This window comes from Zingiber officinale, chromosome 7A (assembly GCF_018446385.1).
Source record: "Zingiber officinale cultivar Zhangliang chromosome 7A, Zo_v1.1, whole genome shotgun sequence".
Classification (NCBI taxonomy): Eukaryota; Viridiplantae; Streptophyta; class Magnoliopsida; order Zingiberales; family Zingiberaceae; genus Zingiber; species Zingiber officinale.
In genome coordinates, this window is record NC_055998.1 from 140,187,483 (window position 1) to 140,329,521 (window position 142,039).

The following is a 142,039-nucleotide window of genomic DNA, read 5'->3' on the forward strand; positions in this document are numbered from 1 at the left end:
TCTTATAGAGCTTGGAGCAAATCAGTAAGCTGATTTGCCCGTTACCAGTCGACTGGTGCAAGCACCAGTCGACTGGTGCCAGCCCAACGACTCTCTCAACGGCTCTCTATCAGTCGACTGATCACAGGACCAGTCGACTGATCCCAGCCGTTTCGGGCACAGAAGCTCTCTGTGCTCACCACCAGTCGACTGGTCCTGGTACCAATCGACTGGTACAACCCTAAACCTAGGGTTTCCCATCCCGAGTACATTTCTCTCGCACTTGGACCCTCACAACTCATTTGACTCTTCTTTGCAGCCTTGACCTCTTTCCTTCAGGCCTACTTCCTTTGGCTCTCGTCCCTCGGATGCATTCAAGCTCGCGGCTCGTCCCCAATGCCATCCTTCGCGTATGCCTCAAAGTCACCTCCCTCGGCCTTTGTCCTTGCTGTCTTGTCTACAGTCCCTCGGATGCTCCATCCTTCACCGGACCCGAAGCCGTCAACCTGAGTCACATGTGTATCCTGCAGTCCTGCACAACTCAAGTACACATATCAAATAACGAGGGCAATCCTAACTTAAACCCTTTGCCCAAACACCAAAACACATGGTCCCACAGACTATTGGGATTGCTCCAACAATCTCCCCCTTTTTAGTGTTTGGCAATACGTTTAAGTTAGGGAAAACAAATAGCAAATAAACATGCTAATACAATGGACTCACGATGCCAAGGCTACACACTTGGACTTACTCCGCCGAATAGACTTACGTTGCCAAGGCTACACACTTGGACTTATACCGCCGAATGGACTTACGTTGCCAAGGCTACACACTTGGCAACCACCGAATCAAAATGCAAACATGCATTGGAACCTATCCCAATGCTCCCCCTACACCTAAGCTCCCCAATGAGCTAGGATTTTACCACAGGGATATTTAAGAACCTATCACAAGCCTCCTCCTACGCAAAAGGACTAAGGTTTTCCCAATTAAACCTTACTTATTCCCCTTTTGCCTAACATCCAAAAAGTTCTCCAACAATATCCCAATTGTTGAAAACTTATCATCCAAACTGACCCTAAACTCATATATTTATCCCCCATGGATCCCATACATCTAAACAAGTTGACATAGTCAAGATCAGCGCTGAAAAATACTTTCAGGCTGGTATCAGTCGACTGCCCCAAGTGTCAGTCGACTGCCCCCTTCGACACAACCTTACAGAAGCATTCTGTGGTCGAAATCTACTGTTACCAGTTGACTGGTATCATCACCAGTCGACTGGATACCCTATTTCTGGAAAAATCAACCTTTTCAGACAAACTTCAGAAATGCACCAGAAATTCCCTAGACCTTCAAAAATCCTCAAATTTTGTGGAGAGGTCTATTGTACCCTTGTCTACTTGGGAAAAATACATTATAAAATGTATCTATCACCAATCCCAAGATTGATACAAAATCCAAAACTAGCTAAATGGTTCAATTGAACCTTGACCTAAAGTCCTAGTTTTGGCTTCCTTTTGATGTATTTGTCCATACTAACCCACAATGCATCCCTAGCATTGGTTTATATGGCATCTATACATCCAAAATCAATTATCATGCTATATGACCCCAATGTCATATTTTCAAACATGAAACACAACTTAATTGTGCCAAAACCCTAAGGTTGAGACTCAAATCCGTCTCCAAACCTTTTGGCACATTCCATAACACATCTAGAATCTCAAGTAGTACCCACTTGAGAGCCATTGTCCATGGGTCCCAACATGACTCTTTGAGCTCCCCCTAGAGCTCTTAGCCTTAGCCATCTTTTTAGATGCTTTCTCCACTATAGCTAAACCACAATAGTGCACCCTAGACACATCATCCTTGTCATATCATATGCAACCCTAGCATATTTCTTCTCATTAGCTTTAGATAACTCTCCCTTGCCCTTATCATGTGCCACCCTAGCACATGGTCTCCTTTTGGCCTTGGAGGGACTAGATCGGCATCCCAAGCCCGATCTATCATTGTTGGGTCTTTGACTACCCAACACCATACCAAGACCCTTAGATCCAACATTGAATCTTTCTAGGGTTTTCTCCAAACGATCAAGCTTTGCCTTTAAAGCTTGATTTTCCCTTTCTAGGTTCCTAAACCTAGAGTCAACATGTCCACCATGGGCATTCCTAGACCTACCCTTCCTAGGCATATGTCTCCCCTTCTTGGAATTAATACCATGGTTCTCTATTACCTTCTTCTCCTTAGGTAATGAGAATTTAACTTTCCTAGGTCTATCATGCATAAGTCTCCTAGGGTTATGATCAACATTTACCCTATTCTTATCATGATATTTAAATTTAAAATTTTGCATGGGCATACAATGATAATCAAAATCATTTCTCCTAGCATGCATGGGAACATGAAAATTTGAATTGCATTTCAAATTAGGGTATACCTCCTTTACCCTTGAAGCTCCCCCGTGACACTTGCTTCTCTCCTTCTTCTCCCATTTCTTTAGATGCGCTAGCTGCCCCCAGGGCGTAGCGCAGACGGTGGGTGCATGGTATCTCTGGCGTAATAGCCAGGGGTCGATTCTCAGGAACTGACGACCTGGGGTTTACCCCGCCATGCGCCTATGGCTTGTGTACCTGCATGAACCTTCCTCCATATCCGTGGGGCCGGCACTAGGTGGGCCGCTAAGGTAGCGGATCTACCTTTTTTTTAGATGTGCTAACTTCTTAATTTCTCCCTTCTTGGGGCATTTGGTGTGGTAGTGGCCTTTCTCTCCACACGTGAAGCATATGATGCGCATCCTCCTTCCTTGGGTTTCTTCATTCCTACAACCCTTGTTAGTATTCAAATTAACTTGAATGGGTTTAGGAGTTACCTTCTTCTTACCCATTGGACACCTACTCTTGTAGTGTCCCTTCTCATTGCATCCGAAGCAAATTATGTTGTTCTTTGACTTCACTTCGGTGGAGGTGCTTGCTATGTTGACTTCCAAGACTTCTTCTCCTTCACTTGTCTTGGAATCTTCTTCAATTCTTGAGGATGTAGATGATACCTCATCTTCCTTCTCCTCCTCGGATGTTGAGCGTGACTCAAGTTCCGTTTGCTCCACCTCTTCTTGGACCAATGAGTCCTTCTCCTTGGGTTCTCCTCTTCTTGGATTTGTGTAGGACTCTCATGAAGTGCAATTACCTTTTTCCAAAGGTCGTTTGCATTCTCGTACTCACCTACACTCAAAATTATGTTAGAGGGTAATAGATTTAACAAAATTTTTGTTACATTCTTATCCGCCTCCGCTTGCTCCCTTTGTTCCTCGGTCCAATATCGAGGTCGGAGGCGTTTACCCTTCTTGTCCGTAGGAGCTTCAAATGGGTCACTCAAGACAACCCATTGGTTCCAATCCATTTGGAACCATGTCTCCAACCGCTTCCTCCAATAATTGAATTCTTCTTTGTCGTACGGAGGTGGAATTCGGATATCCCATCCGAGCGGTCCTTCGGACTTCATCTTCTTCTTCCTCTAGCTTCTTGCTCTCTCGGACCCTCACGACTCACTTGACTCTTCTTTGTAGCCTTGACCTCTTTCCTTCAGGCCTACTTCCTTTGGCTCTCGTCCCTCGGATGCATTCAAGCCCGCGGCTCGTCCCCAATGTCATCCTTCGTGTATGCCTCGAAGTCGCCTCCCTCGGCATTTGTCCTTGCTGTCTTGTCTACGGTCCCTCAGATGCTCCATCCTTCACCGGACCCGAAGCCGTCAACCTGAGTCACATGTGTATCCTGCAGTTCTGCACAACTCAAGTACACATATCAAATAATGAGGGCAATCCTAACTTAAAACATTTGCCCAAACACCAAAACACATAGTCCCACGATCTATTGGAATTGCTCCAACATTGATTTCCACCGTGGCAACGACCCTCTGCAATGATCTTTTGAGAGGTGAGCCCTTATCACTGAATCAAACGACTATGAGAGTCCACGATGGCTATATATATAACCGAGAGTTTAAAAAATAAAAAAAAAAATCAATTATACTATATGGACACGGAATATATATATACATATTCTATCGTAGCTAACTATAGTCTTATTCTTTCTCAAATAATATTTAACGGTGCTTACTAATATTTTATAAAATTTCCATTAAACTTTATGTAAAGTTATATGTTAACCTTATATTTTTGTTATTTAAATTTCTTATATTATTGTTTTAGAATACCAATAAAGTAATAAGAATAGTTTTCTTTTATAAAATTTATAATTTTTTTTTTGTAAGCGCTGGACTGGAAAGGATTACACTTTGCCCCCTCATTATAACCTATTTCCGATGGCCTCTTGACCAATGGCAGTTGGTTACGCTATGTACAGAAGTAGAAAATTCGAGAAGTTTTGGGGAGTTAACTGAAAAAACGTCGTGCATTAGAATTTAGAACACCGTCAATGAGCTCGACGGCGACGGCGATAGCGACGGTGATGCCGAAGGCTGCCGGAGGCCCTTGAAGTAGTCCATGACGTTGAACCCTTCGGATCCCGCAGCCACTGCCTCCTCTAGCTCCTCGATCGGCGGCGGGAGGAACGGCGGTCTCGTGACGTCGGCGAGGAGGTCCCACCGCACGCCGTGGAAGAATGGGTGGGACCGCACCTCGTCGGCGCCTCCGGCAGAGCCTAGACGTTGGGAGGGGTCCTTGACGAGGAGGCGCTCGATGAGGTCGGCGAGGTCGCAGCGGCGGTTCCCAGGGAACTCCGGCGAACGGGAAAGCACGTTGCGGAAGGTCTCCTTGCGGTTCCGCCCCTTGAAGGGCGTCCGCCCGTAGGCCATCTCGTAGGCGAGCACGCCGAGGGCCCACCAGTCGACGGCAAGGCCGTGTCCCTCGCCGCGCACCACCTCCGGCGACACGTATTCCTCTGTTCCCACGAAGGAGAAGGAGCGGCCATCCGAGAAGCTAGTCCGCCGGCGACTCACAGGAGAGACCCTGGCGGAGCGGGCCTTCTTGAGGTGGTCTCCGTGTCGACGATCACCGAAGGCGAATATGCGCGTGAGATGGCCGCGGGAGCGACGGCGAGCAGGCGGCGAAGGCAGAGGATCGGCAACAGAGGAAACAGAGGAACGGGGGAGGTGCCGGGAGAGGTCGAAATCGGTGAGGGTGACGTGGCCGGAGGCCTGGAGGAGCACGTTCTCCGGCTTGAGGTCGCGGTAGGCGACGCGGAGGGCGTGGAGGTGCGCGAGGGCGTCGACGAGCTCGGAGATGTAAAACCGTACGGCGGTGGGCGAGAAGGCTGCGTCGGAGGACAGGGAATGGCGGAGGGCGTGGAGGTCGCCGCCGGGGCAGAAGGGGAGCGCCCACGCGAGGAGCTCCGGCGTCTCGGCGACGCCGAGAAGGGAGGGGAGGAAGGGATGCTGAGCGGCGTCGCCGGTGGAGGAGATGGTGAGGCGGGAGAGAAGGTTGAGCTCCCACCGCGCTCGTCGGTCGGCGTCGGGCTTGGCGGAGGGGCAGTGTTTATCGACGACCTTCAGGGCGAACAGAGGAGGGAGGTGAGGGTAAGGATCGCCGGCGCACCGGGAGGTGACGAGAAACACGGTTCCCATGGCTCCTCGGCCGATGACCCGGACCGCCCTCAACCGGTCCAATTCCAATTCCATTGATATTGTCTTCGTCTCTCTCTCTCTTTCTTGCTCCTCAATTCAATTGTTAAAATGAACAAGAAGAAAAACAGAGAGAGAATTTAAAGGACGAGGGAAAGGTGAAATAAGATGCCTTGATTTGTGACAGCGGATCCTATGGATTACTATATTGATTGATTAATTTATATGGAAAATTTTAAAAGTTAGAATGTATCTTTTGATGCAATTTGGCAAAAATTTTATGTTCTATATAACATTCATAAAATTGAGGGAGCAAAGTGAAATAGGTGATGGTGTAGTTTTTAAAAAAATAATAAATAAATAAATAAAATATTAAGTATTGATTTGGAAAAAGGACTAAGTATTTAGCTGGCATGCATGATGTATATGGTATAATAAAGAAAGTGATTGCATGATTAGGAGGTCTTAATATTAAATAGCTGGAGATCTGCATGGTGATTAGATTTTGTTGTCTAATTATAGAATTATTGTACTACATGATTCTAAATTTGGGCTTAATCATGGTTGGAGCCATAATTAAAGTTTAATAATAATACTCATGAATGAGGGCAAAAACAGAGGATTAAAAGCCCCGTAATTTATGTAGTATAAAGCATTTAAGAGAATAAATAAGAGAATTAGAGTTTACATCTATGTAGGGCTGAATATTTTAAAGTTTAGCCTCTAAGTGCAAAAGTTGCATTTATAATTTATCTGATAGGTAAATCAGTGGAAAGTCATCTATCTTCAAGATTAATCGAATGAAATCTAAACACTTAAATTATCCTTCAATCCAATTATTTTGATCTTAAGTCAATTGATGACATGAAGAGGGCATATATTTATTTATGAGCCGCCCTAACCCCGCCGCACGAAGAAGCTTCAATCTAAGCATCTCGATCCAACAACTTCAATTTTGTTGATTCGTAAATTCACGAGTCTCTACCCGAAGATCATTTAACCTAATCATCTGATTCGTCTATGATCTAATTTTCCTTTCTAAGTAAATATCTATATCGAATGATTGTTATGCGTCATCATTTAACATTGTGTACATAAGTGAGTAATGGACAGCCTTTGTGGCTTATTAGGTTAGAGCATTAGGGACTCAATCAATAATTAAGAGGGCATTCAATTGCTCATGGCCTATAAATGAGCCTTGAGGGCTACACTGAAAGAGATTTCTCCTTCTAAATATTTGACTCTTCTAAGTCATTTTGTCTTTGATATTGACTATTTTGTAGGCTCGTGTTCATGGTTAACATCGATTCGGGGGACCGGGACTAACAAGTTTGTAGGAGACAAGCGAACATGCTCTCTGATTGAGCTAACAAAGATCGATATTTTGTTTGGAATTTATCATAATTTGCCGGCATCATCATAGTGATTAGGTCTTTTGTATCTCTTCTCTTTTTTTTTTTCAATTTAACATTTTTTGTAGATTACTTTGATGGACACTTTATTGTAGTAGTATCAAACATATCGAGTCATTTGTGACACAATCTGACCTAACTCATAGGTTGGGCTAGGTTATCATTGTCCGGCACACAGATTGTGCTCGTCATGACCCAAATTTGGATTGCGTCGAGATCATCTAGTTAACTCAAAATTAGTTTGTAAAAACATATGATATGTAGAATAGGAGTACATTCGCGGACTAGAGAGATGCATTCAATCAATCAATCTTCCTTACGAGGACATTATTGTTCTAATGACCTTTGTCCAATGTTATAGTTTATTCAAGCTAGTGCTTGAGCACTTAGACCTCAATCCTAAATACTTTATATATATGTAATGGCAGCCACATTAGACACAATGATTGAGCTAATAACAAATGCAACAATAGTTGATAGAGTCCTTTTTTTAAGTTCATAGAGTCGTGAAGTTCGAGCCTTATTTATGTTATCATTGTTCAAATATATGTAAGAGTTCGATTTCTTTTACTCTATTAGACTATTGTTGGTTGCTCGCTCTACAATTGAAACCAAAGATATAAATTTACTGGCATCAACTCTAAACTCCGCGACTAATGTATTCTTAGGGATGAAAAGTTTGTAGTCGTTCACTTTAGGGTACAAGGAGGATTTTATAGTGTTGTGTCTTTATACTCTTTGGCCTTTGTTAAGAGAATGCTTACTTTTTAGAGATTTCTTTTAGGGAAAAAATTCATGGTGATGATCTCAATTGGCACTTCATAAATTATGGCTTTAATAGTGCCTTCCATGTTATTAACAAATTATAAAAAAAACTTATATTTATATTTTACTTCTCCCGATATCGAAATGAATCATGAGTAACTTTATATTCGTGAACAACATAGAAAGGTATATTGTTCTTGTCTAGGACTCCAATTTGATAGGTCAATAAGGGGGTGATTGTAAAGTGAGAGCTCTTGGATGCTCGTGGATTCCTACAATACTCCACCAAGGATTAGAATGGATGCCGAGATTAGCTCGGCGTGACTACCCAAACGTTCAAATTAACACAAGAGTTTGGGAGAAGTAGAAGTTGGGGGTAGTAAAAGAGTACATGGTTGTGCATACATGCACTTTTGGGGATGGAGGATTTTATATAAAGCTATTGTTGTGCTTTTACGTTGCCCGCATTTTTTAGGAAAAACGGTGCTCACGTCTTTTGAAAGAAATGACTATATTTTATCCAATTCTCCGAGAAAAATGATGTAACTAGTCACATAAGATGTGATGTAAATTCTAATAGAGTGTAAGCATGATCGAACTGAAAGAGTCTAATGAACGAGAAAAAGAAATTGGGTGACTCGAGATGAAGGAGTTGAGTAGACTAGCCGAACTCGAATGGATTAACTGAACCGAGTTGAAAGAATCAGATGATTGAACCAAAAGAGTCGGGTGACTAGGCCGAAGGAGTCCAGTGAGTGAATCTTAGGACTTTCACTTTCATCTCTACTTGACTTTTGACCTAGACTTTGACCGGAACCACATCACATGCTCCCATATCCCACATATCAGGTATATTACGAGAATTGAATTCGCTTGGCTTGCAAAATCGAAAAAGAGATAGTAAGGAATAAATTCCTCTGTTTGGCTTATAAAAATTAATAAAGAATCATTAAAAAAAATCACATTCATTATTTATGTCTAACTATTTAATTAAGAATCTCAATTTTAATAACTAATTGTGATAAAAAACTAAAATAAAATTACCTTAATATCATTTTTCATTTTTTTCTCTAATTATTTTTATATAAAAATATATACTACCATAATTTTGTTTCTATAAATGGAGAAGATTCTATAAATACATTAGACCGATAACATTAAAAATTATATCTTTCTCTATCTTTTGATAAAGATACGTGTAACATCTATTTTTATCAATTGAATATTTAATATAAAAAATTAAATTAATTTTTTATGAGAAAAAATCATTTACATGTTATACAACACTGGCGATGGCTAGTATATATAAAATATATAGAAATCAAACTCAACATCATGAAAGATTTGAGCACAATCTTTTTCTGAGATAATAAAGGAAATAACTTGCAAATGAAATAATAGAATTAGATGCTTTTTGTTTTTTGGGTGGTTCTGGTTCATGATTCCATAGAAATAATAATAAAACATGTGTATGAAATTATAAGCATAAATTTTATTCATGGACAAGTTGCATGCATGGAAGAATAATCGTTAAAGAGAATTTGGGATTATTATTAAACAAATTTCAAATTAAAATATAGAAAAATAATAAAATGAGCAACATTGAAAAAGTCTGTTCAACTAGTTTCATTTCAAGCGCAGTAAAAAGTCATTTTACAAAGCATAATCTCATGATAAAATTAAAGTTACAACGAACTGTGCAACTTCAACAAATTTTCGAGGGGAAGTGGGAGAAGTTTCGATGATACACTCACAAAACCATCATAATGGAGTGACGGCAAATCGAGCACGAGTTGCCGCATGATCGGTTTCATATGCCCTCGAACTTCTGATGGATTTCAACTCCGTGCATCTTCCTCCATGCTAAAGCAAGTCGTGATCAGCAAAGAAACCTGGAGTGTCGAGAGAAAACTCTGTCAAGCCAACAAAAAGGAAAAGATAGAAGAATTATAGATAATGATAATGCAGTTTAGGCAGAAAATTCTTCGATGGAGAAAGATCACACGGCGACAGCTACAGAAGTAGATCGCATTTTGGGTACATATCAGATTACTTTTGAGACTGATCGTCCAAAGTGAAGTATTCCTTAGCCTTTTCTTTGTCACTCCTATCGACTTTTCTTTATTCATAGTTTAACAAAAGTATAATTTTTACTCTTCTCTTCATCACTCATATCGACTTTTCTTTATTAGTATTTTTTAATCACTTCTTTTGCCCAAACAAGGAGAAGCATTGGTTCAAAAGCCTGAAAACTCTACCATTAGCATCACTTAGAAAGTTGTATTGCAATCTAGGATACTAGTTACTTACCATACTATTATTTAACAACATTAGTTAAGAATTATGGGCAAAAGGTAATTGATCAATTTCTTATCGGTTCATTCCAGTTTATATGATAGTTTATTACTAAAATTCAATATAATATTACATATGACGAATGAGTTTAGATCATTCAAGTGACATTTTCAAGCAAGCAAATGAAATTTCTAAACAGTGGATCAAAGAGTATTCTTTAAGAATTGAGGGAGAATGGCTTACCGACTACCATTCGTAATACATATCAAAACATCCCAGATTCTAAATTCCACTCATCTTCGTTGATAAGTAACATAACGGCAGTAGTCACAAGCCTGGAAAAGGTTGCACATTTTAGCAACATCCATGAGGTTAATGATAACAATTTGAAAACTATATATTAAAATGACGGCTCAAAGAACTAATTACTACCAAACAAACAAGAGCGGTGACATACCAGATGAAAATAAAAAATATCTTCAATGATATCATGAAAGCCAGAAAAAAAAAATTACTTTCAGAAGGTACAAAGATATTACAGTCTTACAAGCAACAAAAACAAACAATATTCTAAGAACATCATGGATCTCAGTCCATAACCAACATGATGTTATAGTTGGTCATGTTAGATAAACTTAAAATAGATTATTTTTTTCTTCTATTTAATTTAATATGATTAATACTATTGTAGACCTGGACTATAGTTAACTTTTCAGAATGGCTTTAAAAAACAACTAAAAGATATAAATTTTACTAATGGTAATTTTTACTGTGAACCTTTAATATTTAAAAGTCATTCTAACCCGTTCACTACAGTCTGCGTCTACAAAACTATTAATTACATTAAATTAAATAAGGGAAAGAGAATTTATTTTAAATAATAAAAAAAGGAACTTTAAAGATAAATAATATATGTTGGCGTAATAGTTTCCATCTAAAGAAACAGTAAAAGAAATAACAAAACTGTTAAATACTAAATCAAAGCATAGAACTTTTTTTTATGAGCATTAAGGAAAGTAATAATCTTGAGAAGCATACCTGTAAATGACAATGATAAAAATGCAGCAATAGAAACCAAGCTTGATAAATCTGTATTTCTTCTCTTCATTCAATGCTCTAAAGATCTCAGTAACATCTATTAGATGCTTCCTTTTCATGTATCTGGTATGAAAGATGCATCAAATATATAACTATATTGATTGTTAAAAATATGGATATAGGATGCCCTAAGTTGGTGCAGCTAAATAATTTGACTATTTGAATAGAACATGCCTATTAATACATGTCAATTTCTTGCAAAAGAATGTCAGAGTAAGGATGACACACAGAAGAATATTTTTGTCAAAGATGTCAATGAAAGGTATTTACTAAATCTAAATTTAAATATAGGTGACAGAAAATCAAGGTATTCCTCCAATTTTTGTATGGTAACGCATTCTGATTCCTAATGGAGGCCTTCTGTTAATATCCTGGTAGGGTTTCATTAGAAAGCAAGTGATAGATATATCACTTGGTAAATGCTTACACCAAGCCCAACATGGTAGCCACATATATTTTGATACACAGTTCTAACATGGAAATGAAAAATGACCAAGGAAAGCAACACATATGTATACATAAGAGTGAGATTAGAGTGACCAGTGCTAATTACAACCTTATTTCAGTTTGATAAATGATAAACACAGTCAATAATAATGAGAGCTAAAAACAACCCCCACAAATGCATCAAGTATATTGGAACAACACTACTTCCAAGGCAATTGATAAATATCAAACTGACTAATCGTCATTCAGCAATCAATATATAGTCAAATTTAAAATGGAGTGAAACAATTGGTCAAAAGAGTGAAATTGTAAGGGGGCATTTTGATAATTTAAAGGAAAAAAATCCAAACAGGGAATATCAGAAACATTTTAGACGAAGGCAAGATGATACATACAATTTTATGTGGTAATATGTGACAGGAGCCATTATTAAAAATGGAAACCAATGCCATGTTAGGAGGAATAAAATGCATAATATCCCCTGCACTATGAACTCTGGAGTCACAACAGCATTGATACGTGACGATGAATCATATGGGTTGATGTAGTCATACTCCAAATCAGATAGGCAAATAAGCTGTTTCAGAAGTACAACCAAGTAAGTTTCAAGGGAAAAGAGTAGTGTGTCTAAGATTTTAACAGATCTAGGAATTTACTAGAACAATAAGATAAACAAAAGAAAGAGTTAGTTTGAACTTTTAGAAATAAATTCACCCGAACACTATTAACCAAGAGACCTGACAAAAGAACAGACTCCATATCTCAATCAAGCAAACACATGCTGAATTAGGTATGAATAGCCTTGGATAAATGCTACCAAAATTAGGTCTATGTGCTTTGACTATGAGTGTTGCTTAGTCCTTCAGACATGATTTCTCTATTTTATGGATTTAGAGGGAAGCCTGGCCTTAATCTATAAATATGTTTTAATTATATAGCAGATACTAATTAATTGTGTCTAGTCTTCCTTATCATGGCAACGAGAAGAATTACTTATTTGAAAGGGTTAAATCACCTTTGAAAGCAGCAACCATTAGTTTCTTATTCTCAAAATTTTTTACTTTATGCTTACGGATGTTAAGAATTATAAAGAATGTTTCACCCTGTCATTATCAACAGAAGGCCAGGCCTTCATATCTTGGGATGTAAAGTTAAATCAAATCTATGCCAAGGAGAACATCCCACCTTAGGACAGATACCAATCATCTTTGGTTTCTATTTTTATAACCTCTGTGCAATTCTCTTTTGTATGTTAATATCTTCATTTAATTCTTTATCGTTCATATTATTATACATGTACTTGATCTTTTATTATTTTAGCTATACGCAAAATTATCTCCAATTATCTCAGGAAAGAAATTTCTTATTTTGATATTGAGATTAATGATAAATTTAATATTTTTTATATTATTGTAGAATTTAATTGTTATGAAATTATGAGAAATTCAAAAAAATATAAATCCACACGTGATAGGTTTTTAAGACAATTAAATATTATAATACAATGTATGTGTACCTCTAATTTCAATATATACACACACACACATGAGTTTGTTAGCCTGGGCGATACGCTTGGGCGCCTCTCACGTGCGGAGGTGCCTCCCTGTGTGAGAGGCACCCCTGCGCGTTGTCCAGGCTAACAAAACTCTCTCTCTCTCTCTCTCTCTCTCTCTCTCTCTCTCTCTCTCTCTCTCTCTATATATATATATATATATATATAAAAGACATCTTGGATTGAATGCTTTAATTTTACATATGCGTAAATTGATCAAAATAATAAATACTAATGCAAAAAATTTAACAATTGATTAAAACGACACTGCAATATAAAAATAAAATTAAAATGTTAGAAATAAAGCACTAAGAGGCTACTGGCATCTATCCAAAGGTTAGATGTTGCCCCTTGCACAGACTTGATTCGACTCTACACCAATAGATACACCTAGATCCTTAATTGACAACAACAAAGAGAATCCTGTTTGCAATCCTAACATTTTCAACAGCGCAAGGTAGAATATAGAGAAATAAGAAAATAGTGACTGTTCCATTGCAAGGTGATTTAACCTTTTAAGTAGAGGAGTTCAGCTTGTTGCCAGGATAAGGTAAGAAATAGGTGTAACCAACCAGGAATGACTGCCAAGTCTTGTGACAAAGCATAATCAATCAGGCTTTTGGGAGAGTTTTAACACTTCTTCATTTGGTTGATGATTATTATTGGATAAGTTTATCAAAGTACTTGTACATTTAAGCTAACAGTATTACTTGGTAATATTTATCCATTCAGTCAATGATGTTATCTTCTAAGATTATTAATAGGTAGTACTTATCCATTTAAACTAAATAAAATAACTTATGCTGAGCATGAAACTTTAAGCTTCATTAGACTCAACAGTTTAAAAGGATTCAACATACTCCTACTCTTTGATACCATAGGATAGAGTAAATATAGTAGCATCCTAAATTAGTCATAATGAAAGTACAGCATATTGTTTGTTGCTTGATAGAAAATCCATTGAGCTGAAATGATAGAGAGGAGCCTATTAATTTCATCTGCAATCAATTGCCCACTTGATTTCATAGTTATTAAAATTGGCCCAGACTGGAGGTTCAACCAGAAAAAAAATGGAAACGAGTTCCTGGATCAGTCAGTTCCCTTTAAAGATCAAAGCTGCAAATACCCGGTCAAAAACAATGACTGCCAATTTTAAGAAATCAGGAAGATCTGACTAGTTTATATAAAAAGAGTCTGATTTTGTTATGGACATTAACATGATAGAATTACCCATTTTCATAACAAAAACATAAAGGGTGTATCTAACAGTTGATTAATATTGTTGTTAAATTTTAACTCAACCCTTACCTTAACTCTAGCCACTGAAACACCCTATGATCTCATTCTCTCTATTCTGGATCTTGAGTCTTAACTGAAGAGAGTGAATATGGAACACCTAACTTACAAGAAGGCACCAACATCAAACACCATTGATCTCCTCAACTCCACTTTACCTCATGCATGGCCACTTCATAAGACAGTCACCAAGCTAATTGATCCCCCACCACTTCCTTGTCCTTACCTCATGTACATTGATGGTCTCGCACATTGTCGGTTGTTCTATTGTCCATGCGCAACAATGCTCAAGTGACAATCATCCTTGCGGGCAACCATCCTGCACTGGACAACACTCCTCTAAAGCTCCTCCACCGTTCTTCACAATCAGAGCCCACACACATTAGGCTCTTCCTTATGATTTGTTTTCCAAAATTATATTCCTCATTTCCTTGATTATACATTGTAATTTGGCTAGAAATTATATTTCTTGTTTGTTATAAAATAGTTTCATTAGTATTTTAAGATATAGTTCATTCGCCTTTGATTGCCACCAAATTATTATGTGTAGAAAATTATTGATTTGTTGTTTGATTTATGAATCTAAGTGGGTCTGTTAAATGAACTCAGTCGAGTAAACCAACCACTAAACAAGTAACCTAGAGCTTGTCTAGTTTGATTTCTAGTCTGGTTTTGTAAGAGGTTAAAGAACTACTACCTCGGTGAAATAAAAGGGATTTACATTGTTGTCATGATAAACACGTTTGACATCTGGAACCATCAAAGGAATCAGTAGGTACCAAATGCGTTTTGTTTGCAAAAAAAATCCGCCAGAAAATAAACAAAAATTTGAAAAAGAAAAACAAGTATTTATCATCAACTTTTTGACATCGTGTTTTAACAAAACTCTTTTTTGACACCAAAGATGCTTGATTATCCAAAAAAAAAAAAAAAAGGGTAAAAGCTAACGTGAAAAATGTTGAGAATTTTTAAAAAAAAAAACATTGAATTGGAAAAAAAAGTTATTTTCATGCTCCGCTATTCACAGACGACAGGGGTGGAGGGGGAATTATAAACAGAACAAGGAGCTATATTCACAGCTCGGACGACAATCCTACACCGCGATCTAGCGCCAGTTCAAGTTAACAGCAAAAAAGAAAGCGACTTTCACTAGGGTTTCGCATTGGGGCTTTAGGGTTTACCTGATATGCGCTGAATCCGATGAGGCTGATCACCGCTACGAAGGAAATGAACCAGAGAACAAGCTCCCCCACCATGGCGCCGTCGTATTCTCCCGGTGATCGCGTCGGACATCAAATTTTTGGGGGGATTTTTTTGCCATTTTATAAGCCGACGCGCAAAAGTTTAGGGAAAAAAAAGTAATGGATAGTGTCAGTGATATAACAGAACTTGCAGAAGCGGGACCTACATCATACAGCAGTTTACAACCAATAAAGATATGGTAATATCACGATTTGGTCAATTAATATCTGAAACTTTATTAAAACGAGTGTAATCTTACACACGCGTTGTAATAGTGACGCTAGAGAATCCCATCAACAAACTACTATAATGAGCTTTCCTATGAAAAAAATTATTTTAATTTAATATTATACTTGTCTTAGTAAAAAAATTAAGAAAAGTATATTTTTTTAACATTATCGGCCTAAAATATTTATAGAATCTTATTTGATTATGGGACTAAAGAGAACTATATTTTTTATATAAAACAACCAGAGAAAATGAATGATGAGAAAATTTCATAATAATACGCTGTAGCTGAGTCTCGAACTCTAGATCACTGATTGTTTCGCTTGTGAAATTACTAATAAAATTTGAAATTATTTTTAGTGTAAATAAAAAAAGGACATTAACGTAAATACATTTTAGGCTTCACCAAAATTAATTAGTAAAAGGGAGAGATTTTTAATAAAATAGTAAGATTAGTGTTTCAACTTCTTGGAATTATTCCAACTTAATTAAAATAAAAATCTATTATTATAATAATTTTCATCAAAACTATTATATTAATAATATAAAATAACCCAATTAAAATAATTTCAAAAAAATATATAATAATTTTAATTATTTTGATTATAATGGGTATTTTGAATATAAAATTTGGGCTTGTTTTGATATTTTTTTAAATATAGGACCTCCTTTTGATTTTTTACCCATTAACAAATATATAATTATATAAATTGTTATCAACACACATTATCTATTAAAGGTGGTCTATATAATAAGATTAATTAATTAACTAATTGTCTTTAAAAATAAGCATTAGGTAAAAATTCACTTGAGCATTTATTTCTTGGTAATAAAATTACTATAATTTAAGAAGAAAATAGCCCATAATTAAATTGCCCAATTGTTCCACAAATAAACTTTGAATGATTAATCTCACAATTTTTTGAAGTTTATGGTAATTAAATGAAATGCAATAGATAATATCTAATAAATAATTTTTTGAAGTAAAAAAATTTAATTAAAAATAACCATAATTTCATCACTTTATCTTATTTGTAAAAAATAAACTAGTTTTTGAAATTGATTTGGTATTCTACATTTAAAATTAGATTACTTTAATATGGTTCCTAGAATTATAAGTTATGTTATAAAAAAAAATAACATTATAGTTTAAACAATAAATGCCATGCTTTAGATCTAATAGAAATAAAATAGTATAAATATTTTAATAATATATTAAATACTAACATAAATTACTAATACTATTGATGTGGTGGGAACAATAGAGGTCACGTTACAGCCCCATTCATGACTGAACTCGGATCAAGTTGACTAACTCGTGACCGAATTAGAGTCAAATTAACTAGCTCATGCATGATCTCAAGCTATGTCAGACCAGCTCTTTAAAGGTCAACTCAAGTCAATCCGACATATGACCGACCTCAAGCCCAATCAGCCAGATGGTTCCCGAGCTCGGACACAACATGACAATCACAATAACACCAATTACAAAAGGTTGTGTTCATTGGTGAACAAGAAAAAGGTACGTTCCTTGGGAACAAGGATCCTCTCTTTGCTCCAGGTGGGTGGAAGCATTTAGAGGCACAATAACGTTATGACATTGAGTATTACTATCTTTCATTTCAATATCTCCCCCTTCCAATTTTTCTTCGTAATATATGACTTCAGCGTCTGGAGAATTTTCGTAAAACCCTTCTTGACCTTCCAGGGTGGGTCAATCTTCGAAAAACCTCCGACTAGCACATTCTCTTTGTGGGTGGAGAAACTTCACCATAATCTTGATCATGTACATACGAATCACACACAAGAGTTAGGAAGACTATTAATACAAATTAACCACCTCTATTTCGTCAACCATGCCCAAGCACCCCGAGTTCTATTAATAGAGCTCGATAGGAAAACATCAAACTGATTTTCCACCACTAGTTGACTGGTAAAAATACCAGTCGACTGGTCCTAAGTGAAATTCGACCGTTACATGCCAACGACTCGATACCAGTCGACTGCTCCACATGAGTTGGGCGAACAAAGACATTCTGTTCGTTACCAGTTGACTGATGAAAACACTAGTCGACTACTACAATAATTACTACAGTGACTACTACAGTAAACCCTAAACTTACGATTTTATCCTGAGTACAACCTCTCATGTACTCGTCCTTACCTGTACAACCTAGACCTAGTCTTCTAGCCTCCTCCATCAGTCTTGCGTCTCTCGGATGTCTTCCCATCTTTCACGCCCTGCCTTCTGGAGCTTCCATCGGCTTTGTCATTATTATCGGGTCTTTTGTTGCCAAGAGGTCGCGCCTCTAGGACTTCATTCATTGTCAAGTCACACTTAAACTTTCCTTGTTGTACCTATATCCTGCACATTCACAATACATATCAAATACAACAATAAACCTAACTTAAACTTTGACTCAAACATTAAAACCTAGGGTCACACTAGATTGCTCTAACAATCTCTCCCTTTTTGATGTTTGACAGCCCGTTTAAATTAGGGAAACATAAATACAATAATAATGCAAATAAAAATACATATCTACTCATGCATAAATCATGGAACCTAATCCTAGGCTCCCCCTTCACCTAAGCTCCCCCGTAAAGGCAAACTTCTCCCCCTTTTCAAATAAATGAGCAATCGCTCCCCCTTCATCTAAGCTCCTCCTTGAGTTAGGATTTCTTGCAAAGGTATGTAGGTTTCTCACTTAAACTAACATTGCTCTCCCTTTGCCATACATAAAAAAAAAAACTCCAATAATATCATAATTATTGGACTCTTTAATATCTAATGACTATAAATATCATGTATTAATCTCCCATAAGATTACATACATGTTCACCACTCTTTTGATCATTTTATAATGCTAAAAATCTTTTTCAGGTTGTATCAGACTATCAGTTGACTGCCCTCATCAAAACGAGCTTACAGAGATATTCTGTACTCGTGAATAGTATTATCAGTCGACTGATAAAAGTAAGCAGTCAACTGATAAATGTTGCAATCAACTGGAACCCTATTTTAACAAAAAATAATATTTCTGACCCAACTTCAGAAATGCATCAAAAACTCGACAGACCTCCAAAAATTTTCAAATTTTGTGGAGGTGTCTGTTTTACCAATGTCTACTTGGGAAAAATATATTTATCACATATTCCAAGATTGACATATAATCCAAAACTAGCTAAATGGTTCAATTGAACCTTAACCTAAAGTCCTAGTTTTGACTTTTTCTTGATATATCTACCCATACTAAACCATAATGCATCTCTAGCATTAGTTTATATGGTATCTATACATCAAAACTAATTTTTATGCAATATAAACTTAAATCATATTTCCATGCATGATATTCATTCTAATTGTGTCAATTCCTTGGATTTGAGATTCAAGTCTGTTTCTAAATCACTTGGCACATTTTATAACTCATCTGCTATGGGTCCCAAAGGTTCTTCCTAACCTTAGAACTCTTAGCCTTAATCACCTCCCTAGTTGACTCATCTACCATGTCTGTACCCATATGGTGTACCTTAGATTTTCTCTTCTTAACCCTGGGTACCTCATCCTTTCTATAATCATATGCAATCCTTGCATATTTCTTATCACGAACCTTGGATGATTCTCCCTTGCCCTTTGTCACTCCTCTCTTACCATTGTCATGTGTCACCTTAGCACTTGACCTCCTCTTAGCACGAGAGAGACCTAATTTAACATTTTTAGGTTTTTGACCACCCAAATGCATGTCAAGTTCTCTAGGTCAAATAATGAACTTATCTAGGACTTTCTCCATTTCTTCAAGGCTTACCTTCAAGGCTTGATTTTCCAATTCTAGGGTTTTAACCCTAGAGTCAACGTGTCCACCTTGGACATCTCTAGACCTATCCACCTTCCTAGGCATATATATGTCTCCCTTTCTTAGGATTAATGCTTAGGTTTTCACCCACTTTCTTTCCCTTAGGCAAAGTGGTTTGAGTCTTATTAGGTATAATTTTTAATATTCCTAACAAGCATGAAGGAATTTGAACTTGGATTAAACTTTAAAATAGGAATTACCTTCTCTTTTACCTTTGAAAAAAAAGGTAGATCCGCTACCTTAGCGACCCCCTAGTGTCGGCCCCACGGATATGGAGGGAGGTTCATGCATGTACACAGGTTATAAGCGCATGACGGGGTAAACTCCAGGTCATCAGTTCCTGAGAATTGACCCCTGGCCATTACGCCAGAGATACCATGCACCCACCGTCTGCGCTACGCCATGGGGGCTCTCTTTTACCTTTGAAGCTCCTACTTGACTTGATCTCCTCTTCTTTTTTCATTTTTTTTAAGTGCATCAATTTCTTGGGCTCTCCTCTCCTTAGGCACTTCGCGTGGTAGTGTTCTCACTCACCACATGTGAAACACCTAATGTATTTCTTCTCTTTGAATCCATCCCTACGACCCACATTAGTTCTTAAAACAACTTTACCGGGTTTAGGGATTACTTCCTTTACCTTTTTGAGCGAAGGACACCTACTCTTGTACCCCATCTTATCACACTCAAAGCATTTGATGTGATCCTTTGTGCTCTTCTTGATAGTTGAGGTGGATGGTTGAACTTCCAAGATTTTCTCTTCCTTGGATTACTCTTCCTCTTCTTCACTTAAAGATGTGGACAATTCCACTTCTTCCTCCCTTGAAGATGTGGATGATACCTCCTCATCTTTATTCTCCTCCTCGGATGTTGAGCACGTGTCAACAACCAATTGGTCCTTCTTCTCTTGGATCAATGAGTCATTCTCCTTGGGCTCCTCCACTCCTTAGAGTTTTGTAAGTTCTTCATGAAATGCAATTACCTTTTTCCACATGTCACTTGCATTCTCGAATTACGTACACTTACCAAAATGTTAGGGGGCAATAAATTCAATAGAATTTTCATTACCTCCTTATTCACCTCTGATTGCTCTCTTTCTTCCTTTGTCCAATACCGAGGACGGAGGTGTTTTCCTTTCATGTTCGTCGGAGCTTCGAATGGATCCTCCAATGTCATCCAATGGTCCCAATCCATTTGGAACAAAGTCTCCAAGCGCAACCTCCAATGCCCGAAGTCTTCTCGGTCATATGAAGGTGAGATCTGGATATCCCATCCAAGCGGACCTTCTGACTCCATCTTCCTCTAGTGCTTTGCTCCCTCGACAATTAGTCTGTAGAAAAGCAATCCGCTCTGATACTACTTGTTGGGACCTTAACATCCGCTAGAGAGGGGTGAATAGTATCTCACCCAAAACGTCACTTCCTACTCGTTAGTATGCAGTGGAAATACAAAAATAATACTAAGAAAGCTAAACCCTAAGCACTAAGAAAGAAGAAAACGAATCAACCTTAACACGTTTGGTTACGTGGTTTGAAGATAACTTGCTTCTACTCCATGGCGTGCCCGTAAGGTGGACAAAACCTCAATCTGTTGGTAGATCAATCCCTGGAAAACCTCCGGCTAGCACGATCTCTTTGTGGGTGGAAAAACCTTGCCACAACCTTGATCACGTACACACGGATCACACACAAGAGCTAGGAAGACTACTAATAGGGGTTAACCACCTTTATTTCGTCAACCATGCCCAAGCACCCCAAGTTCTATTAAATAAAGCTCGATAAGAAAATATCAAGTTGTTTTCCCGTCACCAGTCAACTGGTAAAAATACCAGTCGACTGGTCCTAAATGAAATTCAATTGTTATAGGCCAATGATTCGATACCAATCGACTGCTCCAAATGGGTTGAGCAAACAGAGGCATTCTGTTCGCTACCAATCGACTGATGAAAATACCAGTCGACCGCTACAGTGACTGCTATAGTAAACCCTAAGCCTAGGATTTTATCCTGAGTACAATCTCTCATGCACTCGTCCTTACCCTGCATAACTTAGACCTAGCCTTCTAGCCTCCTCCATCAGTCTCGCATCCCTCGGATGCCTCCCTATCCTTTATGTCTCGGCCTTATCATTATTGTCGGGTCTTCCTTTGCTAAGAGGTCGCGCATCCGAGACTTCATTCATTGCCAAGTACACTTGAACTCTCTTTGTTTTATGTCTGTATCCTGTACATTCACAATGCATATTAAATATGACAATAAATCAAACTTAAAACTTTGCTCAAATATCAAAACCTAGGGTCACACTAGATTGCTCCAACATTTTTCATATGACATTTTATTTTTTATACGAATTTGAAAGAAAACCTAAAAAATTAAAATTACATTTAATATCTCTAATCCCTCTTTTACTCTTTCCCCTATTTATTTTTTCTCGCCGTGTCTTTCTTCCCACCGATTCATTGCTCTTGCTATTCTCATGATTGCTCTTCTGTGGCTCCGTCATTTGCTTCTGAGTTCCGCCGATCCCTCTGTTTCTCTTTGGTGATTACGAATTTGCTTCACGATTCTTGTTGCTCTCTCTCTCTCTCTCACTGCACAACGTTGTGATTGCTCCACCGATCCTTATTCCTCATTTTTTTACTTCTATTGTTGCTTCTCGATTACTATTGCTCTACAACTACTATAAGTATAAACAATTGCTATCTCTATTTTAATGCTCAATTAAAATGTGTCTTATTTTGCTTTGATAGTTGATCCCAAGATTTTTTTTTTTATCACAATTAATGAAATGCATGTCTAATCAATAACATAATTATAAGATTAAAATCCATTCTTAAATCCATCAATGTTAAATGCTTAAGTGAATCAAATAACTAGTTTGAAATGTTACAACAACTGGGGAAACATACCCTAGCTGTTAGCTTTATATATATGGCAAAAAAATAATAGTAATAAAATTGATAAATATGCATGATTAAATACTTAATCAATGTTTTTAATACAATGTTGAAGTTAATTGAAGATTTTTTTACTAGATATACCTCCCCGCCTTAATTTTTAATACATGGTTATGCTTAGTAGAAAGGGACAACATATTTCTATTTTTTTTTTATTATTCTTGCTCTTATGTAGAATTTAAATTAATCAATTTCTTAATTATTTTCTACTCTAAATAATGTTGAATTTTTAACTATTATTTAAAATTCATAAGATTCAAAGTTAATCATTACAAAATTTGTCTGTATTGGTTATTTTAATATCAAATCAAGAGAAAAAATAGAAAAATAATATTCTATTATTCTTTAAGACACGAATTAATAATCCTTCATTGTCTGAGAGGACCAAGACTATACATCCATTCCTAATGAGGAGTTCGAAGTTCGAACCTCCTTCTAAATCTCAAAGAGTTGAGTTTAATGAAACTTCACTTGTACGATATCCTGAATTGTGTATTTTCATATGGTAACATCATGTTAATTATCGTGATGAAATTAGACGAGCGCTTATATCAAAATGGGGGCATATTAACTCAAATTGCTGGAGTACCTACAGACTAAATCAAAAAAGCAACATCGTCGATTTCAATATGCATGGTTTACAAAATTCCCATGGTTAGAGTATTCTTCTTTAGAGGATGCAACATTTTGTTTTCCATCCTATCTTTTTTAATTAAGTGAAGCACAACAATCTCCATTTACAGTTGAAGGGTTTAAGAGTTGAAAACGCGTTAATGATGGAACCAAGTGTGTTTTTTTGTCTCACATGGGAAGTTATAACTCAGTACATAATAAATCTGTAAAATTTATTGTTGATGTGATGAATATAACTTGACATATTGATCAAGTTATGAATCGAGAATTTTCTAAACAAATTCAAAAGAATCAATTAAGGCTTGCAACAAAAATGGAGAGCATCCATTGGCTTAGTTTGCAAGCATGTGATCGAGACGTCATGATGAATCTTCATAATCCTAAAATTATGGTAATCTCATTGAGATGCTACAACTTTGGGGAAAATGGAATACTAATATTGACCATGTTATCTTAGAGAAAGCTCTGAGAAATGTAAAGCCAATGGATGCCATGAGAGGCTAACGCCGCAACAAACTCCTGTCCAGCCAAAATGAACAATTGCGTGTATAGTAATAAAAGCTACTAATACAAAAGCGTGCAAATAGATGTCTCTCTTTGCCGATCGATTCAAACAGCAGATAATTTAGGAAGAAAATAAGATTATTTATTAGTTTCGCACTTTACGAGGCTACCTTCCAATTGGGGAGATAAGGTCCAGAAACTACCCACCGAAAAGAGTTAACCTTCTGGATAAGGACATTCTACCAAAGTTGAAGATAGATGTAGCAAACAAAACTATGATCATAGAAACCAATTAGATCGACAATCTTGAAGTAGAATTCGAAAGACAAGCGCAGCTTGCATACCTGACATCTCCTTGGGGCTGGAGGGGCAAAAGACGGCCCTCCCCATCCCGGACAAATTCGACAACATCCCAGCGAAGTAGAAGACCATGACGAGCCCGATCACCCAGGGCATCAGCATGAACCCGATGACGAAAGTGACGGAGCCGCAGAGCATAAGCGCGAGCGAGGCGCCGAGGAGGAGCGAGGCGAAGCCCGCGGGCGACATCCGTTGCGGCGGGCGCCGCATCAGCGCCGGGGGCGCGTCGGCGGGCGGCAGTGCAGGCTGGGGCGCCTGCATGAGGCCAGCGAGGAGGGAGCAGAGCTCGTGGATGAGCCGCGACAGCTGGTCGTCGGTGGGCATCGTGGTCGGGACGGGAAAAGAGGGAACTTCAACCCTAATCCCGATGCTGAAGGAAGCAACGGGGTCCGGTGACGATTTGATTGGTATTGCAAGGTTTATAAATAAAATACGGAGTGGAGGAAAGGAACGGGTGCGAGTGTTGTTTGGGCATATGAACAATGTTTATTATGTGTTTGAATATTTTATTATTTATTCATTTATCTTATTTCGAAAATAAAAAATTAATAATGGAAGGTCTAGAAACATGGAAAACAATTAAAAAAAGTTTGAAATATGGACAGAGGAAAATATGCCAACTATATTATTTAAAAAAATTTGTTATTTTATAAAATATTTATTCTAATATTTAATTATTCACGTCCTGATTTTTACTTAAAGGAAACTTTGATTCCAAGCAACAATAATGCGTTTTGTCCATCACTATTCTTTGACTACTCAAGCATGTAATTTAAGAAAAAATAATGAAAACTTTCATTTTGAATTTAAAAAGTAAACGAATATTTTAATTGGGTGATGTATGAAGCTTCAGATCTCCAGCGCATGGGAAAAATAGATAGACAAGAGCCTTTGACAATAAAATGTGAAAAGAGGAAATAGAGAACTAGAAATCGTGGAGAAGGAATTTTAAAGAGGTCTCTTTATTTCATTTTTCTTACCTTCTGATTTTGCATCATTTATTCTGAGAACAGAATAAATGTTTCCAAAGGAACTAATAATTATTTTTAAACGATCACCTGTCCTCATTTAAAGGAAATAACTTTTTTACATTTTCTCTGATTTAATGTTTAAAAAAACTAAAATTTTGAAATGGGGCATTCCGAGAATCGAACTCGGGACCTCTCGCACCCAAAGCGAGAATCATACCACTAGACCAAATGCCCATTTCATAATAATAATTTGTTATCATTATTTGTAAAATCGCGATCCTAGATCGTAGGATGCAAATCAATTTTTGTAGTAAGATCATAGTAGGATCGTAATAAAATCAGAGCAAAATCATAGTATGATCGGTGAAATCTTTAAAAGGTCATAATTTTTGACTCGGATTAAATCACATAACTTATAATATATAAAATTAAAACCTTTTCATAAATCTATAATTAATTTCAAAGTTTACCCTTAATCATCCCATCTCAAAATCAAAAAATATCATTTAAAGCTTTTTTGGATACTTGAAATATTTTATCTTTTTTTATTATATTTTTTTCCCATCTTTTGCAGAGTTAATGTTAGGGTTTTGAGATTATAAACACATGTTAATTATTTTAAGTTAGTTTTTGATCAATAATATTCTGTTATTTCTTTTCTTTTCCCCAAAATGATAAGTTTGTGTATGCCTATTGTCTAGTATTCCGCAGAATCAAAAGTCTTTAGAATATTATTTCTGACATTTATATTCAAATCAAAAAATTTAATAGTTTCTGCTATTTATGTTAGATGTTTTGGTAGCCTTTGTAAATCACAAGAATATTTTTAAGGTTTAATGTGATTATTATTATTGTGTTAATAGAAATTTTATATTATTTTATTTTTAATATGAAAAATATAAATATTATTGAGTGCGAGAATGATAGTTGATGCGGTGATTGGGGGGGGGCCCATCCCGCTGCCACGGTGGAGGTCAAAGTCAAGAGGGTCAATAGATGGACGGTTTAGACCGGTCGGACGAGTTATACTCCGACAAGAGATTAAACATCGATCCACCATCTTCGACAAAGGGAGTAATCAAACCGATGCTCAAATGACGCGCAGAAGCCGATCTGAGCGGCTCCTCCGCTCGGTCCAACATCAGACTCGACACCAGCTGAGCACGCTGACAGTGAACTACCCGCCGAGTGGCTATTCCGCTTGGTTCAATAATCGAGTATGAGGACAATGGGCTTCCGCCCGAGCAGCTATCCCGCTCGGCCCGACAACGGACGACACTTGGATAATGGACTTTCAGCCGAGCGGATATCCCGCTCCGCGCGACAGTGGACTTTCAGCTGAGCGACTATCTTGCTTGGCGTGACAGCAGACAACGCAAAGATAGCAGAATTCTGACCGAGCAGTCACTCCGCTCGGTCAAGCAACAGATACAGCGGGATATCTTTCGATATCCTTTTGGGAGCTAGTGTCGCTGACAGGCGACATGGTCAAACAGAAGATCATACGGCGGAAGCTTCCACTGTCGCTTCAGAGATATGCTCGGCCCGTTAAGGTACTGTATCAGGGACACTTTACTAACACATCTTTTCAGGAAAAGTTTGGAGATGTGTGCTCGCCTTGGGAAGCATTCACGTGCGCCTCCAAAGCTCTATATAAAGGGGGTCAAAGCATCGGCGGAAGTATGCTTTACACGTGATTTCTACTGTTACGCTACAGTTCTCATTTCTTACTTTGCCGGAGACTGACTTGAGCGTCGAAGGGCCATCGCGGGGGCCCCTTCCGTGGCTCGACACTGACACTGCTTGTGTTACAGGTGGGAGCGAAGTCCACCGGAGGTCAACAGGAGCATCACGTCCCCAGTATCCATCTCTTTGACTTTCGGACAATATCAGTAGTCAAATTATTAGTTAATTTAATTTTGTATATATAGTAATATAATTTGAGCTAAACGAATATATATATATATATATATATATATATATAGTAATTTATTTATATGTAAATGAGTATTTTTAGATCTCTTTTCTAATTATTAATCTTGTATCATAAAATTTTAAGGATTTTTTGTAAGATCGTAAAATTCTACGATCTTATCCCGACTGATCCAACCTAATCTTGACGTCAAATCAATTCTACGTATGATTGTGATTTATAATATTTGAAAAAATACCCTTATCAAATAAGTCCACTTTAATCTCGTTGTTGGTAGATATAAATTATCAAGATTTAATCAGCTTGTAAACTTGAATATCTAGATTATTTTTTTAAAAAAAAATTAATTAACCTGCCAACTTCAATTATTTGATAATCGATTATAAACTGATCCTATATTATCATGTCCAGAATCTGAGTCAGATGAAGGTCGGATGAAGTGTCGCGGGGTGTTGACGGGGAAGAGACTATGATGCTACGGTCGCACGAGCTTCGGAGAACGGTTCCCCAAGTGGCTCTGAAGGATTGTCGGGCCTGAGTTGGCAATACTAGAATTCTGTGCACACTCCGACAAGCATACGGAACGTTAGAGGCCAAGAACTAGGAAAAAAGTCTCCGGAGCAGACCCTCTGACGCTCAAGTATGTAAGTGAGCGTACCTGCGCAAGGAAGAAGATGTTTCTTTTTATATGACAATATGTACTTTCTGGAGACTGCCCCCTGCTAGAAGGTGTCGAGTGTCAGGATTTGTCGGTTGGTGGAGGACACGTGGCATTTTCCCATAAATTGGAGGAAAGTTTTATTTACAGATGACCCCAACCATTGGAATATTCCCTGACATGCAGTAGTTATTCTCTGACAGGTGGTTACGATTCCCTGACTGTTGGTTGGTCCTAGGAAGATCGTACCGGTTCCACTGTACAAAAATTTTGTACAAGTGTCGAACCTTTCCTAAACAACTCATTCTGTTCTTTAGAAATTAAATTAGGAATCGCAAACGGAACTTAACATTATTGATTCCAAATTTAACTTATCTGTTCTTAATGGTTTAGATTTGGATCACAAACGATGCTTAACATTATTGATCCAAATCCACCTATGTTATAAATTCAATTAAATATTAATTTACAAAATTTGCTTCCAGAACTGCATAGCGAGTGATCCAGCAGTAAGGTCGGGGGACCCCCTCTGGAGGGGAGTCAACGTCACATGGAAGTCAAAAGTCAAAAGGGTCAGCATGAGGTTCGGTCGATCGGAGAAGGGGTGGGTCGACCGGCCGAAAGGGTTCGAGCGGAATCAAAGACAACCCGACGGGGAGTCGGGTTTCCGACGCTTATGGTGAACAAGGTCGCCGGGCCGAGCGGGTAGCCCGCTCGGCCGAGGCGTAAATCATCAATACGGTGAAGGAACAGTCTCAGCCGAGCACGTGACCGAGCGTCTTCCCGGTCGGACCAATGCCTGCCGAGCGGAAGGACGCTCGGCGCGAGGAAAGAGGAGACAAAAGGGCAAGGGGACATTGGGGAACATCTTCTGACAACATGCATTTCGACGACCAAGCCATACACAGAAGCCCATGACAGAAGGTTCTGCTGTCCCATCAAAGATATGCTCGGACTGTAGCAGTATGGTGTCACGCATGTTCCTCTGTCAAGCCCATACTAAGGTATGGTAAAGGACATGTGTACGCCTCAGTAGGTGTGCATACGCCTCCCCACAACTCTATATAAGAGCCCTCAGACTTCGGCGGAGGTACGCAATCACGCGATCTCACATCTTCGAAGTCACTATCATTTTCCTCTTGCCTGACTTGAGCGTCGGAGGGTCGTCGCCGGGAACCCCTTCCCGGCCTGACTTCTTTGCAGGTTCGTCGGAGATCCGTACGGCCGATCAGAGATCCACGTCATCAGTTGGAAGAGCGCCACGTGCCCAGCGTTCATCGATTCAGCGTTCGGACAGGATCAGCGAGACACTAGTCCTTCTTGGGTATAGGATCATCCACCACCGCCTAGATAAAGCCTTTTAAGAAAATCTAATATTTAATTTCCTTATATAACTCTAGGTTTAACCAAAAGGAACAATCGAATCACAAATTTAAAAAACAAAAAAAAACACAAACTCGAATCACAAATTCGAAACTCTAGAATCATATGCCTCTTGTGTTTGGAAATCATACAAAGAAAAACTAGCATGATGCAGAAAATAATTGCTAGTTATACCTTTCTTTGTATGCAACGACCTCTTGATCTTCTGCCGTATTCCTCGTCTCCTCTTGGACGTCGTGTGAGCAATGAACCTCCAAGATGAATATCACCCAAAAGCTCCTCCTCCTTCTCTAAGTTTCGGCCACAACCACCACCAAGGAACAAAAGAGAGCAAGGGGAAAGGAAAGGGGAGAGGGCCAACACAAGAGCAGCCCCGGTCCTAACATTCAAGAGGCCTTGGGCAAAATGATAAAATAGGCCCTATTTTTTTCTAATATAGTAAAATTTATTTACAATGACTTCTTCTAACTTTTCTAGATGAAAAATCATCGATAATATTATTAATTTCAAGATTTTCTAAAATCTCTTTTTCAATAGATAAAATTGCTAATACATTCAATCTCTCTTGCGACATCGTTGATCTCATGTATGTTTTCAGTAATTTTAATTTTGAGAAACTTCTTTCAGCTGATCCTATGGTAACAGACATAGTCAACAATATTCTATAAGCAATTGCAACATTTGGATAACAATCTATATTTTTTACAAAATTAAGAATATCAACTGGCGACATTATCTCATTTGGTAAAGTTAGTTATAGTATTTTTAATTCCGTAAACAAATCATCTAACTCAACATCTAATGAATTATCATGCGTAAAAGTGGATGTCAGATTAACACAACATTTTCTCAACTCATCATTATCCAATGATTTTAATGTTTTTGAATCAAACCAAAAAATCAAATATATTTTTAAATGTTTTCATTTCATCAAATCTATTTTTCAAAGAAGAAATTGTCATGTCTACAATAATCACAAAATAATCAATTCTAAAAGATTTTTCAGGTGATAGTGAAACTTCATCATCTTCTTTCTCATCAAATTATTTTTTTCTAAAAATACGACGTTTCGATGAAAATATAGGCTCTATATTCATATCAGATGCAAGACTTTTAGCAATAGTCAAACTTGTTGCAAAACCATCATTCCTATATTTTTCAAAATATGATATTATGTCATCTAATTGGTTCATAGCAGAATCAATGCACATAGATTTTGATTGTAACTTCTTACTTATCATGTTTATAGCAAATAAAATATCATACCAAATAACCATACCAAGTAAAAATTCAAAACTTTCAATTGACTTAACTATACTTTCAGCTTCACTCTTAGACTTTGCATCATCACAAATGTCATATAACTCTAATAAAGCACTTGACACTTTAAGAGCTTGAAACCTAATAGCTTGAACACTTTTAATACGACTTTCCCAACGTGTGTTTGAAAAAGATTTAACAATTAATCCTTTCACATTATCAAGGAAAACTTTTCATCTTTTAGGAGAACTTGAAAACAATGTATATATGCGTTGAACTACTCCAAAAAAAGAAACGGCTTTAACACAAGAATGCCCCATATCACTAAGAGTCAAATTAAGACTATGACAAGCACATGACATGTATAACGCTCTTGAGTTTATTTCAAGCAACCTCTTTTGAACTCCTTGGTGTTTTCTTTTCATATTAGAACCATTATCATAACCTTGACCTCTAATATTTTCAATACTAAGATCAAGTGATTTTAATATATTTTTTAATTCATTAAAAAGTCCAAAACCAGATGTATCACTAACTTTTAGAAACTCTAAAAAATACTCTTATATTTTCACATTGCTAGATGACATATTAACACATCATACTATGAAAGTCATTTGTTCTTGATGACTAATATCCGGAGTACAATTAAGAATTATTGAAAAATATTTTACCTCCTTAATTTTCTTAATGATAATACTTCTAACATTATCGGCTAAAAGAGAAATCAATTAATTCTGAATTTTATGACCAAGATAATGATGATGAATTTCATTATTTTGAATACGTCTAATATGATCTTGCATCACAACGTCAAATTCAGCAATCATTTCAATCAACCCTAAAAAGTTTCCATTACTTTCTTGATATAGTTTCTCATTAGATCCCCGAAAAGCCAAACAACGTTTAGAAAGACATTTTACAATTGCTAATATTCTTGTAAGAACTTGTCTCCAACGCTTTCTTTCTTTAGAGATTTCCCGTTGTAGATCTTTATCAATTATTTCATTTTTATCTAATCTCATTTTTAATTCCTTCCAAGAGTTCATATTAGTTATATATTCAATAGAATTTTCATGTTCTTTAAGTCGTTCGCTGATATATTTCCAATCTCTAAACCCATCATTCGCTAAAGAACTTCTATTGTTTTCAGATTTAAATAACTTGCAACAAAGGCAATAAACTTTATCTACATGTTTACTATATACCAACCACTTTCGGTCTCTTTCCTCTCCATTACTTAACTTTTTAAAATAATAAGTACTTGAAAAATGTCTAGAGTAGTGATCAAAAGGAAATGTGAGATTTATTTCTCTTATAGGCTCCTTTTCAACTAAAATATCACGTGCATTGTTATCAAGATTATCCCAATTTCTTGGGTCATATATATCAAGTGGAGGAATAAATTGTTTATTAATATTATTATTCTCATTATCTACTACATTAGTAACATTTTCATGCTCTTTTAAATTATCTTTATCTTCATTAACATCATGAATTTCATTAGATTCATCATTAATATCATGAATTTCATTAAATTCATCATTAATATCATGAATTTCATTAGGCTCCTCGCTAATATCATGTATTTCTTTAGACTCATCTATATTATCCCTATTTAAAATTTCTATATTTTCATTAGAACTTGTACTTTTAACAAAGAATTTATTAAGAGCACCTTTTTGTGATTCAGTTAATTGTTCTAGTATTTTTCTTTTTTCACATCCAGAAATATGATTTTTAGACAACATATTAGAATTCAAAAAATCACAATTAAAAATCTATAATTTAAATCAACTTAGTCTGAGTATAAAAGGAATAATAACACCTGATTGAAATTATTTGTAGGCTTAGCACTTAGTAGCTTAAGCACCTCACCTCGGACAGGGTAGACTGTAGTAAAACACATATTTATTAATTTAACAATTAAGTCAACATTAAATTCCAAATTTACAATTAATTAATTAACAAAAAATTCCTATTCTATGAACAATTAACTAATTAACAAAAAAAAAATCCTAGTACAACACCGTGTAGAGTCTGTGGACTTGCAATCTTGCACTTGCAGTTGCAGACGAAGAGTTGAAGATGGATAGATCTGTAGATGGCGCAATCGTCGGCTTGCAAGTCGCAACAGAGCGGAGCAGCCGTGTAGAGCAGAGGCAAAGGACTGAAGTAGCACTGGTACAGCCGCGCACGGCGCAACGCTACAACTGCGGAGCGGCGGAGACAGGGAGTCACAGCCTCACAGGCAGAGGTGAGACCGTGAGAGAGGCAGACGTAGAGGTGAGACCGTGAGAGAGGTGCAGTCGTGAGCACTGAGCCGGAGCGATTCACTAGAGGAGAGGACTCAGAGGAGCAGGCGAGCAGCTGAACAGGCCCTGGCGGCGGTAGGGAAGCGGTGTTTTCTTCTTCAGCTCCTCCGACGCCGCTCGGTGTGCCGAGTAGTACGCCTCGTGCGAGGACGGTGCGTTTCCGGTAGGGCCGCGGGGGAGAGCAGAGTACCGGCGGAGAGGGTCCCTGCTGCCCCTCCCCGTCGCGCGGCCCTCCGACGCGCTCGAAGCAGCAGCCGCCGGTCAGCAGAGGTGAAGGAGAGTAGGAGACGCAGTCTCGCAGAGCGGCAGAGGTGAGAGAGGTGCAGAACGGCCGAATGGGGCGATTTCGCCAAAGGAGCAACCGAGCATCGACCGACGATGAATTTCGTGGAGCAGCAGCCGGCGAATGCAAAAGCAAAAGCAAAAGCAAAGTAAGTTAAGTAACTTAACCTAATTCCTAAATAAATAAATATATATACATTACTTATTTATAAAATTTGGGCCCCCCAAAATATTGGGCCCTGTGCAAACGCCCAGGACCGCCCGGCCTCTAGGCCGGGCCTATGCACACCTAACACACATGCCAAGTGTGCAACATAACTTTACCTTATATATATACACAATGCTGATACCCTGCATCCTGGGGTTGCACACTCGAGGTGCGGGTTCGAGAGGGCAGGACTCACTACTAGAAATAAGATCTATAAGGACACACAAAAATATCCTTATAGAGTTATAGTATACTTTTAGTGACATCAAAGTTATGGCGACATCATCAAAAAATGTATTGAAATGCGATGTTAGCATAGACCCTCTAATATTCCTGACATTTGTTTAATGTCATTATAAAATACTATGTTAACTACAAAAGCGTCATAAATATCGAAATATACTAACTATCGAAAATGTCACGAAATGTATATTACATGGACATTTATGTATGTCTTATTAGTATCTTAATAAGGACAAATATAAATGTCACCTAAATTAATTTATATTGACAATTATAAATATTTTAAAAGTTTTGTATAAGGTCAATAACACATGTCAGTAATGATAATTTATAAAGTCATTTTAAATGGTCAGATTTAATAATCTATAATGATATTATTAATTATCAAATATAATATTTTAAAAAGACATTACATATTGTTGCTGCTATTTATTCATAATACAAAATATTACCACATAATACAAAAAAATATACATCATCACAATTTACTACTCATCATAATTCACCACTATATAAAATAGAAAAGTTTTACATCCAAAATATCCAATTCATTCACCAATTCATCTCATCATCACACAAGTACAAATGCAATACTAATGTAATTATGTAAAAATATTAAATCCAACACTAAGTAAATACTAACAAAACATTGAGTTTTAGAACTAACAAAGTCTTGTAAAATAAAAAACTTTACTAATTAACTATCAACTATCTTCAACCATCATATACAAAATCCAAGTACCTGTTACCTACAAATACAATCCAAAAATTTGTATAAGTAAATTAAACAATGAAAATATAAACATAATTTAAAAGATGGAATATCATACCAAGTGAGAGACACATAAAAATATCATTCCATATGCACTAATAAAAATCTTCACTTATTGCCAACTGCAAATACATTTCGTATTTATTTAAATATTTAATAATATGATAAATACAAAAAATTAATAAAATGTTAAAATCATACCAGATGACAAGGCCAAGCTATCAATCCTCCAATTATATCCTCAAACCTTTATAAAAGATTATAAGGTCTAATTAAATTTTCTTCAGGTTTTAAAACAACTAGTACTTGTACTTCACACCAATTTGGTTCTAGTTTTTGTCTCCCTACTATATTATTTGGATCCATAATGAGAAGCACTCCTTTTGCCACAATTTTTGTCGAATCAAATAAGCTTTTGATCGAGACAGAACTTCCAATCTACATGAAAGTGGAAAATATGACAAATGTTTTCAAGATGTGTGGAACATATATAATGAACTAGAAATTAAGTGTGGCCCCAAACCTTATCAAAAATTAATGTAGCACGCTTTTGTTTATCAAAAGTTGTGTGGGTAGGCCACCCTCACAAATATTCTTATTGTTGTACATCTTGAAAGCATTTCCTAAATCCTAATCATACATCCACAAATAAGAGACAGAGATACAAATAGAAAATTATCTGAGTTAAAAGTGTTAAGAGATGGCAATGCACTTAATATGGCTCATACAGTATGGTGAGAATATTGCTTTATGAAATTACCCAATGTCAAGTCCTAATCTATCAAAATTCATTGTAAACGAATAGTGTTTAGGACTAGCATAACATTGAGGTTTTCTAAGATTGTATATATGTATCTAGAATTCTAGATACACATACACACAATAATGATAAGATATTTAAGAGATTTTGCTCACCCAACCAGTGGTGGATCCAGACAAAAATTTAAAGGGGTGCTAGATAAAAATTTAAGACAGTGTAAATCCTGAAAGCCACATGTCAGGCACATACCCTTTGGTCTTCACTAGCTCCTTCAACCTCCCTAATATCTCATATATCTGCTCTGTAGCCTAGTGTGATTGGCGATGCGCTGTGAAAACAAACGTCTTATTTGATATATATATCCAGTTGCATTTAGTCTCCTTCCTTACCCCATTAGGTTGCATTAGTCTTCTGACCTCTTTAGCTTCTTCCAACATTCCATGCGATGCATACATAGTTTCCAAAGTTATGAAGTTTGATCATAAAGAGATTTTGTGCTACTTTGCTACCGAGTTCCAAGTTCCTAAACTTCCTACAAGCTGTAAGCAAAGCACCTCACACAGATGAATCAGGATGTATTGGCATTGCATCAATGAATTGCATTGCTTCATCCAAGTGGCCAACTCCTCCAAGCAAGTCTACCATGCAAGTATAGTATTTGAATCCCTGGTCGACAAGCTCATTATGATTGCAAGCTGAAAGAACACTAACAAATGTGATGTAGTTTGGGTCAATCCCCAAATCCATCATTTCATCAAACAATTTGATCACTTTGTATTCATGCCCATGTTGTTAGAAAGCAATTATCATGGATGTCCAAGCGACCATATTTAATTGCTCCTTTGCCTCATCGAAGGTCCGATATGCATCTTCCAAGCAACAACATTTTGCATACATGATGATCAATGAACTCCCAACACATTGGTTTTGGGCACACCTAGTTTTCACTATCAAGTAATGGACTGCAACACCCTAACCCCATGAAGCTAGCATGGCCAAAGCTTGGAGTAAGGTACAAAAGGAGGTTTCATCTAGGAAAACTCCCTCTCCCACCATATGTAGGAAACAACCACAAGCATCTTTGGGGCAATCACTTTCAAACCAACCCATCATCAAAACATTCCAAGTCACAACATCTCTGTCGGAGCATCTGTCGAACACCTTCACAGCTTTTTCGAAGCACAGTACATGTCAATGAGCGAGTTCCTCACATAGGCCAAAGACGACTCCACTGCAAGCTTAACTGCAAGTCGTTCACCACTCTCCCAAATCCGATGCTACACACAGTTGAGCATGTACTCAGCACGCTGGACAAGCTCACTTGATTAGGGATAAAGAGCCCATCATCGTTCAACAACGAGCGAAAAGCTTCCATCGCGATTCGCGTCACAGTACAGCTTGTTGCAGACAGGCCCACAATCAACGCGTTCCAAGAGATGAGGTTCCTCATAGCCATTTTGTCGAACACCTTTCATAAATCCCAGACACGTTCGCACTTCGCGTACATGTTGGTCAAGGCGCTAGCAACATAGATGGCAGCCACGGCGTTGTTCCGAAGCACGAGGGCGTGGGCTTGGCTGTTGAAGTGGTCTGCGTCGGCGTCGGCGTCGGCGTCGATGCAAGCGGGAAGGATGGAGGAGAAGGTGTGGGAGTTGGGAGCAGGGCCGGCGGAGGCGTGGAGCTGGGGGAAGAGGGAGTCGAGGAGCCGGTAGGAGTGGGAGATGGGGCGATGATGGACTTCTAAGCGACGACGCTGGAGTGGCAGTAGACGTTGGCGAAGATGAGAAGGGTATGATGAGTTGTCCGGAGTTGGCATAGAGGTTGGGTTGATGATCTGGGCGTGGAGGCAGGGAGTGCTTCCGGGAGTAAGGGGGTACTTCTGCACACCCCCACGCCCCCTTGCCTCCGCCACTGCACCCAACTTGAAATAAGTTCCAACCATTTGTTACTCTGATAATGCAATTATGTAACAGAGTGTTACTTATGACACCAGAAAGAAATGTAAACCTTGATCAATGATACACACAATATTCAAACAATAAAAGCTTTCAATCAGGAAAACAAAATGGATCATTTTTTCAAATAAATGAGAAAAAGCTGAAACAGTCAGATGAAAAAAATTTGGCATAATAGACTTTAATTCATGTCATTGCACTATTCAAAAATTACAAATAACTCATTTAATTTACAATTAAGTGTCTGACATATTTTATAAACTCCATAGTATAAACAATTGGCATAGCTAAATAAGTAATCTTATCATGCCAAAATAAGAAAGCTATATCACTAATCTGAACAAAGTTGCTCTTATAAAACTGATGTTAGAAGAACATGGTTGATTTCACTTGTATAACATATGATGCATCATTATAGAACAGACTTGTTCAAATTTGCTTCCACGAAATAAATGAAGTTATATATTTACAAGTGACTTACTTTTCATTCAAGTACCTAGTTTATTAAACCAGCTTGTCTCAAGAGTATTATCAATATATATATATATATATACAACTGATATCTTGCACGTCACATAGTGTGTGACTGCACATGTAGGATATCAATGTGATTTTTTATTTTTTAAAAATTTTTATTTTTAAAAATCAATATTTTCTTGAATATAAATCGAGAATATATTATTGTAACCCACAAACGCATTACTATATCCATAAATGTCAAATTTTTTTTTCGTTTTTAATTTTTCTTTTAACTGAATACTATAACCCAGTTGGAATGCTTGAACCCTAGAGGTAAAATCTTGAATTTTTTTAATATAGTTTTTTTTTAACTCTTTACCTCTAGTATTTAGGCTTCCCAATTCGATTATAGTGTTCAAGTTAAAAAAATTTTAAGATGTTATCGCTAAGGTTTAGATTTCCCAATTGAATCATAATGTTCAATTATAAAAGAATAAAAAATAAAAATAATAGATGTTTATGGGTATATTAATATATTTACATGGTATAGTAATATATTTGAGATTTATATTAAAAAATATTAATTTTTAAAAATAAAAATAATAAAATAAAATAAAAATAAAATAACACACGCTGATATCCTGCCGTGCACAGTGACGAACTGTGCGACGATATATATTAGTATTTTTAAAAAGCCGTAGATAAATGTTTTTTTTAGTAGAAAAAAAGGAAAGTGTATTTATCTTTTAAAATTTATTAATCGTTTTGAGCAAATATTAAATTTACTGCTTATAATTGAAGGCTTTTAAATAAACGTGCTAAATTTGAAATAAAAAAACACGGGAATTAATTTGCAAGATCATGAAACTAGAGGGGCCTTAAAATTTTCCCGGAACTAATTATTATCTTAATGAGGTCTGTTAAATTGAACCTGCGGGACATCTGCCTCGAATTATTTGTCCGCCAATTCTCCAAATTTGAAATTTTGAACGGGCGGAATATGCCCTACCATCGTTTCGGCGGTGATTGGAAACTAGTTGCTAGTCGTTCCACGGCTCGATCCGCATCCGCTCTGAGAGTCCCGTCACCGCCTCGGGTTCCTTAAAACCGAAACCCTCTCTCCCTTCACTCCTTGCTCCCTGGCCGCCGATCGTCCGGAGAACGAACGCTTCTTTCGGGTGAGAAATGTCGATCGCCGTCCGAAATGCGTCTCTTTTCTTTGATTCGATTCGATTTGTTTTTTTTTCTTGAGATTCGATGATCTTATTTTGTTTTCCTGAAGGAGGAGGAATCCGCAGATTTGGCTTTGTTTCGAAAGGTAAATTTGCAGATCCGTTTTGGTTTCGATGTATTGAGCACGGAGTTTGAAACCGTCACCAGGTGTAAAGGAGAAGAATCTGAAGCCTTTTTCAGTAAGACATATCGTTTCTCCTGATACATGTCTATTTCTAGATAATTTTCAGCTCATCTTTGCCAATGGACGTAGGGTATCTCCTCATTTGGGAATCGCTAAGAAAAGAAGGAAAAGCAACGAAGCTGACGGCTGTATTGGTAAGCATACGATCATAGATTAGCAGTTGTGCACTTCCTTGTTCAATTAACAGTGGGTTCCTTGTATTTGCTATGAACTAAAGTGTTGTTGATTCTTTAGGGTTTTCTCGTTTCCTTGGATATTCTTTTCTACAAAGATCCAAGTTGATAATCCATTGCCTGTCTCGGTAAGAAATGGGTCACATAAATGCAAATGTTTTGTTTTAGTTCTTCAATTGCTTAGGGTTTACAGCTGCTGGTGGTCATTTTATCATTTCCGTCTAAATTTATCATTTCTTTTTCTTTTAGCTTACCTTCTTTTGTCAATGTGCAACGAGATAAATTAGGCTAAGAATGATGGATACGTTCATAGAAGATCGATGAATGATCTAGTCAAATGCATTGAGTTAGTGTTGATTGTTCAGGGACGGTATGCATAGTTGTAAAATGCTTTTCCAACTATATTAGGAGGTTTAGAACATGATATGAGTTTGTACAAGAATGATGGCATCAGAAAAAAAACAGCTAGTTTAAATGAATTCACAATTTGTTGGTTTCATGTGCAGTAGTTCTGTTGAAGTAGGCTTTGTGTTCTGGCATAAGAAAGAATGCCAGAGGTGAGTGAAGGCATGAATCGAAATTCAGCTGAAAATGTTGCCACTGGGTTCTGGATCAGGAGGCCTGCTTATCCGATAGGTTTAAGAAGATCCAGATCAAACAACCTCCAGAATTTCATGTCCCCGACTGATAACAAAGAGAATATTCCCCCAACAACTGCAAGGCATTTGGCTAGGCAAAGGAAGAGTCCGTTGCCGCATTGGTATCCTCGAACTCCTCTCCGTGACATCACAGTCGTTATCAATGTAAGAAAGTCTGTCTCTATACTAAATTTACCTTGTAGGAATATTTTTGCATTTATATGTATACACAAAGAACATATGTGTCAATTCTTACAATTTTAGTTTGATGGAAGGATCAGTATACTCAATCCTTCTTTTTTGAGCCTTCTGTGTACTATCTACACTGGAATTAATTGTCATCATTATCTTTTAGCACCTGTATTCTTGTTCTTCTCTCCATTTATTGTTCATATCTCTCCTTTAGGTTTCATAATCACTAGATTTTGAGTTTTCCAGATATTCCCTCTTGTTCAAATTATTTACTACAATGATTTTACTTTGTTGCGGCTATCTTTGATATTCTGCATTTCCATTCTTTTATTTGAGAGAACAAAAAAATAGATAGCATATCAAATCTATTTAGAAGTTAAATACTTGATATACAAGTATGCATATGCATACATGTAAGGTGAGAAATGAAATATAAGGAAATTTGGAAGATATAACAGTTTAGCCATTAAATCTTCCACTCCAATTTGCTTATAATCATAGTTATTTGAGGTGTGAGATGCCCCAAAAGTGCATAGGTGTTGTGGGGCGAGGTGTTAGGGGTAAGGTGAGATGCATGCCTTACAGAAATAAGACACTTTGGATATAAATTTTTACAATTCAAATATATATAGGGATTTTTTGCTAAAATATTTCACTAACAAAATTCAAATATTTCACAAACTATTAAATAATAATATAAATATAAAATTCACTAACATTCAAATATTAAAATAGTTTATCTTCATAATCAAAATCAAACTTCAAATTAAAGAAAAATCAAAATCAATTGAATGAAACTTCTAAACTAATTTACAATTTGAATTTGTGAGGAACAAAAAAAAATCATTAGAATGTAAATTTTAAATTAATTTACAATTTGATTATGTGAGAGTAAAAAAACAAAACCGATAAGAAAACTTATGAACTTAAATTTGTAAGGAAAAAAACATTCTGTTACGACAAAATAAAAGTAGAAAAGCAAGAAAGTATAGCCAAATGACGAAATCTAGAAGATTGATGTTGGTGTACATCATAGGCATAAAAACTTGTTACTCTCTCCACAATAAAAAAACATCCCAACAAACCTCAAACCTCATTGGTAATTAATTATTGGCTTCACTCACATGGTTAATTTTGAAAGAAAAAAGCAAGTCTGAATTTTCATTACTATTCTTAAACTAAAACCTCAAATCTCATGCCCACAATGGTTCGAGCTTTTTTGTTTCACAAATCTCTCCTAAAACCTTGCCTTGGAGATGCTCTAAGGGCATCTCCAATTGTTAGAATTCTACAAAATCATTTTTTATGATCCCAATATGCCATATTATGCCACATCAACATTTTAAAACCTATTGAAACATCTCCAATAGTTAGAGCTACAAATGATTTTTGTGCGGTCCAATTCATAGCATGTAATTGCATGGCTACATGCATTAAAAAGTAGCTTTGAAATTTTACTATTGCTCTTAAACTATAAATTTCAAATCTTGCACTCACAATGGTTAGAACTTTTTTTATTTAGCTTTTTTCATTTTACAAACAACCTTGCATTGGAGATGCTCTTAATGTTCATTTTTTAGGAGAGAGGAAGAAGCAAGCAAGAAAAATATGTCGCATGCATGCAAGTTAATACAATTTAATTAATTTAAAGGGTATTTAAGGTTTGGGTTGAATTGTTTTTAAAAAACTTCAATAAAGCGAGGAAAATCATACCTTAAGCACGCCTTAACCTCTCAAAAGGCGTGTGCTTCATTCAAATACTGTATCTAGGTCACTATCTAGGTGTAGATGGTGCACCTGGCTGTGCCTTGTGCCTAGGCACAATTAGGTGCATGCCTTTCATAACTATGCTTAGAATCAATTGTCATCGTGGTCCATGGGAAATTCATATGCCTCTCTATCATTACCTCTTATTCATGAGTTTAGTTTGCCCAATATGGCCTTGATCCTTACAAGCACAAACTCCCTATGTCTTTGCCAATGGGCCAACCACATTTATTGATGGAAGAGGATGACAAACCTTTAATGGGTGTGTGTTGGGGTTGCAGGTGAGATATGTTGCCTTTGAAATGCACACAATCACAATTTCAATTACTTTGCAAAAGATTAGTTGTTTTCTATAAACATTCTAACTTCCTTGCTCATGCACCATCTCTATATTGTTTAAACTAACTATAACGGGTTGGAAGATTAGGTTACTGCTAATTGTGTTGCTTCCATAGCAGCCATACAATCATGTAATTGATCACAATTAGTCGAGTTCATCTCTGTTATTTAATATATATAAAAAATTGTTTGTTGGGTGTTTTAGCTATCCCATGTATTTGTAACACATTTCTGTAGTTCTTCTTGCTCAACCTGGCTGAGAAGCATATATTGATAGGCAGCATTTTCTCTTTTTATTTTTTCCTGCTCATATGAGAATACTCTCATTTATGTGCATTTCTATTGCTGTGGTGTGATGGTTTTTATGGGTATTGTAGGCCTTGCAGAGGAGAAAAATGCGTAGTAGAGCAACCAATGCACAACAGAGGAACTCCAATCCTGAAGAATTGTCTATCGGTGGCCCAGTAGCTGATGATGAGCTGAATGCTTCTGAACATACTCCTATCACTCAAGTTCTACCTTTCGATGTTTCTGATAACTCTCCAAGTCTTGCAGATACTCCTATTAGCCAAATTCTCCCTTCTGATGTTTCTGATACCTCTCCTAGCCCTTCAGATAGAAGCTTTTCATCCGTTACTCCTCTTGGAAACGATATGACTACCCCATCTTGTTCCAATGTCTCCACCACAGAGCATCCTTCGTGCTCGGAATCTGTTTCTAGCAAAACATCAACAGAAGATCCAAAATCAGTGGAGTACGAGAAGAAGCTCCAGAAAATCATCGAGGAGCTGGAATTGGTTGTGAAGGAGAAATTGAAGATGACACCCAAGAAACCTGTGCAGAAGTCCACACGCATTCTCATGTCTATGAGATAAATACAAAGCATATTTTTCATGGTGAAGGGTTATTGCAGCATCTCTGCTGCTCATACCGCCTCTCATTCTATCCTCTTGGTTTAGCCATCTAGAATCCATGGTTTAAGCCAGCATCTCTTCTACCTTTACCATGGTTCAAGACAGTATCTCTGCTGTCTATACGATGCCATTCTTTTGCTGGAAGTAAGTGCTAGTTTTAAGACAGTATCTCTGCTGTCCACATTCATTTTGCTACAGTAACCTTTGTATTGGTTTGGCGAATGTGATCCTCTTCTGGCACCTTTTCTGGTACCTGATATAACACACTCGATAAGGCTGAAAAAAATTGTGAGCATTGTACATTTTCCTCAGACAATAAAGTAGACAATATAATTCGGTACTTCTGATCTACTCTTAGACATTTAATTGTGAGCATTTAATTCCCCTACCACAAACGGTTTGCTGGCTCAGTCGAGGAAGTTTACTGCAGAGGAATGGTATACAATATTTATATTCGCACAAATATTTTTTTAATGCAAATTAATATTTAAATTTGTTTTATTTGCAGAGATACTATTAAAACCTGTATGATTGATTCTGGATTTTACTTACATGATATTTGATCGGTTCCATATATCTCTCACAATAAGGGAATATTTTTTTATAAGATATTGCGATAATATAATAATGTTGTCTTTTAAAAGAGGTTGCTATGGGTTGATCGGCTATATATTAAAAATTATCTTGTATTAGGCTAACAAGACTAGTTAGACCAAGTGTCTAATATGTATGATTAGATCGTAAGTTTAATCGGTTGGACCATTCGATCAAACTAGTCTTCTCGTATTATTTGGCTCTGAATGGTGCTAACAACTTGGGGTCTCATAGATACTGAGAGATTTGGGATTTAATTGAACTAAGGGTTCGATCGGATCAGTCAAGCCAATTGACTGTGCTGGCCTCAAATCTTGACTCACTCTTTCTTAATTTTGACGCAAATTCTGCCGTATCATTTATCATGAAAAGCAAGTTAGTATTTTGAATATTTCATTTAATATATATTACCACATTAAAAAATTTATTTTAAATTATCATAATAAAAGAGGTAAATAAAGATGAATGAACGAATATATAGAATTTCAAAATTTCTTAATGGAGTTTAGATGAGTTTGAGCCCAAATTCTTTAATGGGCTTTGATTTGGGCCTCCACGCTGGTTGATTGAAATCCGGTCACTGGTTCGATTCTTTGTTCCTTGAATAGAGTCTAGGGTTTACAAAAGGGGGCAAATCGGAAGGATCGCGGTGCTCGAATTTTTTTCTGCCATTTGGCAAAGTCGCAACGTTTCTATCAAATCCGGTCGTTAGGGCGTGCGGCATCTCGACCAAGCTAAGTTATTAATTTCCTTCTTTGAAGAAATTTACTGCTATCAGGAACTCCGATTTCTCCTTCTCGCGGTCAAGTTTTGATTTCCAGTTTGAACCTACGCGAACTCAAGGCCCTAGGTTTTTTGGGGGGAATGGTGGTTGAATGTTATGTGGGAGAAGAGCGTAAATATTGGTTTTTGATGGATAGATCTTTATTTTGGAGTTGGGATTTGAGCGAAATTGGAAGCTTTTATTCTCAGTAATTGCTGTCGCTAAAGATCACCATTGTTGAACCTGAACCTGGATTTTTAATCTAGTGCTGTAATATTTGACCAAAGCCACGGTCAAGAATACCTACTCTCTCTTTCTCTCTTTTTAATTTGTTTAGTCAATGGACGAAATAAAGGATACAAGTGGCTCTGTAGCAAGTACTGAACCAGAGAAGGACATGCTAGAGATTACTGAAGATGAGCATGTTAATGAGGAGACTGCGGATGTGGAACTCACACCTCTAATTGATAATAACCCTTTAGTTGAGAATAACTCTGTGATTCAAGCAGAAAACTTCACTAAACTGCATGAGGAGCCTGTTTCGGTTGAACATACTGCCAGAAGCGATGAGGCACCGCTAGGTGATCCTGCTTCGAAGACTGATGTTGTGGATGCCTCTCATCAGGTTGCTATTGGTGATGCAATGACAGAAGAGAAGATTAAGGAAGAGAATGTGCAGCTTGAGAATGGGCAGTCGCTTGTCGCAATGGATGAGAAGGAAGATGACTCTAAAGTGAATCAAGTTACTGAGGCCACTGTAAAGCAGGAAAAGGGGAAGGAAGATGATGAAGAAGGTGCAGAGGGTTATATCCAGTCTTCTGAGTTTGACTCTTTTTTGGATGGTGAAGATTCTGGGACAGAGGATCAGCAATCAGCTTTTATGAAAGAGATTGAGAACTTCTACAAAGAGAGGAGCTTGGAGTTTAAGGCACCTAAATTTTATGGTGAAGGTTTGAACTGCCTAAAGTGAGCACAATTCTTCACTCTTTTCCAGTGTATTTGCTTTCACCTCGAGTAAATGTCTAAAATATTTCTTGGGTCAGGTTATGGAGGCAAGTGACGAGATTGGGTGGCTATGACAAGGTACCTCAAGAGTTATCTTCTAGACATTTGCCCTTTGGTTTCAGTATCAAATTTGTTTCTTTATTATGGCCAGTTTCATAGAAATTGTATTTTCTAAGATACTAGCAATTTTTTTTTTGCATATGTAAAATCAAAGATGTATAGAAATTTAATTTGCTCAAATAATTTCTGTTAAATACCATGTTTGTTTACTGAAGTTCCATTGGATCTTCTATTGATATTTTCTTGTATTACTATTTTTGTAATCCAGAAGCCTTTGATTGTTTGTATATTCCATTTTGAGAGTTGTGTTTCCATTTGGTATATAATCTTCCTTCGGCGTTGATTTAAATGTAACTGAATGATGGTACAATTTCAGCCAGTTCATTCCATTGAATCTACTATTTATATTTTTTTCTTGTATTACTTTTTGTGTAATCCCGAAGTCTTTGATTGTTTGTATATTCCATTTTAAGGTTGCATTTCTATTTGGTATATAATCCTCCTCGGGTTTTAATTTAAATATATTTGAATGTCGACACAATTTCAGTCAGTTCTTTCCTTTCATTTTGGTCTAGTTTCTTACCTTGCATTTTGTTTCCATTTGGCATTGATTTAAATGTAACTGAGTGATGACACAGACCTAGTTTAAGGTTGTGGGTTAGGTTGTTTTGTGTTTATCAACAGATTAATAACATACTTGCTCGCAGACTCATTAGCATGCTTAGAAGAGCAAACTTGATCCTAAACATGTGATTTTATATTGGGAGTACACTTTCTCTTAATGAAACAAAAAATATGCTGTAAATGCTACTTTAAAATTTATATTTCTTGTTGCTTTTCCTGACTTCTCGTAGTATCAACCAAAACATTCAAACACATATTTTATTTGATGCTTCAACAGTTCAATCACACCATCAAAATAATTTTGAACTACTTAAGTAGGCATAATATTAACAAGAGTACTTATTTTGGTTTCTTTAGGTGACATCATGCAAACTTTGGCGACAAGTGGGAGAATCATTCAAGCCTCCAAAGTAAGTATTCTAACCCATTAGTCTAATATGAAAATTCTAATTAATTTATTAAAAATTAATATAATTGATTTGATTATTGTTATGTGATATAGCTTTACATAGCATTCATACAAGGATAAGTTCTATGTAACACCCAGTATTATAACCTGTATCATTTTTTTTTTGTTATGATTCTTTACATTACTTATTTAACCAAAACTGCCAATCAAAATTCAAGGATCTAAATTTCTTCTTACATGCCTTGATTCACCTGCCTAGTAGTAAGTGATGCATATAAGATTTAGGGCTTTGTTTTAATGTTTGTTTGAGTTTTAGATTTTAAAAATTATTTTAAAGTGTTTTTAAAAAGGTTTGTTATATTTGTTAAGGTAAGCTAAACCTTGTCCAATGAGAAGTGCTGTTGTTAGGTGATATAGCTTTACATAGCATTCATATAAGGATAAGTTCTATGTACCACCCAGTATTCTAACCTGCATCTTTTTTTTTTGCCATGATTCTCTACATTACTTATTTAACCAAAACAACCAATTAAAATTCAAGGATCTAAATTTCTTCGTACATACCTTGATTCACCTGCCCAGTAATAAGTGATTCATATAAGATTTAGGGCTTTGTTTTAATGTTTGTTTGAATTTTAGATTTTAAAAGTTATGTTATATTTGTTAAGGTAAGCTACACCTTGTCCTATGAGAATTGTTGTTTGTTTTTGGTTTATAAAGGGATTTAGATACATTATGTATTTTATTCCTTAGTTTAATAAAATTTCCTTCGGTCTTAACTTTTGATTCTCTTTGTGAGATGGTTATGGTTATACTCGTGCGCCATCAATTTTATACTCGGTGTTGTATAAAGTTGTACTAGAAATGAATTTGGTTTAGTCTCTTTGATACACCTATCCTAGCTCTCTCATCGATTTATTTTACTTCCCTTAAGAACTTGAGCCTCCTACACTGACATGATCACAAGTCTTAATTTACATGATATCTTCCCATCTCATGTTTGGTGTGATCCCCTCTTCTTTTCTACTTGACCTCTCACTCTCCCTTAAAGCTTATTGACCCAATTTCTTGCTAACTGTGCACATCTCCCCATCATTAGGATTGCTCTTTTTCCTCCAACCACTATCTCGTTCTCATGAAAATTGGCCCCTTTTTGTGAGATCCTAGCATGCATGACCTTCCTCTCAAGAAACTTACACTCGATGTCACAAACTTCTATGTGTGCCTATTTTTTGTTCCTCGATATCTCCGATGTGGGTGATATCGACACACAATGCTTGTTATACTCTTCTCCCTTCTACAACATAAGCCACTGATGGTAGAACATCTATGCCCGCGTTTCCCGGGAAGAGCTTACAACTAACACAACCCCACACATTCTGCAATACAAGTGCAATGATTCCTCTACCCACCAATTTCACTCCAACACCTTGACCATGACTTCTCTTGCTTCCTCTGCCACCTATGTGAACCACCTACACCATGCCGCTCTTACGTTGTCATCGATCAAGGACCTCACTTGCTCACCTCTTGACCTATGCCCTATTTGTTATCAAGGCCACCACACCATTGGCGATGGTTGCTCCCTAGTGTCATGCATCCCTCTTTCTATGTTTTTGTCACACCCTTTTTTCCGTGGTTGTCTTATTGTTTGTACTATCAATCTCCACCACAACTTTCTCTTTTGCTAAGCCTGCCCTTAGAATCCTATTGCTTCCTTTGGTAGATCTATGCCTTGTGCCTATCATGCTCTCCTAGCAGTAGTGTTGCCCTCGTAGGAGTCGCTCTCTGATACTCACCGATCCTCTAACACCTTTTTCAGCAATCGCAAGTCTACAATACTATTTCCCTTCATCCATGCGACATGAAATTTCTCTTTTGCGCTTGTGGGCGAGCCTCAATTTAAGACGTGATCAATTTTTTTAATAGTCTTTAAAAAATTTTTTTGGCATACTGATTCATTCTCCTATTAGGATCTGATCAAATGCTTGGATTCAATCCAAGGATTTTGAAGAGTGACATATGATACAAGAATTGGGGGACTCTAATGTCTATTGCAAGCACGGCTTGGATCAATTACAAGATTATGTTCCTTCCCAAGTACCCATTGCATCAAAAAAATTGCAAGATGGATTACAGGAAAGAGGAGCTTCACCAACTAATCAAGATTTGACCATTTCAACACCAAAGAAATTCTCATGATTACAGAAAAATTGTGACTTATTTTAGAAACTTATTTTGCTTATTTAGTTAGTTAATTAAATAATAATTATTTTTCTCTCAAAAGTTTTATATATAATTGTACATCATTCAAAGAAGTCCTATCATATTGACCATTAGAAAGAAATTCTACTAATGGATATTATAATATGCTTCGGGTGACATAGTAAATTGTCCCCTTTCATTAATAATTACTCCTCTAGAGGTATTCGTCTATCTTTCCTTACTGCGAAGGAAATTGATTTTTTTAACTATTATTTATTTAACTTACCTAATTTATTTAAATCTTAATTCAGGTTCCGAATTCGAGAATTTGGTAATTTACTGAAGACATTTGAACTTCCATCTTTACATATTGATTTTGTCATAGTACACCCCTTTAATCCTTTGCCTTCTTCGTTGATGTTAGTAGTATCTATAGGAAGAAATGACCAAAAGAAAGGTGTCAATAAGGATAATGCGTAGTCCCTCAAGAATTAAAAGGAAAATAAGATAGAACTATTTGTTACTAATTTGAAAGGGCATCCAAAGAAGCAAGTGATACAGAATTTATTTTCTTGAGAAATAAAGGGTAGATGAACATACACCAAAATGTCAGCCAAGGAAATTTTTTGAAGAAATCATGCTTAACAAAATTGTAAAGTAATTATTACTTATGCTTGGGTACAATAACAGAAAGACATTGATAACTCAGTGGGAGTCAGGTTCAGAGAGAATGGTGCAATTTAAAATTAGGGCTTAATTTTAGTGTTTACTTTAAATTTTGAGTTTTAATCTTTTAAAATTGTTTAATGCTTTTAAAAATGTTTTGTTATATTTGTAATGGTAAGTTAGATCTTGTCTTAGGAGAACAGATCTTTATTTTTGGTTATAAAAAGAATTTGAATCCTCGTGTGATTGATTCAACATTTTGATAAAAAAAAAGGTTCTCTTTTTGTGAGTTCCAATTTTCAGTGAGAGATCAATAATTTCTCTATGTGATTTTCAATGTGAGATCAATAATTTCTCAATATCAGATATTTATATCTCCTCGTGGCATCAATTTCGGTAGTAAGAGTCTTTGTAAGTTTTGTTCAATTTTGGTATTGCATCAATATGGAGTTGTGAGAGATATTGTACAATAATCTGTCTAATACTTGTATAATATCTGACACATGAGATGTTATAAAAAGGATTGCACTTTAAGTGATGCTTTGCTAATATGTCGTATGAAGATGCATGAAAATAGGTTTCAGAATATGTAGAAGACTCATTCTGAGAGGCTCTGAAATGATATTAAGTAGTTTGCGATGCCAATATGCATTGGTGGAATTTTACACCAAATTGATTGTGAAAATAAAGCCAAACATAATATATGTTCCAAGAATTGTCTTCTATAACTTCCAACAATATCATCTCCAGATTCTTTTTGCTTCTATCATATTTGGCTAATTCTTTATAATAATTCTTCCAGGACATGTACTACTGTGTCGTGGACTTTCAGGATTTTCTATGAGAAGGTAATGGATATATCACTTTAAGAATTTCAAGCAGAATCCCATGAAGAAAAGTACATTTTAATTTTTTTTTATTAAACTTCAAAATGACTCTATATATCTTGTACTAATTTTGATTCTCAATATTTTTGAAGAGTCTCTACCTATTCAACATTTTGTTCTCTGATTGATGTTAAAAACTACGAAAGTAACTATAAAATACTTTAGCCTGGCACATCTAGAGCACTATAATTGATAGTGAAATAGGAACACGTTTGCTTTCTTCCTCTTGTCACTACTGTGGTTTCTTCTTTCATGGTTCACTTTCCATCTTCCTTAGTTCTTTGTTTTGCAATAAATTGTCACCAATTCTCTCTTGAATAATTGTGTTGGATAATTCATTTGTGACTTACAGGCACTTCTCGAATACGAAAAGCATAAAATTCAGACTGGAGAGCTCCAAGTGCCCATTTCTTCAGTTCCAGAGCCTATCATTTCTGAGCAACAGGTAATTTTTAGCTTTTGTTTTATATTGAATCAAGATCTTGTCTTTTTGTATATATTACATTACATTGTTGATGGTAACATTTCATGTGTATAAGGTTTATTTGTCTGGCCTAAAGTATTGTTGGTTGATGATAACATTTCGTATGTACAAGTAGCAATGGTTTCCAATGTCACTGCCTCAGTAGATGAGTGATTCCAGCAACTTATTCAATAGTTGTTACTATTTAAAATGTTAATCATGTGCATGTCTTTGAATCATTGCAGATTGGTGGAAACCAATCATCTGGTTCAGGCAGAGCTAGAAGGGATGCTGCAGCGCGTGCTATGCAGGGTTGGCACTCTCAGCGCTTGCTTGGTAACGGAGAAGTTGGAGACCCAATTATTAAGGTCGTAAGATGATCTGCTATTATTAAGATTATCGTGTTGGCTTTCATCAAGTTTTTATGATTTTAGACGCTCATTTTTCTTTTGCTTTTGTAGGATAAGAGTTCATTTCAGTTACCAAAGCGCGATAAGCATCTTAAAGGCTTAGGTTTGGATCCTTAAACAAACTTTTGTACATATCATCAATTTCTGGTTGCTTATTTTTCGTGAAATATTTGAAGGTGGAATGAAGAGAAAGAAAACACCGGGCCTCGAACATTCAGTCAAATTTGCACGTACTAAAGACATTAAACCACAGTTAAGATTCCTCTTGATCAGATGATACTAATGCATATTGGCATCGGCTATCTTCTTCAACTAAATCAGAATGAATCATAAATGTGCTCATGGACATAAAACCCTAATCGCTTGCTTCTTACACTTCCCAATATGCACCAAAATTGTAGACCTAGTTCCAATCGTTAGCAAAATTGATAATTGTCTCTCGACAAAGCTGACCTTGGCTTCAACATTGTTGAGTCGAACGCATTATCCAACCTCTCATAATCCATTGCTTGCTTGTGGAAGTAAAATAGTTTTTATTTTCCTTTATGTCTGTCTGTTTGCTTAACCTTGCCAATTTGAGGGTAGATGCTCTAACAATTGATGTGCTTGTTACAGAACTGATTCGATGGTTTTTGATGTTGGGACTCCTGCTGATTGGGTGAAGATCAATGTTCAACGAACGGTATTTTCTTTTTAATTTTTGTTGCACAGAAACCTTCATCGCACTTAAGGTTTCTTTATAGCTGAATACTCTTTCGCCGTTTTTTGTGTGCAGAAAGATTGTTTCGAAGTTTATGCTTTAGTTCCCGGGCTTTTGCGCGAAGAGGTAGCTAGTGTAATGCACTCCTGTTAAACTCGTACATATTCATGAGGCTGATGATATTCACCAAATTCACTAATATCAGGTGCATGTGCAATCGGATCCCGCTGGACGTTTGGTTGTTTCCGGCGAGCCAGAACAACCCGATAATCCCTGGGGTGTTACTCCTTTCAAGAAGGTGTATATCTGAACGTGCGTCTAAGTTATTTAGATCTACTCCTTTTTTATCTCAATGACAAACATTCTATCCTTAGGTCATCACCTTACCTTCACGCATCGATCCACACAAGACGTCAGCAGTCGTAACCCTTCATGGCCAACTGTTCGTTCGTGCCCCGTTCGAGAATTCAGGTCTAACCGCAACCGTCCTAAAACATATCTTCGCGATATCTAGTCTAATCTTCATTCTTCTTGTTTCTGCCAGACATTTAGAGTTGTCTTACTAAGGTGACAAGAACACATTGTTGTTGCGGTCTGAAAGCTGATCGATCGGAAGCTTATCCTTGAAAGCTTCACTGCAAGTCCTGCTTCCTGACCATCTGATCCTGATTAGGTATTTAGTTGGAATCCATTAGGAAGATTGATGTAGGTTAACAATAATTGTAGCAGTTTACTTATGCCCATTTGTAAATGAAGATGGATTATTTAATCGACTTCTTTAAACTTATGGACACGATATATTTTAGCTAATAAACAAATTTAGACTTTTAGCAGGCCGTGTGTCAACTCTAATGTATAATTGTAATCGTACTATGAGTTTTTTTTTGGTAGATTGAAGAAGTATTTGCAAACTTTGTTATCTTAGAGCAAAAGAGATATCGTTAAACCTGGAAAAATGGGACATCCAAATGAAATATTTTGTATCAGTTAAGAACTTGATCTCACGATCTATTAAAACAAATGTTTACACATGTACTAATTGTGTCAATTTGCGAGACTATGGGCTTTATATTTATCTTGTTCGAAAGTCGATGAGATGGATGTTGGGATGTGACGTTCTTGTTGACTTCCTCTGGACTTCGCTCTCGTCTGTAACACAAGCAACATTAGTGTTGAGCCAGGAAGGGGTCCCTAGCGATGGCTCTTCGACGTTTAAGTCAGTCTCCGGCGAAGCAAGAAGTAAGAACTGTAGCGCAATAGTAGAAATCGCGTGTAAAACATACCTCTGCTGATACTTGGACCTCTTTTATATAGAGTTCTGGAAGCGTGCGTGCATGCTTCCCAAGGTGAGCACTTATCTCAATGTTTTTCCTGAAAAGATGTGTCAGTAAAGTGTCATTGACACAGTACCTTAACAAGTCGAGTATATCTCTGAAGTGACAGTGGAAGTTTTTGTCATACGATCTTCTGTTTGACCATGCCGCTTGTCAACGACACTAGCTCCAAAAGGATGTCCAAAGATATCCTGCTGTGTTTGTTGCTTGGCCGAGCATAATGGCCGCCCAGTCGGAATTTTGCTATCCCTGCACTGTCTACTGTCACGCCGAGCGGGATAGCCGCTTGGTTGAAAGTCCCCTATCCAAGTGTCGTTCGTTGCTGGCCCGAGCGGGATGATCGCTCGGTCGGAAGCCCACTGTCGACATGCTCTATTGCTTGGCTAAGCGGGATAATTGCTCGACGGGTAGTTCACTGTCCGCGTGCTCGGCTGATGTCGAGTTTGCTGCTAGGCCGAGTTGAGGAGTCGCTCGGCTTGGTTTCTGCGCGTTCCTTGAGCGTCGGTTTGATTACTCCGTGTTGGAGACGGTGGGTCGGTGCTTAACCCACGGTCGGAATATGCCTCGCCCGACCGGCCAAGGTCGTCCATTCGTTCACCGTCTTGACTTTGACCTCCACCGTAGCAGTGGGGGTGGGGCCCCTCATCATCACCGCATCACAAGCCTCTCCTTCAAGTTTAGTTGAAGGAGGCTATAGTCTGGCTAACTAAACCATTATATGAACAAATTCCCTCCCGATCGGCCTTCGTCACTGTATGGACTTCGATCAGGATAGGCACGATCCTCGCCGATTGGCCTTTTGAAGCTTGTCGCTCGGTCACAAGCATGCTTCCTCGATCCGATCGAACGGAAAAAGGTTTGCACTTGTAGAACTTTTTCCTCGGCCTATCTCGGGCGAGCGCATAGGCTGACACCACCTAGATTTCTTGGGAATTGTGTAAATCCTCGCTCATTAAGGCTGAACATGTTCCCATGTCTTCCTTAATTGCCGACCTGTGATGGTGTGCCACGTGTCATGCCCACAGCCGCTACACGCCTGACGTGGCAGACGTGATGTGACGTTTGGCGGTTTGAATTCAACGGTGAGATCTTAGCCTGAGTTTCCGCGACCTAAATCGGATGGCTCTGGTTGGCCGAGCCCGGACCTTATAAGCCCGCTATGCCGCTTCCTTCGCACACTTCGCGTGCAAGTTCTCCGGTGACCGTCTCTTCGTTCTCCTGTGCGATCCTATCTCCGACGATCCTCTGCGCCTCTCCTCCGGTAACCTCCGCTTTCCCGGTGCCCCTTTTTCCCGTAAGCTCTCTCCCCATCGCGTCTGCTTTCGATCTGTTTTGGCCTCTTTTTTTGTTCCGACAGTATTCAAGCGACCTTTCTTTCCCTTCGATCTCATTTCTTTGCCTTTTGCCTCTGTTCTTGCGATGACAAGCTCTTCCCAGTCGCCGACTCCTGTCCCTGGACTCGGGTACACATCCATGGAGTCTAGGTTTGATGGGGGCGATGCTGAGAGCCTGCGCGACGCCTTTGAAATTCCTCCCGATCATCAGATCATTATGCCCTCCTCATCTAATCGGCCCAACTCTGTGCCGACCGACTGCATTTGTTTCTTCCGGGACCAATTTATCGTCGGTCTGTGGTTTCCCCTTCATCCCTTCATTCCTGCAATGTGTAAATATTTTCTCATTTCTCTTAATCGATTTGTGTCAAACTCCTTCCGACTGTTGTGCGACGTCATTATCTTGTTTCGGCTGCACGACATTCCTCTTATCCCTTGGATCTTTCATTATTTTTATTATCCTAAACTGTCCGATCCGGGGACGTTTCTCTTCCAGTCGCGAGTTATTTTGGTATTCTTCGACAAGATGCCATCTCCAACAAGCACTGAAAAGAGTATTTTTTTTCTTTATGCGCCTTCCCGAGCAGTCAGACTTCTCGGCCAGCTGGTAGCTCGAAGTGGCGCCTTAGCCCCCTCTCAAAAGTTACAAGAGCCAATCGGATTACTTGAACGCAGCCTCCATGTTAGCCGGTCAGAGGTATGACATCCATAAGTTGCTGCTAGAGGGCGTCTTGTACATCTTCGGCCTGAGTCCGATCCACACCCGACTGCCGACTAGCCTAGGTATGAAGCCTCTTTACCTCTTTGTTTGATGCTAACTGATTTTTGTTTTCTCTTGCAGCCGAAGTCATGATACGAGCACGTATGACCGGCAAGGCGAAGCTCAAAGACGCCACGATCGATGCGGTGGCTAGTGAAGAACTGACAAGCCGAGGCCTGCAATCGGTCGACTCACATGACGATCCGCTCGATGTGAGCGAGGAGACGCCCGTTGGTGTGGGTGATGTCTGTTAGGATGTATACTATAAACTTAGCTTTTGTATGAACATCTGTTTTGAAATATTTTGAAATGAGAATCACTTTGGTCAAATGTTTACATTTTATATTTATATATATGTCAATTAAGTTATCCATTTTATATTTATAAATGGAGAGGAATACAGCTAAAGATTAAGAGGTCTTTAGCTACAAAGAAAAGGTACAATTAGTTCTTTAATTCCGCTGCGTACCTAGTTTTGTTTTCTTTATATCATTTTTGGAATACCAACATAAGAGGCCAGCGATCTTGTACATCGATCAAGGTGTGCTTTGATCATTCAAGAACTTGCTTGATTGATTAAACACATGTTTGATTGAACATGCGGGTTGCTAGGAAAAGTTCTGTTCTTGCACAATTTTTTTGTACAAGAAAATTGAAATAAAACGAAATTCCAGCGCCTTCAAGGGCGAGGTCAGCCATGCGCCGAGTGGAGGAGCCTCCTTGGGTTCACAGCCTTCAGCTAAGTAGCACCCCGTCATTCCTGTCGAGGAGCCATCGGGCTCGGCCTCCTCCGATGTGCCACTGAACAGGTGCAAGAGGCGCCGAGCTAAACCTTCATCGCGTTCTGCGGCGCAGTAGGCCGAGCGGGTCGAGATTTTGACCCCGGCTCTGGTTCAACAAACGGTGGCCTCCGTGTCGTCTGATCGGACGCCATCCCTTGATGCTCTGCCCCAAGGGACTCTTGTCGTGCCGCTAACTTCGAAGCCCTTCAAAGTTGAGAAGTCCCGCATCCGTCCTGCGACGGTGTCTCGCCCCTTGGGTTGGGCAATCTCGATGCAGTCAGCCTCGAGCGGCCAGCGCCATATCACTGCGATCCTCCACTTGCCCACCGAGGAATACAGCGAGCCCAGTGCCGGGTATCAAGGCCCCGAGCAACAGATCATCATCTAGGGACTGCTCGCCAAGATCTGGGAGGACGCACAAGCCCGTGTGGTGATGATGCCTCTGGGCGCCTCTTTTTGCTTGTCCGTAGTACTGGGTGGAGAGTCTGGTCATGTGCCACAGACTCGCGTATTTAGAGGAGGAAGTAAAACAACTGAACGCGTCGAGCGACCAATCATACGCCGCTCAGGAAAAGACAGACGCCAAGGTGGCCCCACTCCAAGACGCTTTGGAGAAGAGCGAGAAGCTGCTCGAGGCCAAACGGGCAAAGAGCACTGGGCAGGCCACCGTGCTCGAGTGGCTGAATAAGCAGGTCGCCACCTTTGATAACAAGATCGAGTCGACGAACGTGAGGAAGAACTGGACCATCACCGACCTGGACGAGAAGAATAAGGAGGCACGGGCTCTCGCCCAAAAGCTGAAGGAAGCTGAAGACTTTCTAGTCGCCGAGCGGCACAGCCACTCAACCAAAGAGATGACCCTTCGCGACCAAATTACCACCACCAAGGATGAGCTGGAGGGCTCCTGGGCGGCCTTGAGGATTTATCTAGATGCCGAGAGAGTAGGTTTGAGGCCACGAAGCATGCCTACATCCGTTCAGACGCCTTCTGCGATAAAGTCACCGATCGGACCCTTCGACTATTCGACTTGGCGATCGAGGGGACGATCGATCAGCTTCGCGAGGGAGGCCACTTGCCGGCCGCTTTGACCAACAATGTTATAAGTCGAGACAAGCTTACAGTCGCGCTACCCGACGACGCACTGGATTATCTTGAGTGAGGCAAAGCCCTGTAATGTGTAATCTTCAAATTTTGTAAAATTTCTTAAGTAGAAATGCATGCTCGTCCGCTCGGACGAGCTTTACTTCCTTGTATGTTTTTTCGCATTCTGCTTATTTGCCAAGGCTCTTAGCTCCGTTCATCATTTTTCTATCTCCCGATCGGCTCAGAAAGTATTTTAAAGAATAGTGCCGAACGGTCACCCTGTTCCGAAGACTTCGGATTTTTGGCCGGCTATTCCCCAATGCATGTCCGCACAGTAAGCTTTCGAAGACTGCTTGACCCCAAACGGGGAAGAGAAGGAAACTCATATGCTACTCCGACCTCTCAACCCTGAACGGGGGAGATATGAGATCTGATAAGTCGATCCGAGACCATGAAGACTGCTAGACCCGGAGCGGGGGAGACATGAGATCCGAACGCGGAGTCCGTGATTTAAATACAATTCAAACTCGGCCGAGCGACACGGGAGTCTTTGACTCAAAGATTTATAGCCCCCGCTCAACTATTGATAAAGGTCCGGGTTTAAGGTCGCTGTTCGACCGCTATTGACGAATTCATGAAGACTTGAGTTTAAGGTCGCCGCTCGTCCGCTGATGTAGACCCGCGTTTAACGTCGCCGCTCAACGATTTGGTGGAGACCCGCGTTTAACATCGCCGCTCGACGGTTTGATGTAGACTTACGTTTAACGTCGTCGCTCGACGGTCAGTATAGACTCGCATTTAACGTCGCCGCTCGACGATCGATGGAGACGAGGGTTTAACGTCGCCGATCGACGATTTGATGTAAACTCGTACACCCGGGTTTAAGGTCGTCGCTCGACCGTTTTGGGAGATGCACTTAAGAGGCCTTTGCTTTTTTAATTCAAACTTTGCCCTACTTTTAACGTCGCTGCTCGATGGTCAGTGGAGATGAGTGTTCACGTCGTCGCTCGACGATTTGATGTAGACTTGCGTTTAACGTGTCGTTCGACGATCGATGGAGACGAGGGTTTAACATCACCGCTCGATGATCGGTGGAGACAAGAGTTTAATGTCGTCGCTCAACAATTTAATGTAAACTCGTACACTCGGGTTTAAGGTCGCCACTCGACTGTTGAAGGAGATGCACTTGAGAGGCCTTTGCTTTTTTATTCAAACTTTGCCCTGCGTTCAACAAACACACAACTGATACAAAGTACAGGATTCACTTGTGCACCTCTTATCTAGTCTTGTAAGATTGAAGATGATTCGCGCTCTATGGCCTCTCGAGCTGCCTCCCCTCTTCATCCTCCAGATAGTACGCGCCCGATCGGAGTTTCTGCACGACCTTGAACGGTTCTGCCCATGGTGCCTTGAGCTTGGCGACGTCGCCGACTGACTCTACATTCTTCCAAACGAGGTCGCCGACCTGGAAGGACCTCGGTATCACTCGCATATTATAGTTTTGCTTCATTCGCTGCCGGTACTGCGTTAGCCGAATGACGACTTTGGCCCTTGCTTCGTCCATCAAGTTGAGCTCCATCAGCCTCCGTTCGCCATTCCCTTCGTCGTAGCACTACACCCGATCAGATTCTACTCCGACCTCCACGGGGATAACTGCTTCGCTGCCGTACACCAAATGGAATGGGATTATGTCGGTCGCCTCCTTCGGAGTCGTGCGGAGAGCCCAGCCGACAGCACACTGGGGAGCTCGTCGACCCAGTTACCTCCCATGTGGTCGAGCCGAGGGAGCAAGACTCTGAGGATCTCTCGATTGGTGACTTCGGCTTGCCCGTTGCCCTGAGGGTAGGCCACTGAGGTGATGGATTGTTAGATGTCATATCCTTCACACCACTCTCTGAGCTCTCGATCGACAAACTATTTTCCATTGTCGGATACGAGTCGGAGTGGGATTCTGAACTGGCAAATTATGTTCTACCAAATAAATTTGATGGCCATCAGCTCGGTGATCCTTGCAAGCGGCTCGACTTTTACCCACTTCTAGAAGTAGTCCACCTCAACGAGCGGAAACTTTCGTTGATCAATCGCCATTGGGAATGGTCCAATGATATCCATGCCCCATTGGTGGAATGAGCACGATACCTTGGACTCTCTCATCTCCTTAGTCGGGCAGTGCGGCATGTTGTGATATTTCTGGCAAGATAAGCAGGTCGTCACCGTCCGAGCGGGATCCTCTTAGAGGGTCGGCTAGAAATATTCAGCCAGAAGTATTTTTTGGGTTAATGTGCGGCCGCCCGGATGACCTCCGCAAGAGCCTTGGTGTACCTCCTTCAAAATGTACTCGACGTCCTCTGATCCGACGAACTTGAGGAGGGTCCGGGAGAAGGCTCTCTTGTAGAGCTGGTCGCAGATCAAAGTGAACCGTCCGACCCTCTTCTTTAGTAAGCGAGCTTCCTCCGGATTGGCAGGTGCAGCTCCCGACCGCAAGAACTCTGTCAGGGTCGTCCTCTAATCGTTCGGGAAAGTAATTTCCTCCATCCGGTCGATGTGCGCCACCAGTGAGACTTTCTCGATCGGCTGACCTATGACGATCGGCGTTAACGAACTGGCTAGCTTTGCTAACTCATCTGTGCCTGGTTCTCCGATCGAGGGATCTTCTGGATAAAGACCTCCTGAAATTTGGCTTTTAGTTTCTCAAAAGCCTCTGCATAGAGCCTCAGCCGTGTGTTGCTTATCTCGAAGGTCCCAGATAGCTATTGGGCGGCGAGCTGGGAGTCCGAGTGGATGAGGACTTTAACCGCTCCCACGTGCCGAACAACCTGTAGGTCAGCTATCAGCGCCTCGTACTCAGCTTCGTTGTTAGTGGCTCGGTAGTCGAGCCGAACGAACAACTGCATCTGGTCCTCCTAGGGGTGGGCATCGGCCAGTTTGGTCCGGTTTTACCTTACTACGGTTTTATTTTTTCGGTTTCGGTTTTAAAGATTTTTGATCCAAAACCAAACCATTTTATTACGGTTCGGTTCGATTTTTATTATAATACGGTCCGGTTTATACGGTCGGTTATATACGGTTTATACAATGAATTAAATTGATTTTGTGCTACTACAAATATTAGTTTAGAGACCAAGAAAAACTATCAATTTATTAAAATAATTATGAATTTAAAGTAATACTAAAATTTTGTTATCCGGTAACAATAAGTAAATATAAATATATAATTTGATTATGCTATTATATTATAAATGATTAGAAACTAATCCACTTGTATGATCCAATATCCATAAAAATAATGTTTTAAGTATAATACGGTCGGTTCGGTTTTTTGGGAGTCAAAACCGGAAACCGAACCGAATAACCGAATTTTTAAAAACTTAAACCGAAACCTGCTGAAACCCCGAAAAAACCGAAAAAAAAAACCGAAAATTTTCGGTTCGATCGGTTTTTCCGGTTTGAACCGAATTATGCCCACCCCTAGGTCCTCCCGTGGTGAGATAAGCAATATGCCGATCTCGCTACCTTCCCGAGTGGACGAATCGTCCACATATATCTTCCATGTTGTTGCCGGCTCATCACTCTGAACTTCTATGACGAAATCTTCCAAGGCCTGAGCCTTGATCGCCGATCGAGGTTGATAGTGAATGTCGAACTCACTAAGCTCTGCCGGATTAAGGAGAACCCTTCCCAAAGCGCTGTTAGTCATCACTACTATTGAGTGCGCTAGGAAGTACAGGCGAAGCCTTCGCGCGATGAATACCAATGCATAAGCCAACTTTTTGAGACCAGTGTAGCGGAATTCAGCATCTTTTAATATATGACTCAGAAAATATATAGGCTGCTGATCCTGGTTGTTCTGCTTGACCAAGGCCGATCCAACGGAATGTTCGTTGGATGACAAATAAATCCACAATGACTTACCCACAATCGGCTTGGCTAATATAGACAGGGAGTTCAGATATTCCTTCAGCTCCTCCAGCGCCCGGTCGCACTCGGCGCCCCATTGGAATTTCGTGGCTCGGCGAAGCACCCTGAAGAACGGCAGGCTCCGATCGGACGACTTGGATAGGAATCGAGATAGCGTCGTAATCCGATCAGTCAACCTCTTTGTTTCCTTCAAGTTCCAAGGTGGTGGCATATCTTGCAGAGCTTTGACTTTGCTTAGGTTGAGTTTGATGTCCCGCTCGGTTACGATATAGCCTAGGAAGCGTCCGCTCTTCGCGCTGAACAGACACTTGCTCGGTTTCAGCATTATTCCGTATGCCCTTAGCGTCCGGTAAGTCTTGTCGATATCTGCGCATAGGTCAGTAGCTCGGAGGGATTTAATTAGTATGTCGTCGACATATACCTCCATATTACGGTCGATCTACCGTTGGAACACCTTATTCATTAGCCTCTGGTAGGTGGCTCCGACGTTCTTTAGTCCGAACGACATGATGTTGTAACAATATGTCCCGTCGGTCATGATGAAACTAACCTTCTCTTGATTCTCCCGACCAAGCGACACTTGATGGTATCCTTGATATGTATCGAGCATGCAGATGAGCTCTCAGCTCACCGTCGATTCCACCATCTGATCGATCTTAGGCAACAGATAGAAGTCCTTCGGGCATGTCTTGTTCAAGTCGAGAAAGTCGGTGCAGACCTGCCATTTGTTGCCCGGAATGGAGACTAACACAACGTTGGCAAGCCAACTCGGGAATTGGACTTCCTTGATATGACCGACCTCCAGTAGCTTCTCTATCTCCGCTCGGATGATCACGTTTTGTTCTGCGCTAAAATCCCTTTTCCGTTGTTTGACCGGTCGAGCGTTCGGTCGGACGTGAAGCGCGTGTTGAGCCACGTTCGGGAAGATGTTAGGCAGCTCATGTGTTGGCCAGGTGAACACGTCGTGATTCTGCCTGAGGCAGGCGATCGGCTATGCCTTTTTCTCCTTCATGTCGGCGGCGACGAAGGTCGTGGCTTCTGATCGGCTCTGGTGGATCTGGACCTCCTCCTTTTCTTCATATACTAAAGTGGGAGGTTTTTCGGTGATATCATTACCTCTCGCCGTGGAGTCTTCCGAGCGGCTTTGGCCTCGGTCTTGACCATCTCCACATAACGGTGCCGAGCGTCCAGTTGGTCGCCCTTGACCTTGCCCACCTGGTCGTCCATTGGGAACTTTATCTTCTGACAATAAATTGACAATACTGCCCAGGACTCGTTAAGGGTCAGTCGACCTAAGATTGCGTTGTACGCTGATGGTGCATCCACCACTATGAAGTTGTTGGTCTGGGTCCTCCTTAATGGCTCTTCTTCCAGTAAGATGGCCAACCTTGCTTGGCGATCGACAAAACTTTGTTGCCTGTGAAGCCGTAAACTTTGTTGCCATGGGCGTCAGCTTGCTTCGATCAATCTGTAGCTGATCGAACGCCTTCTTGAAAATGATGTTCACCGAACTTCTCGTGTCGACGAAGGTCCGGTGAATGGTGTAGCTGGCGATCACTGCTCGGATGATTAAAGCATCGTCATGAGGGAACTCGATCCCCTCAAGATCGCTAGGGTCGAAGCTGACCTGAGGCCCTTCAGCCCTCTCCTTACTGCACCCCACGACATGGATCTGCAACTGTCGAATGTATGACTTCCGAGCTTGGTTGGAGTCACCGCCAGTTGGTCTACCGGCTATCATGCCTTTCTCTCCCCGAGAAGCGTTGTTCATGTTTTCCTCTTCCTGGGCGGAGGACCTATTTCGCTCGGTCGGGATCCTGGAGGGATCAGTTTCCTCCCTTTGATGATGGTGATGGCGCTCGTGCTCGCTTCTTTCTTCCTCTCGCCGCCCGATCGATCAGTGTCGATCTCGTCGATAAGGGGATGGGGAGCGGCGACGATATCCTCTGGGGGTCGGTCGGCTGACGATCAGTGTCATTTCTCGGCAGTCCCGCGTGTTGTGCGGTGCCGACTGGTGGAATGAACAAAATATAGACGTCCATACGTTATCCTTCGACGCCTTAGGCCGACCGGACGCCACATGTTGTACGACATGTGCCCTGGTCTTTGGGTGCGGTCATGCTCCTTCAGCCCTCGACCCCTTAGGTGGCAGATGGCTACTAGCCGGTCGACGCTCTGTCGGCGCCGAATGCTCGGTCGGTGCCTCCTTTCTTCTGGCCGTCTGGCTTCTTCCACATTGATGTACTCGTTGGCCTTCTTGAGCATGTAGTCGAAGTCCCTCGACGGCTTCTTGATGAGTTACCGGAAAAAATCTCCCTCGGCGAGCCCATGGGTGAAGGCATTCATCATGGTTTCGGACAAAACCGAGGGGATGTCCAAGGCCATTTGGTTGAAGCGTTGAATATACGCTCAGAGCACTTTCTTGGGCCCTTGCTTCAGGGCGAAGAGGCTGATGTTTATCTTCTGATAGCGTCGGCTGCTGGTGAAGTGGTGCTGGAAGGCGGCTCGGAAGTCTTTGAAGCTGCATATCGAGCCGTCCGGCAGTCTTCTGAATCAGCGTTGTGCCAATCCGGAGAGAGTCGTGAGAAAGACTCTGCACTTCACCTCGTCCTTGTACTGGTGTAGCGTAGCCTCGTTGTCGAACCGATCCAGATGATCATCTGGGTCGGTCGACTCGTTGTGCGTCCCAATTGCCAACGGGGTGTAATGTCGGGGTAAAGGGTCTTGTAGGATCTCCTCTGAGAACTGCTTGTTGATCCATTCGGGAGACGCGACACTTATGGGCGCTTTATCTTTCTGCGCATCCCGAACGAGCGCAACGTCTGAAGATGATCTCCGCTCCTAATGCGTTTGGGCTATCTCCGAGGGGGTTTGGAACAGAGCTCTATGGAAGGGGATCAGCGCGGGCGACACTTCCCCCTAGGTGTCGGTCAGTTTTCAATTCTGCCCCCATACGGAGAGTTGCTCCGTTCGGTCTTCTTGCCCCGCTCGCTTATCGGTCGCCAATGTTGCAGGCTGCGGTGCTAGCCAATTGTGTTGTTGCTCTATTATTTTTGTTATTCGTGCTTGCACGAGCATCTCCAGCTCCTCCTGAGTGAGTGTCATGGTGGTTAGTCGTCCAGCGTCTTCCATCTTCTCGGCTCGGATTCAGGTGACGTTCCCGCAGATAGCGCCAAATATGATCCTATCCGAAAGTTGATGAGATGGATGCTGGGGATGTGGCGCTCTTGCTGACCTCTTGTGGTTTTCGCTCCCGCCTGCAATACAAGCAGCGTCAGTCCCGAGACAGGGAAGAGGACCCTGATGATGACCCTCCAACGTTCAAGTCAGTCTCCGACGAAGTAAGAAGAAACTGTTGGAGTAATCCCAATGGTCCGTGGAACCATGTGTTTTGGTGTTTGGGCAAAGGTTTTAAATTAGGTTCACCCTTGTTATTTGATATGTGTATATGAGTGTGTAGGTATGCAGGATACACATGTGACTCAGGTTAATGGCTTCGGATCCGGTGAAGGATGGAGCATCCGAGGGACCGTGGACAAGGCAGCGAGGACAAGGGCCGAGGGAAGCGACTTCGAGGCATACGCGAAGGATGACATTGGGGACGAGCCGCGGGCTTGAATGCATCCGAGGGACGAGAGTCAAAGGAAGTAGGCTTGAAAGCAAGAGGTCAAGGCTGCAAAGAAGCGTCAAGTGAGTCGTAAGGGTGAGGGTACGAGTGCATGAGAGATTATACTCGGAGTAAAATCCTAGCATTAGGGTTTTACTGTAGCGTTACTGTAACAGTCGACTGCATGCTTTAACAGTCGACTGGGATCGAACAGAATGCTTCTGTTTGTTCGGTGAGTGTGGAACAGTCGACTGCTAGTTTTAGCAGTCGACTAGTATCGAGCCGTTGGGATGTAACGGTCGAATTTTCACAGAGGGCAGTCGACTGCATGTTTTGGCAGTCGACTGATAGGCGGGGTTTTCAACCCGCGGGCTATATAACCAAAGCTTGGGAGCTTGGTTAGAGCTGACGAAATTAGTGGTGGTAAACTCTAATTAGTAGTCTACTAGTCTCAAAAGTCTTGGTTGGTGTTGTGGTGAGGTTTCTCCACCCACAAGGAGTGACTTGAGATAGCCGGAGTTTGTCGGTGGCTAATCCACCGACGGATAGGGATCGCCCACCTCAAGGACACGCCGTGGAGTAGGAGCAAGCAATCTCCGAACCACGTTAAATGATCGTGTAGCTTGGTTTGATTTCTTTTTTGTCTTTAGCTTTCTTTGTGTTCATATTAATTTGTATTTCCGCTGCGCAAACTAACAAGTGTAGGAAGTGAGTATTTGGGAGTGCTGTCTATCTAACTCCCCTTCAAGTCGACCATCGATCCCCTACAGAAGCAAGAACTGTAGCGCAATAGTAGAAATCGCATGTAAAACATACCTCCGTCGATACTTGAACCCCTTTTATTTAGAGTTCTGGAAGCGCACGTGCACGCTTCCCAAGACAAGCATGCATCTCAAAACTTTCCGTGAAAAGATGTGTCAGTAAATTGTTCCTGACACAGTACCTTAACGTGCCGAGTATATCTCTGAAGTAACTGTGGAAGCTTCTGTTGTACGATCTTCTGTTTGACCATACCACCTGTCAGCGACACTAGCTCCTAAAAAGATGTCCAAAGATATCCTACTATGTCTGTTGCTTGGTCGAGCGGAATGGTCGTCCGGCCAGAATTCTGCCTCTCGCGTTGTCTGCTGTCACGCCGAGCGGGATAACGCTCGATTGAAAGTCCCCTGTCCAAGTGTCGTTCGTTACTAGGCCGAGCGGGATTGTCATTCAGCCGGAAGCCCACTATCCACATGCTTTATTGCTTGGCCTAACGGGATAACCGCTCGACGCACAATTCACTGTCCGCATGCTCGGCTAATGTCAAGCATGTTGCTAGGTCGAACGAAGAAATCGCTCAGCTCAACTTCTACGCGTCCCTTAAACGTCGATTTGATTACTCTGTGTTGAAGACGATAGGTCGATGTTTAACCCGCGATCGAAATATATCACACCCGACCGACCAAGGCCGTCCAACCAATGATCATCTTAATTTTGATCTCCTTTAATCTTTACCATGACAACAAAATAGAATCCCTCATCATCACCGCATCAGGTATATTAGAAGATCACAAGATTGTTTTCGCTCAAGAATCATCGACCTAAAGTGCAATATTAAATAAATGTTGAACAATTATTAAAAAATGATTTAAGGAATTCCAAAACTACCATCGCAGCATAAGTTTTTCAAACACCCAAGAGTATAATTATTACACCACTAACCAAAGATGGAAATGGTTTTCAGTGAACGACTCACTGCCTAAGGAGTGATCAAATGGAACCTCCAGTCTCAAAAATTATGTCGGATACAAATTAGAAGCCTACATCTTCGCTTCCTGGTACTCCGCCTCAGGAGTCTGGTCTCCAGCCGAACCAGAAGATCCACCAGAAGACCCTCCTCCCCCGCCGCCTTGTTGCATGTGTTGCCCGATCTTGGAGACTGCTTTGTTTGCTGCATCAAGTTTCTCCTTGATCTTGTCCACGTTGTCGTCACCCATAGCAGACTTCAAATCGGCAACTGAGTCTTCAATCTCTTTTGCGACTTCAGCGGGAATCTTGCTTCTGAACTCGCTGAGACTCTTCTCGATACTGTAGATTGTAGTATCTGCTGTGTTTCTGATATCGATCAAGGCCTTCCTTTCCTGGTCCTTTTGTGCATGGATTTCTGCTTCTCTTACCATCTTCTCTATCTCTGATTCAGATAGCCCACCTGAAGACCTTATCGTTATTTCTTGCTCTTTGTTGGTTGCCTTGTCCTTAGCCGATACCTTCACAATGCCATTTGCATCGATGTCAAAGGTGACTTCAATTTGAGGCATGCCTCTAGGGGCAGGAGGAATTCCAGTTAACTCAAACTCTCCGAGAAGCTTGTTGTCTGCCGCCATCTCCCTCTCGCCCTGCAATACGCGGATCCCGACTTGGGTTTGATTATCAGCTGCAGTAGAAAAGGATTGACTTTTCTTTGTAGGAATGGTTGTGTTTCTGTTGATGAGCCTGGTAAATATCCCTCCGAGGGTCTCGATACCAAGGGAGAGAGGGGTGACGTCGAGCAGCAGGAGCTCTTTAACATCACCTCTTAAAATCCCTCCTTGTATGGCGGCTCCCATTGCCACAGCCTCATCAGGGTTCACACCCTTGCTAGGTGCCTTCCCGAATATTTGGTTGACAATTTCCTGAACCTTTGGAACCCTTGTCATTCCACCGACCAAAAGCACCTCATCAACTTCTTTAACAGAGATGCCTGCATCTCTCACACAATTGATGCAAGGGCTGCGAGTTCTCTCAATAAGCTGGCCGACAAGAGATTCAAACTTCGATCTGGTCAATGTAATGTTGAAGTGCTTTGCTCCTGAAGCATCAGCAGTAATAAATGGAAGGTTTATCTCCGTTTGCATGGTCGATGAGAGTTCTACTTTTGCCTTTTCAGCTGCTTCTCTCAACCTTTGTAACGCTAATTTGTCTTTGGATAAATCGATGTTATCTGTTCTTTTGAATTCATCAACTAGATAGTTCAGCAGTGCACTATCAAAGTCTTCACCGCCAAGGAATGTGTCCCCATTGGTAGCCTTAACCTGAAGATGGAAAATCACATAAAAAAGATTGCAACAAAGAACATACTAGAAACCAGAGAAACATGTTAGAGAACAAACCTCAAACACCCCGTTAGAAATTTCCAAGATGGATACATCAAAAGTTCCACCACCCAGGTCAAAGACAGCAATCAAACCTTCCTTGTCATTCATTCCGTATGAAAGTGCAGCCGCAGTTGGTTCATTGATAATTCTCAGAACTTCGAGGCCTGCAATTCTCCCTGCATCCTTTGTGGCTTGGCGTTGTGCATCATTGAAATAAGCAGGGACAGTGATGACTGCCTTTGAGACAGATTTACCGAGATAAGCCTCTGCTGTTTCCTTCATCTTGGTGAGGACAAATGCACCAATCTGGCTCGGCGAATATTGCTGACCATTCATCTCCACCCACGCATCTCCACTAGGTGCCTTGACAATTTTATAGGGAACCATCTTTAGTTCCTTTTGAGTCTGGGGGTCGTCAAACCTTCTCCCAATCAGTCTTTTAGTGCCAAATAAGGTGTTTGTTGGATTCGTCACAGCTTGTCGCTTCGCGGGAGTACCCACCAAAAGCTCACCCTTCGGATTGAAGGAAACAACAGATGGAGTAGTCCTTGCACCTTCTGCATTCTCAATCACCTTTGGTGTCTGATTCAACCAACCAAGATAGAAACATTAGAAAAGCTAGTGGCACACAAAGACTCAGGCTTAACTGCTTAAACAAATCAAAAAGGCTTTGTAAAGAATAGGAAGCATAATATGCACCTTCCCCTCCATGACCGACACACATGAATTGGTAGTGCCCAAATCAATCCCAATAACATCAGCACTTGCAGGCTTTGAGCTGCTTACAATCAAACATTTCAGAACTTCCATCAGAAAATATTACATCAATGCTCTTGCAGCATTCAGATACTAAATAGATAAAGTGAGAGCTGAGGTCAAAGTACTACCTGAACGCTCTTGCAGCAGTGGTCCATCTTTGAGACAAAGAAGACATGCCATAGGATGCTTTTAGAAAACTGGAAGCCTGGATATACAGAAACCAAAAAATAATATAAAGATGCGTTGAGCTTTAACATAAATAGGTTGAAAACCAAATTCATATACTAAAGATTTCATGCTGAAGCAAGATAAAATTAAGCAAACACCATAAAACTGGACCAGTTTAATCTGTCAGTACAAAACCTTCATCATCTACGTCCAGACCATCAACCATACCTCTAGATAATCAAAAAGAAGGGAGAATTCTAAGATTTTTATATCTACCAAAAAATCGGGCACTTGCCGCATGAAAATCCAGTCTTATACACCATAATCAATATGACTATACCAGATAAACAAACGCACTGGTACTTTTTTTGTTCGAAGAAAAACGCCAGTTCGGACCAAGAAATTCTAGATCAAACGAAAAAGATGTACAGTTTGCCCAATCGGAAGGTAAAGTTGGAAACCTGCGGCAGTGCGGAGGAGACGGCCGAAGTGAAGGCCCTCGATCTAGACATCCTCGAGAGAAGCACGGAGCCGTTCGCCATGGAAGGAGAGATGAGGCACGCGGGATCGAGTGCGGCGGCGAGGCGAGCGGTTACGATAAAGCGGGTGAAGCGATAAAACCCTAGATATAGTGGGGGGATGCGGGTCAAACTAAAACCCTAATAAGTCGCGAGGCGGAAGCTTGGAGAAGGGGCAAAGACGAGAAGGTTCTAGAATTGTACACTTAAGTCGGATGCCCTAGAAATCGACCGTTGGATTTTTATTTGGGTAAAAAATAAATTAAACTCAATGTTAAAAAATTGCAGAGGAATTTTAATTAACCATATAATAATTTAGAATATGGGCTCTATTTCACCCAGGCCCAAATGCACGTTGACGGGCCTTTTAAACTGGGCTAGTGGGCCATTCACCTGAGCCATAATCCGATCTGTAAAATCCGAATGCTTTTTCGCTTTTCACCCCTCCATGTTTGACGAATTTGAGTAAAGGGTTGCAATAATGAATATACGAGACAATATCATCTTAGAGATTAGTTTCACCCTATGACTAAACCATAGGAGTTCATTGTCAACTTACAAAGTCATGATTCGCGTTGCCATCTTGATTACATTATCAAATAAGTTTACCGTTCGATTTCGTTGTAGACCTTTTTTTTTATGAATTTAAGAGTCTAAGGTTCACTTGACTAATCTTAAGATAGACTGACTCTCATTCATCTGTTAAGTAAATTTGAAACATAATTTATGTACACTCAGAAGTCAACCTCTAAAATATTATGCAATTTGAGTTTCAAATCCTAATCCTTTGAGCATTTCACCATTGTACATTTGTCTATATCCATAGAAGTATGTTGACCCTTCTCTTTTGCGTAGAGTCTTTCGTCGGATATAATAAAACTCAAAATTTCTTAACTAACAAATCTTCGCGAAACAAACAAACACTTAAACTTTAAAAACAAGTGTTGAGAGTAGAATTCAATGTGAATTGAGTAGTTAGTACTTATAATGGTACCAAAATGCTGGTCACAACTGTAATGTACAACTAACCCTAACTCTTACTTGAGCATCAACTTTAATTACTTGATGTGATGTGTATCTAACCAATGGCTGGCAACATAATTATCTAATTAAATAATTTAACCATCTCTGGAATATAAAAATCCCTGTCTCCATCTGCCAACTCTGATGATGAACTTGCTCAACTCACAAACCCTAAAACACTGAAATTAAGAACAGTAAGAACAGTCTGAAACCCTAAAACACAGTGTTCTTTTCAAGCATGAGCTGTTATGCTGATACATAAATTCAGCACAAAAGAGTACAAAAACAAGATAAAGTTTGAGTGATGATGATGGATCTTAGACACACCACATGGTGGTTGACACTTCACTTTCTATGGTTCAATCACATTGAAAATATTTTTGTCTCGTGGCTAACACCGTAAGGTTTCTAAACCATGAATATTACTTCGGAAAGATTCAAAGAATTGTTCAACCTTGTTCATTTAATTGACTTTACTCATCAAGCCTAATACCAAGTTTGTTTATGAACGTTTGATTCATTTACAACCTCTATTGATGAAATTGAAAACGATGAAAATTGTAAATCGAACCTAAATCGTTAGTCATTGTCGTCTTCACCAGAACAATTTAGAGATCAAAATGAGACACCTTTACGGGCAAGTTGATCTTCGGTAAGAATTAGGACGATGATAGATTGATAGCCATATCTTCTTCCGGACAGAAAGAGCGAAGTTTCGTTACATTAACCCTACGGGGACCATGGAAGCGGGTTAACAGACTTCTATCACAAAATATATATTCATCAATTAGATCTCTTACTTTTATTGGGTTTATCTGCAATTACAATCATAATAGAGAAATAAATACCATCATACATATACACACCTCTATCTCTATGGAACAAGCAGGAATGAATGAACTGAAAAGAAGTGTATCTGTTTAATTAGTTGTTGATTACCTTCATTCTCTTGTGGTAGCCATTAAGTAAAATACTGAGTATTTATGTATTTATGGATGCATTAACTTGATTGGTTGAGGCCCAAGTGGTTGAATTCATTGTTCACTTTCCTGTGAGGGAGGGAGAGTCTTGTGGGCTGTGTATCAAAAGTCCTCATCTCTTTTTGGTTTTTGTTTTTTGTTTTTTTATTAACTTCTCTGTTTCACCTTTTTGGAATTTAATTTCTCAGTGGGATTTGTATATAAAGGCCACAAAGTGAGAGGAGAGAGTAGCTGAAAGGTGAAGAAGCTGAGAGTTATGAAGAAGTTGTTTCTGCTCCTTCTTCCTTGTTGCTTCTTCCTTGGCCTCACTGCAGCTGCTGCTGCTGCTGACTTTGGGGTTCGCTCAGGCTCATGCTCTTCCAAGTTCTTGGGTACGTAGTTCTTCTTATTCTTCTCTTTAGAAAGAGTTTTTTCTTTAAGTTTCTGTTTACTCTAAGTGAGAATTGAAGAAGAAGAAAAGAAATCTAAGTGGGAAATTTTTTCTAGAAGAAATGGAAAGGAAAGGAAAAGATGAGAAAGGAAGGAAATGAAAGGAGAAAGGGAAATTTGAATGGCCGACCACTTAATTTTCGTTAAGTGATTTAATAATAATAATAATAATAATTTTATAATGGATAAAAAGAATCTAGTCGGTGCCTCCATTTAGAGTGTGCTAAGACAATGAAAATAAATTGTTTTTTATTTTAAAAAAAAAATATAAAATAGTTGTTTGAACTGTGTTCCAACAAAACAAAAATTAAAATATATCATTTTAATAAATTATCAAAATTTAATACCACTCAACCCCAAATAATATATATATATATATATATATATATATAAATAAAGGTTTCATCACTTTTTTTAACTTATAATGGAGGACTAATATAAAAATAATATTAATATGATTTTAAAATTCTAATACATCTAGCTAGAGATTTTGAATCTTGATCAAATGGTCCTCCATCAAGTCATTAAGTCATTGCCAACTAGCAATGTTACTATGCTTTTTTTATGCCATCTTAATTGACAAGAGTCCACTAACTCAACAACCACAAGTCCAAGTTTGAGATGGTCCAATACTTTATCACCAAACTTGTGATCACTTTCACATTAGGACAAAATATCTACATTTAGAACAATTCTATACTTTTTTTGTTGGGACAACTTTGTTGGCCTTAAAATTAGATATCTTATGACTTATTTTTTTAGCCTAGAGATCCGAGACCCTAAGGATTCAATTTTACCGAATTTTAAATCCGATTGGGTTCTGATCTCAAATCAATCTAGTATAAAATTATAGTCGTAAAAGATAAATATGTTCATTCCTATCGTCCTTATCAATTTGTTCTAGGATCAACACAGAGATAAATTACGGACACTATTAACCTTTGAATCTATGTGTATCGAACCCGATAGAGGGAAGACATTGGGATTTTTTTGTTTAAAGGATCAATATGTTATAAAGCAACACATAAAAAAAAAATACAATTTAATAATTTTCTTCTCATTAGTTTTTAATTTTCTGATTATTTTTCAGTTCGTAATTAATTAGCCATCCACGTGTACGTACAGATAAGGCGCGGCATCTGAACCGTTCCGGCGTCCACGTCACCCTCCACCACCCGCGGAGCCCTTGCTCGCCGGCGGCTCCGTCCCCGGACCTCGACTTCTCCGCCATCCTCAACCACGACGCCGCCCGCGTCCTCTCCCTCGACGCCCGCCTCGACAAATCCGCTCGGTCCTCCCTCGCCCGCCCCTCCGCCGTCGCCGCTCCGCTCTCCCCCGGCTCCGCCGTCGGCGTCGGGAACTACGTCGCCCGCATCGGCCTCGGCACCCCGTCTCGCTCCTTCTCTGTCCTCGTCGACACCGGCTCCTCCCTCTCCTGGATCCAGTGCTCCCCCTGCCGCGTCTCCTGCCACCCTCAGGTGGGCCGCCCCTTCGACCCCGCCGCCTCCTCCACCTACCACCCCCTCCCTTGCTCCGCCGCCGCGTGCGACAGCCTCCAGGAGGCCACCCTGAATCCCTCCGCCTGCTCCCACTCCGGCGTCTGCATCTACGAGGCCAGCTACGGCGACAGCTCCTTCTCCGTCGGCTACCTCAGCGAGGACACCCTCACCTTCTCCTCTGCTTCCCTCCCCGGCTTCGTCTACGGTTGCGGCCAGGACAACGAGGGCCTCTTCGGCCGCTCCGACGGTCTAATCGGCCTGGCCCGCAACCGCCTCTCCCTCCTCTCCCAATTTGCGCCGAGCGTCGGCAACTCCTTCGCCTACTGCCTCCCCACCGACTCCTCCGCCGGCTACCTCTCCCTCGGCAGCTACGACTCCGACCGGTTCGCGTTCACTCCGTTACAGTCAAGCACCCTCGACGACACGCTCTACTTCGTGCGCCTCGCCGGGGTGTCCGTCGCCGGCCAAGCCCTCTCTGTTTCCGAGGCGTCGTACTCCGCCGCGCCGACGATCATCGACTCGGGGACGGTGATCACGCGGCTCCCGCGGGAGGTATACTCTTCGCTAAGCGCCGCGGTGACGGCGGCGATGAAGGGGCGAGGGGCGGTGCCGGCGCCGGCGTTCTCGATCCTCGACACGTGCTTCCGCGGGAGTCTCCGGCGACTGGCGGTGCCGTCGGTGGAGATGGTGTTCCAGGGCGGCGCCGCCCTGAGGCTCGCGGCGGCCAACGTGATGATCGACGTGGACGAGGCGACGACGTGCCTGGCCTTCGCGCCGGCGGGGAGGGTGGCCATCATCGGCAACAAGCAGCAGGAGACGTACAGTGTAGTGTACGACGTGGGGAGATCGAGGGTCGGGTTCGCCGCCGGCGGCTGTGGTTGAGCTCATACGGCAGCGGAGGAAGATATCGTGCGCCGTCAATTATTATTTAATTGTAAAAAAACTAATTAACGAAATAAAGTGGAATATCCAATATCAATGGCAGAATATATCAATTAAAAAGCGAGCAAAATATCAGTAGATAAATCAGGGAAATATAAATTATAATAAGAAAAATTAGAAACTATCTTGAAAAAACAATAAAAGTGAAAGAAAAAGATTTAACAAAATTTAGGAAAATAAATAAATTGGATTTCTTCCCGCGATCGGCAAAAAACCTCTGCCTTCCCGATCTGCAATTGCTCGAAGTCTCGAATCGAAGGCGGAAAGGGGTCTGCCTTCCCCGGAGGAAAAGATCGAGGTTAGTTTTTTGTTCTTCCCTTCCATTTTGTGCTGTTCGCACCTTTGTGTGAAAGAAAAATCTGTTCTTTGGACTCGCAATCTGCAAATTAGCTCCATACCTCAGAAAATGAATGCGTTTGATTCGTATTCGAAGATTCGGCATTGATCGAGTACTCAAGTGACATGGGGAACACGCAGTTCGGGGTTCGATTCGTTAGGCGCGCCACCATTTTTCTCCTGTAAAAATCATGGCTCGGGGTTGCTGCAGTCTCCTTGAGAATATGATATATCATCTGCATCCTGAGAAAAGGTGCTTTCCATTGTTTCTAACTTTGCTGTTTTACGGAAAGGTGCCTATGCTGTTGCATTTCTTAGGAAGGTAAAATTGAGTGTGTTCGCGCAAATTTTTGCGAAACTTAAGAAGAATTCTTCTGATAGTAGATAAAATAGCAGTACCAGGGCTCGAATGGTTTGCTGCTTTGTGGAAAATCTTGATATGATAACACGAGAAAGGGGTCGGTGTGCAGCTTATTTTCTAGGATCCATTCAGTCTCTTTGGATGTTATAATCCTCCATTATAGTGAATTTGTTTGTCTTCCTCATTGCCCATATTTTCTATCCATATTCAGATTGTTCACATAAATATTTATGGCTTTGCATTTGATGCTTCTTTCCGGTGTGCGTTGTAGCATGCCATTGTAGATTAAAAGGGGGAAACCAACCTTCCGTGACTGCTCTATACTTATAGTTACAGAATGATCCTTGATTTGAAAGGTTGAAGGCACCTTTGTTGTTCTTGGACAGTTTTGAAAGCAGTATTATTTTTTTAATTTTTTTTTTTGTGCAGGATCATGCAAAGGTAAAAAGTACTGCTGCTGCTATGAAGGAGTCATATGTTGAAATTGAATCATCAGATTCTGATGGCGAAGGTAGTAATTCCCTTTTCTCATTTTAATTCAGGCCTTTGTTACCAACGTCCTTGTTAGGATAGTCATCCATGTTTAAGTTAGTCAGTGAATGACTTCCTTGTCGTCTTCTCTTCCAACTCTTCATTCTAGGATTAGCTCTCCTGTTATTAATAGAGATTTTGATGAACAATAGCCTTGTTATCTAAATTTCCTTGCATATACTCACTCTTACTGCACTTGCTTCTTGCCAATGCTAGCATAGTGATGCCAAAGGGAAAAATAGATTTTGAAGATCTATAATTTCTTATAATTTATTTTTCTTATAGTCACTTGTAATATATATATACCTTATCACTATATGTATGAAATTTGTGTTTCAAATTCCAGCAAACTTAATTGAGGACCTTGTATTGTTTGTTGGGAACATCATTTTTTCTCATTGAGTTTCTTTCAGAAACTCCAAAATGTGCTAGATTATTATTAGATTGTGAAGCTACAGAAGTGTTACAAGATATGCAGGAACACATGACTGTTCTCTCAAAAGATCCAGAAATAAAAATGCTTGAGTACTGGCTTTGAACCTTTTTCTTTTTGCTGTGCTTTGTTTGCAGAGTATGTCATAATTGGAAATTGTTATTCTTTATGACATTTTTTCATAGGTCATTTAACAAGGCCTTGCAATATTCCAAAATCAACTATCATTGTAAAAATGCAAAGGCCATGCGACAAATTCTGGAGTATCCTTCAGTTTCTAACATGTTATTTTGCTAACTTTGCATTATGTCAATATTTGAAGAACATCTTTCAATTGGACCATTAACTTAAATTTCTAGAACTTTGAAACTAAATGTGGTTACCAATGGCCAGATTTGTACAGTAGCTTAACTATTGTTGATTTATGCATTTAGATTCCCCTCAATTTAGAGCGGTGATCAAGTCAACAAAGGGGGAGTAAGCTGCTACTTTCAGGTGTAGAACCATACTTTTAGCTACTGTTGGTAGGAAACCTAATCTATGTAATCACTGTGTGGGATTGACCTAGTTTAAAAGCTAGGTTTCAGGGAGCATGATCGATTCGACAACTCTAGCCTTCAAAATAGCTGTTGAGAGCCAATAATATCTGAGTCATAGGAGCTATGTACACAATCTGTTGTTTGCTTGTTCGCATTTCCTTTAAGAATCTCAGTTCATTTTGCTTGCCTTTTCAGGTTGTAACTTGTAGCTGGAAAATTCTAATCATAATGAATTTCCAAGTGCATGCTCTTCTAACTGATTCCTCACTTTCTACTCTGTTTGACTGCATCAAGTCTAACAACTTCTGCAAAAGTGATTTGGAGTGACTAATGAATCTTTCTAAATGGGTTGCTTTCACTAATCTCACTCTCTCTATGTCTAAAGGTAATGTATAACTACAACTTCAGGATTCCCTTTTTAGCTCTCTTCTTTTTATTGTGTGTATAGTTTTTTTCTTTGTTATGATATAAGTACTAATTTATACGGTACCAACTAAATCCTTTCGCAGATGAAATACCATCACAAGTTAATACATTTCACTAAATCTCCACCAATTGATCTCCGGTGATTGGAAATACCATCACAAGTTAATACATTTCACTAAATCTCCACCAATTGATCTCCGGTGATTGGAAAGCAATCGGTGGCAGTCGCACTAAAACATCCATTGGACATGATAGCATTGGCTGCTTGTGTTGGGTGAAAAGAGTCCCAAAAGAGATATTGATCTCTGTTGGAACATGGGCGCTCCATAGGTAAGCAACTGAGCTGCCCTCCATATCTTCCATGACCGCAACAAGCTTGGTTAGTGACCAAGAACCCTAGAAACAATGATTCCAAAAATCAAAAGTGAGATAAAAATATAGATAAAGAAGGTAGGTTTTATGCACACTCCTCCAATTTTCCATGTACTAAAAATCTTTACATTAGTTCATCATAAAACTCAATATAACTTTGAAGAGTGGAATTCAATGACCTTACCATACTTTGAAGAGTTTTGGACCATGTCAATGAAGGTATCATAGATGTTGTGGAACACAAAGAAGGAACCCGGCAGAGTGGAGTTCAGCTTGAGCATTGCTTGTTTGAGGTTTTGGTTGAATGGCCTCACTAGGTCATTAACCGCTTCAACGCATCCAGTGGCATTGGGGTTCATGGCTAATTGATTAGGGATGCACCCGAGTGGACCGATCCCAACCAAGAGCATCTTCCTAGCTCCTATATTGTACATCCTCTGGGAAGGAATAATTTTAGTTATGAAGATGCAGGCTTACAGTTCCAAAACTGATACTACTTATGAAGATGCAAGTATGGATAGCCATAATTTTATCGTTGTGTTCCTCCGTGTATGCAAGGATATCCTTTATAGTTATCGAATACTGAAATTACCATCAATTGTTGTGACAGGTTGTCGACGAGCAGCTTGGCAAAGTCTTCCCCAGAATAAATCCTACTAGTGGAGTAGAATTCGGGAAGAAGATAGTTGTTGATATAGTCATTGCTTCCGATGGTGACGATGAAGAGTGAGCTTGAAAGGTAGTCAGACAGTGCCTCAGGATCTAAAAGTAGGGTTGTCAACTGTATCTCAACTGTCTTACCAAACAGCTCAATCTGCTCATTGAGGGAAATCTTGCTTCCCTACATCACAACACAATACCTTACTAATTCCATTGTGTGTCTTTGAGAAACATAATTCAAAACAAGTATCAAAAGAGCAGAGAGTCGAGTTACATAATTGTTTCCAGTCTCATCGAGAATGCCTGCAGCAGCCGATCCATAGTTCACTCCTCCCATGATCATGGCAGCACCTGATGGCACACTGAGATATGGCGGAGGAAATGGCAAGCCCAGGTATTTTGCTTCACCAAATCCTAACTCATTTAAATTCCTGTCTCCCAAAAGTATATATACAATCAAAAGTTAAGACTAACTACCGGCATAGTCTGTGACAGTTAGGCCATTGCAGAACCGACCGGTCGGGCCAATGAAGTCGATACCATAAGGGTAGTAGTTTGCTCGGGCAACGGAAGCAATGTAGTTGTTGTTGCCACTGTCAATGAGGGAGTCACCGAAGATGAACATAGCCGGAACTGTTGCACACCTAGTAGTAGTGCAAAAGAGGAGGCCCTGGAGCACCGCCATGAAGAGGTTGAGTCTCTTCTCCATTCTCGCGAGGGGTGAGTGAAGGAGGGACTACAACTACTACTGATTTAAACACTTTTGCTCATGAGATGGAATACAAAGCACTTTTCTTCTTTGCTTGCCATTGATTATGGCCATTTATGTGGAGGAAGTGCTCCCTCATTCATTTTTAGATCACAATGGTATGCACTTGATGGCTAGTCACCTCTCTAGGCATGGTAAATTAGATGAATCAAGAGTTTTACTTTTATTTATTTATTTTGGTTTTCAGGGAACCAACTAAATGGCACATGATGACACTGAGGGTGAAAAGTTACAAGAAGATGACCATTGGGGAGTCTAGAAGTACTACTCTTGCAAGAGAGGTTATAGGCGAGCAAATTTATTCGGCATGCAAGCTAAGAGATCCCCTCTCACTCTACCGATGTGGTTTATTGGTTAAATACACAGCAGAAGAATAAGAGAATCAGAGTTTAAATTCTAAATGAGATAAGTATTTTTAGGTCCGTTTTTAAGTATATATAAGTTAAGTTTCAGATTTACTTGATAGATGAGATAGAAGAGAAGTCACTTTAAGTACATTAAAAAAAATATTAAAATAGATAACATCAAACTTTGGACTATCGGCTTAGTCTCACTGTAGCCACAAGTAGATAAGAACTAAGTAAGTGGGTATTTAATCAGATTTCAAAGTGAATATTTAGATTCAACTTCTTGTCGTTCTCAAGTTACTTAGGGAGCTTTTCATAGTATGTAAGATAATTTTAAAATTAAATTAAAATATTATATCAAAGATGAATTTATGCCAAAACTATCAACTTATATTTGGCTCTGAGAAGGAAAATAATAATAATAATAATAAGTCTCAGGTTTATATTAACAAATAGTATATTTATATTTTTTCATTATTTGTCAAATATAAAAAGGCACTAATACCATATTAAATTATTATAAAAATATATTATAAGAGTCTAAAAAATATAAAAGATTGGATTTGATAGGCTTTCATGTATAAATAATAAATCAAATAAAAATCCTTAATTTAAAGCACTAATTTTTCTTACAATTAATCGATGAAATTTTATTAAAAAAAGATTAATTAGGTTTCACGAATATTTTCTATTTGTTATTAAGGTAAATTGAAAAAAAAATGATTAATTAGGTTGGGTAATATCGAGTCTGGGATGATCGATTCGATTTTATGAAAGTTTTTCACCGACCACCAGAGTAAATCGGGAATCGCTTGCAGTGGGTAGCCCAAGAGTCCAACATCCTTTAGTTGCGTGCCCCATTTGGAGAAAAAATTTCTATAAATTTGTCATAGTCGGGCTCAAACCGTGGGTGTTTGAGTGACAACATGGATGCTCTATAGTTGCACTATAGCCCGGGGGTGTTATTAAGGTAAATCGATATAGTACATATGGAGGTTTATTCTGACCGTCAATGTTTTCATGTCTACTATCTATTTAATGAGAAAATTTTTTAATAATTCATTGTGGACATCTATTTAATGAGAAATTTTTTTAATAATTCATTGTAGCGGAATTTTGAATTCTAGATCATTTTAAAGATAGTGTAATTTTATATAAAAAAAATGATTAATTAGACTGGGGTAATATCGAGTCTGGGTGATTAGTTCGATTTTATAAAAATTTATGATCAATCATTAGGATAACTCAAGAAATACTTATAATATGCGATCCATAAATTTAATATCCCTTAGTTATTAGTCTCATTCATATAAAATACCTATATAAACACATAATTTTGTCAAAGAAAGTAGTGGGATTGGTTTTTTTTTTTTTTTTTTTTAGTTTAAAATTATTATTATTTTAACCTTTAACGTAAAGTAAGGTATTTTTTATTTTTAAAAATTCAGTTAACTTCATTGATTATTTTATCTAATTCGATCCTATGAAAATTTTCGGCTTGGATAAATTGAAAAGTGCAGTTAACTTCAAGAAATTTAGTATTTTTTATTGTACATTTTATTTGAAGAAATTTTTTTATAAATATATTATAGTTGAAGATTGAATTAAGAATCTAGATGATAATTTAAATATCATACCGTAATGTTATAAATGTTATAGAAGAGAAGAAGGTCAGGTGTGACTAGGCGGTAAATACATGGATTATTAAGATAGATAAAAGAGTAGGGAGCAAGAGTCACGTGGATTATGTGTGAGTAACACGTGAGATCACGCTTTCCACGAGGAGTGAGCCCCCGTCGACAGCGTGACCGCCCACCTCACATGTAGCAATATTCTCTGTGCACGTTTCTTTTTCCACTCAAATCCATACCTTTCCAATTGGTGTTGGCCGCGTGTTCCTTTGGCCTCTAATACGTGAACTGCCAGCGTGGTCATTTCGGATCTCACGCCCGCCACCCAAAACCAAATTCAAAGGTCGCCGCTAAATCCGCTCCGGAGAAGTCTGTATGAAAAATACTGGGCATTTAAGTGGCTTCTGTGCATATTTGAACCTTCTAGGACATTACCAGCATCTAGTTCGTGCCTTTTTGCACATCAATACCCAGAATTATGGATAATTATGGATCACATTTATATTAAATTACTTGGTTGGCAGTTCGAAGTATAAATATCATATCAAATTTATTAAAAATAAAAAACAAAATTTTTATTGCAATAAATATATCAGTGAAATATTAAATTATTTGAAAAAAAATCAAGAGAGCATTTTTTATTTTTGTTAAAAAATATTAAAAATATGTCATCCCATTTTTATATTAAAAAACTTTATTTTAATTAAAATTATTCAATATTAAAATAATTTTAGTTAAATTAGAGTAATTTTGAGTAAATTAAAATAATTTTAACATATAATAAAACGGTTTTTAAAAAATATTTAGAATAATTTTGTTTCATGATAATTTTTTAAAATTCTTTCATAAAATAATAATTTGCAGAATTTAAAAGCATTGAATAAAAAGGCAAATTAATATGATTTAATAATTGTCAATTAGAGCTGTAGAAATTTTTCTCTTTTTATAGCTTTAATTTTTATCATCTTCAAAATTAATTGAGATACATGAATTTAAAAGAAAAATTGTCAATGAGTGAGTCATGCGAAATAATCACATAATATTTTCGATTTTTTTATTAATTAAAATAATATAATCAATTAATAATATATGTATAAAATTATTGGTGAAAATTAATATGAGACAGTATTTTGTTAACCAGGGGGGCATTTATAAAAAAGTACAGTTTGGTAGTGAAATTTAAATATTTTCCATTTTTGTATGAATATGAAAAATAGCAAATATTAAGGTTTGGTCGTCTTTCTGTTTGCCCTTCGCGGTGCTTCTCTTGCTTCACGCGGCAGCGGCCGGTCCCCCCTTCCTTCGTCCCCCGCAGGGCTGAGGAAATTGCGAGTTGTTTCGTACTCTTCCTCCGCCGTCCCACCCACCCCCTTGTTCTTCTCCTCTTCGTGCTGTGGTTCGTCTTCTCCAGGTCTCGAAGTGGCTAGCTGTTTTGGGAGCCGCTCCGGAGGAGAAACGAGACATGGATGCTACTGCATCGAGATCCAGCAGGGGATTTGAAGATGAGGACGACGATGAGTTGGAATTCGGGAGGAGGGAAGGTCCCTCGCATAAAGGTGACTCCTTTGCGTATTTGATCGCGAAGCTTTGGCTTGTTTCGCCTCTTTCAGATGTGCTTGCTATTAGCCTAGAAATTCTCACCGGTTAATAATGTGGGAATTTATGCTTCTGAATGCAAAATTCATAGACGCATAGTTTTGGGTTTTTTTTTTTTCCGTATTGAATTAGTTGAGACTTCAAAAACGGTAATTTGCAGGAGTTAGTGCCTGTAATTTGCTTTTGGTTGTTAAGAGTTCTCCTGAATTCTTAATATTTTCTTGTTGGTGGTAGTAGATTTGACCATCAAAGTAGATGGGAAGGGAAGTGGCACGGATGATCTTCCCACTACACCAAAATCAAAGCATTCTGCAATGGAGCAACGGAGAAGAAACAAAATTAATGACAGGCAAGTAACGATGCATAATTCCAAATTTCACATTGGACTTCATGGTCTGTAAGTTTGCTTTTCTTAACTTAATCAAAGCATTCTGCGATGCATTTCACTGATCAGTTGATCTAACTCTATGTGAAATGCTTTTCTAACTGACTGTCCCTAAATCCAAATCCTTCTGATAGTGGTATTGTTTGTAAGTTTGCATAGTGCATGAGAAGAATAATTTACTGGCCAATAGATGATTTGCACTTTGGCACTTTTAATTCTCAATTGGCAGAAGTACCAGAGAAAATTCAGTTACATTCAGTGTTAATGGTTCCTAGAGTGTTTTGTTTTTGGTCCTCTAGCAAACTAATTAAGTTGATTAAGTTAAGAAAGCCAAGAATGTAATTATGTTTGGCTTAATGTAAAAAATTGGCATTATTTTTGATACTTTGGGAATGAATGACATGCTGAGAGGAAACTCTGTTTCCGTTCTCTTTGGACGGGAAGTCAGCTAGATTGTTGATTTTGACTCGGAAAAACTCTTAGCACTAGGATTTTTTGGGTTTGATTCACTGAAATAAATGAGGGAGACGAGGTGAAGCCGCAGATGCCATTTAGCCGAATAGTACCTTTCTTACTATTTGTATTCCGACATGCAACGAATTGTCTTAGCTTTGGTGAGAAGATGTCTGATTCTTGACTGTTATTCTGAAGCATCAGGGATCACAGGGGTTGAAATTGATAGCAAACAGTGAGCCTGCCTGGTAAGCATGGAGATAGTTGCTCAAGTTCCCCACTGTCCTTTGTCTTTGTTCACCAAGTAGAACTGTTCTTTTTGGAGAACAAGTGATTGGATTCCATATGTGGATAAATAAAGATGTATTCATATTACATACTTGTGGTTGTTTTAGTTTCAATTATATCAATATAAATTCAACTCCCAATGGATAGTTGAGACATATTTATAGGCATGCAGAGAAACCAAGAGGTTTTGGGACTATAGGAATATTATTTAAAGAGTATTGGAAAATTATGGAATTGATCTTACTAGGATGCTACAAGAACCAATGTTCTCATTTGATGCACAACAAATATTTTGGTATTAATAAAGTATAATCATTAGTCAGATTTTTTGTTATTTTTTATATTTTTTTGCTTCAAAATTTTAATTCAATTGACTTTCTAATTGCTATAGATTTATATTTGAAAATAAAAAATTAAGTGAAGAGGGATTATTGGATTAAAACTCATTTGTGTTGATTTTGCCTTGGTTTGAAGCATGCTTAAAGTTGGCATAACACTGGCCAGAGACTAAAACACCCACCAGCACAAAATAATGATATTTAAACTTGAAAGAAACGTTAAAGGGAATCTCATTTCTAACTGAGATAAATCATTCTAGTAGATGCTTCCATCGAAGATTTTATTTCTAAATTTTACAACGTCTCTTGCAGTTTAGTATCAGAGTGTTCATTTGAAATTGTGCTTCATAATACAAAAGTTCTAGGATCCCCATTAGCATTTTCATTTGATTGATGGATCCAACAACTAATTTGATGGAGTGGTTGAGTTTGTACTTTAGATTTGGTCTTTGAACTGTTTTTTTTTCTTTAATTTATGAAATGCATTAACTCATTTTACTATCCCTATATATATGAAAGGTAATGTTTTGTTTTGCACCCATGCTTGGTTTTAGTTGTTTTTTTTCATATTTGGAATATAAGTGTAAGCTTATGGTTCAGTTCTCTATTTGATATGTTCAATGTCATTTGTTCTTAAATTGGAAACAGGAGAAGACACTGTATAAGTATTAAAACTTTATCAAACAGGGGAGTGGAGAAAACTGATACTAGTTGAGTGTTTGACTGAGTGTATCTCTATTCTCAAACAGTCCTCTTATTTGTTATGCAATACCAATGGTTTTGATTATATTTGTGTCTCTGCATTTTTGCTATCTGATTATAGTGATACAGTAGCTGATGTTATATACTTTCTTCAGATATACAAGATTCAATACGTACTGCTTTTTGATAAATTTTATGTGAACTTCCTGTGCTAGTAGATTTCAGATACTCAGGGAACTCATACCACATAGCGATCAAAAGAGAGATAAAGCATCATTCCTTTTGGAGGTATATACGACACAGACAGTTGTAAACAAAGTATCTCTTTTCATTTTGTTACGAAGTTCCAAAGAGTTACGTTTTTGCTGATATCATGTGTCAGGTAATTGAGTACATACGGTTTTTACAAGAGAAGGAACAAAAGTACGAGTCCTCTTTCCCAGGATGGAATCAGGAGAATCAAAAACCTTGGGTAATGGCTTGTTAAGCTCTTTCATGCTTGCACATGACTATGCGTACCTCTTACTCAAAACACTGTTAGTGAAATTGTCCATACACAAGGTCCAGTTGTTTTTCTCTTTTCAAGTTTTGGTCATATCAGCTTTGTTTGTTCTATGCCATCTATGGTTTCTAGGATAAAGGTGTCTATTTATGCATCTTTTTCTTGAAGAGATCTTTACTTTGAAGGTTGGCTGGTCTGAAAAAACAGATTTAGGATTATACTACTTATTTGAAGTAGTTGATAAAACACACCATATTACCTCAAAATTGACGAATCATCTCAGGTTAGCCTACACAAAGATCTATTGTATTTATTCACATTACATTGATGAATCACCTTATGTGAACATAAAATACCCTTGTAGAAGGTTCGATGAATCACCTTATGTTAACATAAAATACCCTTGTAGAACAGCAGAAGGTTCAGTGACCTTAATGATTATTTCTTGAATCACCTTATGTTAACATAAATACCCTTGTAGAAGGTTGGGTGACATTAATGATTATTTCTTTATCCCTACATATTATACTATGTGGACCATAGTAGGTCCAAGAATTTCAGATAAGTTATGCCAACTTAACTAATTTGACGGCATAGAAATACCATGTCATTAAGTTATTCCCCAAGATTTGACAGTTTGACGAGTTGCCAAAAATTATGCAGTCTTTAGTTAATGCTAGCAGGAACCAATGTGTAGTCGTCAGTTACTCAGGATCCCTTTCAGGTTGATTGACTCACCTTTTTGAGACAGTCGTCACCAACAACCTTACTGTTGGTCATTGAGATACCCCTTCGGGTTCTTGACGCACCCTTTCAGTGAACTATAAGACCAAACCAAGTGTTAGATCCTGTCTTTAAGAGTGATTACAGTTTATCAGGAATAGTCCCAAGATACGACTTTTGACTTAAAATAGGAGTACTCCGAATTTTAAGTTCTAATGAAACTTTGACTCATTGAAACTCTTATAGAGAAAGAGAAGAGGAGAAGAGCCCATTGGAGAAGATTGATGCTTGAGGTTTCAATAATTTTAGCAAGAGGAGAGGTGTCTAATTTTAGGGATGATGCTTTTTGAATTGTTGAAAAGGCATAATTTAAGGGGCGTGACCTTTTGAATTTTGCTCCTTTGATGCACACCAAGCATAATGCATGTGTCAGAGTTGGTTCTACCAAAGGACAAGGTTGTTTCGTGTTTTGTCGCCTTGGTGCTTTGTGCCATGTGAAAGCTTGAACACTGTGGTTGTTCAGTCATACAACAACAACCATTTTTTTTAACAATTTGAGATCATCTGAAGGTCTTCGTTGATTTGATGATCTCAATTTCTCAATCAATTTAAATTCCTTCTCACACCTCTTGTTGGTCTCATGAGAATTAACACTCATGCATATTCGAGTTAGCATTCGTGTCCATGAACCGTGCTCATCTATGAGCTAATGCTTTTGTATGATCAATCTTGACAAATCATTCATCACTTGAATAGTTTGGGACCTTATGTTCTCATCATTCTCTTAAGAAATTGGAGTCTACACACAAAATATCTTGTCCATGTTCTATTCAATTAATTGGTTATAAAATTTAATTTCCAACACCTGACACTCAGATTTTTTTTTGTTTTTATACCTGCATTTCCATGAACACCATGTAAATTCAATTTACATCCTATACATTATATTATAAAAGCGAAGTTTTACAGAAACCGTGCTTTTTCACGGCTTTTTACTTGTTTATAGAGAGTGAATACATCACTTTCATTGCTCATCAAAGTCAACCGAATACCTTTTTTTGTCGCAACTATTTTTGTCGTTTCCATCTTTTCCTTGGTATCATAGTTATGACATCCAGGGGCACATATTTAGCCGGTTGAGGTTCTTTTCTAAATAGGTCCAAATTAGAATATGAGTCCTAATTAGTTATGGACATAGACTAGACTAATTTCTTTCCTTTGGCTTTTAAATTTCTTTGGCAGGGGAAAGTTTATTACAGGTCATTCTGGAAAAATGCCGAGGTGCCTTTTATTAATGAACTTGAATATGGATATACATTCTCGTGCACTCGTGCATCTTCAGAACTTATCGAGCATTTGCATCATGCATTGTCGTTCGCCATGCTCACAGTTTCTACTATATCCTATTTTTTTTTTAACAGAATAACAATCAAATCCCTGTAGATGGTTTGCCTGATCCCTCTCAAGTTATTAGGAATGGTTCTGCTCATGCATTCTCTGGACCATTTGACGAAGGAGAAATCCCGGTTATGCCTTCTCTGATCCCAAATGCACATAACCCGATCGACTCAGACACAACTGCTGGTGTACAGTACAAGATGGAAAGTGCTTCAGGTTTCGTCGGTAAGTAGGGTGCAATCTCTGTTTTTGTTGGTCTTTCTACAAACGCATTAAATTTAGTACCTTGTATTGCAGCTACCGTGCCAGCACAGGCTCAGTCACTTTGGTTAGGGTCATCCAGTCCTGCTGATTGTGCCACCAGTAATGAGATGTTGAATGACCAAGAAGACCTGATAATCGATGAAGGCACGATTACTGCATCTACTAACTACTCGCAGGGGTGGGTTCCAAATTACTCGATAGACTGCACACATTAGCACCTACTAGGTTCATGAACTTTTAACTAAAATTCATGTCGCCAAACAGGCTTCTGACGACTCTTACTCAAGCATTACAAAGCTCTGGCATTGATCTATCGCAAGCCAGTATCTCCGTACAGATCAATCTTCGAAAGCGTGCGTCCAACAGCCAACCTGGTACGGCTGCTACATTGCCCAATTCCAAGGTATGAACTCTTCTCGATGTTTCGTGTTGCCTGGCATGTGTCTTCTGATACGATACTACTACCTGCAATCATGTAACATCAGCTACTTGGTTTATCGCTTCACCATCCTTCCCCTTAATGTCCATAGGGTCCCGTTGATGTTGCTCCGGCTAAACAAGCGGTTGCTCCTCCCTCCATGGTTGGAAACCTCAGTGAGGAATCTTCACAAGCATCCAAGAGACTCAAAGCGCATAACAACTAGTGCTTTCTTTCTTCTTTGCTTCACTTTGTCAATCGAAATGTTAGTGCACTGTATATGAGTGTGTACATTCTGACGATCCCGTAATTCGTATATTGTATTCTGCGAAGAGGCTTTCTTTGCCGCACGCGAAGCTGCTCACCTGCTTCCGGTTCACAGACAGTTCCATGATTTGAGAATGTAATTGGTTGTTGCAAGTTATTTGTCATTGTATTTAGATGAACACTATGCTTGCTATGCATTGAATCTGCTTTTCTTTCAGATTGACTTATAATTGATATTGTTGGATAACAAAATGTTGAATGGTTTAGTGAAGTCAAATACCTATTTGGGGCAATAAACACTCTTAAAACTACTTTTCTTTTGCCTGTAAAACAGTTTTTTTTTTTGAAAAATTGTGGAGACTATTTTTGTTTGGCGACCAAGATTTAAAATTTCAAATTAGATTATGCTAACGTAAATCATAACTACTACACAATTAGAAATAAAAATGAATTAAAATAAAGCAAATCATTATTTTACTAATAAATAAAAAATATCTTTTAATGATTCTAATAATTTAATTTTTAGCCTTTTATCTTTCAAGGCCTAAAATTTCTCTAGAGTGAGAGTTTGTTTCTTTGAAACAATGACAAACCTCAATTGATTCTTTTTATAGTGAGAACTAAGCTAGCATCCACAACAAGAACACACACTTTACAAAACGTCCAAAAATACTAGAACAGAAATTTTGGCAAATCAAAACGTCAGTCATTTAGAGCTACAACAAAGTCTTGCCTGCTGTGTTAAGCATAAATACTATCGCTGATAATAGCAAGGTATTTGCACATAAACAGCTGCGGAAACAATTCTGATGAAGTGGATGCTTCTAACGGCCACGGCCTCGTCCGCGACCACGCCCTCGGCCACGACCACGGCCCAGAGCCCTCCCTGGTTTCCGATTACATAGACCGGAGTAAGATGTGAATTTTGATTGATTTTGAACTAATACTCTAGCATGAAAAGCATAGACACAAAGCATACCAGCGGTGGGTTTTTTGGGTTTGACCCGAGGCGTTTCCTCGACGAGTAAAGTCTCAAGGTTCAGGCTGTCAGGTAGGATGTAGTACCTAATATTGTTGCCTCTCACACTGAGGTGATCGAGTGTAACCGGATTTTTTCCCTTCACTGTCAGTTTCACAGTCTTCAAGTGGGTGTTCATGCTGATATCCACACCTGTAAGAACCAGTTAGGATTAAGGGTGGCCGACTGCAATTATGTGCCGGCTTCCTAAAGCATAACACTGTTACTTCAACTATTCAAATGCGATGAAAATCCTGAAAGATGAAAAGTTATCGTGCTACAAGATCACATTCACAGCTCTACTCCTGAAATTTAGATAATCGATAAAATTAATATATATTGACAGGAACCCGAGTTATAAAAGAACAAAAGATTACAACCATCTTCCACGCTAGTTCATCTTCTAAATCATTTATAGATAAGCTAGCAGATCCACTAGAATAATTATAGTTCATCTTCTAAATCATTTAGATAAGCTAGCAGATCCACTAGAATAATTAAAACCTTACTATCCTAAAAATCCTAATCACCTTCATCATACATATTGAAGAACAAAAGGTGAAGAAGATAGTATAGTTTTGCTGGTTGCGCAATACAGTCATATTTACTCAAAAATCAAACTTAGTTTCCTCAAATGTTTGTCTGATAGTATGTCACTGGATCAGTCCCTAAGAAAATAAAAAATTATCTGTGGTAACTCTGAATGAAAAAAAAAACTATTGAAATTCCAACTTAGCATGCCAAAGAAAGGGCCAATCATACTTTATGCAGAAAAACGTTAGCTAGTTAGAAAATAACAAATACAAATAGCGGAGTAGAGATCAAAATGATAAGATAAATGTGTAAAGTTAAAAGAAATTATAAAATAAAAAAAAATATGATTATATGCAATGATAAGGTGCAAGAAAACACATTAAGATGAAATGGAGTAGTTCAAAAATTGAAAGACTGAAGGTGTAATAGGTAGAAAGTGACCAATTAAAATTACTTAATCAATTTAAATATTAATAATGATATGGCTAGACATTGAAGTCAATGCAAGGAATACAAACAGCCAACCTAGAATAGTTGACCTTGCTGGTTTTTGTCGTGGTCAACATGCAAGTTCTATGATTAACATTCACATTCTTGGGAGAATTCATGGTCTCAGTTAAAATCAAGTGGAATATCGATATGGATATAAGAAAAATTAGTTGAAAGACTGAGAAGTGACTGGAATAAGATAATGTTGTTCCAAACAAGTTCACTACCCAAAATGTTATGCTGCTGTATAGATGGTAGACATCGGGCCGTAGAGTCTGATGCACAATGGTAGATATAGGAATTTGAGGTCACATGAACGATATTTTTTTCATTATTTGAGAAATCTATATGTTAAAATAATAATCAACTAATCGTTGTCCTATAGAATCAGTTTCAAATGCCAATGAAAACAGTTACAAATGTGGCAACATTTAGAACTCGCATCCACTATCATGCATGTACAATAGTAAAGGAAACAAAAAAAATCGAAACATTAAAGATTTCAAATAACACTTGATGAATTCAAGGCGAACGAACCATATGTTATTGAAAAAAGAGTAATTCCAACACCGAAGATGTAGAAACCAAGCATACGCAGCCCAGATCCCAGACAATAAGAGAGAAAAAAAATCCCAAAAATAATCACTTCGACCTCGTGGTGCGACTTTGAAGTTTGAAACCGAGTAAAAAAGTTCGCAGGAAACATAAACCCAAAACCCGAAGAATAAACCCATGCAAGAGAGTCTCACTGAAAGGCCGACTTTTGACCATTAACGAGCAAGGGGACGTACCGATGATGGTGCCATGAACAACGGTGCCATTCTTGAGCTCGATCGAGACAGTCTCATTGGTGAGCTTCATCAAAAACCTAACACCATTTCCGCGAACGGAGATCCGCCAGAGGTGAGAAAACAAACAAAAGGGAAAGAAATGAGAAAAACAATGCGAGTAAAGAGGTTGATGGAAGCTAACCTGACGAGCTTCATCTTCGATCGATCCCAGAAGAAGCGAGGCGGAGAGCAGTCGCGAGCTAGGGTTCCAAAAATTAGCGCTCGGGCTTCGACTCGCACTTCAGTCGGGCGGAGCTTAAAAAGATTGGAAAAAACCTTGTGGTGATAGAAAAGTAAGTCACCGTTCGATCATTCTGAAGATGATCTGGAGCGTTAATCACTTCCACGCCGACAATTTTCCTCAAGAGTTTGGGAAATCCCTGAAAAACCCATCATTTTACGAAAAATAACAAGACCTCAACTTTCAAAGCTGTTCTCTACCAGATTTCATTGGACGGAAAAGTGTGAAATATGACCGTGGGGTTTTTTATTATAAATAATTATTGACACTAAAACGCAAAATCATCCAACAACTACTACGAATAGAGTTGTCTGACGGATCAGTGATGGATCAATCATTTGATGGGCAGAACAAGTCGACCCGTTAATTTATTGGATTGTAAAATTTTCAATCCAAGACGAGTTATGGATTTGACAGATCAACCCGCAGACTCATCAATTTTTTTTTAAAAAAAAAAATATTTCATATTTTCAATATTTTATTTTGAAAAATTTAATCAATCAAATATATTCATAAACATGTATTTTAAATATAAATAAATATAAATAAATAATTATGTGAGATAAAAAGTATTATTTTTATTTCAAAATTATAATAAAGAAAGATAATAAATTAGTATAAAACTTAATTTATATGTATTTCTTAAGCCGTGGACCAACTCAAACCCGTCACGGGCTGACCCGCACGAGTCACGGGCCTAGGCGGGTCGACCCACGACAGGCTTGGTTGATAAAATTTCAACCCAATCCGATTAAATTATTTCACAGAACGGACTAATCCGATTGACTAACTCAAATTGACGACTCTAAGTACGAACAAAACATGAGCGGCCAACTCGACAACTCAAAGGATTAAAACAAACTATTTCGATTATCTAATATCAATCACTAAATTAATTATTTATCCACGGATAAATTAATTAATTTTATATTAATTTAATTTGTTTAATTTTAATTAACAAAATTTGGATTTTTTTTAAATATATTGGTATTCCTTACCAAAAACTAAGATAAGTAAAAATTCAATTAAACTGATAGAATCTATCAAATTTAAAAATTTAATTTGATTATTTGATAATTCAATTTTTTAAAAAAATAATATTTTTTAAAAAAAATATTATTTTTTATTAATTTGGTTCATTTTTTATTTTCTTATTAGGTTAAATCAAATAAACCGAAATACATAAAATCAAATAGAAAAATTTTCCATAATTCGATCATAATAGTTGAGTTTATTCAATTTTTTAAAAATCAATCGATTTAATTAATTAAAAAAAAAATTATTCAATTTTCGATTTAGTTAAATTTTAACTATCCCTATCAACTACGTATCTTAAAAGTGAATTTAATATTATACCATTAATTTTTAAACATTTTCATATATTATTTAATTAATTAATGACATTTATTTTCATATATAAACCTTATAAAACTTCAAAAATAGTTATATATCTATAAAATTTTGTGGCATAGATAGTTAATTTACCATTTTAAATTTTCAAAAATAAATGATATATATATATATATATATATATATATATATATATATATATATAATGATTATGTTAAAATATAACTTTGTGACATGGATAGTTAATTTACCATTTTAAAATTTCAAAAATAAATGAAAATAATAATTAAAAAATACTTGTAAGTTATGAAAATTTATACAAGAATATCCACATCTACTTTTATTATTACCGCAACCAAACTTTATTCCCCAATAAAATTTTATCCCATTAAATAAAATCAACTATATAAATTCTTTTACTATTTCTATGCTTACGATATCATCATTTAAAATTTAAATAAATTATTTCTTATATTATTATTATTAATGATCAAATTTTTGTTTTATTTTCTCTTCCTCAATAGCACATTGTCTAAAATTTAAATAAATTATTTCTTATATTATTATTATTATTAATGATCAAAATTTTGTTTTATTTTCTCTTCCTCACTTGCACATTGTATAACTGAATTATTTATTGATGATCTAAATAGTACATTTAAAAAAAAGTTCCTCAAGTAGAACTTGAAGGCATTTACGAGGATGAGATCATACATCTTTCCAAGAAACACACAGCATTACAACCTTGGCCCGTTCACAAATTTCTGCCTCAGAATCCTTCGCATAACCTTGTTTGAAGCAGTCCGTGGAAGAGATGGCACGGGAACGATAGACGAAACCTTTTATAGAAGCAAAGATCATCACAATGACGGGCACAAAGTAATAAACTAAAATTATTCAAAGCAAGTACCTTGAACAATGGATTCAGTTTCTTCTGCAATGCAGAATTGAAGGCCAGCCTTAACTTTTCCAAATCCTCTTCCATGGTGTTTGGATCCCTAAAGACGACGGCCACAACTAGTTGTTCAGGCCCACCGGCCAGTGGTGGGACACCAATCGCAGCTGTCTCAAGGATGGCTTCATTGACAGTGTTGCAGATTCGTTCAATCTCGACAGAACTCACCTAGTAACAGCAGATTTGATGCTCTTTCAGTATGTATTTGCTCAAAAAGAACAAAATGTACTGTTGGCGTGTACCTTAATGCCGCCAAGGTTCATCGTGTCATCTGCACGACCATGTGCCCTATAATATCCTCCTGCAGTGCGCTCGAATTCATCTCCGTGTCTTCGAAGTAACTGCATGTTCTAGCCTTGTTAAGCCTATAATAACTCCATAAAGACTCACTAGTTGTAGGGAAGTTGAAAAGGGCTTACTTTTCCGTTATACATTGGCATGCCCTTGAAGTAAACATCGTAATGATCAGCATTTAGTAAAGTTGTTGATGCTCCAAACATTGTTGGATCAAGGGCTAACTCACCGATTCCCGTGGAATTTTCAGGCTTCGATAGAAATAGAAGAAACAATGCACTTTTCACCAATTTCAGATGGCTAAACTTAAAAATGAACTAGAAAAATGAGAAAGTAGTACTCACAAGTGGATTTCCATTACTATCGAGGATAAAAAGTTTGCACCCCATCGCTGGTGTACTGAATGCGGCTAGTGCTTGAGGCTGCAAGAGGGACCCAGACACAAATCCACCTCCGATCTCGGTACCGCCACAATATTCGATAACTGGCTTGTAATGAGCTCTGCCCATGAGCCACAGATAATCATCCACACTGGATGCCTCTCCAGTGGAGCTGAAGCAACTATACATCAGAATTACAATCTTCAGTAATTTCAATGTCAAGAAGATGCCAGAATATCAACCTTGCAAAGCTCATTTACCAAATGGTTGACCAATCGAGGCCGGCAGTACAATTTGTGCTTTTCCAAGCCCGCACAATACTTGGAACAACACCGAGCATTGTTACCTTGGCATCCTGAATATATTGGAGAAATGGAATTATTTGGAATTCACAGGATCATGAAAAATGCTACTGTCAAGCAACAAAACAGATAAGGGAATAAACATCATATTCAAAGAACCTGCTGCAAATGTCAGTATATTTCCTAGCAATAAACATCATAAAGTGTACACCGCTATGGATTAATAACAAGATTATTCACAAACATGCTGCTCAAGAACCAGCAAAAGAACAGATAAATGTGTCTACAATTATCAAACCAGCACATAGACAAGTATACCTAAGTTAATGAACATTCAACTCATTTTTTGTAGAAACTAGAAAGTATTATCATTTTGTGCCTAAACTAAGGTAGTGCAATTATTGTTGCAGTAGCATGGTATGCGTACCAAGCTATAAAAAGGTTCAGACTTTAAAATACACAAGCGGACTCATTGTACCTGTACAAATTTTGCAAATCCAGATCCAAGAGGGATGCCATTATACAGAGCCATAGAAGCTCCATTTATTAAAGAGGCATACACAAGCCATGGGCCCATCATCCAACCAAGATTAGTAGGCCATGCAACAACGTCGCCTTTATGTATGTCCATGTGTGCCCATGCATCTGCAGAAGCCTTTAGAGGAGTTGCATGTGTCCATGGAATTGCTTTTGGCTCACCTATCCAACATTTGCAGATCTTAGCGATCAGATGCCTCTTTAGTGTGACACAATTGAATGAGCAGAATCATCCAATCCAAATCTTGTAAGTTGCACGTATTTTCACCAATTCTTAATGGAAAAGAATTCCAATTCAACATTATCAAAGAATTTGTTAGATTGCTAATTTCTGAAGTACATTTGGATTACTTAAAATTGAAAAAATCTTTTGTTCAGAATTGATGGATAAATTGGAATTATATGATAGAGTTCTTAAGGGTCATGAATTTCCAAGAATTTCAGACACAAATATGACCATTTTTATGGGATTTTCAAATCTCAGATTCTGAAGAAGATTCTAATTCCACAATTTATGGTACCAAACAAGTAGTTAGGTCAAGTCTAGTTACCTGTCGTTCCAGATGAAAAGAGGATGTTTGTGAAGGTCTCAAAAGGTTTTACAACCGCAGGATAGGGCATGTCTCTGCATTTACCAAAAGATGTAAATAATGATTAGTAGTTATTACATAAATATGAAACTCAATACCTCGTTGCTTTGAATAAAAAGCTTATATGCACATCTTCACTATATTTTTAAAGAAAATAGAATGCCACTAACTTTTTGAATACATAAGTTGGAATTATATAAGCAATAACCAAAGCATTTTTCATTCATTCTCTCTCTCGAAAATACTTCATTTCCTTATTTAATCTTGTCATGGATCCAACTATAAATGTGTGCATTGTGCAGGAAGAAGTAATTCTCCAATTCACTTTTATATTTATCCATAAACAATTTGTATCCTTGCACAATTCCACATGCTAATATATGATAGGTTAAAGCAGAACTAGCCTATTTCACAATTTTCGTACCTATGTAAAATTGTGAAATCCACTGAGAAAAAATGTTATGGATCAAAGAACTCACTTTAATCATTTAACAAAAGATCAAAATGAGAAGAAAATGCATATAAATAAGGCTGCATACATGGTATGATCTACTCTTTTCAAAAAGTCATGCCAAGAAATATCATCCGCACGCAGTCCTTTTACTGTAGTGTAATCTCTTGCCGGGACGACAATTGCTAAAGGAGCATGAGCTTCAACAACTTTACTAGAAGAGATAAAAGTTACAAAATGAGAAAGCAGTAAAGAGCTACCAAGTGATTACTTAATAGTGCTTCCAAGGAGTATATTGACCATCACCTGTACAAAGGTAGTTGCTTTACACCCCGGATAATCCAATCCTAATAAGGGAATTAGATATTTAAAAGGTGAGACTTTAATGATTGATTTATACTAGATAGAAACTCAACAACAAGTTGCATCTTCAAATTATCTAGGGTTTAGTACATGAATCTTATCCCTCCTCCATTGAACTCTATAAATATCATGTTGGCAATAATATCTAAGTCATCTTGACGTTTTTAAATAATGTTATGCGAATTTCTATTGTCTCCCTTTAGCCTCATCACTAGATCTGTGGCTAAAATTTAACATTGCAAAAGTAGCATTTTGCAAAAAAAAAACTCTCATAAGAGAAAATAGGAAAATGGTGGAAACATGCTGAGACGATAAGCAACATCCAGGCACAAACATATTGTCTCCCTTTAGCCTCATCTTGAAGTCACTGAACGATATGTTTTTTCCTATAACCTAGTGGGTACACAATATTGTAGATGACATTTTAAACCAACCAAAATGGCATATCCTAGTATCAGATACCACTTTGGATCAGTTAGAATCCTTTCACAAGTGATCAATTTGTGAGGGTCTATGGCTGAGGATACCAAATTAATCAGAATCCATCATCTTCTATGTTGCTCTGAACAATTCCAACAAGCTATGCATTAAACTTGACTTTCATATATGACCATGAGTAATTGTCAAGAGAAATAAACAGAGTAAAAGAAAGGAAAGAGAAAAGATAATCACTAAACATAAATGCATAAATATTTAATTAGAAACTTTTTATAATATTCTCAGTTAATGATCTCTCATAAAGTTCTAAATTCTGGTTTTTATGAGATTGATGCATATTTGTTCTCCTATATCTAGGAAAAACAATCAGTTGAAGTCTCAATTGAGATTAGCCTTCCATGTCAAACTAGGCCATAAATATATACAGAAATGTCATGAGTGGCACTAGGATGGATTGATGGACTGGACATATTACCCTCGCCAACAGATTAGAATTATTGCAAAAGACAAACTTACTGATAAAAATGCTGACCTGGGTGAAAATTGCTTTTGCATTTGCTATCGTAAGCCTGGTTGTGATTTCCTTAGGGGCAAAGCTATCTGCTATAGATACCACCACATAACCTGCTAGAACAATAGCTAGGTAGATTAAAACAGAAGTAACATTCATTGGCATATCTATTGCAACACCAGATTCTTTCGGTAAACCCAATGTATCAAGGGCATTAGCAATCAGCCTGAAAAGCCACAGACAAACTATGTTGTAGTCGCAAGTAATTGCCAATCTAAGATTAGATATAAAATAATAATAAAATAAAGAACTTCATACCAGACTTTTGTCCTCAGTTCCTTGAAAGTCATGGTATTAACAGGTAAAGCATCACATCCTTCATCTCTCCAAATAATGGCAACATCATTAAGTCCTCTTTTATTATTCAAACTCAAGCATAGGCTGGCAGAATTTAAACATGCCCTAGGCAACCACTGCCCTCCAGGATATGAGTCATGGCTTTGAAGGATGCAAGATGGTGGCACCGGAAATGAAATATCCATCTCTTTGAAAACCATCTTCCAATAAGTCTAAAATTCACATAACATACCAAGATGATTGACTCAAAAATCAAACTTAAAATTCAACCAACTAGCTAATAGAGAAGAAATGGAATGACAAATGTTCATTTCATCCATACCTCTGGATTCTCCACAGAAAAAGCCTGAAAGTCAGTAAAGCTTGATATTGGATCCTTGTATCTCACTCCCAATAACTCACTTCCATGCTTCTGTAAAACTTGTCCTATATTTGTAGATGCAGCATTCTCTCTGGTAAATGTAAAACAAATTGAATAAAAATTCCTGTATTCAATATGCATTGAGCACTAATGATGATACTTAGAAATCAGAATTTTGAATCATCAAAGCCAGATCAGATGGCACACTTAGTCATGGATGATCTGTAGCACTTTGGAATGAAGGAATATCTATATACATTTATAGAGTCTAGATTACCGTCTAACGCAAGATCAGGAAATCCACATAGTTCACAATGATTTGTTCATTTTATGGGATGACAATTACTCTTCCAAGAAAACATTATAGGCAACTGCAATTGGATCTATTGGTGGAAGTCAAATTTGTGGCAAGGGGCAATAACGGCCTATGGTGGCAAATGGGAAACAAGAGAAGAAGGGCATTGGAGGAGAGTAACGCGAATAGGAAAGGAGATTAGCGTCAGTATCATGTGCTTGGCAAAGGCTGAATTTTGATCTAGCAAAAGGAGGCCAACTTTGGTGCTACAAAGGAGGTCGAATCTAGAGTAGTTGGCATAGATGGCCATTGACAGTGTGCGACAAAGCGAGTAGTCGCAGCGAACAACACAAGGTGTCACGGTGAAGAAGTAGAAATTGATGGCTCAAGGTGTCGTGACGAAGCATAAAGTCGCAATGGGTGATGCAAGGCATCACAATGGAGCTAATGATGCAAGATGTCACAAAGGAGCAATAACTCATTGCAAAATGTCATTGACATGTGTGTTATACCCCTATTGCAGGTGATTGCGGGAGAGTGAATGTTCAAAGATGGACTCGAGACAGGAGAAGCCGAAGCAACTGATGAGCTTGGACCATGTAGATTGTAGAGTGTCTGGACCAAATATTCAAAAGGCAGGTTGGGGAGCGAGAGGGGAGCAAAATATGTCGAGATGCAAGGTTGATAGTGGTCATGCAGTCGATGGAGTAGGTAATGTTATCCCAAGCACAAAGGTTGGAGTCAAACTTATAAGATGAGGGGACATTGCAGAGAGTGTGTGAGAGGGTGGACATTTAGCAGTTGCATTGGACGAAGAGGTGGAGCATCATTGGATACAGTGCAACTCATTGGATCTGGTGGAGATAGAGTGGGAAGGGCACAAAGGACTAAGACCGATAGGTACAGGAGGGAGGAGACGCCATGTGTGCAGCCTCCCCTTGATACCAACTCTTGAGATAATCGGACGAGGATAGGTGATAGCTCTGATACCATATAAAAATAATTTAAGATGAATTATTGTATTTGATATCAAAGAAGAATTGCAGACACATATATATAGTTTACAAGTTGGAACACGTAGTAAATATTGGTTTCAAGAATAGGCTTGTAAATGAGGTAAAGTTTGAGTTCTTATCTAAGTATTGATGTTGTAGGATTTATTAATTAATAGTAAACCACCATTATTGATTTGCAACACTTTGAGCACGAAAGTGATTATGCTAAGTTCAATTATAGAGCACCAAAGGTGGCATTTTTTTTTACCTTAACAGTGATGATTTTTTTTATGATATTGATTCATTGAAGGTGCAGAACTTCTGCCACCAGAAGTAGTTCAATTAAAAGGGGTAACTTTACATCAAAGAATAATCTTTCTTCACTATATTTCTAGCTGAGAATTTCTGTAAAATTTCATCAATAAAGAAGATGGATTCACCAACAAATAAAGCCCAATCAAACTAGACGATTCAAGCAAAAAAACAAAATCAGAGAAATAAAGGCAGTAAATACTTGTCTGGAATCCAAGCCGGCGGCGGATTAGAACCAAAGTCCCTGTAACAGCCATAGTACAACATCTGGTGGAGGGGGAAAGGGAGAGTAGGGCTTAAGATCCGCTTCGAGATGGCGTCCCAAGCCTCCGGGCCAGTGCCCCCGCAATCGGAGATAACCTGAAGAAGACCTAAGTGGATCCTCCCGGCCTCCTCCATAGGCACGCCGGTGGCCGCGATCTCCTCCGCCGTTACCTCCGCCACCGCCTTGTACGCCATTAGCGCCGTCCGCAACCACCGCGAGCTGCCGTCGCCAATTGAAATGACGGGAGAAGGAATACAGGGGCAGAATTGCTTCTCTTATTTCCCGAAAGAAAGCCATTATCCTGATCCACCTCACAATGTATTACGCGTGATCTTAGATCAGTACTGAGAAGTGTCGTTATTGAGTAGATCAGGTTAGTTATTTGAGGAGAAGGAACATGTTAAAGGAGAAGGTACGTCATGATTCGTGCAAATGTATCCTCCTTGGGTCCTAGGGATCCGTGCCGTTCGTTACTTGGCAGTTGTTGATTGCCACTAAAAATTTTCATTTACTTCGTAAACTTTTACTAATTTATCATTAATCATATTGATAGTTTTGATAAGAAATAAAACCTCCATATTACAATAACTATAATTATAATTATTACAATGAGTGTCATTAGTATTAGTTAGAGTCAAAGTATTATTATAATATAATATTTATTAGAGATAAAATATTTATATTGTAATAATTATAAATTATAATTACTATAATATAATTTATTTATATTGATCAAAATATTCATATTATAATCGTTTTAAATCCGTCGCTAATTAATTTACTATAGCTTAAATAATTTTGACAAAAAAAATATACTCAGGAACGATGATGCATCGGTCTTATAATAAATGAAAAAAAAAAGCCTTTTATTTTTTATCTTTTTAAAATGATTTCTATACTTTGATTACTAATTTACTATTATTATTCTATATTTTTGGATGGTCTTCATTATAGTTTAACCAAAGGCCGCTTTGTGTTGGGAAGATATGAAAGTTTTTATGGGTTGACAAAATTAGTATTTGTATTAGTGTTTATTGTAAAAAGCCTTAGGGTTAATTTTTAATGAATATAAAAATATTTTATTGGATGTATGATATCTCTGAGGTATGAAGACAAATATCTCCATAATTTATTTTTTTTCAGAGTATATGAGACCGTCCTATAGAGACAATTAAGATAGTTGTTAGGAAAATAATATGTTGTCGGAGATTTACGGAGTATTTGTTGAATTTAAACTACACTGAAGTAAATTCAACTTACAGTCGATATGACCTGAGCGAATAATCTCAAACTGCCAGCAGGGATTGATTTCTGCTACGAGCCGAACGAAGGTTGTACAGTATCTGAGCGGGCTAGCTCCTGAGTGAGCCTAAGACTGGTCGAGCATAGTGGCTGAGCGAGTTTACAGCCAGTCGGATGAGCAGAGAGACCGAGCGAGTTGAAGGTCGACTGAGCAGATTAGCCGAGCGAACTTGATGATCGAGTGTCGAGTGAGATTAAGATCGGTTGGGCAGATAGACCGAGCGAGCTTGGCGAGCAAGTAAATGCCCGAGCGAGTAGACGATCGAGCGAGTAGACGGCCGAGCGAGCTGGCAAGGTGACCGAGTGAACATGCAGTCGAGCGAGCGGTCGAGCGAAGTAGCCAAGTGGTCGGTCGGGCAGAGCAGCAGAGCGACTAATCGAGCGAAAAGGCGAGCAGCCGAGAGAACTGGAGGGCGACCGGGCGAAGAGGTTGAGCGAGCTGACCGACCGGGCGAACTAGAGGTCGGTCGGGCGAAGACTAGAAAGCGACCAAACGAGGTTGCTTCCTAGCGATCGGGCGGGCGAAGAGCTGAGCAAAGCAACCAGTTGAGAGCTGAGCGAACCGAGGCCTGCAATATACGCAGTTTCCTTGAAACAGATTCGCCCCACCTCCGATCGTGCTTCGAGGCTTTCTTGGGTCGTTTGTTTCCCAGATACAATGGCTAACCGAGCACTCGACCGAACAAAAAATACACGATAGAGGAGATGGGGAACATAGGTGGAGATTCAGCCTTTCGTGTGTGTAACCTTTTGCCTGTGGGCTGTGGTCGTAGCCTCTTTATATAAGAGTTGATACCAATGACAACGTTAATGATCGTTTAATGATCATTATTTGTCAGATGTGCAACGCCAATGTTTCACTCGGTTACATTAATCATTCTTTAATACATCTGTTTCACTCGGCTGCATTAATCTTTCTTTAATGCATCCGTTACACAAGCAGCAAAAAGGTTTACATGACAAAATATTGGTTGTTCTGCTTTGGCAAATGGTCTGGCATTCGGCGAGTGCAGGTCGTGCCTGCACACAAGTTAACATGAGTCAATGCAATCCCCCTGCGCATCCATGAGTGAGAGAGAGTCTCTCCCCATGCATTTGTTCACATCCTCAATGCATGTGAATCAATATAAACTAACCATTATGTCAAGAAACTCCCAATGTGGGACTAAAGTCTTATTCACAATGGAGCTTCTATCTTCTTCCACCTCTTCTCCATTCACACATATTCAACAATTCCTCACATGAATGGAGATAGGGTATGTGATAACATTTAACAGTTGAGTCAAGTATAGGATAGGTAGGTTTTACCCTTTGAACATTCCCTTGTGAATATTTGATTACTTACTAGCTGATAGTAGATACGATGTCCTTGAACTATACTTCTGTCTGTCGATCTGTGTAAGCAGTGACAAATCTTACCCAAGACTCTCCCTAATACAATTCAGTTCTTATGAGTGTGTTTGTTTTTAACCATGAGCACACCCGATTTTGTGAGAATCTCTATGAATTGTGCCTCCAATTTTTTTCGAAGCGACCCCACTTCTTTTTTCACATAGGTGATCCCTTGAGAGTAATCATTTACTCTTCTTGATCATTAAAATCTAATCGACTTATCTTGATCTAGCCACTATTTTATTGGGCTACCTCCCATAGTGTGTCTAATCATTGCAAATTAGTTGTCCCTTTGAACCTAGTTCTTGGGATCTCCAATCAGCATAGGTTGGGTGTCATCTGCACTGAACGCTGACAACGACATTAAGCCCATACTAGTGATACCACGTGATGAGCTTGCAACTAACTCTCTGTCTAACCCTTTAGTTAGCGGATCCACTAAGTTATCCTTTGACTTCACATAGTCAATAGTGATAACTCCCGTTGAGAGTAGTTGTCTAATGACATTATGTCTACGACGTATATGTATAGACTTACCATTATACAGATGACTCTGTGCCCGATCGATTGCTGTTGACTATCGCAATGTATGTAAATTGTTGACACAGGTTTCAACTATCATGGAATATCTTCTAAGAATTATCGTAGTCATTCAGTCTTTTCACCACATCTGTCAAGAGCTACAAACTCAGATCTCGTCGTGGATCTAGTTATTACCGTTTGCTTAGAAGATTTTCAGGATATGACTGCACATCTAAGAGTGAATACATATCCACTCGTAGACTTAGAGTCATATTAGATATCCAGCTCGCATCGCTGTATCCTTCGATCACAGCAAGATATCTCGTATAGTATAGTTCATATTCACGAGTATATCTCAAGTACCTAAGTACTCTTGTTATCTCTTTCCAGTGCTCAACTATGAGATAAATCGTGTATCTACTCAGTTTACTTACTGCGTAGGCCAAGTCTGATCGTGTACAACTCATCAAGTACATTAGACTTCCAATCACTCGAAAGTATTTTATCTGAGAGATACTTTCACCTCGATGAATCACATCAGCTAAGCACATGTCTTTCATGTTAAATCTTGAGTTCAACATATCTTTAGTAGATTTGATTATCTTATCATTACTCCCAATGATAAGTATGTCATCTACATATAGACACAAGATGACATAGTCATTTTCTGTGATTTCCATGTAGATACATTTATCACATTCATTAATTTTGAATCCACATTCCTTCATGACATTATCAAATTTCTCATGTCACTGCTTTGGTGTTTTTTCAAGTCATATAATGACTTCACCAATCTATATACCTTGTTTTTATGTCTTGACATAGAAAACCCCTCAGGTTGCTCAATGTAGATTTCCTCTTCTAAATCCCCCTTTAGAAAAGTTGTCTTGACATCCATTTGATATATTTCGAAATTCCATGGAGAGGTGATATCCAACAATATTCTAATGGAAGTTATTCTCGATATCGGAGAATATGTATTGATCATGTCCGAATCGCCGAACCAAAGGACGCTGGGCATGTGGCGCACTCCTAGTCGAGGGTGTAGGCCTCCGTCTGGTCGCACGAATCTCCGGCGAACCTGCACAGAAGTCGGGCCGGGAAGGGGTTCCCAGCGGCGATCCTCCGACGCTCAAGTCAGGTAAGCGGACAGCAAAAGGTGGCTCCAAAGCTTGTAGAATGCGTACCTCCGGCGAAGTAAGAGGCTCTTTATATAGAGCGGTGAAAGAACTAGTGCACGTCCACCAAGGCGCATACGTGTCCGCAACTCATACCTCGGTATGTACCTGTCAGAGAGCTTACCTGACACCATACTGTTACAGTCCAATCACGTCTTCTATGGGACAACAGAACACCTTGTTGTCAGACTTAGAGTATGGCCTAGCCGTAGGACTTGACAGCTGTCAGAAGATGTTCCTATCCTTCATCCACCGCCCGGCCGGGATGTCCGTCCGGACGGCCGACGTGAAGAGCGTCGTCCGGACGGTTTTAATTCCCTGCGCCGGCCGACCGGAGCGCCCATTATGTCCTGCCTTCTCTTAGGCCTTCCGCTCTGTCATTATTTACTATTTCATTGAGCGTCGGAACCCCGACCCCTGTCAGGGCGTCTTTCACTATCAGATGTTTACGGGCAGGCCGATCGGCCTGCCCTTTTTTCATGCGTCCGGTCGGCTCACCCTTCTTCGACGGACCACCTGACCCTCTGACCTCCACGTGGCATTGGCCCCTCGTTAGGGGGTCCCGGGCTCTTACCACCGGATCACTTGCCTCCCCCTCGAGTCTAGTCGAAGGAGGCGAAGTCCGACTGACTGGACTGCCGATCTGACTGAGCAATGATTGTTGCATTGGGCCGCTCGGCCAGGCATAAGGATGCTCATCCGTTCGGCGGTATCTTGCCCATGCCTTGTGTTTTCTTGGAATCCATGTCCGATACTCTCCCCTACTACCCATCACGTGCGCTGCGCACGGTAAGGGGAGCTCATTAAATACGGCCAATATCCTGCTGACACGTGGCGATCGTGCGTTTGTCAGCGTATGGCGGTGACGTCACTTCCGATGGGACAGCCGCCGTTTGAAATGAACTGCTGGATGATGACCTTGTTATCAACGACTTGGATCGGACGGTGGAGGTTGCTCCCGGGCGGCGATATAAAGCCCACGACTTCGTTTCCGTCGCATTGTTGCTTCATCCTCCTCTGGCGCTCCTCTGCCCGTTTTTTTTCTCCGGCGACCTTGCCCCTCGACTCTTCGGCAACCCCAGGCCCCTGTCGATCATCTTTCTTGCTCGTAAGACCCTCTTTCTCGTTCCCAACGTTTTCTTCTTGCTGTTAATCGTTTCCTTCAGTCGGTTTTCCTCCATTCCTTGCTTGAACCTTCCCCTTTTGTCCCGCATTCCTGTCTTTCGATCATGACTAGTACTTCGCAGTCAACCGGTGGTGCTCCGGGTCTTTGGTATTCGACCATGGAAAGCCGATTCGACGAGGAGGACGCATTGCGTCTCGCTCGGACTTACGACATTCCTTTCGACCACCAAATAGTATTAGCCACACCAGCCGATCGGCCTCATGAACCGCCGATCGGCACAGTTCTTTTTTTTCCAAGACCAATTTCTGGCCGGACTACGCTTCCCACCCCATGAATTTTTCCTGCAAGTCTGCAATTACTTCCGCATTCCGCTCGGCCAGGTAGTTCCCAACTCTATTAGGCTGCTGAGCGGAGTAATAGTTTTGTTCAAACTGAACGGCATCCCCTTAGACCCAAAAATTTTCCACTACTTCTACTATCCCAAGCAGGCCGAGTGGGGAACTTTTGTTTTTCAATCTATGATAGGTTTCGTCCTCTTCGATGGCATGCCGAGCTCCAACAAACATTGGAAGGAGCACTTTTTCTATATACGTTTTCCCGAGCGGCCAACTTTTCGTACCAAGTGGCAGACGGCGATGCCAGCGCAGCCGGAGCTTGATAAATTTAGAGGCGACGCGGCCTACCTTCATGCAGCCGAACGGCTGGTTGGTCAGCGTTATCATATTGACAAGCTGCTCCTTCCGGGAGTAATGCACATATTTGGCTTGTCCTCTACCACAGCCGATCTGCCCTGCAGTATGAGTAAGTTCCCTTATCTTCCCGTTTGTTTCATTCTAACTGATTTATTTTTTGCTTCTACAGCTGAAGTCATGTGGCGCGCCAAGGCGACTGAGAAGCTCAAGTTGAAAGCCGCTCAGATTGAGACGGTGACGAACAAAGAGGTCGCCGAGCAGGGCCTTGGCCTAGCTGATCCGACCGGCGAAGCAAGTGAGGGGACTCAGAATGCCCCTGAAGCCGTGGCAGCTACTACCTCCCACGAGGAGGCAGCGGGCGACACAGAACCTCCTACCCAAACCGAGGTGGAGGGCCGCTCGGCCGACGATGTTCCTCTAGTCACTCGGAAGCGCCGCCGACCGGACTCTGCGTCTGCCTCTACTCCACTTGATGAGCCACCGCCCGAGCGGGGCGCGGATGCTCCGATGTTGTCCGGGACGGTTTCCCTCGAGAGTACTCCGACCCCACATGGCTCTCCGAGGGCCAGCTCTGAGGTGCCGCCATCCAGCCCTTCTAGAACTCTGCGCCGTATCAGACGTTTGGGCGACCTTCCCTCCTCGTCCACCGGTAAAGCCGATGCCTCTCAGAGCGAGCCGAGCGGCTCGAATTTAATTAAGACCGTTCTGCGCCTCCCCTCAGAGGCATACATGGCTGCTGCTGATCGGCCAGTGGTCCCCGAGCAGCAGATCACCTTGACGGGCCCTCTTGCAAAAGCTTGGGAGGACGCTCGGCGCCGCATAAAAGCGATGACTCCCGGGCAGCTCGGCGACAGCAACCTCCAACAGGCCACTGGGGTATGCTCTTCTTCTTTATTCGTGTAATTGAATTAAGTTGTTAACCTATTCCCCTTTGCTCATAGAACTGGGTGGAGCAGATTGTCATTAGCAATCGGTTGGCCGAGCTGGAGGATGAACTGAGAAAACTTAAAGCCGCCAGCGACGCTGCCCACGCCGCGCTCAAAGAATATCAAGAGGGGGAGTCGGCCCGTTCTGACGAAGTGAGGAAGGCGTATCTCCACTCGGAAGATTTCGGAGAGAAGTTTACCGACAAGATATCCCTCACTTTCGAAGAAGCGATCAAGGCGGCGGTGGATTACCTGAAGACCAAGGGCCACTTGCCCGCCGAGCTGGCCATCCCCCCCGAGGACCTCGCGACCGTGATGGGCGCCATCCCCGACACTCTTTTTGACTTTGACGCGTGATAAGCGTTTTTTCTGTGTATGAAATTTTTTGTATTCCAGCCGTTCGACCCAACTTTTTTGGTTCACCCAGTGTATAATAGATAATCCTTTCTGTTCCTTCAACTTCTGTTTTGGCCAGAATTTTTTCTCTCGTCACGACTAAAGTGTTCTTTAAAACTCTTCCGCTCGGCACCACGCTCGGCATCACGCTCTACCAGACAAGTCGATTGTTTTTAATGTCTTTTATCATGCGACTGAGCAGCCGCTCGGCGTTCTAACGAAGCCGCTCGGCGTTTACACGCTAATATCTTTTAACTTCTACTGACCAACTTTTGCTCTGTGCCTTACCCCCAAAGAGGTTTTCCGTACACATTTGATAAGCGAGCCACTCAGCTGTATGTTGATCTTAACGACCAGACTATCGTTGATTGTATCATGTGAATGGCTATCCGCTCGGACGTTTATAGACGCCGGCTCGTCTCTCGATATTTAACGTCGGAGCTCGACGGTCTTCCGCTCGGACGTTTATAGACGCCGGCTCGTCTCTCGATATTTAACGTCGGAGCTCGACGGTCTTCCGCTCGGATGTTTATAGACGTCGGCTCGTCTCTCGATATTTAACGTCGGAGCTCGGCTGGTCTCTCGCTGTGTATAGACGCCGGCTCGTCTCGATATTTAACGTCGAGCTCGGCGGTCTTCCACTCGGATGTTTATAGACGCCATCTCGATATTTAACGTCGGAGCTCGAGGGTCTTCCGCTCGGAGGGTTTATAGACGCCGGCTCGTCTCTCGATATTTAACGTCGCAGCTCGACGGTCTTTCGCTCGGACGATTATAGACGCCGGCTCGTCTCTCGATATTTAACGTCGGAGCTCGACGGTCTTCCGCTCGGATGTTTATAGACGTCGGCTCGTCTCTCGATATTTAACGTCGGAGCTCGACGGTCTTCCGCTCGGACGTTTATAGACGCCGGCTCGTCTCTCGATATTTAACGTCGGAGCTCGACGGTCTTCCGCTCGGACGTTTATAGACGCCGGCTCGTCTCTCGATATTTAACGTCGGAGCTCGACGGTCTTCCGTTCGGATGTTTATAGACGCCGGCTCGTCTCTCGATATTTAACGTCGGAGCTCGACGGTCTTCCGCTCGGACGTTTATAGACGCCGACTCGTCTCGATATTTAACGTCGGAGCTCGGCGGTCTTCCGCTTCGGACGTTTATAGACGCCGGCTCGTCTCGATATTTAACGCCGGAGCTCGGCGGTCTTCCGCTCGGACGTTTATAGACGCCGCTCGTCTCTCGATTTTACGTCGGAGCTCGGCGGTCTTCCGCTCGGACGTTTATAGGCGCGCTCGTCTCTCGATATTTAACGTCGGAGCTCGACGGTCTTCCGCTCGGACGTTTATAGACGCCGGCTCGTCTCTCGATATTTAACGTCGGAGCTCGACGGTCTTCCGCTCGGACGTTTATAGACGCCGACTCGTCTCTCGATATTTAACGTCGGAGCTCGACGGTCTTCCGCTCGGACGTTTATAGACGCCGGCTCGTCTCTCGATATTTAACGTCGGAGCTCGACGGTCTTCCGCTCGGATGTTTATAGACGCCGGCTCGTCTCTCGATATTTAACGTCGGAGCTCGACGGTCTTCAAGGTTAATTTTGATGCTGCCGATCGGCGAATCCATTGGCCATCCTTTGCATTAATTTTGCTTCCTGCGTTACAAGGACATGGGCGACTGACATATACAAAAATGATTTACATTCGTGCACCTTTCACCCCACTCGATAAGGCTGGAGATGATTCGCACTCCACGGTCGATCCAGCTGTCGCCCGTCTTCATCCTCCAAATAATATGCTCCCGATCGGAGCTTCTCAATAACCTTGAAGGGGCCCGCCTAGGGAGCTTCTAACTTGCCCGGCCAACTTCCTCCCAAATGGTCGAGCCGAGCGCGCAGAATACGAAGAATTTCCCGATTGGCTACTTCGGCTTGACCGTTGCTTTGGGGATAAGCCACGGACGTGAAGTGTTGCTCGATGCCGTAGCTCTTGCACCAATCCTCCAGCACCTTCCCTGTGAATTGCCGTCCGTTGTCAGAAATCAGTCGGCGAGGGATGCCGAACCGGCAAATGATGTGTTGCCATATGAACTTTTTGACCATTTGTTCGGTGATCCTGGCTAGCGGCTCGGCCTCCACCCACTTGGAAAAATAATCTACCGCCACTAGTAGAAATTTTTGCTGTCCGGTCGCCATAGGAAATGGACCAACGATATCCATTCCCCACTGGTCGAATGGACACGAGACTGTAGATGCCATCATTTCCTCTGCCGGTCGGTGGTTGAAGTTATGGTACTTCTGGCATGAAAGGCACGTCGACACGGTCCGAGCGGCGTCTGCTTGTAAAGTCGGCCAAAAGTACCCGGCCAAGAGGATCTTCTTGGCCAACGATCGTCCGCCTGGATGCCCTCCGCACGATCCTTGATGTACTTCTTGGAGGATGTAAGCCGAGTCCTCCGAGCTCACGCATTTCAACAACGGGCGTGAGAAAGTTTTTTTGTAAAGCTGATCGCCGATGAGTGTGAACCGACCGGCTCTTCTCCTTAGCAGCTGAGCTTCATACTCATTGGATGGTGTGGCGCCCGAGCGGAGGAACTCTATGATGGGTGTTCTCCAGTCGCTCGCAATCGTGAGGCCTGCCACCCGGTCGACATGCGCCACCAACAATACTTTTTCAATTGGCTGCTGAATGGCGATCGGCGTTATTGAGCTCGCGAGCTTGGCTAACTCATCGGCCGCTTGATTTTCTGCTCTGGGTATCTTCTGAACAATAACTTCTCTAAAATCGGCTTTGAGCTTTTCGAAGGCTTCAGCGTAGAGCTTGAGGCGAGCATTATTAATTTCGAAGGTACCAGAGAGCTGCTGAGCGGCCAACTGCGAATCCGAGTGAAGTGTTACCCGACCGGGTCCCACATGCCGAGCTGCCTGCAAGCCGGCTATGAGGGCCTCATACTATGCTTCATTGTTGGTAGCTTTATAATCCAGCCGGACGGATAAGTGCATCTTCTCTTCTTGAGGGGAGAGTAACAATATTCCAATCCCGCTTCCGAGCCGAGTGGACGACCCATCCACATATATTCTCCACATAGCTTCCGGCTCTGGCCTTTGCACCTCAGTCACAAAATCGCCCAAGGATTGCGCTTTGATCGCCGAGCGGGGCTGGTATTGGATATCAAATTCACTTAACTCCGTCGTCCATTTGATGAGTCGTCCGGATGCCTCTGGGTTTAGTAGAACACGTCCGAGGGGGCTATTGGTTTTGACAATGATCGTATGCGCCAGGAAATATGAACGAAGGCACCGAGCGGCGAGGACCAGAGCGAAGGCTAGCTTTTCGAGCCCAGTGTAGCGTGATTCAGCATCTTTTAAAATATGACTGAGGAAATACACAGGCTCTTCTCCGCTCGACCTCACTAAAGCCGAGCCGATTGCATGCTCGGTTGAAGACAAGTACATGTACAGTGGCTCGCCCGCAGTCGGCTTGGCCAATATCGGGAGAGAGTTCAGGTATGCCTTTAAATCTTCGAACGCCCGGTCGCATTCTTCGTCCCAGTGAAATTTTGTAGTCTTGCGCAAGATCTTGAAAAACGGGAGGCTCCGGTCGGCGGTTTTGGAGATGAACCTGGACAGAGCGGTGATCCGACCGGTCAAACGCTGCAATTCCCTTGTATTTCTTGGAGGCGGCATATCTTGTAGAGCTTTCACCTTGCTGGGATTTGCTTCGATTCCCCGTTCGGTCACTATGTACCCCAGAAAGCGCCCTCCTTTTGCTCCGAACAGGCACTTCTGGGGATTTAGCTTGACTCCATATTTGCGCAGCGTTCGGAAGGTTTCTTCCATATCCTTGAAGAGATCGGTCGCTCGGACGGACTTAATGAGAATATCGTCCACATAAACTTCTAGATTCCGCCCGATCTGCTCTCTGAATACTTTATTCATCAAACGCTGATATGTGGCCCCCGCATTCTTCAATCCGAACGGCATCACATTATAGCAATAAGTGCCGTCGACCGTCACGAAGCTAACTTTTTCTTGATCTTCACGGGCGAGCGACACTTGGTGATAGCCCTGGTAGGCGTCGAGCATACAGATTAATTCGCAGCCGGCCGTAGAGTTCACCAGCTGATCTATCCGGGGCAGAGGATAAAAATCTTTCGGGCAAGCTTTGTTGAGATCCCGAAAGTCTATGCACACTCTCCACTTGTTGCCTGGCTTGGAGACTAATACTACGTTAGCCAACCAGCTCGGGAACTGCACCTCGCGTATATGGCCGGCCTCCAGAAGTTTTTCCACCTCCGCTCGGATGATGGAATTCTGCTCGGCGCTGAAGTCCCTTTTTCTTTGCTTTACTGGCCGTGCGTCCGGTCGGACATGTAGCTCGTGCTGCGCAATGCTCGGCAAAATTCCGGGCAGCTCATGTGTCGACCAGACGAAGACATCATGATTTCTTCGGAGGCATTGGATCAGTTCTCCTTTCTGCTTCTCCTCCAGATCGGACGCTATAAAGGTCGTGGCCTCCGATCGGGTTGGGTGAATCTGCACTTCCTCTTTTTCTTCATAAACTAAAGAGGGTGGCTTTTCGGTGATGGCATTTACCTCGATCCGGGGCGCCTTCCGAGCGGCATTGGCCTCTGCTCGGACCATCTCGATGTAGCATCGCCGAGCTGCTAGTTGATCTCCCCGTACTTCTCCCACTTTGTCCTCCACGGGGAACTTGATCTTCTGGTGGAAGGCTGAGACGACCGCTCAGAATTCGCTGAGCGCCGGTCGTCCCAAAATGACATTGTAGGAAGAGGGAGAGTCGACCACCACGAAGTTTGTTGTTCTTGTCCTCCTGAGCGGCTCTTCTCCCAGCGAGGTAGCCAGTCGAATCTGTTTGACCGGCTGAACTTCATTACCCGTAAACCCGTAGAGCGGGGTTGTCATGGGCAACAGCTCGGCTCGATCAATTTGCAGCTGATCGAACGCCTTCTTGAATATGAATAGTGTAATTGGCTATTACCGCTTTGATGAGCATAGCATCGTCGTGGGGTACTTCAACTCCTTCCGAGTCCCCGGGCCCGAAACTAATTTCGGGTCCTTCCGCTCGTTCTTGGCTACAGCCGACCGCATGAATCTGGAGCTGTCGGACGCTCGCCTTTCTAGCTCGGTTGGAGTCTCCTCCGGTCGGCCCGCCAGCAATAACGTTGATCTCACCTCGGGAAGTATTGCTTCTATTTTCCTCTTCCCGAGCGGACGGTCGGGACCGTTCTCTGGACGCCTGCCGATTCCCCTGCCTTGGAGAACGATGCCGATCGGGAATCTGTTGCTGTTGTCCATCAGCTCGCGTCCGATCGACTTCATGAATTCTTTGTCGCCTATCGACTGAAGGCGACCGTCGCCCAGCATTCCGGGGTACGGGATGAGCCACGAAGGGAAGACTTCGGCAATCTCTTGTGTTGTGCGTATCCGTCCGGTGGAAGGAGCAGAACATCGGGGTCCATTTCTTCTTTGGCTTGGGCCGGGCGGCAGCTACCTCTTGCACATGAGACCTGGCGTGGGGGGATCGGATTGCTTCGGCCCTTGGTCCTCTAGGCGGCTGATGAGCGGCGTGCTGTTTCCGCTCGGCTGGAGGAGCCCACTCGGCTGGAGTTTCCTTTTTCCTTGCCGCTTGTGCTTCTTCCACGTTGATGTATTCATTCGCCCGGTGTAGCATGTGATCATAGTCTCGGGGCGGCTTTCGGATGAACGATCGGAAGAAATCCCCATCCACTAGGCCTTGTGTGAAGGCATTCATCATGGTTTCCGAGGTGACCGTTGGAATGTCCATCGCCACTTGGTTGAACCGCTGGATGTAAGCTCGAAGCGATTCACGGGATTCTTGCTTGATGGCGAACAGGTTCAAACTCGTTTTTTGATAGCGCCGACTGCTTGCAAAATGGTAGAGGAAGGCCGTTCGGAAGTCCTTGAAGCTTGTGATGGATCCGTCCGGCAACCTCCGGAACCACCGTTGAGCCGATCCCGAGAGAGTGGTAAGAAAAACTCGGTACTTTACTCCATCTGTGTATTGATGGAGAGTGGCTGTGTTATCGAACTTACCCAGATGATCATCTGGGTCGGCTGTCCCATTGTACTCGCCGATCGTCGGGGGCACGTAGTGCTTGGGCAGAGGGTCTTGTAGAATAGCCTCCGAAAATTGGCGATTGATCCGCTCGGGAGAGGCGTCCGCTCGGGGGGCTTTCCCTTTTCTGTTGTCTCGTCTCGGTATTTCATCCGAAGATGATCCCCGTTCTCGATTAGTTGCTATGGCTTCAGGAGTGCGGAAGAGAGCCCGATGGAATGGTACTGTCGCTGGTGGTGCTTCCGCTCGGCCACCAGACGCTGATGTTGCTTGTTGCTCCGGCCGCTCGGCTGTGGCTTTCTGTTTTTGCTCCACGAGCTTGGAGGCCCTCATCTCGATCAGAGCGTCAAGTTCCTCGTTCGAGAGCGTCACCATGTGCTGTCGTCCAGCCTCGTCCATGGCTGCCGATCGGATGCAGGAGTGTTCCCACAGACGGCGCCAAATTGATCCTGTCCGAATCGCCGAACCAAAGGACGCTGGGCACGTGGCGCACTCCTAGTCGAGGGTGTAGGCCTCCGTCTGGTCGCACGAATCTCCGGCGAACCTGCACAGAAGTCGGGCCGGGAAGGGGTTCCCGGCGCCGACCCTACGACGCTCAAGTCAGGTAAGCGGACAACAAAAGGTGGCTCCAAAGCTTGTAGAATGCGTAAATCCGGCGAAGTAAGAGACTCTTTATATAGAGCGGTGAAAGAACTAGTGCACGTCCACCGAGGCACATACGTGTCCGCAGCCCATACCTCGGTATGTACCTGTCAGAGAGCTTACCTGACACCATACTGCTACAGTCAAATCACGTCTTCGATGGGACAATAGAACACCTTGTTGTCAGACTTAGAGTATGGCCTAGCCGTAGGACTTGACGACTGTCAGAAGATGTTCCTATCCTTCATCCACCGCCCGGCCGGGATGTCCGTCCGGACGGCCGACGCGAAGAGCGTCGTCCGGACGGCTTTAATTCCCTGCGCCGGCCGGCCGGAGCGCCATTATGTCCTGCCTTCTCTTAGGCCTTCTGCTCGGTCATTATTTACTATTTCATTGAGCGTCGGAACCCCGACCCCTGTCAGGGCGTCTTTCACTATCATACGTTTACGGGCAGGCCGATCGGCCTGCCCTTTTTTCATGCGTCCGGTCAGCTCACCCTTCTTCGACGGACCATCTGGCCCTCTGACCTCCACATGGCATTGACCCCCTCGTTAGGGGGTCCCGGGCTCTTACCACCGGATCATGTATCAAAGTAATCGAAGTCTTCTCTTTGTCAGTATTCTTTAATTACCAACCTGACATTATACTTATCAATTGTGCTATCTGACTTCATTTTCTTCTTAAAGATCCACTTACAACCTAGTGGTTTACTTCCCGGAGGAAGATCCATAAGTTTCCAAGTGTGATTTTGCAAGATAGATTCTATCTCAGCTGCAATTGCTTCTCTCCAGTGAGGTCCATCAGAAGAGCTTACAACTTCTGAGCAACTTCGGGGCTCACTCTCCAACATGAAAGTGATAAAATCTGATCCGTAGGATTTTTCTACTCGAACTATTTTGCTCCATATAAGCTCAACCTACACTAGTTCATCATCATCATCTTCACCTTGTGTTTCATATGCTCGTTTTGAGGAACTAGCATCCTCTCGGGTCTTATACGGAAACATATGCTCGAAGAATGAGACATTTCTCAATTCTATTATCGAGTTCTTATGTATATCCGGTATGTGTGACTCATACACACAGAATTGATATACACTGTTGTTATGTCCATATTCAATGAATATGCAATTAACAGTTTTTGGTCCTATCTTAATCCTTTTCAAATTAGGTATCAAAACTTTGGCAAGATACCTCCATATTCGTAAATATTTGTAGGACGGTTGTCTTCCATTCCACAACTCATAAGGACTCTTATCTATTTTCTTCTGGGACACCTTATTTAAACGGTAATTAGCTGTTAACACAGTTTCCCCCTACATAAATTCTGGCAATCTAAAACTTAATAGAAGAGCATTTATCAACTCCTTTAGAGTTTGATTCTTCCGCTCAGCAACTCCATTTTGCTGAAGTGTATAAGGAGTTATTGTTTTGTGTCTGATCCCATGTTCGGCACACAACTCAGCAAATAATGATACATATTCATAGTCTCAGTCACTTCGAACCACCTTAATTTTTCTATTAAATTGGTTTCAACCTCATTCTTATAGCGAGCAAATTTCTCTATAGTTTCATTCTTACTTTTAAGAAAATACATATAACATTATTTTGTGTTATCATCTACAAAAGTGATGAAATACTTATTCCCACCACAAGTTGGTGTACCTTTGAGATCGCACACGTCAGTGTGAATAAACCCGAGTGGTTTGTTGCTTCTTTTAATATGTCGAAAGGATGACCTTGTCATTTTCGCTTCAACACAAATCTCACACTTATGTTTTGGGTCAAGGTGGAATGTAGGTATATTTTGTATGTTTATTAATCTACGCAACACATCGTAGTTAATATGTCCTAGTCTATCATGCCACAAACACGAAGACTCAAGCATATAAGTGGAAGAACTTTCATTTTTATTTATTTTAGGCCTAATCGTCATTACATTGAGCTTAAACAACCCATCAGATACATAGCTTCTCCCTACAAACATTCTATTATTGGATAATACAACTCTGTCTGAGTCAAAAACAATGCGAAAGTCATGCTTGCTTAACAATGATTCGGACACTAGATTCCTTCGAATCTCTGAAACATACACCACATTGTTCAGAGTAAAGTTTTTGTCCGAGGTCATTTTCAGCACCACTTTTCATTGGCCCATGATGTCCAAGGTTGTTGAGTTTCCAAGAACAATTTGTCTCCAACGACTTTTATGGAGCAGCTCCTTGTTACATCACACATGTCTGGTGGCTCCAGTATCGATCCACCATTGCCTCGGGTTTGAATCCACTAAGTTCAACTCAGAGATTACAGCACAGAAGTCGTCCATTTTTTGTCCCTAGTTCAGGTTGGCCTCATGCTTCTTCTTCTTTGGGTTTTTTGCACTCAGAAGATTTGTGACCCACTATATCACAGTTGAAACACTTCCCAGAGAACTTATTCTTGTTGATACATCCTCTGGTCTCATCTTGGAAGACTAGGGGTTCTTCCATTTCGAGCTTTGACCATGCTCGACCACGTTGGCTTACACAGTAGTCTGAGAGAACAACTTTCTTTCTTAACTCTTATTGTCTTTTTCAATGCGAAGTCTAATAATGAGTTCCTCCATATTCATCTCCTTCCGCTTGTGCTTCAGGTAGTTCTTAAAGTCCTTTCAGCTGGGAGACAACTTCTCAATGATAGCAGCCACCTGGTAGGTTTCACTCAGAACCATCCCTTCTGAGTGGATCTCGTGCAAGATCACCTGAAGCTCCTAGATTTGGTTAATCACCTTCTTGGAGTCAACCATTTTGTAATCTAGGAATCGACCCACGATGAACTTCTCGGCCCCTGTATCCTCAGTCTTGTACTTCTTGTCCAAGGACTCCTACAGCTTCTTAGTCGTTCTCTTCATGTTATACACAGCGTACAGCGAGTCGGCAAACCAGTTGAAGATGTAGTTTCAGCAAAGGAACTTAAAATGAGTCTATGCTTCCACTGCACTAATGATTCGCGCATCAGCATCCTCAGCACGCTTGGGAGGGTCTTCGGTCAAGAACCTAGCCAGATTGAGTATGGTCAGATAGAAGAGCATCTTCTGCTGCCACCTCTTGAAGTTCAGTGGACTGAACTTCTCTGGCTTTTCCCCGTGACTGATTGGCACAGTTCCAATCAGGGCAGAGGAGGCCTGCACGTGTTAAGTCTGTTGCATCTCAACATTTTGTTATGTCGTCATCTCAATAGAATCAAATATGTTTCAAGATTGTTAGCAAAACAATTTGTTGCTGAAGATTTACAGGGTATTAGCTGAATTTAAATTACACTGAAGTAAATTCAACTTACAATCGAGATGAACATAGCAGATAATCTCAAGTTGCCAGCAGAGGATGGTTTCTGCTATGAGTCGAACGAAGGCTGCGCGGTGTCCAAGCGGGCTCGCTCCTGAGCGAGCTTGAGACTGGCCAAGCATAGTGACTGAGTGAGCTTACAGCCGGTCGGGTGAGCAGAGAAGCCGAGTGAGTTGAAGGTCGGTCAGGTAGATAGATTGAGCGAGCTTGGCGAGCGAGTAGATGGCCGAACGAGTAGACGATCGAGCGAGCTAGCAGGGTGACCGAGTGAAACGTGCAGTCGGGTGAGCGACCGAGCAAAGCAGCCAAGTGGTCGGTCAGGCAGAGCAACAGAGTGACTAACCGAGTGAAAAGGCGAGCGACTGAGCGAACTGGAGGTCGGCTGAGCGAAGAGGCCGAGCGAGCTGACCGACTGGGCGAACTAGAGGCCGGTTGGGCGAAGACTAGAAAGCGATCGGACAAGCTTGCTTCCGAGCAATCAGGCAAGCGAATAGCTGAGCGAAACGACCGGTCGAGAGCTGAGCAAATCGAGGCATGCGATATACACAATTTCCTTGAAATAGATTCGCCCCACCCCCACCTCAAAATTAAAATACTTCGAATTTACTTCATGGTACTATTTGTATCATCCTAGTATAACTATATATTCATATGTATATTTCATAACCTAAATAAAGAGATGTACATTCTTTAAATTGACCGTCTTTGAGATATTTTGTCACGAGTTCATTAGATTATAATAAAAGTTGATTATGTTTTCTCAGGAATTTTTTATAGTTCATCCTTAAATTATATCAAAGAAAATAAATTACAAAGTCAGCTTATAGCTAACTGTCAAATGATTAAGAAGTGAGAGAAGTTTTTTTGAACCACAAACTTAGTAAAGAACATAGATATGTCATACTCATTTACCAACATTATTAAAGATTTTTATAACTCATTTAGTTCAGATCATGTCAAAATGATGAAATTCTAAAGGTTATAATATTTATCAATAAATTTTAGTCAAAACTCATTTATAATCTTATAAGTATAATCTTAATGGTATTCAATTAAAGGATTAAAATTAAGGTATTAATTTGTTTACATTTAATTAATACCTTAAAACCAATTGATTATTTGTCGAGATTTGTAACAATCTATCCGAAAATTTGAATACAAATATAGTATAAAAAAAATTTAAAAATCGGACAATCGATTAAATATATAATATAACCCTCAAATCAAAACAGTCTATTTTCTATATAAAGCAGAGGTATAATGGTAAATATGAAATTTGAATACTCAATTTGAGTTTTAAAATAAATAGCTAAATGGTTAAATTGCCGAGATAAAAATTATGGAATTATGTGGTTTCACTCACCGCATAGATTTAAGTTGATTTAATATTTGATTGCTTATGCTGAGTTGGCAGTCCTATATAAACCCGTCAATTTCGACCACCAATCCGCACGCGTAAAGCACGCGCTCCGCACGTGACGCAATCGTCCGGGTGGGCGTTCATCTGGTGTCTTCTCTCTTAAAGTTCGTGCTAGGTGGACAAATCATTATCCTCACTAACCAATAATAATTTGCCACGTCAACAAATCACCGATTTCCAGAATAAATATACTAATTGTTATCATCGAACATAAAAGAAAAGGATTCCAGTCGTTGGATTCTCTACAAGAGTGGTTGTAGAGGTTTTATCATATCCGTTATCCAATCATTTGGAAAGATTAGATACATTAAATGAACGGCGGATATACGCGGCGTCGAAGAACCGAAGAAGGTCCAATTGGAGGGGATCTGCTATTATTTAATCGCGGATCGAGCGAGGAGCTGAGCCAAGAATGGAAGGTGAAGGCATCGCAGGTTCCTCGTCGGCGCTCCTCTTCTTCCTGCTCCTCCTCCTCTTTGGAGACCTCTCTGCCGTGAGTGGACGCCCCCTGTCCGGTGGCTTGGGGAAGCCTAGGCCTGACGATGCTGCCGCCACCGCCCGATGGCTTGTTGCGCAGAACTCATGGGGCGTCCTCAGGTCTTCCTTCCTTTCACTCCTAACTCATATGTTACTGCTGCTTCCATAAATGATGAACTCTTTGTTTGAAGGAAGTAACTGCACGATCCGATGACGATGGATGGAGATGATTTACCTAATTAAATGTAAAGTTCGTCTTTTAGGTTTAACATAGAGTAGATGGGATTTTAATGGATTTGATTCGTGACTAGGGATGGATGGAGATAATTTACCTTATTAAAAGTAAAGTTCGTCTTTTAGGTTTAACATAGAGTATATGGGATTTTAATGGATTCGATTCGTGACTAGGTTTTAGTTGATTAAGACAGAAGAAACCTAATTAACCCTAAAACCCTCATAGGTAGATGAAAAAATATCAGAGTAAGATTGTTTAGTTTCATGAAAATTGTGCTGGCATTGTTGACATTATTTGAATTAAAACGAATCTTTAAAGCCGTAATTTTGTCCTCTAATAGCTTCACAAGGAACTAGATAGGATACAGGAAGATCTGGAGTAATTTTGTTCCTGTTTTTTAGACAACCGGTGGGTGGAAATTCCATCTAGTTCTAGTTTCTTTTTACCAGATGGTACATAAGTTTGCTCATGATCCAACTTCTATGTTAGTTGCCCATTTCCCACATTTTGCAAACTTTTAAGTAAAACAATGATTCATCTTACAAAGAGTAGATATCTCGTTAGTGCATCTCAGTTTATTTGGTTCAGCATATGAACTGACATGTCTTCCACTTTTACTGCAGTACCATATCAAGTGAATTAGGAGGATCTCCATTTGGGTAATCTAAGCATTCTGCAGCAGGAGAATCAATTACACTGATGAGTTTACATATTATGTCAAAGTTGGGTGTTGGTTGATAGTTTTTACTGACTGTTGCAATCAAATGCAGAAATGTTGTTTCATTTAGTGATGGGGTGCCTGGTGAAGGCTGTGGTGTCCCTTACTTTTATTTGACAGCACTTGATCCAACTGCAAGACATGCTTTGGCCGATGAAAGATCATCTTTCACCATCAGCGAGTTTCCACTTGGATCCTGTGGAAAGATAGATCCTGAAAACCCTACTTGTGCCAAACTTACGCTCACAGGGAAGGTATGAGCAAGAATTAAATGTATCTATGATTATTTGGTATTATTTCTCTTGTTTTTTTTTTTCTGCTCTCATGGATGAAATTTTGATCATTCCACATAAACTAGATTGAAGTGAAGTCGATGGACCGTTATGCAGGCATGCTAAAAGAATAGGCAATAGCTTGAAAATCATGGAGGTCTTTTAGGGTATTCTTGATATCGGCCATTGAAAATTAAAAATAGTGTTTCAAGTTGGCACGAAGCCTTCATCGTCTAATATTTAAATTCGATATCTAACTTTGTTGCATCTAAATCAGTGGATTTATTTGTCACACACAGCATTTGTGAAGTCCTGTACATTGGATTTCCTTAGACCTTTGATGCAAAATTCAAGTCACTTATGCTCCCTCCGGATTGGTTATGCCAGTCGCATGTGATCCTTGGATTGTGTTTTATCTAAAGTAGCTCTTTGTACCACTTTGTACAGTTTTAGAAGTCCACTCAAGCTAATTAAGCTGCAAAACTTAGTTCCAATGATATGAAACTGAAATTACTGTTTTGATTTAGTCTAGTTTGAACTGCCAGATGATTAAGGAATTTTATATCGTTTTGCTCGGGGGTTTGTAGTTTTAGATCAAGTCATAACATTTGCCATTGACATTTGCAGCTGAAATTGTTGGACAATCAAACTAGTGAAACAGAGTTTGCTCAAAATGCACTGTTCTCTAAGCACCCTGAAATGGAAGGTAAGCACTTCGAACTTCTCAATGGTCGTATTCATCACCTCATTTTCCTTCTCTGAATGTCACCAAGCTTAATTCTATTATTGGTGCATACAGATTGGCCAAAAGGCCACCACTTCCAAATTTTCAAACTCTTGATCAAGGACTTGTTCCTGATAGACTGGTTTGGTGGAGCCAAACCCCTATCGCCCGAGCAGTACTTCAACAATTCGAAGAGCTCTTCCGCAATGTAATTACCTTCTCCACCTCTACATCGACTGATGGATGAAAAGTAATCGAGAGGTAATTTCAATAGATTGTTTTACTCTCAAACATGAGTTTTCTTTCCTTTCTTCGATTCTACACATCACTACATCTCATGAATTCTCATGCAGGAACTGGCTTGTCTTAATGGTTCATGGCATTTGGAAGTTCTTCATGTCGAACTCTTCGAGTTAATGAACATAATGTGAGAATGCTAATATTTGTGTTGCGTGTGTCTCTAATGTGAATATGAATAAAAATAAAACAAATATTTATAACACCAATCACCTCTAATAAGTTTTAATATGTCAAAAAAATAATTCTAAATATTCATTAAATATTTGTCTTCATTTCATTTTCATAGAATATTATTTTTTAATTATAAAATAAGAATTGCAATTTCTTCATGTGCACCACTTAAATGTTAACTTATTGATATTGCCACTTAATTTGTTGTCTTTTTTTTTTAAATGTCTTTTAGAGTTTTAAAATTATCATTTTGTCCTTTATAGTATTGATTTATTATTGAAATATCTCTAGCTTATAACGTCTATTCTTTTTAGGGTCTATTATTTGGTTTACCTCTTGTAAATTTATTGCTTCTGATATTTAGAGTCACAAATTCATGTTATAGTAGTCAACTTATTGATGTCAAAGCTAAAATCTCAAAAATGTTGAAATAGTCCTTATAAATTTATGATTTTAAATAATTTTAGTCATAGATTTATATTAAAACTGGTGTTAAAGCTAGAAAGCTATTTAAAAAAGATTCTTTTAATTGTGAAATCATATTATGTGTAAATAGTGTTGTCAAAAGGATCAATCTGTGGTGGGATGTATAGGTCCACTAAAAATTTATGATATTGTAAGTTGGAATGGATCGATGTATCATCTTGATAGATTAAATTTTTTTTAACTTAATCTAAGAGGGATTGTGAATTAGGTGGGCTAACTCATAAATCAACCCATTAAAATTTTCATTTTAGTTTTGAATTTTAGAAGAATCTTTTTTCTCAACTCACTACTAACTTAGCTCACCAAGCTAATCGGCGTTGGTTGCGGGCTACCTCAGCATCAGTCAGTCCATCTAGATCTGTCTTAAACCTGTGTTGGTCACAAGCTAACCCAACATCAATCGGTTTATATGAATTCGTTCGGTTTATATGAATTCGTGTTAAAATGAATTGATAAAATTTTAATTAAATTTATTTAAATTATTTAATAGAAGAGATCAATCTGGCGTACTATTTCAAATTGGCAGCTTATCATATAAAATTAGGAAGAAGAAATAATAATAAACACGAAATTATCTATTCTGATTCCATATTTATTCGAACACAATATACAGTTACTTAATTTCAGCAGTCAAATTTAAAAAAAAAAAATTTTCTAATTTTTTATTACTCGTAATAATTCGCAAACTAAATCGGTTAATTGTGTCTACTGTTCCTAAGGCTATACAGATTTCTTGATTTCTAAATTCAATAGTTTCTAATAATATTAAAATGTTTAATTTTATAAAATCAGCTTGCGCTCTAGAGATAACGAATGCTAATAGCTACGTAAATTTTGATTTTTTTTTTTAAAAAAACAAAATGATGATTTTAAAACTACTGGGCATTTTTAAAAAGCAGCAATTCTTTTTGGGCAAAAATTAAAAACAGCTTCTTACATTTAAGGAATTATCAAATGGACATTCTCTTTTTAAAAATCAACAAATTTATCCCATAGCAGTTATGATTAATTACTGCAATATGTAATTATTATATGATAAAATATAATATTTCGTTTTCATCAAAATTACTATATCATGATATTTTTATCAATTTATCACAATTACTTAAATTACATCAAAATTATTTAAACTTATCAAAAACATTTTAAATATTTTATAGCAGCTGTAAAGTTTTAAAAACTGTTATAACAATTATAATAATTGTTTAGGGATCGTTGACACCTATGTGACACAAATTCCTCTCTAGACCAATATAGAAGATAAATAATATATAACAACATGTTAAATTTTAACCTCATAACTTAATATGATAATATCCAGTATTTTAATCATCTCACTGTCCCAAGGGGATATGTAGTTGTTACATAGTTCGACTATATAGTTGATAATATTGTATAAATTGTATTAGTTTTTACAAAGTAGTTATAAATGAAATATTATATTTGTATCTTGCAATAATTAATAGTAGTTATTATAATAACGTTATAATAAAAATTATTTTCAAAATTAAAATATAATTAGGCATGCCTTTCAATTTTTTTTTTTAATTTAGGTATTTAATTTTTTTGAACCAACTAATCCTAGATTTGTCCGACTCTACCTTATACAGAGGTCGATTTTCAAAAATTGACGGTTTGAGATTTATCCCATCATACGTCTATGTACCTGCATGTACCTCCCTCCATATCCGTGGAGCTGACACTAGGAAGATCGTTAATGTAGAGGATCTATATTTTATCGACTATCGAGATAAATTTAAAAATACGAATAACGCATCTCTTCGACATTAACATTCTAGGGTTATCTTTCTATCGAAAGAACTCGTAGTTAGGAATTCACCTCTGATTAATTATGAAAATATTTTACCGTTGCATGGTAGCTAAGCATGTCTTTCACTTTTTTTTTTATTATCCAAGTATTTTCACTTTTGTTTATGATTTAAGTATTTAATTCTACGAATCAATTAATTTTGATGGAAACTGACTTATATGAAAATTTTTCACACATAAATATGGAAAGCGTCAAATGGCCTGACAAATCTCTTGTTGATATTATCTTGCCACTTTGAATTTTGCTTAGACCTAGCCATGAGTCAGGTCTAAACCAAACCTGGTTCGAATTGGGTTAACGGACCCAATTCAATAGGCCCACCAATAATTGACCTATCTCTAAACAGTTACGAATTTGATCCTCGATTAACCAATAAATCATTGGTCTAATGACCGATTTGGATAAATGGTTCAACCGATGATTAACTATGGACTCATTAAAATTTTTTATTTCTTTTTATTTAGATTTTTTTAATTCTAATTTTTTATTTAACATATTTATAATATTTTAATAATATTAATCGTATGATTCAATATTAATTAACTTATTCTATCCTTATATTTAAATTAATTTTTATCTTTCTTTTAAAATTAATTTTACAGCCCTGAATTATTTGATGCGAACTATTCTACTTTAAACTTATCCTATTTTATTCATTTAATATTGGATTTATGAAAATCATCAAATAGTTTATATTATAAAAACTATAAAATGGATAATAACTCGTTGGAAAAACAAATATAATTTATTTAACAATAAAATTATATATATCTAATAAAAATTATTATTGAGCAAATAAAAATAAAATAAAAAATATAATTTATGTGATATATATATATTCAGGTTCGACTCGGACTGTAACTTGATAAATGGACCTATTTCGTCCGTTATTTTTTTTTTATTATAAATTATAATTTTTAAATATATATTTTTTAAAAAATAATAATCTTGGTTTTGCGAAGCGTCAAGACGATTTCGAATCGCCGGGCCCGAGTCGACGTCTTTTAAAAAATAATAATATATTATACTTTTAAAAAAAAATTATAATCTTGGTTAAAAACTTAAAATTAAGGGGGTTTCTGGATTTTTAGCCATTTAACGATGGATTAAAAGTTGGCGCAGTTCTGATTTTGTTTATTTCTTAAACCTCGCGGTGATCTAATCTGGACAAACTGACAAGCACAGCACCACTCAAAACCCGTCCGTATACCTGAATAACAACTCTCCGAAACGTGGGCCCCGTAGACATTCCTCTGGTGTATATAATGCGGGTAATACAGATTCCGCAGTGCCGAATGAAACCAAATATGGCATAAAAATAACCCACCTCTCACACGATGTCAAGCTTCGCCATTAGCAGCAGGCTTTAGAAGAAAAGAAGAAGAAGAAGCAGCAGCTGCCAGATCCACAGCTCGCTCCAGTTCCCTTCTCTTCGATCCTCCAATGGAGCGCCTGGATCCGCCCGTTTCTCCTCCTCTTCTCGGTTTGGTCGTTTTCTGTGGACTTTTTCTCGGCGCCTTCGTGGACGCCTCGGTGCACAGCTACGTCGGCGCGGCGTTTGCCCCCAAAGGCAACGCCTTTGTCCTACACGGCGGTAGCGAGGGGCTCTACGCCTCTTCCCCCGATGGCAACGCCACCTCCGGCAGCGGGGAGTCTTTCATCCGGTACTTCTACTTGTTCTTGTCTGTTCGATAGATCTGAGGCTCTCTTGATTTGGTTCGAGGGTTTTAAGGCGTTGTGGGGACGGGATCTACTGAGAGGCAGGATATTGGGGGATTTCGAGCTGAAATGTGGGTAGGCGTTTCTGCAACTAATGTTAGCTTATAACATTGATTAGCTGGTCTGTGGGTCTGACTCTAGGATCTCTCTATGACTGGAGGTATTAGTATGAATGTGATTCCCTTATGAGCAGATCGCGAACATTTTTTAGGAAAACTCTTTAATCGATTCCAGATTGTTGTAATTTGAAGAAGGAAATCAGTTAGGAAAGTGAATTACTGCATATAATGTTTGTCATAAAGAGATGTCAATTCATGGTGTGGATATTATATAGATTCACTACACTAACAATTAATGGCTCAATACTGTTAATACTCCTCAAGATGGAGCATAGGTCTCATCTGTCCAATTTGTTACATAAATTGGAGAAAGATCTAAAATTGACATGAGGCAAATCCTTGGTGAAATGTCTTCAGTAGACTTGTCCTTCTATAGCATTGACATCACCCAGAGGTGGATGGAGGAGGTTTGAGGGTCTAAGGGTGGCTGAGTGGATGTGGTGTGGCCCAAAGAGATTATCTATTGAATGGGCTTCCCCCTGTTTTTGATGTTGATAACATATAATGAACAAATAAAAGGAAAGAAGGAAAACACTCAATGAGGGACTGAATGTTGTTATACTAGGAGAAAAGGGTATGTTGACGTTATACAATGAGGGGTCAGCTCCATGGCAGACAGCATCAACCTGGAGATCACTTGGAATTGGTGATTGGTTGCAATGATTGAATAAGGACCAAAATCTTAACTTGACTATTGGCCAAACATGAGCGCCAAAGTATCTTTTGCTTGAGTAGAAGCATGCAGAGCTGTCTGAAAGAGATGAATAAAATGGACTAAGCGAACTGCGGTGTCATGCTCGCGCAAAAGATGATCTCTCAAAGAAGACTTGCGGATGTTTTCAGGCACAGCTGGGTGGCTGTAATGCTAGAGAGGGAGGAAAACAGATGGATGTGGGAAGGCTGTCACTGAAATCAACAGCTACCCGCTTAGGACATTACAGCAGAAACCTAACCTTAGATAGCGGTGCTGGTACCATATTAATACGAAAGGGATTATTGTATATAATGTTATTTTTTTACAAGGACTCCTATTACATGCTATACGTCAACGTAAACCTAAACCTAAAACATCTAATATGGGACTAAACCCACAACACTATCAACTGAACTAATGACTCATTGTACCTTTGACAGAAACAAACGAATCATTTATCCCTAGTTAATTAGCATTACTCTAAAACAAGTTTCAATTGGGTCATATTAATTCAAGGATGAAAAGTATCAAAACATGATAAAGTTTCATATCAGTAGCACACTGTTAGGTTTGAGACTTTTAGTAACATGTATTGGTTGCATAAACCTCACACCTTTTTCATTTTTAGTTCTCTAGAAAAACCTCTTCCTGTTACAAGCCAACTCTGGAAGTCAGGTGTTCTTAATTCTATAACATAAGGCCAAAAAAAGTCTGTTATTTTTTATTTTTGTAGGTATTTAACAAATATCAGTAATGGTGTGCAATAGAGCTTTGCTGCAACACTTTCAGTAATAGTTCTTTTTCTTTTTTGTCATCTTTTGCTTCTTAACTTTGTTTCAATATTATTTTTGAAAGGATGTCAACAGCCATTTTAAATATTTTTATTTATGATCTGGATTGATAATTTAGTTATGAAATCACCTCTCCACTTTCCATGCCCAGTATAAGGCTAATAGATTGAATCTCTTTAGATTTTGCACTAACAGGAACCCCATACATTGAAAAAACTCTGTTTCTTCTACTAAAAGGAACGAGTAGTTTACTTGCTTCTTGAAAATTATCTTTCAACAAGTGTGGAGTATCGTGTGAATATTGTTCCTATTTTTCATGCAAACCCATACTTATAGATTTTGGTCATGTGTTCACTTTGTTCCCTTTTCCAGCTTCGATAAGATTACTTTCAAGCGACCGGAGGAAGCTGCTCAAAGTAGTAAAGAGACTGCTTCTTTTACAGTGCAAGCAATTGTGTTTGAGGTAGAAGATCGAGAAACAATTGGTGGATCAGCCTATGGCGGACAACGAGCTGTTTGCTGCACCCCAGATCTTGCTAAATTAGGTGCTTGCACTCAGGGTACAGTCATTTATAGAACTTCCAATCAAAATCCTAAATGGCCTCAAGTGCTTACTGCAACATTCAGTGGAAAAGACCGTTCTACAACTTTGCCATTGCACACTATTTCCATCACAAGGACTGGGATGTACAACCTGTATTTTATATATTGTGATCCAGCACTTAAAGGATTGGTGATAGAGGGGAAGACTGTGTGGAAAAATCCCACTGGCTATCTTCCTGGAAGGATGGCACCTCTCTTGTATTTTTATGGATTTATGTCTCTTGCATTTGTGATACTTGGATTATTTTGGTTCTCGCAGTATGTGAGGTTTTGGAGGGAGGTTCTTCCACTTCAGAACTGCATAACACTTGTCATCACATTAGGCATGTTTGAAATGGCATGGTGGTACTTTGAATATGCTGAGTTCAATGAAACTGGTCTCCGACCCATGGGAACCACCTTTTGGGCAGTAACCTTTGGTGCAGTAAAGAAAACAGTGTCACGAGTTATTATTCTTGTTGTTTCTATGGGGTATGGAGTTGTCAGACCGACTCTGGGAGGTCTCACTTCTAAGGTGATCATGCTTGGAGCAACATTTTTCCTAGCATCAGAGATACTTGAGTTGGTAGAGAATGCAGGTGCCATAAGTGATATAGCTGGAAAGGCAAGGCTGTTTTTGGTCCTTCCTGTGGCACTACTAGATGCATTCTTCATTTTGTGGATCTTTACTTCTCTTTCCAAAACTCTAGACAAACTCCAGGTACGTGAACACTCTAGTTTCTTCTCGATTCCAGTCTATAAAATCTAGGCTTATGACAATTTACTGTGTTTATGCCATTACACCTTTAGGTTATGGATATGCTCAAAGTTATTTAAAAATCTTTTCGTGGTTCTTGACAGGCGAGGCGGTTGATGGCTAAGCTGGACATCTACAGGAAGTTCACAAATGCTTTGGGTGTTGCTGTTGTTGTATCTGTTTGTTGGATTGGTTATGAGGTAATTACGAATAATTCTGCTTGCATTATCAGTTTCAACAGCAGGGGCAATATAATCTTTATGCTCCTTTCTTAATATTACACTGTTTTATATTTTACTACCCACATTATATGATGATCTTGTTTTCCTGCAGCTTTATTTCAAGTCAACTGACATATACAACGAGAGCTGGCAGAGGGCTTGGATCATTCCTGCCTTTTGGCAAGTTCTTTCCTTATCTCTTCTCTGCGTGATTGCTGTTCTTTGGGCACCCTCTCAAAATTCAATGAGGTAAAACTTTTGGATCTTGAGGATCCTGCAAGTTCATTTTATTCAGATTTCGTATGCCTGCTACTTTTCTGGATGATTCTTTGAATCTGCGGATTAAGCATATGAGCATTCATTTCAAAAATAGTTGGTGGTTTTTTTACCATATTCTTCGAGAAACCGCAATTATATCGTCTCTTTTTTTTCTTAATGGAAAACATTGCTTATTAACTCTATTATATTCGAGAACAATCAAAATGATCGAGTCAATTCTAAAACTGACATGTGACATGGGTAAAAAAAAGTATCCACTAATACCTGTATGTAGCAAGACAACACATGGATAGGAGGTCAATTCTTTCTTGCATTTAAGTAATAACAGAGAGCTAGTATTAATTCGCCCACACCTGATTTCTAAATCCTGGTTCAACTGTCACGGCACAACCTCAACTAATGTAAGAACATGTGGGGTTGGGTGCACAAAAGTCGTGAGACAATATGTTCCGCAAATGTGTTTGGAACTTGGGTGATTGCAACACGTTCTACTGAGCAGAATTTTGAAAATAGCAGTAGGTTGAACAGTGGGGACCAAGAGAGCAAGGTCTTGTAAACTACCAGTGGCATATGATAACTGATATACTGTTAAGATTGGTAGCAACAGATTACAATCATATTCAATATGATAACTTTCAGTTCTTGAACAATCTCCGACACATTGCAACTTGTTTCATAATATGAGCATTTTCTCAGAGTACTAAAAATTCAAATTCATGCCGCTTCTCCTCTTTCAGATTTGCTTACTCAGACGATGGATCTGAAGATTTTGATCGAGAGGAGTCACTCTCACTAATAAAGCCTGGACCAATTCCTCCAAAGGAGACTCACAGTTCCACTGATGCCAAAGCAGCTTTGGTGTTCAACACCACCACCAACTCTCACAATGGAGACATTGAGGAAGACAAAAGAGAGTAGCAAAATCATGTCCTGGCTGTTTCATACCATCAGAGAATTCAATAAGCAGTATCAAATTGATATAAGGAGATCTTCCACTTCAACATGATAGGATTTCTAGTTTTTTTTGTTGTTGTAGAGACTGGCATTTAGGAGCCTCGTTCTTTCGCCTTCTTTACTTTTAGACCACTATTTATCGTGTTGTACCATACCATGCCCGGGTAGTTAATTTTGATTTTACATTTTCTGAGGGGACCAATGAGTGTCATATCCTTGGACAATATTGGTTGGATTGTGCACTTTTAAGATGTAAGTGTTGCATTGTAACGTTGGCTGTGTAAATTTGAGGTTTCTATTGCCTCATTTTGATCTTCGAGCATTTGAGTTGCAGTTTCTTGGCTTGTCACTCTGTAACACCTGAAAAGTGCATCGTCGGTCTTGGCCGCTGGTTGAGGCCGGGATGGTCTTGGCCTCTGGCTGCAAAATCACGGCCAGGCCGTGGCTGACCTCCTAGCCGAGATTTCGCGGCTAAGGCTATGTGATCGTGGCCTTTGGCTACGAAGTTTGCACAAGAGTATTTTAGAAATAATAAATATGCTTTTTGTAAGATGGGTATTGATATTGTTCGAAAGCTATGAAAATTGTGAGTCGGGGATGTGGTTTTACTATTGATCAAATGAAGATTTTGCACTCTTTTATAATATAGGGAGCATTAGTGTCGAGATAGGGAATGAGTCTCTAGTATTGGTCTTTCGATGTTTAAGTCAGTGATCGATTCGGGAGAAGAAAATAGTGGAAGTAAATTGTAATAAAGAGAGTGCGTAAATATAAAACATGTTGGATATTGATCATGTTCGGAATCTAAGTCAGACGGACCGCTGGATGAGGTGGATGGAATATTGACCGAATCATGATGTCTCGGAGGAGGGGGATGGGTGTGCTGAGATGACTTCTATGTTGACCAAGCCGTCAGAAGTCCTTTAGTCAACGCTACTTGCAGCCAGCGATCGGGTCGTCCGGTTTCTAGTACCCCGATGCTTGAGGCAGATCCAACGAGTATATGAATAATAAACTAAGACGTATAATAATGAAACGAATGTAGAGTGAGTACGGAGAACGTATCTTGGTCCAGGGGGCGCCCTCAGGTGGATCAGTGAGCTGGTCGAGATGTTGCTCGCGTTGTCCTGACCCGGCATAGTAGATGACTCTGAACAGGCTAGAGAGCAAGATCTGACGACACGAAGCCAGACGTGGTGGCACGAACACGCAGGTCGACAAATGACATCAATACGTAGACCGAGATAAGACATTGACACGTAGGTCGAGATAAGACATCGACGTGCAGGCGGGGTCACAATGGTGGCACAAAGGCCGGAACATAAAAACATCACACAAGTCAGGTTAGAACATAATGACAACGAATGCTTGGGGGCCCGATCGACATCGGAGGCGTACGACAATGCGGATTGAGAGCCGGAGAATAGGATAGACGGATCTGAGGTGCCGGCAGTGGGGCCGACGGCTAAGGAGTGCTTGCCGGGGGTTATGGAACGATGCTAGCGAATGGAGCTATGTTCCCGCATGAGGGATAGGAGGATATCGCAGAGGAGGGAGAGACGCCAGACTGCGTGACTGATTAGCAAAGGGCTAATTGGCAGAGAGGGCTGCGAGATAGATGAGTCTGCTACGGCAACGTTGTGCCGACGATGGCCAATTGCAGGCGGAGGAGAGAAGGTTACCGGCAGGTAGCTGTGGATGCCGGAAGGGAGAAGGGGGAGACAGTGTGTGTGGGAGACAGTGTGTGTGCTATCGGCATGGAGAGGGAGGTGGCTGTTGGCATCGGCGGAAGTGGCGAAGGCAGCCTTGAATAGGGAGACGAGGAGGGAGGATGGCGCAGGAGTGGATGTCGACGGCGGCATGAGCGGCGACGGGTGTGCGAGGATGGCGTCGCTGGTCCTCAGGGTGGCGGCGTGCGAAGCCAAGAAGCAGCAGCCTCGAAGGAAGAAGATGGAGAGAGAGAAAAGGAGAGAGAGGGAGGAGGTGGCTCACCGGCTACGAGAGAGAAGGTGGCGACGACTGTGCATCCTCCCTGTGATCGTGGTGGCGGCGAGATCCTGGGACGAAGAGAAGAAGCCCCCTTGTGGTTACGGCGGAGAAACCCAACGAAGCCCTTTTTCTCCTTCGCATGAACAATGCCCTAAGAGGGGTGCTACAGTAAAATGACCAAAATACCCCTATTTGTCTCTCTAATTCCCCCTAGGTCCTTAGGACATATCCACATCATATGTGAATGGAGAAGAAGTGGAAGAGGCATGGAGTTCCATTATGAATGAGACTTTAATCCCACATTGAGAGCTTCAAAGCAAATGAGTTGGTTTATATTAATTCTCGTGCTTTGATGATGTGAACAAATGCAAAGGGAGAGTCTCTCTCTCACACGTTGGTGCTTAGGGGTGCAAATTTAGGGTCCGGATTGCACTGAACTAAGTTGACCCGTGTGTGTGCATAATTTACGCGTGCCGAATGTCGGACCGGTCAGGACAAAATTTGCCCAAGTAGAACAACCAAAATTTTGTCACGTAAACTTTACACACATAAAAAAGGCAACAGAAGCTCTCCACCTATGCCCCTCTCTCTGTCGTGCATTTTTGCTCGTCGGAGTGCCCGTGATAGTAGATAGGTACCACTTGTTAGATCGAAAATAATTTAGATATCTCCACAATGATATGATATTGTCCACTTTGAGCCTAAGCCCTCATGGTTTTGCTCTTGGGCTCTACCCAAAAGGCTTCATACCAATGGAGATATTTTTTCTCTTATATACCTATGATCTTTCCCATGTGTTTCCAATGTGGGACTATGTTTGTAACCTTGCAACCTCAACACCACTAAGTTCGCCGTGATCACCTGTGCTTGGTGGAAATTACGGTTAGCCGTTATATTCTAGGAAACAAACAACTTGAGAAAGCCTCGAAGCACAGCCGGAGGTGGGACGAATCTGTTTCAAGGAAATTGCGTTCATCACAGGCCTCGGTTCACTTAGTGCACACGCCCAGTCAAGTTCTACGCTTTGCCCGGTCAAAGGCTCACTTGCCTAGTTACTTTATTCGTCCGACCAGCCTCTACACCTGACTAGTCTCAAGCTCAACTTTAACCCGACCGACCGTATTCGTTCGGCCGCCATTTCTCTAGTTCAGTCACCTTGCTACATTGCCTGACTGGCCACTTGGCTGCTTCACTCGCTTAACCGCACGTTCACTCAGTCGCCCGTCTCTCCCGTTCGGCCTCTCTGCCCGGACGACCTCTAGCTTGCTCGGTAGCTAGCTCGCTTGCTTGGCCTTTCTACCCGGACGACCTCCAGCTCGCTTGGCAGCTAGCTCGCTCGCTTGGCCTTTCTGCTCGGACGACCTCCAGCTTGCTCAGCAGCTAGCTCGCTCACTCGACAACGTAACTCTGCCCGGTCAGCTTGACTGCTCGGTCAGCCTAACTGTTCAGCCGCTGAGCTTGCTCACTGCTTTACCCGTTCGGACTCTCCGTTTGCCTGACCGCACTATCTGGTCGACACTCGGACGCTCGAACTTTGCTGCGGGGATGCTCTACTCGCTCAGCCACTCTGTGGACAACAATTGGCAAAAAAAACCAGCCCCTGCTGGCAGCCTGATATTATTAGCTCAGGTTATCTCGACAAATAAGTTTGATTGAATTTCATGTAATTTAAATTTAACAAAGTCCCAAATATCTCAGGCAACAGATTGTTTTATCCAAAAATCTTGATACCTATTCACTTCTATTAAGATGGCGACAGAACATAATGTTGAGATGCAACAGACTCAACACATGAAGACCCCCTCCACCCCCATGAGAACTGTGCCAATCAATCACGGGGAAAAGCCAGAGGAGTTCAGTGGACTGAACTTCAAGAGATGACAGCAGAAAATGCTCTTCTACTTGACCACGCTAAATGTGGCCCGGTTCTTGAGTAAGGACCCTCCCAAGTGAGCTGAGGATGTTAATGTGCAGACCATCAGTGCAGTGGAGGTATGAACTCATTCTGAGTTCCTTTATTGAAACTGAAGAATAAGTAGGAGGCAAACTTGAATGAGGGACCAAAAATGGACGACCTCTACGCAATGGTCTCAAAACTGAACATGGTCAGTTCAAACCCACGACAATGGTGGATTGATACTGGAGCCATCGGACATGTGTGCTGCAAGAAGGAGTTGCTCCATAACTTCGAAGAAGTCAATGGAGACAAGCTGTTCATGGGAAACTCAGCAACCTCAAATATCATGGGCCAAGGAAAAGTGGTGCTGAAGATGACCTTGGCAAGCACCTCACTCTGAACAATATATTGTATGAGATTTGGAAGAATCTAGCGTCTGGATCACTGTTAAGTAACCATGACTTTCGTATTGTTTTTTATTCAGACAGAGTTGTATTATTTAAGAATGGAATGTTTGTAGGAAAATGCTATATATCTGATTGGTTGTTTAAGCTTAATGTAATGATGATTAGGCCTAAGATAAATAAAAATGAAAGCTCTTCCACTTATATGCTTGAGTCTTCATGTTTGAGGCATGTTAGACTAAGACATGTTAACTGCGATGTGTTATGTAGATTAATAAATATGTAAAACATACCTACATTCCACCTTGATCTAAAACACAAGTGTGAGATTTGTGTTGAAGTAAAAATGATAAGGTCTTCCTTTTAACACATTGAAAGAAGCAACGAATCACTCGGGCTAATTCACACAAACGTGTGCGACCTCAAAGGTACTCCAACACGTGATGGGAACAAATACTTCATCACTTTTGTAGATGATAACATAAAATATTGTTATATGTATCTTCTCAAAAGTAAGGATGAAGCTATATAGAAATTTGTTCTCTATAAAAATGAGGTTGAAAACCAACTTAGTAGAAAGATTAAGGTGGTTCGAAGTGACTGAGGCGGTGAATATGTATCACCGTTCACTGAGTTGTGTGCTTAACATGGGATCAGACACGAAACAACAACTCCTTATACTCCTCAGCAAAATGGAGTTGCTGAGCGAAAGAATCGAACTCTAAAGGAGATGATAAATGCTCTTCTATTGAGCTCTGGATTACCAGAGTTCATATGGGGGGAAGCTATGATAACGGCTAATTATCTTTTAAATAAGGTGCCCTGAAAGAAAATAGATAAAAACCCTTATGAGTTGTGGAATGGAAGACAATCGTCCTACAAATATTTATGAATATGGGGGTGTCTTGCCAAAGTATTGGTGCCTGATCCAAAAAGGATTAAGATAGGACCAAAGCTTGTTGATTGCATATTTATTGGATATGCACAGAACAATAGTACATATCAATTTTTTGTGTATGATTCACAAATACCGGAGATACACAAGAACTCGATAATAGAATCGAGAAATGCCTCGTTCTTCGAACATGTGTTTCTGTATAAGACCCAAGAGGATGCTAGCTCCTCAAAGTGGACATATGAAACACAAAGTGAAGATAATGGTGATGAACCAATCAAGGTTGAGCTTAGACAGAGCAAAAAAGCTCAGGTAGAAAAATCCTATGGATCGAATTTTATCATTTCCATGTTGAAAAGTGAGTCTCGAAGTTATTTAGAAGCTATAAGCTTTTCTGATGGACCTCACTGGAGAGAGACAATTACATTTAAGATAGAATCTATCTTGCAAAATCACATTTGAAAATTTGTGAATCTTCCTCCGGGAAGTAAACCACTAGGTTACATGTGGATATTCAAGAAGAAAATGAAGTCAGATGACACAATTGATAAGTATTAAGTCAGGTTGGTAATCAAAGGATATCGACAACGAGAAGACCTTGATTACTTTGATACATATTCTCCGGTGTTGAGAATAACTTCCATTATAATATTGTTGGTTATTGTCACTCTATGGAATCTCGAAATACATCAGATGGATGCTAAGACAATCTTTTTAAATGGGGATTTAGAAGAGAAAATCTACATGGAGCAACCTGAGGGTTTTTATGTGCCGGGATAGAAAAATAAGATTTATAGATTGATGAAGTCATTATATAGCTTGAAATAAATATCAAACCAGTGACATGAAAAATTTGATAATGTTATGAAGGAATATAGATTCAAGATTAATGAATGTGATAAATATGTTTACATGAAAGTCACATAGAATGACTATGTTATATTGTGCCTATATGTAGATGACACACTTATCATTGGGAGTAATGATAAGATAATCAAATCCACTAAATATATGTTAAACTCAAGATTTGACATGAAAGACATGAGTCTTGCTGATATGATTTTAGGAATCAAAATTCTTAGAACAACATAAGGACTTATTTTTAATCAGTCTCATTACGTGGACAAAATTCTTAAGAAATTCACCAAGGGTGATATTGCGTTGGCATGAACGCTGATAGATACAAGCTAACATCTATCGAAAAATCGAGGTAAAAGTATCTTTCAAATAGAGTACTTTTGAGTGATTGGAAGTCTGATGTACTTAATGAGTTATACATGACCAAACTTAGCCCACGCGCTAAGTAAACTGAGTAGATACATGAGTAATTCCGGTATTAAGCACTGGAAAGGGATAACAAGGGTATTGATGTACTTGAGGTATACTCGTGAATTTGGTGTCCACAATACGAGATATCTTGCTGTGATCGAAGGATACAACGACACGAGTTGGATATCTGATATAAAAGACTCTAAGTCTGCGAGTGGATATGTATTTACTCTTGGAAGTGCAACCATATCCTAAAAATCTTCTAAGCAAATGGTAATAATCAGATCCACGATGGAATTTGAGTTTGTAGCTCTTGACAAATGTGGTGAAGAGGCTGAATGACTACAACAATTCTTAAAAGATATTCTACAAAGTCCCAAATATCTCCAGCAACAAATTGTTTTATCTAACAAAACATTGCCTACCTACGTCTATAGAGTCATTGTTATGTTATGCACGCATTTCAAAGTATTATTATGTTCTTCAAAGCTTTCCTAAGAAAGAACATGTTGTAAAGTGCTTTTGACATCTTTCCTTAAACGAACGCGCAAATCTCTGTGATTTGATAGGCTGGAAGCTTCTAAAGCACAATTTAGTTACGGAATATTCTCCGTCCTTTATAGCACAAACTTCTAAAAGAGTACGACATGACAGATATATGGGTCTCGCTATAGGCCGATTGGCCACCACTCGATCGGGAGATCGTCTGCTTGGCGTCGCAGAATACAATCAACAACTCGTTCTACACTCAGCCCTCCCTCTTGATGGGGAGGCGTGATATATCCGACTGGTCCTTAGTTTCGATCGGATAAAGGAGGTAAATTATTATTTAGTTTTCAACCTTGTCGCAAGTAATGGCTCAAAGTACGATTGATCGAGAGGTCCGATCAACCCTTCACATCTGACCGACGATACGAAGCCCGCTTAGCCAACCTAGCCTGGTCATCAGTTCCAGGTCCGTTTGATCATGTGACTTTGACCGCTTGATATATATATATATATATATATATATATATATATATATATATATATATAATGTAAATGAATCAAACGGTTCGCGAGTTATTCGGAGCTCGATTCAGTAAAAAGCTCGTTCGAATTTGTTCGTTTATCTTATCGAGCCGAGCTCGAGCTCGAGCTTAAAGATATTCGGCTCGTGAGCTCGCGAACATGTTCGTTTATAGGCTCGCGAACCAAAAAAATGAGCCTTAAAACGAGCCTTAAACCGAGCTCTAAAACGAGCCAAAAAATAAGCTCTAAAACGAGTCTTAAAATGAGTTTTAAAATGAGCCAAAAAACGAGCTCTAAAACGAATTCTAAAACGAGCCAAAAATGAGTTCTAAACGAGCCCGAAAACGAGCCCGAAAACGAGCCCGAGTTCGCTTAACGAGTTAGGCTCGTTAACTTTGATAATCAAGCTAATAATGAGCCTAGCTCGAACTATTCGCGAGCTTGATAATCCTAAAACGAGCCGAGCTCGAGCCTTGTGATAAAAGCTCGATTCGATCTCGAGCCCGAATATAACTTAAATGATCCGAGCTCGAGTCTAATACTGTTCGACTCGATTCGACTCATTTACATCCCTATATATATATATATGTCCTTTATAAATTGAGGGGGCGTTTGGTTTAGGGGAATAGGAGTGGGGAATGAGAATGGGAATCATTGATTGTCATTGTTAATGTTTGGATTATAGGAATAGGAATGTAAATAAGGGAATGAATCCTTGAAATTGGGTTATAACTCATTCTCATGTATCTCCCATTCAATGAGCCATTACCCATTTTCATCAATCAAAATATTCCCTTATTCAAAAAATACCCTTGAGCTAAAACTAAAATTTTCTATCTTAATATCAAATATCAAAATATATTTATTTATTTTTTCTTTCATATCAATTCTCTCTCCTTGTTCTCTCTCATCATATTTTCTCTCTCATCATTTTATCACACACTTTCTCTCTCCTATCACACACTTTTTTTCTCATTACACTTTCTCTCTCATCATACTTTCTCTCTCCTCAATCTCTTCCATCGTACTCTCTTCATTCTTTTTTTTCTCATCATACTTTCTCTCACCTCAATCTCTCCCATCACACTCTCTTTTATCTTTTTTTTTCTCATTACACTTTCGCTCTCATCACACTTTCTCTCTCCTCAATCTCTCTTGTCACACTCCCTCCTTTTTTTCCTCAACACACTTTCTCTCTCATTATATTTTCTCTCTCCTCAATCTCTCACATCACACTCAATGTTCCCTTTTTTTTCATCACACTTTCTCTCTCATCATACTTTATCTCTCACTATACTTTCTCTCTCCTCAATCTCTCTCATCACACACTCTCTCCTCATTTTTTCTCATTATATTTTCTCTCTCTTCATCCTCTTCCATCGTACTTCCTGTCACATCATATTTTCTCTCTCATCTTCTCTCATCATGCTCTCTCTCCTATCATACTCTCTTTTCTCATTTTCTCTCATTACACTTTCTCTCTCTTCATTCTTTCTCATCACACTTTCTCTCTCATCACACTTTCTCTCTCATCATTCTCTTTCATCATATTTTTCTCTCACATTCATCTTTATCTCATATCTAATTTTTTCTCTTATTTTTCTTTAAGGGTAAAAAAGAAAATTTTGATTTATTCCGATAGAAAATATGTAACTAACCAAACATTGCTTTTAAGAGTAATATCCATGCTCATACCCATTCCCATTCCACAATATAATGATTTCCATTCCGATTCCTATTCCTAACAAAGAACCAAACACCCCCTAAATCTATTGCACTTAATTTTAACCGGCATAACAGTATAAGTGGTTGTTTCCCCTACTTAACATGTGACCTCTCGTTGAAGGAAAATTAAATCATAATCATTAAAAAAATCAATTTTAAAATAAACTAAAATTCAAATCGATTGAATTTAATTTTGATCTAGTTGAATTCAATGAAAATTATTTTTTAAAAATTATATATTGTTCAATTTTCTATTTCCAGCTACAATTTGAAGCTTACGGGTCCATAGGGCATCGGCAGCAGGAGCTCATCGGAAGGAGCTCCCTCCCATTATTTTTTATTTAAAATATTTTTTAAATTTAAATATAATATTGAAAGGTTTTTTTTTTTTAAATTAGGAGAGAGATATATGATATAGGATTTTAAAAAAATATGAGATCTATGGAAAAGTTATTAAGAGATTTTTTTAATAATAAAAATGTATATAAGATTTTTTATTTTTAACAGGATATAATAATAAAAATTCTCTTCAAGATTATGGATGCTCTAAGCATCCACATTGTTGATTTTTTTTTTAAATTTTTTATTTCTCTTTTTTTTAAGGACATCTTCAATGGTGAACCTCTAAATAAGATATTTTTAACTCTTAATATGTCACATTAAAAATAAAAAATTTACTATTCTCTCTATAATAAAAAAACTCTCAATAATTTTTTAGGGATCTTATGTTATATAATTCTCTATATTACAAATTATAAATCATAGTACCACACTACTTTATCATTAATTATAAGTTCCATCTTCGAAAGAAAAAAGCAAACTTAAGTTTTCAATACTACTTTTTTACTAGGAACTTCTAATCTCATCTCTACAATGATTCAAACTTTTTTATTAAGATTTTTTGAGTTTACAAATTTTTTATGAAAAAAAATGAACTCGTTACATCAGTAATTCTTTAAAATCGATCCTACATATTTAGAAAAAACAAAGTAAATATAGATACATAATTAAAAACGTATCATCGTTCATTCTAGATGATAACATTTTAAAAATCAAACTCTGAATCTCTCAGTTATGCACCTCAAACTATGTTACACTATGGAGACAACAAACTTCTCCCAAAGCTTGCATTAGAATGCTCGTCATCAGAAATTAAGAAGCGGACTCAACCCAACCTTTCTTCTTCTCTTTAGAGCACCCACAATAAGGTATTAAATGGGTGCTATAACACCCATTTAATACATTCTTTTCATTGTGAGTGAGTATTATAATATCCACTCACAAGAGAGAGGAGAGAGAATGTTCAAAGATTTGAACATCTTTGAATACCCTCTCTTTTAATTTTTTAATATTTTCTTTTCTTTTTTAAATTATAAATTTTTTAATATTATTTAAAAAATTAATAAAAGGGATGAATAAGTGGATGATGCTCTTATTCATCAGCCACGTCATCCACTTTTGCTCTTTGACTTCTGCTACGTTGTCCGGAGACAAACACCGGACCGGCTACAATTTCGGATCCGCTCCGGCGGCCATTTCATGGCTTCTTCTGCGTTCGCATCGCCGCTCTCGCTCTCTCAAATTACAAAAGACGCAGGTACTTTTCCTCCATTACTCCGTCGCCGTCTCCGCCGCATCCATGATCGGCCTCCGCCTCCCCTCCAAGGACGGCCTCCGCCTCCACACCTCCTCCCCCCTCCGGCCTCCCCGACGACGGGTGCCGCCGCGCCGGCGTCTCCCGACGGATTCTCGCCGTCCGAGCCTCCGCCGCCGCTCCTCGCAGACAGCCCGATCCCAAAAAACGGGTGGTCGTCACAGGGATGGGACTCGTCTCTGTGTTCGGCAACAACATCGAAACCTATTACGAGAAGCTGCTCCAAGGGGAGAGCGGGATCAGGCTCATCGACCGATTCGACGCCTCCAAGCTCCCCTCCAGGTTCGCCGGACAGATCAGGGGGTTCTCTTCGGAGGGGTACATCGATGGGAAGAACGATCGACGGACGGATGACTGTTTGAGGTATTGCCTGGTTAGTGGCAAGAAGGCCCTTGAAAGCGCCGGCCTCGGAGTTGGGAGCGAAGCTCTTAGCAAGGTTAGATTTGCCTCCTCCGTGATTAACGGACGCTCTTTTCCTTCACTGTAGATCTGCCTCTCTTTCGTCGTTTGCTTCTGTGGCACATGAATAACATCTCTTGGTTCGTTTTCTCCGATGCGACCCTTTCCGGTATTGCTCCGGCATCAAGATCTCCCTTCCGGTATCAGTCATTCCTCTTCCTTCTGGAGACTCTTCCTCCCTGTCCGACGACCTCTATTCTGGCACCTCATCCTTCGTTGTTGATTCCCAAAAGCCTAGCGAAGATCACCGTACGCTACTCCCTGTTATGACTCAGCAGTCAGCTGTCATCTCTGCCGATTTGAAACCTCTGCACGGTTCTTCCAAGGCATTCCTTTGCTGCTTCAGCCCAGAATCAGCAGTCTGTTGTTTTCCAAAATTCCTCCACTGGCTGAGATAGATTTTTCACATTCGACAAATGTGGCTTAGCATGAAGACCAACGACATACAAATTCTGTCTCTGAATCTATTTCTACCACCACCAAATGTCTTGCCATCAATTCCCTTCTGTCTCACCCCAAGTTTTGGTCTGCAGCCTGCGCTGGTTCATGAGATCCATGGCAGCCATCACAGCTATGGCGCCAAATTTGTGCATTGTTGGAATATATCCAACTAGCGGCTCTTAGGTAGCCATCACAGCTATGGCGCCAAATTTGTGCATTGCTGGAATATATCCAACTAGCGGCTCTTAGGTTTGATAGCAGTCGTTTCTTGCCACTATCTAAGGAATGTGTATTAATTTATCGACAATTTTCCAAAGGGCACACTCAAAGTTTGAGATTATCAAAAGGCGCCCCGAGGTTTGAAAATGCCCAAAAGGCACATCTCTTTCCCATTTGACCCTCTACTAAAGTTGACTTTTTCTTCTCTCCATGTTTGTTTCTCTTTTATTTTCTCTTAAATTAAATTAAACTTAACTTTT

The 142,039-nt window shown here is 39.7% G+C and overlaps 12 protein-coding genes, 1 long non-coding RNA gene, 1 other non-coding gene and 1 pseudogene across 19 annotated transcripts; 8 read left to right on the forward strand and 7 right to left on the reverse strand.

Moving 5' to 3' along the window:
* Positions 1-4,254: 4,254 nt before the first annotated feature.
* LOC122000570 (serine/threonine-protein kinase UCNL-like) lies at positions 4,255-5,750 on the reverse strand. Its single transcript, XM_042554943.1, has one exon. It carries the CDS (start codon positions 5,614-5,616, stop codon positions 4,402-4,404), a length of 1,215 nt encoding a protein of 404 aa, XP_042410877.1. The 5' UTR covers positions 5,617-5,750; the 3' UTR covers positions 4,255-4,401.
* Positions 5,751-9,338: 3,588 nt separating this feature from the next.
* On the reverse strand, positions 9,339-15,804 carry LOC122002895 (protein cornichon homolog 1-like). The gene is made up of 5 exons (XM_042558279.1): positions 15,606-15,804; positions 11,972-12,153; positions 11,070-11,192; positions 10,275-10,366; positions 9,339-9,628 (listed from the first exon to the last, which is right to left on the reverse strand). The coding sequence occupies exons 1-4, from the start codon at positions 15,678-15,680 to the stop codon at positions 10,297-10,299; spliced, it is 450 nt and encodes a 149-aa protein (XP_042414213.1). The 5' UTR covers positions 15,681-15,804; the 3' UTR covers positions 9,339-9,628; positions 10,275-10,296.
* Positions 15,805-16,221: 417 nt separating this feature from the next.
* On the reverse strand, positions 16,222-24,664 carry LOC122002894. Of its 3 annotated transcripts, none has more exons than XM_042558278.1 (2): positions 24,182-24,662; positions 16,222-18,259 (listed from the first exon to the last, which is right to left on the reverse strand). In XM_042558278.1, exons 1-2 carry the CDS (start codon positions 24,519-24,521, stop codon positions 18,222-18,224), a joined length of 378 nt encoding a protein of 125 aa, XP_042414212.1. In that variant the 5' UTR covers positions 24,522-24,662; the 3' UTR covers positions 16,222-18,221. The 3 variants fall into 3 exon arrangements, with proteins under 3 accessions (XP_042414212.1, XP_042414209.1, XP_042414211.1); XM_042558275.1 differs by lacking the exon at positions 16,222-18,259 and adding an exon at positions 19,816-21,966 and having other exon boundaries at positions 24,182-24,664; XM_042558277.1 differs by lacking the exon at positions 16,222-18,259 and adding an exon at positions 23,556-24,110.
* A 666-nt stretch (positions 24,665-25,330) lies between these two features.
* Positions 25,331-25,402, reverse strand: TRNAP-UGG. The gene has a single exon. It is a non-coding gene; the product is annotated as a tRNA-Pro (tRNA).
* Positions 25,403-38,447: 13,045 nt separating this feature from the next.
* LOC122002896 (protein POLYCHOME-like) lies at positions 38,448-43,184 on the forward strand. 3 transcript variants are annotated; one of them, XM_042558280.1, is made up of 6 exons: positions 38,448-38,571; positions 38,676-38,805; positions 38,880-38,944; positions 39,045-39,111; positions 39,490-39,786; positions 42,297-43,184. In XM_042558280.1, exons 5-6 carry the CDS (start codon positions 39,532-39,534, stop codon positions 42,792-42,794), a joined length of 753 nt encoding a protein of 250 aa, XP_042414214.1. In that variant the 5' UTR covers positions 38,448-38,571; positions 38,676-38,805; positions 38,880-38,944; positions 39,045-39,111; positions 39,490-39,531; the 3' UTR covers positions 42,795-43,184. The 3 variants fall into 3 exon arrangements, with proteins under 3 accessions (XP_042414214.1, XP_042414215.1, XP_042414216.1); XM_042558281.1 differs by having other exon boundaries at positions 39,493-39,786; XM_042558282.1 differs by lacking the exon at positions 39,045-39,111.
* Positions 43,185-44,024: 840 nt separating this feature from the next.
* On the forward strand, positions 44,025-52,449 carry LOC122002897 (AT-rich interactive domain-containing protein 5-like). Its single transcript, XM_042558283.1, has 13 exons — positions 44,025-45,156; positions 45,234-45,273; positions 46,237-46,289; positions 49,962-50,007; positions 50,399-50,491; positions 50,755-50,877; positions 50,971-51,022; positions 51,096-51,171; positions 51,535-51,601; positions 51,695-51,745; positions 51,825-51,917; positions 51,994-52,090; positions 52,164-52,449. Exons 1-13 carry the CDS (start codon positions 44,531-44,533, stop codon positions 52,169-52,171), a joined length of 1,425 nt encoding a protein of 474 aa, XP_042414217.1. The 5' UTR covers positions 44,025-44,530; the 3' UTR covers positions 52,172-52,449.
* A 13,614-nt stretch (positions 52,450-66,063) lies between these two features.
* LOC122002898 (heat shock 70 kDa protein, mitochondrial-like) lies at positions 66,064-69,162 on the reverse strand. Its single transcript, XM_042558284.1, has 5 exons — positions 68,939-69,162; positions 68,438-68,514; positions 68,250-68,328; positions 67,566-68,132; positions 66,064-67,487 (listed from the first exon to the last, which is right to left on the reverse strand). Exons 1-5 carry the CDS (start codon positions 69,017-69,019, stop codon positions 66,237-66,239), a joined length of 2,055 nt encoding a protein of 684 aa, XP_042414218.1. The 5' UTR covers positions 69,020-69,162; the 3' UTR covers positions 66,064-66,236.
* A 1,913-nt stretch (positions 69,163-71,075) lies between these two features.
* LOC122002900 (aspartyl protease family protein At5g10770-like) lies at positions 71,076-73,905 on the forward strand. Its single transcript, XM_042558285.1, has 2 exons — positions 71,076-71,369; positions 72,553-73,905. Exons 1-2 carry the CDS (start codon positions 71,255-71,257, stop codon positions 73,806-73,808), a joined length of 1,371 nt encoding a protein of 456 aa, XP_042414219.1. The 5' UTR covers positions 71,076-71,254; the 3' UTR covers positions 73,809-73,905.
* A 1,182-nt stretch (positions 73,906-75,087) lies between these two features.
* On the forward strand, positions 75,088-78,882 carry LOC122002901. The gene is made up of 5 exons (XR_006117748.1): positions 75,088-76,453; positions 76,578-77,377; positions 77,477-77,920; positions 78,012-78,393; positions 78,483-78,882. It is a non-coding gene; the product is annotated as an uncharacterized LOC122002901 (long non-coding RNA).
* Positions 78,883-81,510: 2,628 nt separating this feature from the next.
* LOC122002902 (transcription factor BIM2-like) lies at positions 81,511-87,824 on the forward strand. Of its 2 annotated transcripts, XM_042558286.1 has the most exons (9): positions 81,512-81,829; positions 82,107-82,218; positions 84,254-84,323; positions 84,418-84,507; positions 86,503-86,541; positions 86,682-86,883; positions 86,956-87,100; positions 87,187-87,325; positions 87,453-87,824. In XM_042558286.1, exons 1-9 carry the CDS (start codon positions 81,736-81,738, stop codon positions 87,564-87,566), a joined length of 1,005 nt encoding a protein of 334 aa, XP_042414220.1. In that variant the 5' UTR covers positions 81,512-81,735; the 3' UTR covers positions 87,567-87,824. The 2 variants fall into 2 exon arrangements, with proteins under 2 accessions (XP_042414221.1, XP_042414220.1); XM_042558287.1 differs by lacking the exon at positions 86,503-86,541 and having other exon boundaries at positions 81,511-81,829.
* Positions 87,825-88,197: 373 nt separating this feature from the next.
* LOC122002903 (small nuclear ribonucleoprotein SmD1a) lies at positions 88,198-90,730 on the reverse strand. The gene is made up of 4 exons (XM_042558289.1): positions 90,621-90,730; positions 90,440-90,516; positions 88,587-88,778; positions 88,198-88,493 (listed from the first exon to the last, which is right to left on the reverse strand). Exons 1-4 carry the CDS (start codon positions 90,632-90,634, stop codon positions 88,432-88,434), a joined length of 345 nt encoding a protein of 114 aa, XP_042414223.1. The 5' UTR covers positions 90,635-90,730; the 3' UTR covers positions 88,198-88,431.
* A 1,956-nt stretch (positions 90,731-92,686) lies between these two features.
* On the reverse strand, positions 92,687-99,740 carry LOC122002904 (probable acyl-activating enzyme 17, peroxisomal). The gene is made up of 14 exons (XM_042558290.1): positions 99,413-99,740; positions 97,570-97,699; positions 97,209-97,459; positions 96,912-97,116; positions 95,885-95,925; positions 95,667-95,792; positions 95,089-95,162; positions 94,479-94,699; positions 93,959-94,053; positions 93,663-93,879; positions 93,444-93,569; positions 93,267-93,365; positions 92,980-93,192; positions 92,687-92,908 (listed from the first exon to the last, which is right to left on the reverse strand). Exons 1-14 carry the CDS (start codon positions 99,667-99,669, stop codon positions 92,807-92,809), a joined length of 2,157 nt encoding a protein of 718 aa, XP_042414224.1. The 5' UTR covers positions 99,670-99,740; the 3' UTR covers positions 92,687-92,806.
* Positions 99,741-118,869: 19,129 nt separating this feature from the next.
* Positions 118,870-121,418, forward strand: LOC122002905 (protein CREG1-like). Its single transcript, XM_042558291.1, has 6 exons — positions 118,870-119,083; positions 119,822-119,857; positions 119,969-120,170; positions 120,816-120,894; positions 120,988-121,173; positions 121,266-121,418. Exons 1-5 carry the CDS (start codon positions 118,899-118,901, stop codon positions 121,122-121,124), a joined length of 639 nt encoding a protein of 212 aa, XP_042414225.1. The 5' UTR covers positions 118,870-118,898; the 3' UTR covers positions 121,125-121,173; positions 121,266-121,418.
* Positions 121,419-125,019: 3,601 nt separating this feature from the next.
* LOC122002906 (transmembrane protein 87A-like) lies at positions 125,020-130,135 on the forward strand. Its single transcript, XM_042558292.1, has 5 exons — positions 125,020-125,364; positions 127,396-128,326; positions 128,467-128,562; positions 128,696-128,832; positions 129,600-130,135. Exons 1-5 carry the CDS (start codon positions 125,144-125,146, stop codon positions 129,778-129,780), a joined length of 1,566 nt encoding a protein of 521 aa, XP_042414226.1. The 5' UTR covers positions 125,020-125,143; the 3' UTR covers positions 129,781-130,135.
* A 3,736-nt stretch (positions 130,136-133,871) lies between these two features.
* Positions 133,872-142,039, forward strand: part of LOC121999787 — a 19,528-nt pseudogene continuing 11,360 nt past the window's right edge.

Bases quoted from the DNA above. Each gene is read 5' to 3' on its own strand.
- LOC122000570 (XM_042554943.1), bottom strand. From the start codon at position 5,616: ATGGAATTGGAATTGGACCGGTTGAGGGCGGTCCGGGTCATCGGCCGA.
- LOC122002895 (XM_042558279.1), bottom strand. From the start codon at position 15,680: ATGGTGGGGGAGCTTGTTCTCTGGTTCATTTCCTTCGTAGCGGTGATC. The intron at 11,193-11,971 runs GTATGTATCATC...CTTTCATACCAG, and splicing joins ACATATTACCACATAAAATT to ATACATGAAAAGGAAGCATC. The intron at 10,367-11,069 runs GTATGCTTCTCA...AACCTTTTCCAG, and splicing joins TTTATCATTGTCATTTACAG to GCTTGTGACTACTGCCGTTA.
- LOC122002894 (XM_042558275.1), bottom strand. From the start codon at position 24,521: ATGCCCACCGACGACCAGCTGTCGCGGCTCATCCACGAGCTCTGCTCC. The intron at 21,967-24,181 runs GTATGCAAGCTG...GTGAATGTACAG, and splicing joins CAGCCCCAAGGAGATGTCAG to GATACAGACATAAAACAAAG.
- LOC122002896 (XM_042558280.1), top strand. From the start codon at position 39,532: ATGCCAGAGGTGAGTGAAGGCATGAATCGAAATTCAGCTGAAAATGTT. The intron at 39,787-42,296 runs GTAAGAAAGTCT...TGGGTATTGTAG, and splicing joins ACATCACAGTCGTTATCAAT to GCCTTGCAGAGGAGAAAAAT.
- LOC122002897 (XM_042558283.1), top strand. From the start codon at position 44,531: ATGGACGAAATAAAGGATACAAGTGGCTCTGTAGCAAGTACTGAACCA. The intron at 50,878-50,970 runs GTCGTAAGATGA...TTGCTTTTGTAG, and splicing joins TTGGAGACCCAATTATTAAG to GATAAGAGTTCATTTCAGTT. The intron at 51,023-51,095 runs GTTTGGATCCTT...AAATATTTGAAG, and splicing joins TAAGCATCTTAAAGGCTTAG to GTGGAATGAAGAGAAAGAAA.
- LOC122002898 (XM_042558284.1), bottom strand. From the start codon at position 69,019: ATGGCGAACGGCTCCGTGCTTCTCTCGAGGATGTCTAGATCGAGGGCC. The intron at 68,515-68,938 runs GTTTCCAACTTT...CTGTATATCCAG, and splicing joins TCTCCTCCGCACTGCCGCAG to GCTTCCAGTTTTCTAAAAGC. The intron at 67,488-67,565 runs GTTTGTTCTCTA...TTCCATCTTCAG, and splicing joins TTTCTAACGGGGTGTTTGAG to GTTAAGGCTACCAATGGGGA.
- LOC122002900 (XM_042558285.1), top strand. From the start codon at position 71,255: ATGAAGAAGTTGTTTCTGCTCCTTCTTCCTTGTTGCTTCTTCCTTGGC. The intron at 71,370-72,552 runs GTACGTAGTTCT...GTGTACGTACAG, and splicing joins ATGCTCTTCCAAGTTCTTGG to ATAAGGCGCGGCATCTGAAC.
- LOC122002902 (XM_042558286.1), top strand. From the start codon at position 81,736: ATGGATGCTACTGCATCGAGATCCAGCAGGGGATTTGAAGATGAGGAC. The intron at 84,508-86,502 runs GTAATGGCTTGT...TTTCTTTGGCAG, and splicing joins AGGAGAATCAAAAACCTTGG to GGGAAAGTTTATTACAGGTC. The intron at 86,542-86,681 runs GTGCCTTTTATT...TTTTTTTAACAG, and splicing joins CATTCTGGAAAAATGCCGAG to AATAACAATCAAATCCCTGT.
- LOC122002903 (XM_042558289.1), bottom strand. The intron at 88,779-90,439 runs GTACGTCCCCTT...TGGTTCTTACAG, and splicing joins TGTTCATGGCACCATCATCG to GTGTGGATATCAGCATGAAC. The intron at 88,494-88,586 runs GTATGCTTTGTG...ATCGGAAACCAG, and splicing joins ACCCAAAAAACCCACCGCTG to GGAGGGCTCTGGGCCGTGGT.
- LOC122002904 (XM_042558290.1), bottom strand. From the start codon at position 99,669: ATGGCGTACAAGGCGGTGGCGGAGGTAACGGCGGAGGAGATCGCGGCC. The intron at 95,163-95,666 runs GTATGCAGCCTT...TGGTAAATGCAG, and splicing joins AAAAGAGTAGATCATACCAT to AGACATGCCCTATCCTGCGG. The intron at 93,570-93,662 runs GTGAGTACTACT...TTTCTATCGAAG, and splicing joins ATAGTAATGGAAATCCACTT to CCTGAAAATTCCACGGGAAT.
- LOC122002905 (XM_042558291.1), top strand. From the start codon at position 118,899: ATGGAAGGTGAAGGCATCGCAGGTTCCTCGTCGGCGCTCCTCTTCTTC. The intron at 119,084-119,821 runs GTCTTCCTTCCT...CTTTTACTGCAG, and splicing joins AACTCATGGGGCGTCCTCAG to TACCATATCAAGTGAATTAG. The intron at 120,171-120,815 runs GTATGAGCAAGA...TGACATTTGCAG, and splicing joins AACTTACGCTCACAGGGAAG to CTGAAATTGTTGGACAATCA.
- LOC122002906 (XM_042558292.1), top strand. From the start codon at position 125,144: ATGGAGCGCCTGGATCCGCCCGTTTCTCCTCCTCTTCTCGGTTTGGTC. The intron at 125,365-127,395 runs GTACTTCTACTT...TCCCTTTTCCAG, and splicing joins AGCGGGGAGTCTTTCATCCG to CTTCGATAAGATTACTTTCA. The intron at 128,327-128,466 runs GTACGTGAACAC...GGTTCTTGACAG, and splicing joins AAACTCTAGACAAACTCCAG to GCGAGGCGGTTGATGGCTAA.